The 110896-nt window shown below is 32.7% G+C and overlaps 12 protein-coding genes across 14 annotated transcripts; 6 read left to right on the top strand and 6 right to left on the bottom strand.

Annotated features, from left to right (window-relative positions):
- Positions 1–4159: 4159 nt before the first annotated feature.
- Positions 4160–4699, bottom strand: LOC122601746 (protein MOS2-like). The gene has a single exon (XM_043774486.1). The coding sequence runs from the start codon at positions 4697–4699 to the stop codon at positions 4160–4162; it is 540 nt and encodes a 179-aa protein (XP_043630421.1).
- Positions 4700–6973: 2274 nt separating this feature from the next.
- Positions 6974–10362, top strand: LOC122600634. Its single transcript, XM_043773381.1, has 5 exons — positions 6974–7107; positions 8797–8903; positions 8974–9545; positions 9656–9776; positions 10004–10362. Exons 1-5 carry the CDS (start codon positions 7036–7038, stop codon positions 10035–10037), a joined length of 906 nt encoding a protein of 301 aa, XP_043629316.1. The 5' UTR covers positions 6974–7035; the 3' UTR covers positions 10038–10362.
- A 9304-nt stretch (positions 10363–19666) lies between these two features.
- LOC122600047 (dolichyl-diphosphooligosaccharide--protein glycosyltransferase subunit DAD1) lies at positions 19667–21736 on the bottom strand. Its single transcript, XM_043772694.1, has 5 exons — positions 21498–21736; positions 21337–21384; positions 20571–20658; positions 20424–20467; positions 19667–19931 (listed from the first exon to the last, which is right to left on the bottom strand). The coding sequence occupies exons 1-5, from the start codon at positions 21585–21587 to the stop codon at positions 19848–19850; spliced, it is 354 nt and encodes a 117-aa protein (XP_043628629.1). The 5' UTR covers positions 21588–21736; the 3' UTR covers positions 19667–19847.
- A 4201-nt stretch (positions 21737–25937) lies between these two features.
- LOC122600041 (uncharacterized protein At1g32220, chloroplastic) lies at positions 25938–31359 on the top strand. Its single transcript, XM_043772686.1, has 7 exons — positions 25938–26134; positions 27907–28003; positions 28116–28204; positions 29434–29489; positions 29808–29954; positions 30635–30760; positions 30900–31359. The coding sequence occupies exons 1-7, from the start codon at positions 26013–26015 to the stop codon at positions 31178–31180; spliced, it is 918 nt and encodes a 305-aa protein (XP_043628621.1). The 5' UTR covers positions 25938–26012; the 3' UTR covers positions 31181–31359.
- A 2582-nt stretch (positions 31360–33941) lies between these two features.
- On the top strand, positions 33942–40804 carry LOC122599448 (glycerol-3-phosphate acyltransferase, chloroplastic). Its single transcript, XM_043771963.1, has 13 exons — positions 33942–34420; positions 37536–37633; positions 37842–37928; positions 38007–38104; positions 38201–38258; positions 38377–38478; positions 38558–38619; positions 38694–38804; positions 39291–39369; positions 39618–39737; positions 39831–39944; positions 40184–40368; positions 40500–40804. Exons 1-12 carry the CDS (start codon positions 34165–34167, stop codon positions 40325–40327), a joined length of 1329 nt encoding a protein of 442 aa, XP_043627898.1. The 5' UTR covers positions 33942–34164; the 3' UTR covers positions 40328–40368; positions 40500–40804.
- Positions 40805–43607: 2803 nt separating this feature from the next.
- On the bottom strand, positions 43608–44948 carry LOC122601745. The gene is made up of 3 exons (XM_043774484.1): positions 44209–44948; positions 44039–44103; positions 43608–43951 (listed from the first exon to the last, which is right to left on the bottom strand). Exons 1-3 carry the CDS (start codon positions 44946–44948, stop codon positions 43608–43610), a joined length of 1149 nt encoding a protein of 382 aa, XP_043630419.1.
- A 4965-nt stretch (positions 44949–49913) lies between these two features.
- Positions 49914–55044, top strand: LOC122600454 (alpha/beta hydrolase domain-containing protein 17B). The gene is made up of 5 exons (XM_043773166.1): positions 49914–50603; positions 52282–52318; positions 53011–53247; positions 54019–54066; positions 54291–55044. Exons 1-5 carry the CDS (start codon positions 50260–50262, stop codon positions 54795–54797), a joined length of 1173 nt encoding a protein of 390 aa, XP_043629101.1. The 5' UTR covers positions 49914–50259; the 3' UTR covers positions 54798–55044.
- A 17628-nt stretch (positions 55045–72672) lies between these two features.
- On the top strand, positions 72673–79518 carry LOC122599088 (beta-amyrin synthase 1-like). Of its 2 annotated transcripts, XM_043771545.1 has the most exons (19): positions 72674–72818; positions 74170–74396; positions 74508–74693; positions 74824–74913; positions 74994–75191; positions 75538–75622; positions 75815–75981; positions 76069–76257; positions 76336–76449; positions 76564–76683; positions 77148–77270; positions 77367–77465; positions 77602–77658; positions 77759–77805; positions 77884–78027; positions 78324–78501; positions 78633–78713; positions 78795–78878; positions 79209–79518. In XM_043771545.1, the coding sequence occupies exons 1-19, from the start codon at positions 72806–72808 to the stop codon at positions 79329–79331; spliced, it is 2325 nt and encodes a 774-aa protein (XP_043627480.1). In that variant the 5' UTR covers positions 72674–72805; the 3' UTR covers positions 79332–79518. The 2 variants fall into 2 exon arrangements, with proteins under 2 accessions (XP_043627479.1, XP_043627480.1); XM_043771544.1 differs by having other exon boundaries at positions 72673–72818; positions 76069–76449.
- Positions 79519–79563: 45 nt separating this feature from the next.
- On the bottom strand, positions 79564–81902 carry LOC122599089. Of its 2 annotated transcripts, XM_043771547.1 has the most exons (6): positions 81803–81902; positions 81658–81716; positions 80800–80914; positions 80356–80680; positions 80113–80267; positions 79564–79993 (listed from the first exon to the last, which is right to left on the bottom strand). In XM_043771547.1, exons 3-6 carry the CDS (start codon positions 80905–80907, stop codon positions 79700–79702), a joined length of 882 nt encoding a protein of 293 aa, XP_043627482.1. In that variant the 5' UTR covers positions 80908–80914; positions 81658–81716; positions 81803–81902; the 3' UTR covers positions 79564–79699. The 2 variants fall into 2 exon arrangements, with proteins under 2 accessions (XP_043627482.1, XP_043627483.1); XM_043771548.1 differs by lacking the exons at positions 80800–80914; positions 81803–81902 and having other exon boundaries at positions 81658–81779.
- A 727-nt stretch (positions 81903–82629) lies between these two features.
- LOC122599090 (uncharacterized membrane protein At4g09580-like) lies at positions 82630–86286 on the bottom strand. Its single transcript, XM_043771549.1, has 4 exons — positions 85918–86286; positions 84429–84699; positions 83557–83727; positions 82630–83148 (listed from the first exon to the last, which is right to left on the bottom strand). Exons 1-4 carry the CDS (start codon positions 86151–86153, stop codon positions 83020–83022), a joined length of 807 nt encoding a protein of 268 aa, XP_043627484.1. The 5' UTR covers positions 86154–86286; the 3' UTR covers positions 82630–83019.
- Positions 86287–95334: 9048 nt separating this feature from the next.
- LOC122600009 (inositol-tetrakisphosphate 1-kinase 1-like) lies at positions 95335–96951 on the top strand. The gene has a single exon (XM_043772639.1). It carries the CDS (start codon positions 95464–95466, stop codon positions 96550–96552), a length of 1089 nt encoding a protein of 362 aa, XP_043628574.1. The 5' UTR covers positions 95335–95463; the 3' UTR covers positions 96553–96951.
- Positions 96952–100585: 3634 nt separating this feature from the next.
- LOC122600659 lies at positions 100586–104335 on the bottom strand. The gene is made up of 5 exons (XM_043773411.1): positions 103999–104335; positions 102709–102847; positions 101514–101599; positions 101262–101408; positions 100586–100914 (listed from the first exon to the last, which is right to left on the bottom strand). The coding sequence occupies exons 1-4, from the start codon at positions 104263–104265 to the stop codon at positions 101280–101282; spliced, it is 621 nt and encodes a 206-aa protein (XP_043629346.1). The 5' UTR covers positions 104266–104335; the 3' UTR covers positions 100586–100914; positions 101262–101279.
- Between the last annotated feature and the right edge of the window lie 6561 nt (positions 104336–110896).

Raw genomic sequence — 110896 nt, 5'->3', positions numbered from 1 at the left:
TTAAGTTCATTCCGATGAGGATTTAAAGGTGAGTCAACCACTGGTGAATCTTTACCTTTAAAGCATCATCAAGCTAAGAAACTTGATGAGGTCATCAAATCCGGGAATAAGCAAAGGCCATTTGGAAAGCAGGAATGTTGGTGCATTTCAGAGTAAGATGATCTAGCCTATGGTAATATTCAACGGTGTTTAGTTCAGGTCTTTCTTGTGGTAGGCTAAATCCAAGTGTCTAATCAGATTAGCCATTTAAGCCCTGAAGTGCTTTCACTTCTTTGTTGTAATCTATATTGTATCCCTTATTTAGAACTTGCTAGATATCTGTAATAAAATTTTTTTTTCTTTTGTTTCGTTACATTGCAGCGAGACAAGTTTAGGTGTGTGTTTATTTTGTAACATAAGCTTTTCTTTACTAATCATTAGAACTGAAACAAACCTCTTGTTTAAACAACCTAGGAAATATAAGCCTGGCCTTTTATTGATGTGTGTTGCACCGATTAAAGTCATGCAAACAGGGACAACAAGCACATACCACATCAAGTCGTTTCATCTCTGAAAACTAACAACGCTAATAAAACAAAACTACTCCAAATTGCAGACATCCAAAATTCCTAAGAAGATGGATGTAAAACTAACACCGGAGTCTGTTCTATCAAAGACATATGTTCTACAGAGTACCCGCATTCAAGCAGGCAGACATCATTAGTCGGGCTGTTATGACAAGCAATTATATATTATAAGTTGTTTAAACTAAAAGGGAAATCTACGTTATGATAGTCAAAAAAGAAAACCTTTAGCATGTTATCAACGTTTATATCCATCAATAGACCAAAAGACTACAAAAGGCATGACACTCCCGTTAACAGGTAGATATGAATACTCCAATATTAGTCAGCAGGTATGGACACAAGAATTCAATTCTTAGATTTGGAGCACTTGCTAGACACTCTAAGTTCATAAACACAATATTTAAGCAATAATTAACATTTAACAATGGTAGTTGTTTCTGGACAACCTTAAGTTGATATGGTGTTCAAGTGCTGGATATGTGGAATATGATTACTGATGGCGTACAAATAGATGTTTCTGGACCCAGGTCCGGCACATAACCACAGGTGTTGAACCGATACCATCATATGTAAAGGCTAACCAGACACAAGCTGCATAATACTTGGGGTCCCAAAATAGATAACCAGCAATTGACTCAAGAATACATCTGCTAGCGTAAAACAACTATGTCAAGGGACCACAAGGGTACTGCCCACAGATCATACACACACAACCTCACTAATCTTAAACATTTTCCCCCTTGAATCCAAGATTAGCCCTGTATACCTAAATAAATGCTATTTTTAAACAATTGTATGCTCATCAAAAAAGAAACAAAATGCAGTATTCGGTGATATAGAGAAGCCCCTAGACGATAACTCTAAATATTAGCTCCCTACCACATGGCTGGCTGATATAAAAAGCACTACAGCAAACGTCCCCTTCCAATGGATGATTTTATCAAGAACAGAGGTAAAACCATAAATAAGCTAGGGAGGAAGATTAACAATGATAATGATGGATGCATAAGACATTATACTTTGAAATACTAGTGGTCGTGACATGCTTATTGATACTTGATGTAACTAGATGATCTTTATTCAACATGCATAAAACTTGAATAGAGAATGCACGCTCTAATACTTATGCACACATCCTATATGCTAGTAATCATTATTCCTTGAAATTAACATATCAGCATCATGAGATTAATAAACCTGCTATTGCTATTGCTATTACTATTGTTAACTTCAAGTTTCAACTACTCCCATCCAACACATCAGGCCACAAACTAGTTCATCCTAGTTTTAGCAACTTAAAGCCATCATTAATGATCTGACCAATCTGATAGATATATGTTGTTCATTAAGTTCATTCTGGTAAGGATATAAATGTGAGTCGGTCACTGGTTAATCTTTCTCTTTATAGCATCTTCAATCTAGGAAACTCGTTGAGATCATCAAGTCCGGGGCTTAGCAAGGCTATTTGGAAAGCAAGAATGTTTCCGCATTCAGGGGAACTTAATCTAGTCTATGGTAATTTTCAACTGTAGTTAGCTCCGGTCTTTGACTTTCTTCTGGTAGGCTAAATCCAAGTGCCTGATCAGATTAGCCATTTAAGCCCCGAATTGCTTTACTTCTTTGTTGTAATCTACATTGTATCCCTTATCTGGAACTTGCTAAATATCTGTAACAAATTGGTTCTTTTGTACATTTCGTGACATTTGTGTAGTACTTTAGAACTGAAGCAGAACTTTTGTTTAAAAAACCTAGGTATAAGTCTGCCATTTTATTGATGTGCGTCTCATCGACAAAATTTTTGCAAAACAGCGATGACAAACACGCACCACATCAAGTACAAGTAATTTCATCTCTGAAAACTAACTTCCAAGACTAAAATAACAAAACAACTCCCTAATGCACACACCCAAAATTTCTAACACGATGGATTTAAAACTAACACCTGAGCAGCTGAGCCTGTTCTATCAAACACATATGTTGTACAGGGTACAGAGGAGTCCGAATGCAGGAACGCAGACATCACTAGTCGGGATATGCTGACAGCCAATTTCATTTTATAAGTTGTTTATACTGAAAGGGAAATATATATCACAATAGTCAAACAAAATATCTTTCGCATGTTATAACATCAATGTTGATTTCCATCAATAGACCAAAAGGTTACAAAAGAAAAGGCACTTTTATTTACCCGTTAACAGGTCGATATGTATATATGATTGTTGCCCACTAGTCAGCAGGTATGTTCGATTTTCAGATTTAGAAAAACTCAAGTTCATACTCTAAGCAATAACTAACAGTGGGAGCTATTTATGGGCGACATTAAGTTAATATGGTGTTCAAGTGTTGGATATGAAGAATGTGATTACTAATGGCGTACAAATAGATGTTTCTGAACCCAGACCCAGCACATACCCACAGGTGGTGACCCCATCCCCATACCATCATATGTAAGGGTTGACCAGGCACAAGCTGCAGAATACTTGGGTCCTGACATAGATAACCAACAATAGCCTCAACAGAATACATCTGGTGACGTAAAATAAGCTATCGCAAGGAAACTGCAAACAGAAACTGAGATACACACGCAACCTCACTAATATTAAAAATTTCACCCCTTGAATCCAAGACTAACCCTCTGTACCTAAATGTCTTCTATGTTTAAACAATTAAACACGATAATATTATGATATAAAGAAGACCTTAGTCGATAACTCTAAACATTAGCTTCCTACCAAGCTGCGGATATAAAAAGCATTAGAGCAAATGTCCACTTCCATTTCCATCTGATAAATTCATCAACAACAAAGCTAAAACCAAAAATACGCTAGAGGGGTTTAACAAGAATAATATGACATTATACTTTGAAATACTGAAGTTAGTACTACTAGTAGTCATGACACGCTTATAGATTTTTGATGTAAATAGGATCATCTTCATTTAACATGTATAAAACTTGGACAGTGAATGTACTATATGCTACTTAAGCTCACATCGTATATGCTAGACTGCTAGTAATCGTTTCAACTACTCCCCGTCAAACACATCGAGCCACAAACTAATTCATTCTAGTTTTACCACCTTAAAACCATCATAAATGTTATCTAGTCTTGTTCAAGAGTAACCGAAACAGAGTTCATATAAGATAGGAACAATCACTAATCACTAATACGAGTATATGCCCAACCATGTCAAATGCAATAATTCTAGCACAATAAGTCTATAATCCACAATATCCTCAACATCTTAATTCCTTAACTCGATAGCCTTGATTAAACAACAACGTATACTTCCTAAAATGCTACCACTCAAAACCACAAACATATTCATACAAAGCATCATAAAAACAGCACCTACATATATATCAAAATAAAGCTCTAAAATTTATACAATCTTCAATAAGATTGAGACTTTAGCAAAAAATAACATGATCATAGTAACTCGAATAAAGAAACAATTTTGGAAATGACACGTGCACATTGTACCTCTTTTACACCTAGACGCCTCAAAATTATAAACGTGTGAGCGCCAGAATCCTTCCTACACTTGAACCCCTTCCAATCAGTTCATGTTCACTTGTTGTCACAAAACCCGACTCATTTGCCACCACATTTCTCCAATTTCCCAACTTTTCGACTCGTATCAAACCCCAATCCTTCACTCCCAGTCCTTTTCGTAAACTCGAAAACCTTAACATCCTCAACAACATTCTTCCCAATCCCTCTCCCTTCATACCAACCATACCCTTTTAAATAAGCACGCCCAAATTCTCCAACCGAAACATCATCAAATTCTCCTAACCCTTTATCATCAGGCAACGTTTTTAAATCATCTTTTAGTTTCATTAACATTAATCTATCGATTTCCGACAATGTTTCTGACCCTGGCCCACCACAAGTTTGTTTCTTGTCACGAATGTTGAGACCGGTTTTGATGTTGGAGACTATTTGGGTTTCTGGGTTCCACTGGTTGGGTATTGGGGGGATTATGATTGGTTGGTTGTTATTGTTATTATTGGAAGTGGGTTTGGATTGATCGAATTCTGTGATGAATTCTTTTTGTTGATTTGAAGAAGGAGAAATTGTGGGTTTTGATGATGATTTTGAGGAAGGTGGAAGAGAGAAGGACAGTTTCATGGTTGGATTGATTCGTATGTTTGTAACAAAAAGATTTTGATGTGTTAATGTGTAAAATCGGTTCAAAAGATCACCGAGTAAAAAAAAAAGAAAAAATAAAAAAAGAGTAAATTACACTTTTTGTCCCTGAAGTTGGCATTGTTTTTCACTTTTGATCTCTAAACTTTAAAAACTACAATTTTGACCTTAAAGTTGGCCAATTTTTTCAATAATCGTCTTTTGGCCTTACGGCATTAAAAAATGACCGTTAACATACACACGTGAGGGCACTAATGTTATTTCACTTTACACCGAGGGACGAAAAGTGAAAAGTGGCTATTTGAGGGACGAAAAGTGAAAAAATAGCTACTTGAGGGACGAAAAATGAAAATCATACAAATAAATTTATTCTTCCATTCTTTCTTTTTCGATCATCTTTTCTGATGGAATTTTCCAACTAGGCATTTATTTTCCATTTACCCCGAAGCCTCTCCAATCGCCACCACCTAATAACCACCAACAACAGCCGTCGCTACTAGCCACCGCCGTCTGTAACCAACACCAGCCACCGCCGTCTGTAACCACCACGAGCAACCGTCACCCACCACCACCTTCGAACACCGCTGCCTATAATTACCACCAGCCACTACAATCAACACCAGCCACCACCGCCTACAATCACCACCAGCCATCGCTGCCTACAATTACCACCAAACACCGCCATCCACAGTCACCTCCAACCACCGCCGTTTACATTCACCACCAACCAACCCCACTGACTAGAATCACCACCAACCAACCGCCGCCACTAAGAATCACCACCATCTACCGTCTCCCTTTCAATTAAAATCAAAATTTAGAAAAGAAAAGAAAGTGATTGGCATGTTTGAACTATAATTTGTTTGATTGGTTGTGTTTTGAATGTCATGAATTTGAGTAAATGATTTTGTTTGTGGTTTAGATTTGGATTCAAAGTCGAGTTTTTATTAGGTATCATCGGAAAATAAATGTCGAGTCGGAAAATTTCATCGGTAAAAATGATCGGAATAGATGATCGAAAAAGAAAGAATGGAAGAATAAGTTAATTTGTATGATTTTCATTTTTTGTCCCTCAAGTATCTATTTTTTCATTTTTCGTCCTTCAAGTAGCTATTTTTTCACTTTTCGTCCCTTGGTGTAAGGCGAAATGACACTAGTGCCCTCACGTGTCTAGCACGTGCGTACGTTAACGACCATTTTTTAACGTCGTAAGGCCAAAGGGAGATTATTGAAAAAATTGGCCAACTTTAGGGTCAAAATTCTAATTTTTAAAGTTTAAAAATCAAAAGTGAAAAACAAGCCAAATTTAGGGACTAAAAGTGTAATTTACTCAAAAAAAAAAAAGATGGCAGATGTTATGAGCCTATGTGGCTTAATTTGTTTATTCCAGGTTTTACAATTTGGGAATAAACTGACATAGTGACATGACTCTTACTTTCACTTCTTTTCTTAATCATCATTTTTTTTATAAGTCTTCGTTTTTCTTCAGAATCAGAATATTACAGTAAAGTTTTACATGTATCTCATTGTAACAATTTAGATTTTACGGGTTGGTCCAAAATTGTATGTAGTTAACCAAAGGCCAAACCGTAAATCAATACGAGTTCAAGCCAAATTGAGAAATGAGTTATAGTTTCAAACTAAATTTCCCAAATTTGATTCAATTTGATTATCAAGTTAAATGGTCCAACACCTCTACCACCTCATATTATAATGAGGAATGATACAATTACGAATAAATTTTATATATCTATCTCGCTAAACAAACTAATTTGTATTTCCTCTTCTCAATTATAAATTGGTATAGTATCTTTAAAGTAGTACTTTCTTGTAGTTTTCTTTATTGTTAGTTATAAACAATATCTCATGGTTTATATGGCTTATGACGATTTTTGATAAGGATTGGTGATGGTGGTGTGATTTTAGTTATTAAAACTAGAAAAGTTTAACAACTATTCTATTTACTAAATTAACATTTTAACATACTAAATATAAATTTTTATTTGAGTCTGTATGACTGATTGAATTAAGTCAAGATTAGTTAAACATTAAAAGATGAAACAATTTCTATGAGATTTATCTTTCGGAGTTTCGGGAGAAGTACGGGTTTAATCCCAAAGAAAACAGGTTTACAATTAAGAAAAAACAGGCATTGACACGTAACAATATTTTGTTCACATTTAAAGGGTGTAAGTTGTTATATCTTAGAAGTGAAGAGGGTGTTTTTTAAATTGTACGATGTACAAAACACTCCCAAAAGATCCCAATAGAGGCTACAGTACATTTGCGGCACACTTGGAAGGAAGTTGAAGAAATCAATGGCGGAAGCTCAGCTTTTGGACGATTCTGCCCTTGTCAAAGCCCTTGATGATGCCATCTCCAAATACAAGGTCCCCTTTTCCTTCTTTCTTTCTTTCTTTATTTAGTTTTTCAAAAAATATTGTACTATATGCATTTTAATAGCATAGAAAAGGATTATTTTTTTGTTAAATGTTGTTTAGATTTGCTTAATTTCAGATGCCCATATAAAAATTTGGTAACTTTTTTAATTTTGTCACTAACCTTTTCCCTTGCCACCCCAAGAATTTTTGTTTTTTGTTTTTTTTTGTAGATAAAAATGTGAATGCTTTTTGTAGAATTGATGGTATGTTATTGGTAGGACTGTTGGTTTAAGAAAGTTGTGTGTTGTTTACTAGTTTATACTTTTTAGGAATACAATTGTTATATGTTCCTGAATCCTGACTGATATATTTGATAGGATCTAATTTAAAGACTACATAGGCTTTGTTTTGATGAATATTACTTTTGAGCAAATAATGCAAGAAGTGCTTCTTCTCCTTTTTTTCGCAGTTTTATGTGGTGTGGTAAAGGATGTAAATGTGACGGAAAGTTGTATTCTTACGTTTGAAATATGTTAAAACAATTAAGGAGTTACGAGAAATTTCTGATATCTGTTGGCATTGATTAGTAAATACTTCTTGTTAAAGCTATTTAAGGGTATAGATAGGAGTTTTCGTAATTTATTCTTTTTAAAGCTACTTAAGGCTAAAGATAGGAGCGTTTGCAATTTATTCTTGTTACAGCTAGTTAAGGTTAAAGATAGGAGCTTTCAGTAGGTAAGCATAAGGTCAAAAGCTTAGATTAATTGAAACAATGAATATACAAAGAGGAGATTTTGAAATAAGTGGATGGGAGGGAATTGTAGATAAAGAATGTGAACGTTTTATACAAAAGTGATGGTATGTGATTGGTAGAGTGTTGGTTTAAGAAAGTTGTGTGTTTACTAGTTTATACTTATAGGAATACAACTGTTATATGTTCCTGATTGGGATATTGTCATATTGATACGAACCAAAGTAAAGACTACATAGGCCTTGCTTTGATGAATATTACTTTTGAGAAAATAATGCAAGAAGTGCTTCTTCTTTCTTTCATATTTTTTCACAGTTTTATTGGTTTGGTAAAGGATGTAAATGTGGCAGAAAATCGTATTCTACATTTGAAATATGTTAAAAGGATTAAGGAGCTACGTTAAATTTCTGACATATGTTGGCATTGATAAGTAATTTATTCTTTTGAAAGCTAGTCAAGGTTAAGATAGGAGCTGTCTGTAGCTAAGCATAAGGTCAAAAACTTAGAAGAATTGAAACAATGAATATGCAAAGAAATTTTTTTGAAATAAGTGGTTGGGAGGGAGTTCCAGTGGATACCCGCATCCAATCCGTGCAATTTACAACATTGGAGCCATTGAGCCAACTCTTAAGTCTGTACCCAGTTGGTTCTGGATGGGAGGATCTTGTGAATACCCTTCTTATTGGGGACATTGAGTTAGTCCGAAAACAGTCTTCCAGATACTGTCCTTGGGGTGGGACATGTGGACTGCTCAAGTTTCACGTTGTTAATGCTTTGTGAATTTTTATGACCTCAATCATGTATGAGAATAAGTGAAAACACATGAGTTAGTCCATGTGGCGGGACAATTCATTCGCGAAATACACCTCTGTGCAACCTTCACTAAACACAGAACAGGATTGTTAATGATATATATTGACCATTTACAATGAATGCGTTTTGTTCAGATAATGCATATTCAAGGTGACAATGGTTCTCTTAAGGAAGAAAGAATCACAAAAGAGACAGAAGAAAGAGGACCTGATGTCTCTGATCAATCTAATGAAATTAAAAGGTTTGTGTTTTTGTAATTATCCAATGTCTTATCTCTGTACCTTAAAGCAATACTTTTTTTTTGTATATAGTGCATACATGAAGACAGGTGATAACATCACCAACGAACCAAAGAACACAACACATACAGGAGAGGCTGCGGATTCTTCAGTAACTGAAAATTGTACTTCAGAAGTCGTTGAGCAACTTGTGAGCCCTTCAAATCGTGATCAGGTAGATGTTGCTTATGATGATGTAGAAAGTGCCGAACATTATAACAATTTACTCAACCAATATAATGCTATTGAGGAACAAAGGCAAAAAGTATTAGAACAGCTTTACCAATATGGCAATTGGGACTATCAAGGTTATGGTTATGATTATGGTGCTGCTTATGATTCTCAATACAATACTGTGCCTGCACCCCAAACTTCTGAACCGCCTGTATGCTCTTGCCGTCCTTATGTATACCCGACTGCACAACACACCTCATCGGCAGCAGTTCCATCCGGTGAAACTTGTGCTGGTAGCACATCATTTACTCATAATGGAAACTCAATTTCTTTAGAAGATAATGCTTTTATTAAAGAAGCAATGGGAGCTGTAGAGAAAGCTATTCGATCAGCTACCAAAGAATCTTCTGGTATACCTGATCTAGGCCAAGGTCAGTATGCTTATGAACAAATAATAGATAAGTTTTACAGTTATATTATTTTTTCGATGAACCTGTTGCATGTGATTAAGTTAGCATCACTACTTGTGTATGAATTGCAGAGGGAAAGAAAGGCCAAGAAGTAGATGCAGGTTCAAGAGACGTGGGGCAACACAAGACATCTGAAACGGATCTTTCAGTAGTATTGAATGCTTGGTTTTCTGCGGGTTTCTACACTGGCAAGTAAGTGATGTTTTATGTTTTCTTAGTACACAAGAGATATTTTTATATCATCACATCTACAGTAATAGCCTTTAATACCAAACTAGTTCAATTATATATTTTTTAAGTGAACTTGACTGTTGAAGTCAACATAGTCGTCCTATAAGCATCTCAGGCAGATAGTCATAATTTTGAATTGCATAACCGACAGCCACTGTTGGTGCATAACTTTGTATTGTTATATGTAGGTATCTTTCAGAGCAGGCATCAGCAAAGAATTGATGTTCTCCCGAAATATAAATCCTGGTTCAGGATCTTCTTTGGTATTATACACGAATCTTGCATAATTTAAGAAAGATGATACCCCCAGTCCCCAGCTACATCAGAGGGGCAATTTTGAGGGAAATGGTTGGAACACTTTGTGTACATTGATGTTTAAGGTTGAAGTTTTATTCCCTTAACTTTCGGCTTTAGTTCTTCAAAAAAAGGAGGCGATATTGAGTTATGATATATAAGGATGTATTACTAGATGATATGGACAAATTGTGTATACAATCTCAAAGGTTTATATCACACTCCGCTAGCTGCCCTAGTAGCATTCAGAGTAGATCGAGTTAACAAATTTGAATCTTAATGTAAGACAAATTATTATTGGTTTGTAATGCTTTAGAAGTTTTAAACTAAAAAACGTAGCATATAACGAAAAGATCGTTTGACTATTTGAGCAGCACCACACCTATATGACCAGATATCTTTTATCAAAGTTAACTAATTGCTTTAAATAGAAACCCAAACAACTGAACAAAACTCATCTTTCTCGCTATAAAGCAAAACACTTTTTTTTTTCACTAAAAAAAGCCAATTAATCTATCCACGTTATCTTAATTTAAGTTTAATTGCATAAACGTCTTAAAATTTATAAGAATTGATATTAGTATCATACCTTTTTATTATTTTTACCACACTGGTGTAGTTGATACTTGTACTCTAATGATACTTATACACATAGTTGTCAAACTCGTACGAGTCACGAGTTGACTCGTATGAGTCGAGTCAAAATAAGGTGAAAACGAGACGAATCGGTGGGTGACTCGTTGCTCCAGACTCGTAACATGACTCGTGTTTTGTTGTGCGAGTCGGTCCGAGTCATGTTCCAAGTCACGAGTCGAGTCACGAGTCACAAAATTTTAATTTTTTTTTCATTTTTTTTTATAAATTAACTCTTTTATTTGCTATTAGTTTGACATTATTTTAAAAGTATTTTTTATTTTTAGCTGAATATATCAATAAAATACAATATTTTACAATAAATACTTATATATAATTATAAAATTATATATTATAAAATATTCTGACTCTTACGATTTGAGTCACGAGTCAAAAAATCAGATGTCGAGTCGATAACTATGCTTATACATTATGGTAAAAATATTTATGAGAATTGATATTAGTATCATACCTTCTTATTATTTTACCACACAGGTGTAATTGATACTTGTACTGTAATGATACTTAAGTGTTTAACAATACATTCATCCGTCAAAATCAAAATAATCATGTTTTTTGATTTGTGCATCCATCTTGGATGCATAATCATCAAAATGATGCATCCAACAAAAAACGTGATTTTTTCGATTTTGATGAATCAATGTGCTGTTAAACACTTAAATAATGATAATTAGTTATGCACTATGTCAGTTTTATAGACTTTTAATGCATCAAAATGATGTTTTTAAAGTGTTCTCACCATTTTTATTTTAAAACTGTTCTTATTTGATTGTCCCATATATATATATATATATATATATATATATATATATATAATGATGAGATATTATTAGATGTTATGGATATAAGTCAATTGTGTATGCAATCTCAAAGGTTGAAGCATCATCACGTACACACGCTATAGCTGCCCTGGTAGCATTCAGGGTAGATTGAGTTGGCAAATTCGAATCTTATTTTAAGACAAACTAGTTTTGTCATCCGGGCATTGCCCCAAGAACTGATTAAAAAATTTGAAACTGAATCCACGTATTAATAAATCTGCAAAGAGAATTTTTTACTTTAGTTCAAGTTCAACTTTTCACATTTGTAAAAGTGGAATAATAATGGGTTTCGGAAGTCTCGAATATCATTCCATGACAATTTAAGAGTATCATGTTAATAATAAGATATAAATAAATAAATTACAAATATCAACTGTTTAACAAATAGTATACTTGTGAATCATTATATAACTCGATTTTGAAACCTGACATATAAATATATCTTATTATTCAACATAAATCATAACATAGCAACAAAAGTGATATAACAACATATAATTCTATCTGTTGCTTTTTAAAACATGATATTAACAAACCTATAAAGAATTGTTTGAAAAAATATAAACATGTGTATCATTAAGTATATACGAGAGGCACAAGAAGATAGATTGTGGACCAAGAAGAAAAATAACATTATAATATTGTTGATATTGCAGAGGCACAAAACCCGATTCACGTTTTTTTTTAAATATATACGAGATGGGTACTTGCACAATGCGGCGGTGGCGGTGACAAAAGGTAGTGCAAGTGGTGGTGGTGGTAACGATGTGGTTATTAATCTAAGAGTAATTGACGTAAATGGTAGTGTAGTTATTTAATGGTTAAGAGATGTATCTTTAATTTGTAAATAACTTTAAAAAGAATATTATAAAGATATTAGATGGAAATATTTAAATTAATTAATAAAAGAGATAGATAGCTTGGATAAATATGAGTGTAAAATAATTTAAAGATATATTGGGTAGATTTAGTGTGTGAGTTAGGAATATGTTGAAGATTAAAGGTATTTTGAATGTTTTAAAGGAAAAGAGTTGGAAAAAAAAAAGAGAATAACTAATTTATTTATTAATATAGTATAGATATTAGATATAATTATTGGTTTGTATGCTTTAAAGATCGATTGACTCATATGAGCAGCACCACACCTATACGACCAGATACCTTTTACCAACATTAAGTCATTAACTAATTTTGGTAATTATTTAAATAGAAACCCAACAACTGAACAAAACTCATCTTTCTCGCTATTAAAGCAAAACACTTTTTCTTTTTCACTAAAAAAAGCCAATTAATCTATCACATTATCTTAATTTTAAATTAATGGCATATATAAACGTCTTGAAATTTATATTTTACATCCTTCGCATCTTTAATATTTTGTACAGCAACAAAACTATTTTCAATCTATTTCCTTTTTATGTTTTTCAAAACTTCATAACTCATTGCCAAAAGATAATAAGTAGATGTAATCTTTAATGCAACGTCTTTTTCGTTTATTTGATTGTGTTAATAGTGTACCAATTAACAAACCTTCACTACAAAAAAAAAATATCATTTGTTCACACTTAAATATAAAATGTGTGAAAAAAATTATGAATTTAATTACATATAAAAATATGTAAAAAAAATTAAATTTAAAAGTGTGAATAAATTTCAAAGGTTATAATTTTTTCACACTTATAAATTTGTAAACAAAATGTTAACACTTAAAGTTGTGAATAGTTGTCAAATATTTTCACACTTAAAAGTGTGAAAGTTAAGTTGTAACACATGATTTTTTTCACACATTCCATGGGAAGAAAATAGGTGTTACAAATTAACTTTCACACTCTTAAATGTGAACAATTGTTATATTTACACACTTAAAAGTATGAACTTTTCTTTAACACATGTATAAGTGTGTAAATATTGTGTTTTTTTTTTAAATTTGTTCACACTTTTAAATGTAAATTATTTCTATACATTTTTAAAAGTGATTAAGTTAACAAAATTCGTCACAGTTGCATTGCTGGATATTATATATATATATATATATATATATATATATATTTGATATATACATGAAAATAATGATAGATGATGGTTAATAATATATATGTATAACAAAGTTCTATAATTTAAGTTAAGGGCATAAAACTTCAATTCTGATGTGTATACAAGTAATTTAAGTTATTCACATGCAAATAGATAATTTTAATTTGGTTGGGTTAAAAAGTACTATACTCACTATCTATACTTCATATTAAAGCAAACTACCTATTTTCTTTTCAATCATTCTACCTTTGAAATATCTATTATACCTTCCTACAAACAAATATTTTTCCACTCTTTTAAGTGATTTTCCCGTACTACCCTTCCATCTATTTCTCAATGTCTACCCCTAATCCTCTTCTCTCTTGCTCTCGCCTGAACCCTAATATAAAAATTAGTTTCATCTCGACGGCAATCAACATCAACCTACAAAAAGTTTGGTTTCATCTCTTCCTCGCTTTCTCTGTTTAACTGCAAAAAGATACCGACACATTTAACCATCACCTTTTCAAAAGTATCGCCGCATTGCGCGGGTACCCATCTAGTATACTTATATAGTAATGGTGTAAAATATAAAATTCACAGGGGTTATCCCATGGGGAAAAAAAAGTTGTAAAATATCTAAAAATTAACGTGAAACAAAATTAATTAATAGGAAATCCTTTTTAATATGAGTACGTACGTACGTAGTTAGGATTAGGTTTGAGTTTAGAGATTGATTTATATATATATAGAGCCAGATCGAATCAAACTACCTCATCAAAATAATAAAACCCAAATATAACTATTAATTATTTAATACGTTTTGGTTTCGTTTTTTGGTGATCGAGCATGGATGGTGATACAGTTGTGTTGATACCCCCATCATCAGCAGCCGCATCAATCAAAAAAAGGCAAGAAAAATCTGCATTAGCAGCAGCAGCATTAATCAAAGAGAGGGAAGAAGAATCTTCATTCCTAGATAATGAACACGTGCGAGGTGGCATATTTGCCTTTTGGAAGAGTTAAAGAAGCAAAACAAGTGCCCATTTGGAAATCTTTTGATCCCACTGTTTTCAACACCATTGATGTTTGATTAATTAATTTTACTGCTTTAGTTTATTGGTAATTAATTTAAAATTACAGTAGTACATTAGAAGCAAATTATTCTTAAAACTGGAAGTGTTAATTTTTGAACCGATTGTTTTTATCATTACTAACTTATTCTATGTTAAAGCTACATCAGTTTTGGCTTAATTAGTTAATTTTGAGAAAGTAGGTGATATCCATGAGTTATGATATATAATGATGAGATATTATTAGATGTTATGACGCTAGCTGCCCTAGTAGCATTCAGGGTAGATCGAGTTGGCAAATTCGAAATCTTATATTAAGACAAATAATTATTGGTTTGTATGCTTTAAAGATCGATTGACTCACTTGAGCAGCACTACACCTATATGACCAGATATCTTTTACCAACATTAACTAAATAGAGATCCAACCATAGTTACTGGATTTGTTGAGCACCCCACGAATTTCGTTCTTGGTTGAGCGATCCAATTCGTGAATTCATTCGCGACTCGAAGATAAAAAACATTGAACGAGTAAAGAGTAGTTCGACGATCCCAAATGGGTAAGGTTCAGTAAATTGGACAAGAAATTCGTGTTTTGGAAGAACTGGATTCGGTGAATTGTGTTTGGGTTTAGTGATTTTGATTTAACTAGTAATTAAATGTTGCGGTACTTCCTAGTTAGTTCAAGTGGTTGAACACATGTCTTACAAGCAGGAGGTCTTGGGTTCAAGACTTGGGAAGTACATAGGAAGTCCTTCTATGAAGGCTTGACTTGAATATACCCAGGTTCAAGTATGAGGGGGCAGGGTTTACCCCTATTGATCGTCGTGCCTTCGGACGGATTAGTAGGGGGTTTTCCCCCCATCGGGTATTTGAAATAGACATTTCTACTTCGAGGGAGTTCTCTAGCGCGGACCCGGTTAAGACAACGTATGCTAGACCTCTCGTTGTCGAACCGCGACACGAAGTTTCCAACGAAAGTCACCTTTCAAAAAAAAGTAGTTAAATGTTGCAATTTTCAAAATAAATATATTAAATGGATGGAAAAAATCAAAGGATAAAATATTTTTTATGTATTCGTTTTATTTTATGTTTTTCTTGTAAACTTTTAGTCAAGTTTAAAGATTAAATTTTAAACTTAAATACTTGAAAATTTTATTTTAAGTATTGAAATGTTTTGACTTTGAAGTATTCAATATTCAATTTTATTATGTATTTTTAAATTTGGGATCACCGAACTGAAACGTACCGAAGCAATCCGAAGTGAGTCTACCCTCCCGAACCGGATTCACGAGACCCCCGCGACTTGCGACCCCAAATCACGAACCCGAACCGGGACGAACCACGAATTATGTGACTATGAACCCAACAACTGAACAAAACTCATCTTTCTCGCTATTAGAGCATAACACTTTTTTGTTTCACTAGAAGAAGCCAATTAATCTATCCACATTATCTTAATCGTAAATTAATTGCATAAACGTCTTAAAATTTATATTATACATACATCCTTCGCATCTTTAATATTTTGTACAACAACAAAACTATGTTCAATCCATTTCTTTTTTATGTTTTTCAAAATTCCATAACTCATTGCCAAAAGATAATAAGTAGATGTAATCTTTAATGAAACGTTTTTTTCGTTTATTTGATTGTGTTAAAAGTGTACCAACGAACCTTATAAATTGTTTGCATTGCTGGATATTATATATATTTTATTTGATATATACATGAAAACAATGATGATCGTTAATAATATATATATACTGTATGGAGAGAGATCAAATAAGAAAGTGTCTTAGACTAAGAGGAGTGGGAAGAAAGGGAGGGAGGGGCGACTTGTGCCATGTGTCATGTGGTGTAAGAAGAGTTGCCCCTTAAAAAAGGTGAAAATTGGTGGATTTTGGAGAGTGGGGCGACTTGTGTTATGTGGCATGTGGGGTAGAGGGTGTTGTATGTAAAAAAGGTAAAAATAAGTGGATCTGGGAGAAGTCGAGCAAGGGGGGTGGTGCGGGGGGCAACTTTGGCTGACTTTGGAACACAAAGGGGCGAGCTTTGTGCGTCGGGCAAAAGGGAAGTCGGCGAAGGGGGTGGTGTGGGGGGCGACTTCGTGCGATTTGGGGCGAGGGTCGGAAGAATTTGACACCACTCCGCTCAGTCTTAAGGAGAGAAGGGAGAGGTCTTATGAACCAATCAGAACGTGACATGTGGATTTTTTAAAAAAAAAACGCGGTGGCATTTTTGTAAATAAATCAAACTTTTTTGTCAGCCTGGTTCTGGGTCAGCTTGGTCAGTCTGGAATTTGGGTCAGCTTGGGATCTACATTTGTGTAGATTGTGTAGTTTTGTGTCAAGCTGACCCAACCCAAGCTAACCAAGTTGACCCAACCTGACCCAGACCCCAACCTGACCCAACCCAACCCCAAGTTGACCCAACTTGACCCCAAGCTGACCCAAAACCCATAATCTACATTTGTGTAGATCAATCTACATTTGTGTAGATTGTGTCAAGCTGACCCAACCCAAGCTAACCAAGGTGACCCAACCTAACCCAACCTGACCCAAAACCCATAATCTACATTTGTGTAGATTGTGTCAAGCTGACCCAACTCAAGCTAACCAAGCTGACCCAACCTGACCCAACCTGACCCAACCCCAACCCCAAGCTGACCCCAAATTGACCCAAAACCCATAATCTACATTTGTGTAGATTAATCTACATTTGTGTAGTTAGTGTCAAGCTAACCCAACCTGACCCAGACCCCAAGCTGATCCAACCCAACCCCAAGCTGATCCAACCCAACCCCAAGCTGATTCAACCCCAAGCTAACCCAACCTGACCCAGACCCCAAGCTGACCAAACTGATCATGCTGACCAACCAAGTTGATCAGAACCCAAGCTGACCAACCAAGCTAACCCAGAACCTAAGCTGACCCAACCAAGCTGATCAGCCCCAAGCTGTCCCAAACCAAGCTGACCAAGCTTCAGAAAAAGTTTGATTTATTTACGAAAATGCCACCGCGCATTTTTTTTCCATTTTGATACATGTCGCTTTCTAATTGGCCTAAAGGGCTTTCTCTCTCTTCTCTATTTCCAGGATCTCTACCCTATACTGTATAACAAAGTTTTATAATTTAAGTTAAGGGCATAAAACTTCTGATGTGTATATAAGTAATTTAAGTTATTCAAAAATAGAAGTAATTTTAATTTGGTTGGGTTAAAAAGTAATACTTACTATATAGTAATAGTGTAAAATAAAAAAATTCACGAGGGTTATCCCATTAACTAAAAAGGAAAAAAAAAATTTTTTGTAAAATATCTAAAAATTAACGTGAAACAAAATTTACATCTATATAGATTTAATTAATAGGAAATCGTTTGGAATATGATTTAGAGTCCTAAACGGTTATTGTTTGTGTGAGTTTGAAGTGCGTTAGGATTTGGATTGAGTTGAGAGATTGATTTATCATGCCAAATCGCCAGCCCCTTATATATATATAGAGAGAGATCGAGTCAAACTACCTCATCAAAATTAAACCCAAATTTAATTATTTAATACGTACTCGATCGTTTTTTTTGTGATGATCATGGATGGTGATACAGTTGAAGAAATTTTAAAAATATGGATACCCCCATCATCCGCAGATGAAGAAGCATTAATCAAAAAAAGGCAAGAAAAATCTGCATTAGCAGCCAGCAGCAGATGAAGCAGCAACAGCAGCATTAATCGATGAATATGTGCGAGGTAACATACTTGCCTTTTCGCTAGCGTCTCTGGGTGCGGTTCTATTTTTAGGGTACGTTGCTCTTTTTATGCATGATGCTGATGCTGTACAAAAAGACGCACCACAACTACAGCCTTCTTATTCCTTGGAAAAAAACGATTACTATCAATGTACCTTGACGACTAAGCAATATGGAATCGAGTTCTATGTGAATTCATCAGATGGTTTTAACGAGAAGTATCCTCTTGGAACTCTGGCAAGAGATGTCATTGAGAATACCATCATAACGGATTACGTGGATACAATCCAAACATATTGTAAGTATGAGCTCTCCAAGTTTATACGTCGCCCCGATTTTCCCACCACTGCTTTCTTCTGTAGCAAGCTTGAAAGCCTCGGAAGGAAGACATGATTGAAGAAGCATAAGAAGTGCTCTTGTGGAAACTTTTATGTTAAATTATTGGTAATTAATTAACAATTACAGTACATTAGAAACCAATTATTCTTAGAAGTGGAATATATTTTGCGTTGTGAATCATTGACCGATTATTCTCATCATTGGTTAGTTGATTTAACTTTCTGTTAAATTATTGGGATACTTCTTATCACTGGTTAGTTAATTTACTTTATGCTACATTATTTGGATGCATTACCAAATGTTAAGGATAACTTGTGTATACATAGCTGCCCTAGTAGCATTCAGGGTAGATTGAGTTGGTAAATTCGAATCTTATTTTAAGACAAATTATTATTGGTTTGTATGCTTTAAATGTTTCAATTTAAAAACGTACATAGTGTAAAATAAAACGAAAAGATCGACTCATTAGATCAGCACACCCATATAACCAGATACTACCTTTACTAACATTTAACTAAATTGCTGGGAAGAAGGTCCCAATGACATGGGAAAACTGGAAAAAAATGACATGGGAAAACTGGAAAAAAAATTTCTTTTTTGTAAATAAATAGCTATAAGGGTGTCTATACAATTGGTTCTTAGACTACCCGCAATTGGTGTATGTAATGAGGTTTATAATTGTTTAATGAAAGAGCCATTAAAATTCAAACTCAAAAACCGGATGTCAAAAGTTACAGTACAAATACCAATTATTGTTATGACTGGAATATTTTGTGCGTTGTAATTGGACCAATGGTTCTTATTGAACTACTGTTTGTGAGGATGATCTATATACCTACCAACCCAGAAAGTGGGAGACGAAGAGCCTTTAAGAAAGACTCTACAAAGACACCTCAAAAAAACTGCAAACCTGTTTCAATATCGAAAATCTATAATAGATTGCTAGCTGTTTCGGTCGTTCTAAAGTTTAAAGAGGTTCAAAATAATAATCCTATTGCCAATACAGATTTCAGGACTCAACAATAACACAAAGTGAAACCAAGAAAATCGACTATAACTTGCTCTCATCTTACTGAACATATCTGAATAGTGAGTTATCCAAGGAAATTCATAATCACCAAATGCAGTACCAAATTGCAGAGAACAAAATCTGCAAAAGCACGCTCGGGAGGTAAATCCTGCACAAATGTAACGCATTAACATCATGTGTAATGAGTCAGAAGTTGAATTTTGTACACGCATACATTACGCAATTTACAAAGAAGAGGAAATTTCGACCCATTGATGAGTAAAAGGTGGATTATACTTCCAATGGGTATAATGGGATAAATAAGAGAACAGGTTACATATTAAACAGGTCAATGGTCACCCAAATGTGAATTCAGAATGCATCAGCCTCTTGAATCGTCCTATTTAATAGACTAGATCATCGTTACAAGAATATGGTCGGCCTGATCATATTTAAAACATCAACTATCCACACAATAAAGAATAAAAAGCACGGAAAGCTTTTATGTGATAAAAACCCGAACCCACAATACAAAAGTACATGTTTTGACAAGACCCCGTATGACCCATTACCCAACCTCTCCTACCAGGTCATTTTGCCACCTTAATTAACATAATGGTGTAGTTCCACACTCAGTTTTTGGCAAGAACCAACTTCATACCTTGAATTCCTTGTTTTCTTTGTTGACTTGAATACGAAGACAAACTGCACTCAAAACGATAAGAAAAGATTAGCCGCGAAGCAATAACTTTTAAACTGAAATGAGCATACGTCCAGATATGACGAATGAATATATAATAAAGCTTACCAGCTAGGACGGCTGTTCCAACACATGAAAGCACACCCGAGAGAAAAGAGTTGAATGGAAACGACCCTACTATTGCCATGTAAACCACCTGGTAATAAACACAACATAAACAAACTGTGTCTTGAGCTTTCTACCTTTCTTCTTATAAGAAAAATAGTAAAGATAAAAGGTGGGGAGACAATGTTTTCCACGTTTACTCTTGTTTTCTACTACAAAAATGTCAATGAACTTCTACAAGTATCAAGTAAGCAAGTATCACACACTAGTAATACGATAATCGCAGAGCTTAGGAGACAGTCAGATACTAATAACTTCGTATCTCCAACTGACTTTGAACTAAATTGTGTTAGATTTGTTATGCAGGTTCCATTCTTATCAAGTGAGGTGAATCGCGCTCATCATATATTCAAAATGCCAATATGATGTCCCTTTTTTTCAGCTTAAGTTTATCGACCAACAAGTAGAAGAAAATGCCAAATATTTGAATAACGTCTGAATACGGAAATGACTAAAAATCTTACTCATAAAAATTACATTACAATAGCTATCCCCTAATATACTTTGACTAATTTCCACAGAGATAATCATGATGAGACTATTGTAACAATACAAAATAATTATAAATAATAATGTGTAGAATATCAGTTAGTTTAGATTTAGATATTATTAAAACATACATACATAGTTATATAGATACATACATTTTACAGTATAAATCATAAATATAAAATAATTAAGGTGAAAATAAAAGGAAAAAATTAAATACCTGAATTAGAGCAGTGGATACAGCGAAAACGACATACAGATCTATGATCTGAAAGATATATATAACACAATCATTAGTTTTCATACAATTTATTAGGGCTACAAAAAATTAACAATTAAAAATAAAAAAGGAGGATAGGTGGGTGAAAGGGAGAAACTTACCTTGAGATTAGTAGGAGTAGCAGAATAAGCAGATCGGAGAGATTGAAAAAGAGCTTGCGCGTCATCTTTTGTTGTCGCCGATTTCCCCATTCTCTTTTATGTTATTTTTGGCTCACAAAATACACACACAGACTTGTATTATGTGATCTGAGGCCGGCCTTGCCTGATCTGTTTCTCTGGGCGTTTACTTATTTTTACGACTTTTGTTCTAAAAAAAACCTTAATTTTAACAGCTACAAATCGTGCTAGTAACGCCAAGGTCCCATTTTTTTTTTTATTAATGTTTATACTCGATAGCTAAACAAGAAACTTCTCACGAACCACGAGTTATGGATCCTAAATCCTAATACTATCCTTTATGTTTATGAGAAAGGTTTTGATATAGACAATTTATCTATATCTATATCTACTAGCACAGTACCCGCGTTATGCTGCGGTGTTCGGGGCGGCGACGGTGTGGTGGTGGGGACGACTTTTGGTGGTAAAAGCGACACAAGTGGTGTAAATAATTAATGTAAAAATAATTGATGTATAAAGTTGATTGAGATGTTTTAAAAGAATAAGGACTAATAGTGTAATATATTAAGGGTATTTTATACATTAGTTAATTCATTAAGAGTAAAATGGTAATTTCGTGTGTCCAAAAAATGTAAACTTTTAACAAGGGGTATAATTTTTATATAGTAGTATAGATATTATAACAAGGGGTTAAGACTCCATTCGCACCCTCCTTCAAAACCAGAGCTTCCCACGAATTAATCCAAAATACGTTGTACTCCAATTGACGTATGAATCAGGACCATCATCAGATAATCTTGTTAAACTCGACATTGAGACAATGTTTGTTACGCTACAGTCCACACCGAATAACAACCTCCTGTCAAGCCAACGTCACCCTAAGGGGACCAAATTCTAGATCCCTCCTTGAGGCATTATAAATACCCCTCGTTGGTGACCTTGGAACCCAATGACAAATTCACACAAACACCTCACACATACAATTGGTGGCGTGAAGCAACAATTGGGAACCGCCAACAAGTCTAAAAAACCTTACAATCATTTTCTAATAAGATTAACCTCCAATAATTACGTGTAACTTTACCCTTAAACATGTATCACATTGGAGGGAAAGGGGCTAATGTCTCCTTCAAAATTTAAATTTTGTCATATACATTTAAATATATTTTTCGTGGATTTTTACATTTTTTTTTATAAATTTTTAATATTTCTTTTCAAAATTATTTTTCATTAATTTTTAAAATTTGCCTTTTATGTAATTTATATGTGGTAGCACCTCTAGATATATGTATCCCATTTTCAATGTCTTTGAGTCACACATAAATAAGAGAAAACTACATATGTTCTCGAAGTCGAAGGTAACTAATAACAATGATCGATTTGTGTCGATTCTCCATTTGTGTTTTCATAGCCTTTTTTATCACACTTTTTTTTTATAATAATACCATAAGTAATCAATTATTTAATGTTAAGACACATATATCTTTTTTATATAGAGTACCTGGTAAGATAATATTATTATGTTACGTAATAATTCATATTCATAGATTTAACATACATGTGTACATATTCAAATATTAATAAAAAAATATCGGGGATAGACATAAACTACTACATTCTATTTTAGTATTTGCTTATTTACATTGTAGTTCATCCAACTTCATCTTTCACAAAAACCGCTCACAAGTCATTTATGTGCAAACACTAAGGTACACGAAATTATTAATATGTATTTTGTATGGACTCTTTTAAGCTTATGAACTAATTAACGGCCTTTCAACAGCCGTATACACAAGCTATTAAACTTTTGGTTTCTGCATTTGAACATTGACTAATTTATTATGCATTACATTTACCACACATGACACAACGTATAAAATTTGTTCGATAGGGTTTAGACATGAAAGTGATTTGGCATTGTCAAGGTTAAATACTTACATCAAAATGTTTAGTATCGCGGTATCCTGACAATCAGAGGCAAAGATTTTTAAATATGGGAGGCACGATGACTAAAGTGGTAACACGATCGAATACCATGAGTTACGGGTAGGCAGGTGATGATTTTTGGTGCCCGAAAGAAATTAACGGTTTGAAAGTACCATGTTAAGCTAGAGGTTTAATGTACACATAACTTCGAATGATAAGTTTAATATAAATTACATATAATGATGTTTTTATTAGTTTTTATAGGTACGTATCTTGTCCTAATCTAATACCTTTTTATTATTGTAAATTATGGTAAGCGCATTTCATTTAGATTAACATTTTTGCATATACATATTTTATAATCTTCTCCTATTTGAACTACAAAAGATAAATTGATGAACTCATGAAATGAATACTCATAATATACAGATAAAGTTGTAACTAGCGTACGTATGTTTGTCAAATATGATAATCTTTTACAATGCTTTTCAAAATGATATAGTAATTACTAATTAAGACTTACATAAGACATCTATAATAACTTTTGTCATTTGATAATAGAGTAAACAATAAATATATAGTAACTATTGAATTTAAGGCATTGAAACTCATAAATTTAAACAGTTCAGCGTGCTAAATTACAGTACACAACTATACATATAGTTTGTTTGATTAGTTTAGATATGAAAAGAACAGCAAAAAATTTCAAGAGGTCCACATCAACAAAGTCATGTAATTTATTACATTGCCTTTATAAGTATTTTATTGTTTTAAAGAGGGCACTAAAAATTTAAGTTGGGGGCATCATTAATGATTGGGTCATGTTCATCTTAAAATCTCACAACATTTATATTAAAAATATCAAGACTATTGGGGGCAGTACCCCGGCTCTTAATAGTGTGCATCCAGCCCTGCTGACAATCAACAAGTTCTTATAATATTGTTTAAGAACAAAAAAAATACATAAAAACAATTGAGGATTTGAGCAAGTTTTCTACTTTTCTTTCACAATATTAATGAAACATTTTGGGAATGCTTAAGGTGGTTATCATATTCAATGAACCTACTTAACTTGTTAACAAATTTAAACCTTGTAAAACTATAGGGCAACTTGGCAAGAGGTGACCATTATATTAAAAGTGCGATTGAATTTTAGTTGGAATGAGCCTTTGATGGGTTATTTACTTTCTTTACATGGTTGATGATACTCTAATGGGTCATCATAACTTGTGAATTTAAAATTTGTTACGGTGTTTATTATTTCCTCATTTGATATGTTTCGGTGTAACAAAAATGTGTTTTTGTTTTGACATGAGGGTGTTGTTTGTTTGGAATCAAAATATCGGTAAAACAATTCTGTAATCTATACTCCTTTTATAAAAAAACTTACCTCCCCTCCTTAAACTTTTAAGAATTTATCTAATTTACCTTCCATCTTAATACATTCATATTTTCATTTTGTATACTATAACTAAAATACCCTCACAAATATTTCAGACCATATTTCTCCCTTACACATAAAACATATAGCAAAAACTATAACTCATAATTTGTCCCCGCCCTCACATCCCACCTCGAATGTCGTCACAACACTTCGAACGTTATCGATTTTTTTCCGCTGCAACACGAGGGTACCCATCTAGTACCTTATAAAACAAACCTAACCCCCTCTTTACTTAATTAAGATCCCCCACAAGTTCATTTCTCATTCATCTATTGAATGTACCCAAAATATCCCTAACAATTTCAACTCACACAAAAATACGGTTACCCTAGTCTAATTATCTATCTACATCTATAACATTCGTTACTGCCATCGTCACGACCATCACCACTATCACCTCCACCACCGCCACTACCGCCACACTTCACCACCACCCGTCACCGCCATCACTACTACGGAATGGGTCTTTAAAAGACTTGTAGAGACAAACGTCTCATTTCTTCATTTAAATTAATAAAATGAAGTTTAATCATGAATAAATGATCTATATCAACATGTCTATTATTTGGATGTCTATAAATAGAATCATGCATCAATTGAATTACATGTTTTGTGCGAATAATCTCTCGATTAACCCGATGTATTTCCTCTGTAAGAAATTTGAAATATAAGACCATAGTTGATTTAAATTCTTACAAATATCTAATAATTCATAAGCTATAATGCCTTTCATTTTTGACGTATATAATCACTTTGATTGATTTAGTCATTATGTTTGTAGCAGTTCCCATTGATGGCCATGTCATATTTATATTTTGAATTATCAACATTGAAAGTTGTCGGTTTATACCCGTATCATTATCACCGCTACATCGTACGAGTATCTTGGAGTTCAAATATAAACTACTGAACTTGCTAATTGGATTGGATTGTTGAAACACTTTTTCTTTTCCCAAAAAAAGTCAAAGGGTGTAATCTCACTTTTGAGAAACTTTTTTTTTCTTTACATTGAATATATTTAAACTTTACTATTTAAAAACGATCCTGAATTACGTACTTCACCAACTCAACTAAAACTCACCACACCACAACCTTGGAGAGGAGTGGTTTAGTCACAAACAGAGAAAATGTCTTGTTCATCTCTATCATTTGTAGCTGCTGCCATTTCTGCACAACCTTCTTCAACTTCAAAGACATGTTTATCTCCTTCTTCTGCTATCCCTTATTTTCATTTCTCAAACCCCAATAGGTCAGTTTCTTACTACCCCCTTTCTGGGTATGTTTGTTTTATGTTAAAATCATTCAAATTCACATTTAATTTGGCTTTGTTCAACTAAAGTTTCAACCTTTATGTAAAAAAAATTCCGGGTTATTTTTCTTGATTATGTTTTTCAGTTCTTATTTTTTTATTTTTATTTTTTGTTTTTAATAGTTAAATGACTTACATCTCTAAGAATAGTGTGTATGTTTTTGTGTTAAATTCCTCTCAATTTACTTGTAACTTGGCTTAACTTAGCTAAAGTTTGATGCTTTATGTAAAAAAACATACTGGGTTGGTTTTCTAGGGCCTTTCTAACAGAGTTAATTTAAGTTACCAACTTTTTAAGGATTTTGTGTACTTTATTGTTTTGGGTTTACTTAATTTAACGTTAATTGGGGGTAACTGGGCAAGTTTCCATCAGTTTATCAAATGTATTTGATGAAATTTTAATAAAGTTCCCTTTAATTTGTAAAATCTACAATAGGTCTTCTTTTGGCATTGAGGTTATTTAACTTGAAAATGTTGGTATCATTTTCTGCTTCTTGATAAATGAATATGCATTTCAATGATGTTTCCTAAATTTATGATGCTTTTTCAAAGGTTGTACTCAATGTTTTTTTTTTCTTTTTCATTCTTTTTACGGGCATCTGTTTGGGATCAATCTTTTCAAGTTTATGTTAATTTATTGCAATCCAGCTTAAATATGGCGTAACTAGCATAAATCTTGATGTTATGTTGAAAATCTGTGTAGATTTTTAATGGTCCTTATTATCATTGTGATTTTGTTGATTCTGAGTCTATTTGTGTAAGAGAAATTTGGCCAAGAGTTTATAATGTTTCTTGTTAGTTATTAAATACCAACTATAGGTATCATCGGGTGTAATGCAATATTATTATAGATTTCTTTTAGTTGGGTTATTTTTTTTGTGTGTAAAAGTTCATACACGGTTTAGATCGAATAAACGAGTGTTGAGGTTATTCACTGGAACCTGAAATTTGGCATCATTTTTCTCTTGGTGAACCACCGAGTGGCATTTTACTTAAGACAAAGGAGTTTGGTTGTAGATTGAACTAACATCAATATATATATATATACATACATACATATATATATATATATACATACATATATATATATATTTAGTAGGCATATTAAGAATTAGAAATCATTATTGTGGTTAAAGATGATGTAAATTGAATGAATGACTCTTTCAAGCATTGTTCTTGCGAAAATGCATAGAAAATTAAAGTTACCATCTATTTGTAAGACCAGCTGTTTATTTTGATTTGGTTTTCTTGATAAGGTAAAAAACTAACATCACCCTCGTTGTTTGTTTACAATTTGACATAATTCATGACTGGCACATCAGGCATGATATGTGTGTCTTCTGATGATATGGCATGTAAATGGTGTTTTTAACTGTTACGTGTCTCTCATGTATTTCTTGGCAGGAATAACAAACAGTTGCATGTTAAAAATGTGAGGAACGTATGAGTTAGAAAACATTATGTTAGTTGCCTCACACCAATTTTGTTTCCAGTCAATGGTCTGTCAAAATTTGGACGGAATTGATGGTAATAATACTGTTGTTAAGGAAACCAAAACGTTAAATGTTTTTAATAATAAAGCATATTACCACGATGAGCACATTGTTAAAACCAGAAATCCATATTGACCAACTTTTGATGAAACTAATATAGTTATTCTTTAGTAACGAATTTGTATTTTCTGCATTGACCAAGGCTTGATTTTCCTGCAGATTTTCAAGGTTTGGTGTCAAATGCAGCTATGCTGATGCAGGCATAAAGGACAACTCCTTCACTATAGATGTTGAAGCAAATATTAAGACTGAGAGGGTCTGAATTCGCACACGTGATTAATTTTGTTATATATCCATTTCGAGAAATCCTTAAATGCAAATTAAGCAGTCTGTTTGTAGACCATAATACGTTCCTTTTTTCTTATCAGCTTGTAGTGCTGGGAGGCAGTGGTTTCGTTGGGTCAGCTATATGCAAGGCTGCAGCATCAAGGGGTATTGAAGTCATAAGCCTAAGCAGGTGAATTAATTTTTATACTAACATCAGCTAAAGTTACTTAGACAAGGCCGGATGGGCAGGATAGGTAACAGGTCAAAATTAGTGGCAGATTTGATCGGTAACTTCTTAGCGCAGGTCAAAATTGAGTGGGTTGGATTGGTATGACAACACCTTTGTCATATTTGAACTTTATAGATGAATATAAAAAGCTGTTATTAAGTAGGAAGTTAGTAAAATAGGCTGCCCAAATAACGTGTCAGTATCTTATCCGTCAGAAGTGAAATAACCCAAGTTGACTGATTTATGGATATAGATTTACATGTCTTACCCGTTGAAATTTTCTTTTCTGTAGATATATCTTGTTTTCGACTTTTCGTATGTAAATATTATACCCAGGGATGTCCCCTTCTACTCTTAAATACTAATAAAATATAGCTTTATCTTGTTTCCAGTTATATATATGCCATGGTACATGTCAAAACTTATTTCTTCTCTATACCAACTTAAGTTGCTTTTTTTTTACTTCTTATCCGATTCGAAAATCATGTTCTTCCTTCTCTGTAAGAAAATTTTATATTCAGTCAGAACTCAAAACCCTCAACCGGGTGCAAATTGTTATCACCTGTTCATATCCAGATTAGTCAGTGAGTAATATCTAGAAGAGGCAATTTCAACCTGTATTCTCTAAAACTGGGTCAATATGGGTCAAATGAGTAAAATATGTGAATCTATCCAAAAAGTGTACATGTTAAACCGTTTAATTCATTACAATTAAATCATTTTGTCAATAATAGTTTTATAATCATATCGAATATCTTAGTTATTTATGAATATAGAGAAGACAGACAAAAGATGTGTTGCCATGTCAACCCGACTTGATGACTAAAAGGAACTTACTCATTTGACCTGCGCGGCTGAGCGCCTGAGCTTATTTAGACCCATTAACCAACCTGACAGAAATACTAAATGTGGTAAGTCCAGACTTTAAGACGTCCCAAGCATTTGACAGTAATGCACTAATGCTATCATTAGGAAGTCCCAAGCATTTGGATAATTGTAAACCTCAAATGGTGTTTTTTTTATATCGTTTATTAGTGTAATTCGGATAGCATAATAATATGAAAATCGTGTTAAAATACTGAAATAGTGATCTTAAAGTACAGCAGTAGGAATCTGATAATTGAGTTGCTAAAGTGTGTCATCGAAGTTCATTATTTATGGTATTAATCTTGTTTGATAACGACTTTCAGGTCAGGACGGCCAAATAGCTTGGACTCATGGGAAGATCAAGTGACTTGGATCACTGGTATGTTAATAGTTATAGCTACTTTCTACAAGTGATCATATGATTTGTATCATAGCTTAAAACACAGAGGAAGGGATGAATCCATACATTAAATGGGTCTAAATTTTACTTGAACTGAAGATTGCTGTGATAAATTAAGATTATTGAATAGTTGTGATCATCTGTCTGTTTGACTTAATACATAGTTTAATAGAAGTCCAACTATAAAGTAGATACCCAAGTTACCCCCTCAGTAATACACCTTGGTTCCTCCCTCCCTCCAGTCTGTGTTTTTCTGGTTCTTTGTAGTTTGTTCACCACTATATGTTCAACTTCCAGGAGATGTTTTCTATGTTAATTGGGATGAAGTACTTCCCGGCGCTACCGCAGTGATTTCAACACTCGGAGGTTTTGGTAGCGAGGAACAGATGCAACGAATTAATGGTGAGGCGAATGTCGTTGCGGTAACCGCTGCCAAAGAATATGGTGAGTAACCGATTCTTGGTATCACTAAGCTACACAACTATATGGTCACACATTGTTAATGGCTATTGTATCTATAATTTTTGTTTTTGCACATCTGGGAAAAACTGCCGTTCATGACTTCACCCACCCACATAATGTCATATGGTTTCCTTGAATCTTGGTAAGCAAGTTCCTTGTGATGCTAAAACTCGCACAGATAGGCTATCAACGAATCTGAAACAGAAATACCCAAAGTTTCATTTTGATTATCATGTTTACACAGTTTAAGATTGATCTCCAGCTTCAATTCAGAACACTATAGTATGCAGTCAGACTGCAAAACACTTTGTTATCCCTTTTTTCTTCTTCAGATTTTTAAATATTATATGGGTTAAATAGGGCATTGCCAAAACTTTATCTTTATTTGAATTGATTTTGTATTACCTTTTGAGTTTCGACCTGTTTTGTTTCAACAAATTTTTTGCATTTCATTTTTAGTTAAATCTTTTAGTTTGACCTTTAGAGTTATAAAAAATCACTCAGACAGACGCATTTATACCTAAATGGGTGGAAGTAGCCACCTGACTTTAGAGTTACGAGGGCATAAGTTTGTATCAGTGACATGATTTTATATGCCAATTATTCCTTGCAAAATTGATATCAGCATACCGTTAGTTTAACCAGTCCTTTTTTTCTTGCAGGAATTCCCAAGTTTGTCTTGATCTCGGTGCATGACTATAATATACCATCTTTCTTACTTACGTCTGGATACTTCACTGGAAAGCGAAAGGCCGAATCCGAGGTTCTCTCCAAATACCCGGGTTCTGGTACACTTCATAAGCAATCTTTTCACCTTTTTCATTATTATATTTTTTTGGCTTGTATCCTGTGTGTACCAAGGCTTGAAAATCTTGAAAGCTAAAAAAACAAAACAATATTTTAGGGGTTTTCCATTAACTTATGCAGGTGTTGTACTAAGACCTGGGTTTATATACGGGAAAAGAAAGTTTGGTGATATTGAGATCCCGTTGGATTTGATAGGCGAACCTGTGGAAAGACTTCTCAATGCCACATCAAGCTTCACCAAACCCCTGAATTCTCTACCTGCATCTGATCTAGTTTTGGCTCCTCCTGTTAGCGTGGATGACGTTGCACTAGCTGCAATAAATGCAGTAAAAGATGATGATTGCTTTGGTGTTTTTACAATCGACCAAATCAAGCAAGCTGCAGCCGGTGTCAAAGTGTGAGCCCATCGCACGTTTAAGCATTAGAATTCGTAATACGTATAGATATGTATTTATTGTATTGCATAATGTTGTAACTAGCAACTACCGGACTGTATGCAATACAAAGATGCATTTGTGAAGGCATACAATTCAGAATCATGAGTATTGATTCTTGATTACAATGAAATGAGCTTTCTTCATTTCTTGGTTTCTTTCTAAAGCAAGTCAGTTACTAATCTGGTAAAGTTATCGGGGTCACTGCCTCACTGGGTGTGATGTTTGCGTACAAACCAATCTATTATAGTATGTCACCTTGACCATGAATGCTAGTAAGATGGCTGATGTGATCAGCAAATGCCTTTCAGATGGTATACATAATTGATCCGTACAAAAGTCTAGTTATGATATCTCCTAAATCAATATTTCATAATCCAAAAATTCCAAATACACCCGCTTATCTGTAAACGTATAGCTTAAGCCAAAATTTGAGAAGTAAAACTTAAACCTTAAGTATAATCCAAAAAGGACCATGTTCAACATGTATTGCAACTGTTTCCTGCAATGTATAATCCTCAACAAGATCTTAAATTTGGATTTACATTTCGGGGAACATCTTTTCTCTGCAGAAGTTTGCTCTGGAAATACATGTAGATTAATTAATTCAAAATTAGGGAGGTGGCTATGACTATCTAACAGAGATAGTAAAAGGAAAAACATGCCGACTTTAACCTCAAGCTCACCAATATAGAGAAAAAATGCGACAGAAACCCGTGTAATACGGTTTCAGACCATAATTTGTAATAGTAAAGAAAACATAAACTAAACAATGAGTGACATTTGAAATATTTTTGTAACAAACAATGATAAATGGGTAAATTTCATATATGTCATTTTTAAATTTTAAAATATCATATATGCCCAACTAAAATTCTAATTATTATAAATGCCATCATTAACTTTGAAAAATATCAAAAATGTCCAAAAAGTTAAATTTAATCAAAAATAATAATTAAAACCCTTTGAAACTATATATAACATTTACAATTTACAATGATGCCCTCTTTTGTTGATTCTCAATTGCATAACAAAAAATCTAAATACAAACCTAAATATACAAGTTTCAGTTATTGGATCTTTATTGCTACTTTTATATGTAACTATGTTAGAAACAACATTTTCATATGCCAATAAGAATAGAGAGGCATGAAAAATGGGCCTTCTTGGTCTTATTCTAGTGCAATATGGCTGTATTGTTTTTTGTTGATACATGGTCTTTTGTGGTATTGTTTTTGTGTAAATTGGGATGGATTTATCTTTGCTGTTGGGAATGTCCAACAATAAATATCGGTATATAATGTACATATTTGACAATTAATATATATTTTTTTACCTTCAAAAATAATGTTAGAAACGACATGATATTGATATGTATTAAATTGATAAGTTCTAACTTGGACTAGTGGATGTGCAATTGATGAAATATTGATACTTTTATCAATTATCATACATTTTTTTAAAAATTATATTTAGGGGTGTTTCAATGGCGGTTCTCTTTTGGGGGGCCGTGGGGCCCGGGCCACCTAATATATCCGTATTTCCTCCAAAATAATTTAAATCTATTAAGTCGGTCCCCAATGATTATTTTTTAAAATTTTTTTGATACGTTTAATAAATTTAATAGTCCTATAAAATTTACATTTTGATTTTTATAACCCACAATTAACTTAGTCCATTCATAATTTTATGTTTTAGCTTACAACTCACAATCCACATAATAAGGTCTTCCTCTCTTTTTTTAGTTTTAGGCTCCAGAAAAAAAAATACCTTTTTAGTTTTTATAACACCCAATTCGCTTAATTCATTCATAATTCTATGTTTTAGCCAACAATCCACAATCCATGTAACAAGGTGTTTCTCTCACAATCCACAATCCAACGCCTTTTCTCTTGTAGTTTTTTGTTGGTTAGAAACTATGTTTTGGTAATTTGAATGGAAAACTTAGATTATTAGTGTTATTTTTGTTTGACCCGACCCGATTAAGTGTATTGCATGACCATAATATAATACCTGGAACATAGCGATAGAAAAAAAATTTTGGCCCCACCGATAAAATTTCTAAGATCTACCACTGGGGTGTTTGGTTGTTGCGTTTCCAAAATTTTTTTTTTGTGTTTTCAAAAGAATTTTGCGTTTTCAATAGCATGTATATACATGTTTTTTTAAAATTGCGTTTTCATGGAAGATAATCACTTTTTCATCCAAATATTTTTTTAAATTATTTGTGTTTTATAAACATAATAATCAAATTTTGACTTCAAAACATATTCCCAAACATTCTTTTAATCTCAATAAATATATACAGTATAAAATGAACATGCAATCTCAAAACACCTTACAAATCAGATAATTTATATTATATCATAGGAAAAAAAAAACATTTTAATTTTGGAAGTATTACCTACACTACTCTTTAACATTATTAATCATTTAGCTTTTAAGATAACTCCATTAACATTTTACATCAACTAATTTTACATCAATTATTTACACCACTCAACGTCTTATCTACCACCAACAGTCGTTCCCACCAGTACATCATCGTCGTCACGACCACCGCCAGTTAACGTGCTATTCATAATATATAAATATTTTTACTGTATAAAGGGTGAAAAAAGAGTTAAAAAAATAAGAAAGTAAACAACTAGACTAGCCAGTCAGTTATGCGGCGTCAGCTATGCTATAATCTAATCCTTCCTCGATTCATCCATCCATCCATCCAAACATCATTTTCTATGAACAGAAACCACGTGCCCTTCACTCTCCCCCCCTCCGCCAATAAACACCACAACCGCCTTTTTAACACCACCATCTTTCTACCTGTAAACCCCCTGACCTGAACAATACTTTTTCTCTCTCTCTCTCTCTCTCTACATATATATCTATATATCTATATCCATATATCTATATACTTTCTCTCTCCCTCTCACACACATAAAATACACACTATGTCAATAATATACTCCCCTTCTTCTCCTACTCTTTTCTTCTCCACCACAATCCCTAGGGTTTCTCTCTCACCTACTACTTCTATTTCTACTTCATCTGTACGCATTCGCTCCGTTCTCCGCCGCTTTCCGTGTTTAGCAGTTTCCGGCGCCGCCGCTGAAGCCGTTCACCATAACAAATGCTCACCGTCTTCTGCCGCCGCTCCTCCGCCGGCCGGTTACTCTCGCACTTTCCTCGATGCTCGGTCTGAACACGGTAATCAGCTCCGTACAGTTAGCCGCCTTTGTGTATTTACTGTGATACTGATTGAATTTGATCATTTGGTTATATTTATAATAGAATTAAGTGAAAATGAATTAAGTAGTTTAATTACTGTAAGGTTAATGTTACTTAGTGATTTAGAATATCAGTAATTATGATATTGTTACTCTCATTGGATGTTTCCGTTTGTCGATACGATGTGCATTGCATTTCGAAATGTGTATATTGTGATTTAGGGTGTGGATAGTTTGATTAATGTAATAGATAAGTTACTGGATGGATTAGTTTGTGTAGCATATCTAGAGATTCTTTTGGTTTGTTTGAATATGTCTGAAGCGTTGGCGTTTTGTGATTACCTAATCTTATTGTTAGATGTTGAGTAACTGTTGGTGTAAATATTATTTAAGCACTTCGATTTTGTTGTTCAAGTTCTGCGTGACAGGGTTAGAGACGTCACCTATTGCTCGTCACTTATTGACACTCTATATGGCATGTATGTTTTTTTGGATTTTTAAATTGAAGTATGACACGACATATTATTTGGTTACGTAAGATATAGCGGTCACTTATTAAAGCTCTTGAATGTTCTTCCTCAATTTGTAAAATAATGATTGGTTACAACTTTTTTGAGGCATTCATAATTTAACCATTGAATAACTCATTTTGACGAATATGATTATACTCATACAGTAAAATGTTTCTTTATACCTTTTTCTTAGAAAAATCAGGTTGCATGCACTTGTAAGTAGGCTATTTAGCTATTCAACTTAAATATGTTTTGCCATGGCCTAGGGTCTCTCATAAAGAGATTCAGGGTGTGCATTCACTGGATTGCGATTGGGGTGTAAACACTATCCCTTCGTTACATGTTTAAGTTGCAAAGAATAGGACTACATATGCTTGTTGACTTTGGGGAATCAAATTTGAAACCATTTGACAGTATTTGCACACTTGGTTTAAAAAAGTACTGCCTAGACGTGTTTAGGCTCTAGGTGCATGTGGGGGTTTGAGAAGTTGTCTTTTGCTACCCGGGGCTTCTGAGCATTTTTGAACGCTCCCATGATCAAAAGTCTGCTGGAGACTTGTTGGGCTTCTGGGGTGGGCCTTTTTTGAAGACAGATATGTAGAAAAATGGCCGCCCCTTTTTTCTGCTTTAGAAACACACATGAGCGGGAAAAATAAGCGGTTCATCTCCCAAGTTACCGATTATGAGGAGCATGATGATTAGTGATGGCACACTTTAGTTGATATGTCTCACTAAATATGTTATTGCTTAATCTTTTGTTTACCTTGATGGTTACTATTTAGTGACTTTTAAGATGTAAAAGCATCTGTTATGTAGAATTTGGAATGTAGAATTGATAGAAGTATCTGGCTGAAAAAGGAGTCTTTTATACGTAAGGCGGTCGCCTAGCGCTTAAGCATCTTGACCCTTAGTGGCTTGTGTCTTGGAACGCCTATCACCTTTTACAAACCAAGATGTGCGGATAATTATGCTAATCTTATTTGTTAGGTGATCAATGGTCTTGGTGGCTTAATAAGTTGACAGATTAATTACCGAGTGAATGACTCTGTAGCTTATCCATAATTCTAAATAGTTATTAGATTTATTTAATTATGTATGAACTGTTAATGTTTAGTGATTAACTGAATATAGCACTAGTTGTTTCATGACTCTTGGGGTTATCATTCAAGCACTTTGACTGTGGTAAGTTATGTGTGGCTTGACATATTTTACATTGTCACCTACTCAACGATTGCTTGTTAACTACCGATACCTGTATGGAGATATGGAATTTTTAGTATTTGTTGGATATGAGGTGCTTCTTGAAGAGAAAAATATTCTTTGATACTGTTTTTATCAATGCATTTATAACACGGGAAATTTTATTTGGCTATTATCGTAATTTGTATCGGGAAGTGCCAAAGCGTTTGCATATCATTATTAATGTGCTTTTATTATTATTGTTGTTATCATCATTTATTTGTATATTCTTATTCTTATTTGATCCAGTCATCCTTACTGATCAACCATTGATGCACTAGAATTGTCTCAAAATGTGACATATCCCTTCTGTGTGACATGTAAGTATGTAAATACATAATTACCCATCAGATACATATAATTGTATTCTATAGCCAAATGTTTCTACATATTACTTTACGGCCAAGTTCTGCTGCACTTTTAAGTAGTCTATGTAGCTAATAGCTATGTTATCAATTTCGGTGAAATTTCGGTTTTCGGTGGTGGGACATAATTTTGGTATTGAATTTCGGTTTAGATATCGTTTCCGAAATTTTCGTTGGTTCTGACCGAAATACCACCGAAATTTCCGAAATTTGACCGAACGTTCCGAAATTTCGGTGAATTCTGTTTCAGCACTTCCAGGTTTTATCTTTTACTCTTATTTATGTGTATATATATATATGTATAATATTAGAATTACCGAAATACCACCTAAAAAAACGATATTTCGTATACCAGTCCGTGACCGAAACACCAAAATTTATGTCCTTGACTACTTAGGCTAATAGCTATTTGATTCAAAAACAAGTCTTGATATAGCCGTAGGATCCCTCCTGAAGAGATTCATGGCCTACATATAATTGACGTGGAATAGAGAGTAAAAAACTTCCTCGTACTTAGTTATTATGCTAGAAGGAAATAGGGTACTTTATATGCTTGCTGATGTGGAAAATCAGATTTGATATCAGTTGGTAGTTTTCAGGGAGAATTGCTTTCGCAGATATTGGTAGGACGATTTAAGCTATGCCATTATATTAGTCAATATCAGGTTTGATGCTTCTAATTCTATATGACTGATGTAAAAGTGTTATATAGGTCCTTTTTTTGGGAACTTTCTTTTCAAGCACCATGGTTCACACTACCACCTCGAAACCCAATGGCTACTAGTCAACACACAACATTTTTTTTAACTTATCAGCTTCTACGCTCAACGAATTTCTTGATATAACTCATTATATGTTTCGATATACAATTTTCCGATGCTTTGTAATATTGCGTCTTTATGTAACTGTAAACATATCTTATGTTTGCATCTTGTTGATGCATCTTTAGAATATAAGTTAGCTATACTGTTTCATGCAGATCTGCTTACTGGTATTCAGAGAGAGTTAGAAGCTGGAGCATTGCCAAAAACTATTGCTCAATCAATGAAGGAGCTGTATCAGAACTACAAAAATGCAGTAATTTTTTCTCTTGGGCTCTTCCTGTACTATTCCTTTATTTAGAGAGCATGAAATTCTCAGTAGCATTTTCCATTTGAACGAGTAAGAAATTATTCCAAATTTCTGTGTGTGTATTTCTTATCCCCGGAATAGGATATCAAATTGTTGTTGGAGACTTGATTTTCTTAACAACCTCATGATGACTTAGCATTATTTTCCTTTTCAGGTTCTTGAAAGCGGAGATCCTCGTGCAGAAGAGATTGTACTGTCAAACATGTGTGTAGCATTTGATCGCATGTTCTGTGACGTGAAGGTTTGTCTAGATGTTGCATGTTGATTATCATCATTTTAGTCATGTGCTTTTTCTCAGAACATGTTGATTAATTTGCAGGAGTCGTTTGAATTTTCACCATATCATGAAGCTATTCGGGAACCTTTTGATTATTATATATTTGGTCAAAATTATATTAGTCCTTTGATCAATTTCAAGTAACTTCAACCGCCTTTTTGTCTACTGTCGTTATTGTATTATGATATCAGATAAGTATCATTGTCATTCTTATTGTGTTCCTATCTGATCATCAGGGAATCATATGTTGGAAATCTCCCCCTTTTTAGTACAATGGAAGAACAGCTCAAGCAGGTCCCTCCTTTTTCACAGCTGTAATTTTATTACATGGGTTTCTCAGCTAATTCTATATAATGTACCTAATCTGGGTTCGATTTTGTTTCAATGTTTAATTTTATTATTTAACCATCAGGGTGATAATGTGATTTTGATTTCAAACCACCAATCAGAAGCAGATCCAGCTGTTATTGCCTTACTGCTTGAAAGAACAAATCCACGTATTTCTGAAAGCATAGTAAGCCCCAGTTCAAACCAAAATTACGCGTTATGAAAATGTTCAGTTGAGTCTGATCTCTAATTTCTGCAAAATTCAGATCTATGTGGCAGGGGATAGAGTTATAACAGATCCTCTTTGCAAGCCTTTCAGCATGGGAAGGTTGTCATATTTTGTTTTGGCATAACAATTCTACATTCTTACATGTTTTCTGAAGCGTAGCTTTTACACTATAGGAACCTCTTGTGCGTATACTCGAAAAAACATATGAATGATGTTCCTGAGCTTGCTGATATGAAAAGAAGAGCAAATACAAGAACTTTAAAAGAGATGGCTTTGCTTTTGAGGTATCCTCCATCATTTTAGATATTATTAAGTTCTACTTTGGAATTTCTATGTGGTTGAATTTTCATAGCTGGTATTATTTAGTTTTTTTCGTTTCTTAAATGCATAGTAACGGATGGATAAGGTTTTTTATATTTATATCTTTTATCAAAATAAACATGCTTAGATCAGCTTAAATATGTATGCTCTTTGTAAGTTCATTAATTGAGATGGCGACCTAACTTTTGATATAAGTTATATATCTGCCTTTAGATAAAGGCAGTTCTAAACTCCTAATTAGTTAATTGTTATCATATAGCTAATGTAGGGCAGCATTCAGGTTTGGACTATGTCAATAAACAAACAAATCTGAGATGATTTTGTTTGTGAGGTGGATGTGATTTATTAGATATCTTACATTGTACACCTTAAACTCTTTTGGCTAGCAGTGATTCATATTTAAATATTGTAATTAAAATGTTTTATAACTCAACCCATTCATATTCTAGGGGTGGATCGAAATTAATATGGATTGCACCAAGTGGTGGTAGGGACAGGCCAGATCCCGTCACCAACCAATGGTTTCCGGTAAGATCTTTACTACAATGACATGCTAGAGCCTATTTTTGGATTTGTTGTCTCTCATTACCTTTCTTTTCTTATAACTTTGGCAACTTCAGACCATGATTCTTTATAGCTTTGATTTATTGTTAAGAGCCAGTCGTATTACGTATTCTTAATAGAGATCTTATTTCTTGTTTGATCAATACTATCGACACTAGACCCTTGTTACATTAATATTATTATTTGCTAAAAATATTATATGTAATATCCAGGCACCGTTTGATGCCACTTCACTTGACAATATGAGAAGGCTTGTGGACCATGCTGGTGTGGTTGGTCATATATATCCTTTGGCCATATTGTGCCATGACATCATGCCGCCTCCTCCTCAAGTGTGTTTTGGCTGGTTCAGTTGTCCTCTTTTTCTTTTCTATTTACTCGACACTTTTCACATTTATCTTAAAGAAAATAATTTTTTTGGATAGGTTGAGAAAGATATTGGAGAGGAAAGGTTAATTGGTTATCATGGGACTGGAATATCAGTGGCACCAGAAGTTAATTTCCAAAAAGCCACTGCCTCTTGTGGATCCACCGAGGAGGTTGGTATTACATGACTTTGTCTGCTATCCTTTCAGTTATCAAGTTAAATCCCTCTGGTTATACGTTTCCTGGTTTCAAAGTATTACATGAAAGAATGAGTTTTTTCTTTTTTGTTAATGTAGATTGTTATATAGTTATGTAGATTGTTACGGATCAAACTCTGTAGTCCTGTTCGCGTAAGTTTCTAAGGCACGACATTATTTTACATAACAATCTGCTTATGTTGCCTGTATTGCAGGCCAAGGCAGCTTATTCACAGGCACTCTATGATTCCGTCTGTGAGCAATACAATGTGCTACAGTCTGCCATAAATGGAGCCAAAGGCTTGGACGCATCAACGTCCAGTGTTTCATTATCACAACCTGTGCTATCTCTCGACTAGTTTATGCTTTTGTCCCTATTCCGTCCCAACTTGGATTACAGGTATGCATATATATTCGAAAGGTTCAACCTGATAAAGCTAAGCAGCTAATTATGATAATAATTCTGAACTTCTGAAGATATGGTTAAAGGATACTTTATGATTCTAATAGTTCGTTCTTTTCCGGATGCAGGGCAAAGACTATTCTTTTTACATGACTTAGATGTATAGATACTGAATCATAGATCTACAAGCAAATTCTATCCAAAATGCACAGCAAGAGAAGCGCCATTATAGTGGTTTTTATAGGTGCGTAGTTTTTTTTATAATGTTTAGTGAATTTATATTTGGAGGAATTCCCTTGTACAGTTGTATGTTCTGTTAGATTCTCTTATAAAGGGACCATCAAGTTGTAGACAAATCTCCAAAAACACACATATATGTTGGGACCTTTTAGCTAACAGCAGCAATATATGAAACTTTGCGACTTCTTGCCAATGTTTATATAGAAAACTTAGCAATAAAGCTGATCTGAGATTTATATCTCAATTCTTGCTTGCGTATATGATTTTTGGTAGCATCATACTGTTGAATCTCTGTACTACATACAAGCTTTTAGGATTTTAGCCAACTTGTTGTAAAGATATTTATTACATCTTTTATAGATTATAGATAAATACGAGTATACTCTAGTTTGTCTTGTTTTTACATAAACATTAAACAAGCAAGAATGTGCTCTAACTTTTCATTAAAAAATTTTATGAAGAAGATGTGGTCACATTTTACCTTTAGACTAAATGTTATTTATCCCATATAATATTTTAATGTGACTAGCGGCATGGAAAACTTAATTACAGACATGGACATACTATTGCCAAAAATCACCACCAAAGTGGTCGGACATATAGTATTTTTTTTTATTTTTTGAAAAAATGATCTTTTTTCCAAGAGGCTAAAGCCTCTACCATCATACATTCCCACCTAAGTGGTTATGTCACAAGAGAGGTTTGATAATTGATATATCATAGTTAGCATCACGTATTCACACACATCTAAATAAAAACTTGTGTTTTGTAGATTACTTGAACAGCTATCCGTTTACATTTTATTTTAAAGATGCCAAATTGGGCTTTTTAATTTGGTTCACTAGCCCATCTGATGATTTTCACTCACCAAGTCACCATCTTAACTATGGCACGGTACCCGTGTAATGCGGCGGTGACCGTGATGGCGGTTGATGGTGTCGGCGACGGATGGTCATGGCAGCGACTATTGGTGGTGGTGACAATGTCGAATGGTGCAGGTTGATGTAAATGTAAAGGTGGTGGTAGAAATATTTAGAATATTAAGGACCCATGGTGTAAATTAATTCATTAGTGGTTTAATGATCATTTCGCAACTCTTCTTTTCAACAAGGGGTGTATAATCTTTATATATTAGTGTAGAAGTATTGATAAGGAAACTCGTCATAGGTGAAAAAAAAAAAAAAAACTATGGTCTAACATAGAAACCTTTGTTACTTTTTTTTTTACCAAGAATGAAACCTTTTTTACATATTAGTATCAAAAATTGAAAGTTGTTGAAAATGCAGTATTTCTCATAAATGCTTTGATTGATGGGTTCGTTTAATAATATCATATTGTCTATTAAAGCGGGTGAAGTTTAAATAAATCAACAACACTCACGTATTTACAACAATATAATTTTGATAGTACAGTTTCTGTAACTATATATCTGCTATTTTCATTTAGAAAAGGCTAAGGATGGGGTGGTCGCCTTTGCTTACATTGATGGTGGTGTTTGAAAAGTTAATTAGTGACTGTTTTAAGTTTAGGGTGCCCTCTTTCCCTTAATACCGCCGTATTTATTGAAACATTTACTGATTTACCACTTATTACTGCTCGTTTTTGGACCCACAAGGTTGGTTTTGGGCTATTTTATGAATCCTTTCAAGATGGAGTAGCAAAATGGATCTAAATAAATATCGGGCATGTTTGGCAAGAGTTTTTTAGGAGTTTTAACTTTTAATTTTAAACTAAAAGCTTCTTTGATATTAAAAGCTTCTTTTGGACTTTAGCTTTTATTTTGTAACTAAAGCTTTTAACCCAACGCTAGTCCAAGAAGCGTTCAAAATTTTATGGGAGCTTTTAACATTCAAAATTACACAAATAGCCTTAATTAGAATACAATTTATCTCCCAAATCTATTCAGCAATAAGAAATCCTATATTTTGACTTTTCATTTTCATTAGTATACGTACACTGATCAAATTCAAGCATGGAATCTCGACGTCCTTCTCTTAACTACGGGAAGTGCATTAATCCTTGTTTATATTCTTGTTGGTTTCTTTTTACAGATCTATTCAGCCTATTTTCACTTACATGGCCATATTTGAATACTGAATTCGTATTCCTGCATAAGACAAGCATAGGTTCTGTAACTATATTTCTTCAGTTAGTTTGTAAATGCGTATATACATTCTTGTCCATATAAGGATGTAGCTAGGAACCATGTATATGTAACTATAATTTATTTTGAAAAGTTAAACGTAATTATAATTAGTATAGTTTAAATTTATTAGCCTTCATGTAAAATTTGCTCATGCTTCAGTCGATATTTTTATACTTATGTGTGGTTACTTTTTAATATATGTTCAATTTATTATTCTATACTTTTAGTTAGAACCGTAGCTTTTCATCAAAGCTGTTAATAAGAGCTTTTACTTTTTAGGAATATTTGTATCGTTTCCTTTTTTTTTTTACCAAAAGTGAAGCTTATCTTTTGGATGTACCCTGCGTGTCAACGTCTGGGTGGGTACGTCATCAACATCTAGCTACTTGTGTCAAACATACCCATCATACTGAAAGCTATAAATGCATATTCATTTGCTTGTTTCGGATTTGTTATAAAATAATTGGAAGAATGTCATTGCAATGCAATAAGCAAATGTGTTTCAAGTGTTGTAACAAAAACACGAGGCTAAAAGGCTAGGAGACGCGTTTGGCGTCTCTAAGGCCTCTCCTTATAAGGACTGGAGTCCTGGAGAGTCCTGACTGCCACGTCAGCAGGACTCCCCCCTAGGACTCTCCCTGCCTATAAGACAGCTTCTCCAGGACTTCTTCGCCACATCATCATTTCTTTTATATTTATTTAATTAACAAAACACAATTCAAATAAATACTTTTATTATTAAATAAAACATTACAACACTTATTAAACTAACATTACAACACTTATTAAAAAAGTTACGATCCTAATAATTAAAAATATAAGTTACGAAAGTAGACATAATAAAAAAAAATCAACGTTGACGGTAATTTTCCGGAAGGTGCCAAACATGATCCACTAGAGCATTGCGAAGTCGATGGTGCGTCCTTCTATCACGTATCTCTCCGACGACTCGCATTTGCGTCGCAACCCTTTCATCCCACGTACGTCTTGGCATATTAGTTGGATCAGACAAATAATCCTCCTCAAGGTCGGAAATTGCATTACCGTTGTCTTGAACAATCATGTTGTATAGAATGACACAAGCATACATCATACGTTTTATCTTGTTCACCGAATGCGGGCGGGCATCTTGTTTAAGGATTGCCCAACGACCTTGAAGCACCCCGAAAGCTCGTTCGACATCCTTTCTTGCAGCTTCTTAGCAGCGCTTGAACTTTGTAGTCTTTGGGTCCATCGGGCATTTAAAAGACTTGACTAGTGTGGCCCATTCGGGATATATACCGTCAGCTAGATAATATCCCTTCGTAAACTCTTCGTTATTAATAGTATATTGCAATTCGGGGGCCCTATCTTGGAGTAAATTATCAAAAAAATCTGATTCATTAAGGACGTTGATGTCGTTGTTCGAACCTGCAGGGCCAAAGTAAGCATGCCAAATCCACAAATCATACGAAGTTACATCTTCAAGCATGATCGTGGGATGTCCTTTATCGCTTCGTGTGTACTGCCTTTGCCAAGCCACCGGACAGTTTCTCCAACCCCAATGCATACAATCAATACTACCAAGCATACCAGGAAAACCATGAATCTCTTCATGCTTACTTACCAAACGTTGAACATCCTGAGTTGTCGGCCTTCTTAAGTACTCAGTGTTATATAAATAATAAACACACTTGCAAAAGTTATGCAAGCATTCAGTTGAAGTCGCACGACCCATGTGTAAGTACTCATCTAATTGGTCGGCATTAGAAGCATACGCCAATTGACGTATGGCGGAAGTACATTTTTGAAAAATGTTGAAACCAACCCTACCAGTACAATCGGTTTCACTTTTTTGAAAAAATAGAAAATGTTTGGGTATTGGTTCAATGGCGCTAAAGTTGTGCATATCTTGGCATATACGAAGAAACATATGCTTGCGCATTCGAAATCTTCTTCGAAAATAATCGGTCGGGAAAGTGGGTGCATCAGAAAAGTAATCATTCCATAAACGCACCGCGGCTCCGGCATGATCTCGTGATAAAACCCTCCTGTTTCGAGGTACACGTGAACTTGACTCGACATCGTCTGCTTCGTCTTCGTTACAAACATCAAAAATTGCGCTTGCGATCTTTGGATTAAATAGGGTGTTCATTTGCATAACGGTTGAGTTTAGAAATTTGAAATCGTCACTTGATGATGAATTAGACATGATTTTGATGGTGTTTGATGAATGAAATGGTATGTGATAGAATATTTGTGTGTTAAAAGGATAATAAGTTGGAGTGTTTAAATAGAAAAAAAAAATTAGCCGTTAGAAAAAAAAAAACAAAAAAACAAAACAAAATCGAAGTATCCGTTGCTTTGGGTCCACCTTGTGCGTCTTCAAGAGTCCCCCGGAGGACTAAGTGGGGGGACGCACCGTTTTGGACGCTCGGTGCCAATAACGCCCGTCGTCCTTTTTGGCGAGGACTCCCCTCGAACGCTCCTATAAGCAATAGCCTAATAGTTGTGTAAGAGCGAGAGTTATAGTTATGTAGTAGGTTATTATTTTGTAATAAACTAATAATAGTAATAGTATCTTTGATTATATCTTAGAGGAAGAGCGTGTGTAGATCGAAGAATTGCTATATGATGCTCTACGATTGAAGATATTTGCTAGCAAAAGGTGTTCTAAATTTTCAACTACAACATGACAATGTTCAAATTGAAGTTGTGGAATAGTATATACTCGTTCATATTGTCAGTTTGTATATCGTTCGTATATCGTATGAACATTATGATTAGTCTTTTTAACCAGTTTAGATTTATAAACCATGGATCTACCACTAATTATGTAAAGTTTTCTACATTATAATGATTAACAAGTCTGATTCAAATTCTAGAGAAATCGTAAATAATGTTTCTCTATCACGTTCGCATATTTTAAAGCAAATAAAACACAAGCATAGCTACAAAAAGAACAAAATTATCTGCAATATTACCCAAGGATAATTGGTAACTTGCTGTCACCACGTGCAATACATAAAAAAGAGACGCCACTTTTCGAACCCCATATAGAATTCTAAATTATAAATATTCTTCCTTGTTATATAGAGTTTATATTCCTAGCCATAGTCTTATTAATTGCGTCAAAATATATTGGCAGAATCTATAAAAGTCTTGTGCAACTTGTAAGGTCCTTTATATGAGCATACATGAATGAAAAGATTTATTTGTCTTCTTACTATTCGAATGTACCATTTCGATAATTATATATATCTAGTTTATACGGAGTAATATCGTACAACACATAAAGATAGTTTTTATCAAGTTTGAACAAACTTGATATGTTGTCACTTAAATTATTTTAAAGTAACAAAAGAAAAAAGAAACAAAACCTGCTAACAAACTATATATAATACATTGGTGACTGTGAGGCAAACATAGAGACATGGTTATTAAGTTGGGGTATTGGCATATAGACCATTTGCAAATGTAAGTGAAAAGGTTAGGTGAAGGGTAAAAGTGAAAGAGGTAAATGGTTAAGGGTATAGATGTATGGGTGATGAGAAAAGGTGAAGGGAAAAAGGTGATTATGAGTAAAATAACAAAATGTGTGGTCGATTTTTTTTTATTTGTATATACTTTTTATTGTTTTTCTTTTATTTTGATTGGATAAAAAGTGAAATATTGTAAGATATTGTAAGGTATAGTGAAGTATTAAATTTAAAGGTGAATGGTTAAAGGAAAAAACAAAAGGTGAAAGAAGTAAGAAGGTGATGCTAGTATGACGAAAAAAGTGTAGATGAAAAAAATGAACTATTACGAAGGTCTAATAGTATAGTATATGTCAATATAATAGTATAGAAGGTACTAAATCACATATTGTACGTGACTAGATAAACTTGAAATCATCTGATAGAGATCAACAATAGTACTCTTTATTTTATTTATAATTTATAACTAGATTTTGTAACCTGGGAAAAATAACGACACGTAAAATGTCGTGGCAAAAGTGAAAAAAATAAAAGTATAAAAAGTAAGTAAAATAAAACTTGCTCGTGAAAAGTAAAAGAAACGAAAGCGACGTTGCAAAAGGTAAAAGGACGAAAACTTTAGTAAATTTGCGATAAAAAGTAAAGAAATTAGAAACTTTTGTGACAAAAGTTAAAAAACAAAGTAATATGGTGAAAAGTAAGATAATAAAACTTTCGTGACAAAAGTTATAAAAATAAAAGTAAAAAAAAAATTGACTACAACAAAACTTTAAAAGGTTAAAATTTTTGTGGCAAAAGTAGAAAGAGTGAAGAAGTTATTGCTTGATAAAAAGTAAAAAAAAAACAAAGTTATGCGGTGGAAAATAAGATAATGAAACTTTCATGCCAAAAGTTAGAAAAATAAAAGTACAAAAAGTAAATAAACGAAACTTTCGTGCGAAAAGTAAAAAAAATGAAAGTGATGTGGCAAAAAGTATAAAGGTGAAAACTTTGATAAATTTATGTAAAAAAAAAGTAAAGAGATTTAATTTTTTTGTGGCAAAAGCTAGAAAAATGAAAGTTTAAAAAGTAAATAACAAAAAACTTTCGTGCCAAAAAGTAAAAAAATAAAGTTATGTGACAAAAATAAAAGACGAAATTTAAAAAAAAAAAAAAAAAAAGCATGCTGGCGGCAACAACCTATTTCTATTATAGTTAACGCTACCATAAATGTTATATATAATAATTACTACATAACATAAATATCACATCATACTATTTCTGTTAGCTAAAAGCCTAAAATGGTGAAAAGTTGATTCTTTTTTTAAAAAAAATCGTAATTAGAAAGAAAAAAAAAAAAAATTGGCGTTAGCGTTAAAAATGTAGTTTGGATTCAAGTAAGTAGCATTTTGTTTAAGGTTGTGAAACTAATTAGATTTGTCTTGTCTCTTGTATGTGAAAATACTTTTGTGTGAAAAAAAGTGTATATGTCTTCTTTTGATACTTTTGTGTTTGGCTTATTAATGGTGTTGTGTCCCATGTTTAGCTTTTTTGCGTCCTCGAAGACAAAATTCACACAAAAAGAATATATAATTTGATATATGTCTTTACAAATAATATAAGTTTCTAACTTACTGGTAATAGTGAAATTACTTGTTCCCAGGCTTACCAAATAAAACGGTTTTAATTTTAAATCGTTTTGCTTTGTAATGCTAACGTATATATAACAAAGTGATAATATTATTTAACACGTACCTGATTACAAAATTTGTTAAAGTTTAAAAAAGTAACAATTTTTTTTTTAAAAAAGTATATATCATTCACAACTCTACTACTCCGCAATTACGGAGTAGTTAATAGTACAAATACAAAAGAGGATTAGATTACATTAAAAACATCTCAATCCTCCCAAGAAATATAACCTTTCTTTAATCTACTTCTATACCATAAAAAACATATAGTTTTTATATCAGAGAAGACTTTGTCAGTATAAAAGCTAGTCTTCTTAAAAATCTTTTCGTTCCTTACTTTCCAAATTTGACAACACGTTACGAAAATGATACCTTTGAAAACTTTCCTCTCCTTCTTACCTAAGCCAACTTGTTTATATAATTCCATACAAACACAATATCATTTTAATTTTTGACAATATATATTATCCTAAGCTAAAAATAAAATCACAACACAAACTCACTTTATTATACTATCAGTGAAAAATCCCGAGATGATTGAATGAATGAGTGAGATATTTTTTCATCTTCTTTGAGTGTGGTATTTATAGGGAAGAGTTTATTGTAGTCGTATTCAATGTTGTAATGTATTCAAATATACAATGAAACCTCTATAAACTAATAGTGTTGGGACTAAATTTTTTATTAATTTATCGAGTGTTGATTTCCACTAGTTGGCTTAAATTGAGTTTGAACAAATTATTAATTTTATCGAGTTATTAATTTATCAAGTATTTTATAGACTGTTGATTTTGCACTAATAAAAATATATTACAATACCCCTCCCCTTTCCCTCGGCAGATACAATATCACGTATTTGCGTTAATAGTAATTGGATGTGTGTGAAAAACGTGCATTAACAAAAGCATATGTAGAATAGCATATCGTACAAACATTTACACCTATATGGCTATTTTTAATCTCAATGTTATCCGTCAATTATTTACTAACTGAATGAAGCAGTTTGCGATATCTATTACTTCACAAGTTCTCGATCGATTGGCCAAGTATCCCCTAATCTGATTATAAATCCAAGTTGATTTTCACATTTACTTTGGGCTTATATTTTCAATTTCCGCCAATCATGTGTAATGAATATTATCTTTCAGAGATGCAAAATGACATGTCATTACAATACATGAAAAAATATCATGACTAGATTCTATATTCAATTTGAACACATGTTCAAAAAAACATTTGTATTTCCATTATAAATAAGTAGTTGAGCACCAGCTTTATAAGACATGGAAAAGACATTTAAAAAAATTTCACAACTAAATTACTTTAATTTGAGTCTTGCAAATAAATGTCCTACTTGTGTATTCAAGTTGAGACCGGACCTCATAATTTCACATACATTATTTATATCTATATCTATACTATATTATAAAGCAGATCTTCTATATTTATATTTTAAATTTCAACATTTACTTTCTTAAAATGCTCATATATTAATTCTATATTTACCTAACACCTTTTCTCTCTTTTCAAATCTCAACCAATTTTTTTTTTCTCTTTCTTCTATAAATCATTTTTTCTTCCAATTCATTCAAAATCTTTTATCTCAAAAACCGTACATCGATAAATTATAATAATTTTATGGGTGTTCTTAAAATTTAATTCTCTTTCATTAGAGATGTAATTCGATATACTTTCGACGAATTTTTAAATCCGATGACGGAGCCCGTACGGTTAAGGCATTTGGCTATCACACTCTATGACCTATCACCTTCGTCATCTCACCGCCACAATGCGTGGGTACTTGCTCTTATAATGTACTCGACCAGTATAGAAAACTTAAACATTACGGCTCATGTTATGATTTCCAAGATGTTGTATGTTAGACTTGAACTCTGATAATGCATATCATTAGTCCATCCTAAAACGACAACGTTTCATATAGACGGTTGGTAATGCATGAGAGAGAAAGAATCCAAATCCACAAAAACAAATAGAGTAGTTCCCCATAGTCAAGCAATGAATCATAAAACTCAGTTCAAAACTTCAATCAAAACTTATATTCTGACCCCACCATATCTCTCTTTCTTACTTACACGCACACACACTCTCCGCCATCCTACTCACCGGAAAACCCCCTCCTCCGACATATCTCCGCCGTAAACTTTCCACAAATCTTTAACCATTAAAATCCCATCTTTCTCTCTCATTTTCACTCCATTTCGAAAACCCTTTAAAACCCACAATTTTTTAATAAAACCCATCTCCAAAGTCACATAAAGTTCACATCTTTATATACCATATATAAACTCATCACATATGCATTCATGAGTTGGGTTTTTTCCAAGATTCTTATAAGGGGTGTTGTAATTAGTGAATGGGTTGTTTTATATCAAGTCTTGTTGCAAAATTTGCATTTTTTCCACCATCTCCACCAACTTATGAAATCAAGAAACTTGATGATGGAAAAGCATTTGCTGTTTACTCACCTTCCAACATTCCTCTCACCGGAGAAGACTCCGGCACCGGCGGTGGCGGTGGCTGTTTAGTTGATGTGTTGTCATTAAAGACTAAAAGAGGGAATAAGATTGTAGCTTTTTATTTGAAGAACCCATATGCAAGACTTACATTACTATACTCTCATGGTAATGCAGCTGATTTGGGTCAACTCTTTGACCTTTTTGTTCAACTCAAAGCTAATCTCAGGGTCAATATAATGGGGTCTGTCTTCTTTTTTCTATTAAATTTCAATTTCTCATTTTTTTTTCCTCACCAGGTTTAAATTGTTATTATTATTCATGAATATGTGTTATGTGTCTATTTGCTTCTCCATTTTCTTTCATATTTATTTATCTAATATATAATCTAATCTTATTATTTTTGGCCATGAAAAAAAAAAGTTTAACTATGAAGGTTCAAACTAAAACCTCTTCTTGAGAAATGTAACTACTAAGCCATTTTGTTTGTGGTTTGTTTGCATGTTGTATGCCTTTTTGTAGTTTTTTTTTTTTTTTGCGAACATTCATTACATCAGGGACCTCACCGGTCACCGTGTAACGGTGAAATCTTGCACGTACTCTAGACAACGTGATGTTAACTATTGGCCGTTATAAGTATTCGGAGGAAAAACCAAGACTTGCCATCCCTAAGGATCAAACTTAAGACCTTGGGTAAAACCTAGGAGTGCCTCTGATCAGTTTGGTCTTTTTTTAGTAATTAGTCACTTTTTCCAGGTTCATAGTCCTGATATTATTTAGTTTGTTTATGTTCTTTGATGTGATTGAGCTTGTTTTATTTTTGAATTGATATAATTTTATGCATTAAATTAGTTGTAAGTGTGCATTGTTCTTCTTGCACGAGGGTTGGCTTATTGCACACTTGCCCTTTTTCTGCCAAAGTTTTTACTTTTATTATCTCTCTAGATTATGTGTGTATCTTTTTGTGTTAAAAAGTTATTAAATTTAAGGTTTCTTTGACAAACTTTAAAGGTATTTGCACAAGATTGCTTTAACACTTTGTTAGGTTTAAATCCATGTAAACGCAATAATCCATTCTAAATAAAAAGTTATTGACAAAGTTCATAATGTATATTTTCTTTTTGTTTGAATTTGTTTGCCAAGTTACTGTTTTTAAAGGAGTTAAAAAAGTAAAGTTGGAAAGGGAAAGTTCCTATACTTGCTTTATTCAAGTTTTCACTTTTATTTTTGCCTGTAAAGTTATCAGTTTTTACTGATCAATTTACCTGAATAAAGAAGGGCCAAAAAAACATGAAATTTAGCATATGAATTCTGATAGAGATAGTGGTCTTTGTGCAGTGTGCTTAGCCTGTCAAATGGGGTCCTAAAATTTACAAATTTGTTTTTTTATCCTTTGATTGTGTTTCAATATTTTCATAAAAGATTTGAGTGTATTATCAAAGGAAATTAAAATATTTTGCATTATGTGTGTTATGATAATGGTATGCTTGAACATAAATAAATTTACTAAACTTAACTATAAACAACTCATTAACAGATTTAGATGATAATGATTCTGTGTTTTGTATTGATCCTTCTGAAAAGAGGCATACAAACACCCCCTTTGTTGTACATTCTATTGCTGGCCCATTTTAAGTTGCATATTGTCTTTATATGGCTGAACACTCATGTTCTTTTACTCTATAGATTTTTACCTCATTCTTGAGTCATTTCATATACAGTGTTAGTTCACTTCCTGAAAATCTGGCTTTTGAAAAAATAAGATTTGGATTAAATTTAATTATTGTCAAATAAGGTACAATCCAATAATTGAAAGTTGGTTAGTGAGAGTCAATTTATGTGGGTATGAGAATTTTATTTGATTTTCTTTTTCGGTTTATCTAATGATTGATGTTTGTATGTGTCTTTATATTCTGGGACAGGTATGATTACTCCGGCTATGGGGCGTCTACCGGCAAGGTATCAAATTTGAAACGCGTATTGTTTTCGGTATTTAAGAGATCTCTCCTTGAATTTGAAACATTCATAGTTAAAGTAGCTCCTGGAAAATAAGCATTTTACAATTTTAGGGAATGTAGTAATGCTTATGCTTACCAAAAAAAAGAGATGGATGTTCGCTTGTGAAATGCAAAGTGTGCAATTTCATAGTGATACTGAATGATAGTTGCAAGACAATATAATAAGGAAAAAGTGTTTAGATAACTTTATAGGAATCTGCATATCAGTTATGATATCATAAAGCATGAACTTACTGAGTAAATAGTCCTTGATGGTGCTTTGCTTGTTTCGGTTGCCTTTTTAATTAACCCGAAAAAGTAACGTGCTTAGCATAGATTTTGAATACTTCTGTAGCCTTATCATATTTCCACCCGAAATGAAATTGATTTTGGAGGATCCAAGATTTTTGGCCAGTGTTTGCAATATCGTAACAATTATCTAGTCCTAAACTCTTGTTTCTGCAGTTTATATCTTTTACACTATAGAACAACACGATTTTATTCGTGGTATGTATGTCGACCCAGAGGACCATGTAGGTCCAGTCCTTACCTGCTCATATATTTGTTTGAAAGGAAGTATCATATAGTAGCTTGAAATGTGTGTGCAGTAGTGCATATAATGCTGAATTATCTCGGATTACATTTATTTTGCAGCCAAGTGAGCTTAATACATACGCTGACATAGAGGCAGTATATGAATGTCTGGAGACAGAGTATGGAGTTAGCCAAGAAGACTTGATATTGTATGGACAGTCAGTTGGAAGTGGTCCTACATTGCACTTGGCTGCTAAGCTGCCAAGGTTAAGAGGTGTAGTTCTTCACAGTGGCATTCTTTCTGGTCTTCGTGTCGTCTGTCACATGAAGTGCACACTTTGCTTCGATATATACAAGGTGAAAAGTTCACTCTTTCTTCAATGATTTTGTTCATACCTGAGTTAGGAGGATGTGTGTTTTGACCTTTGAGAGTGATTATTGCAACTTGAACGATTAGAATTTGAAATTGGATAATAAGATAAAGTTGGATTGTTTAAAGGTACAGTCAGATTACTTATATACAGTTCTTTTTAAGCTAAATGGAATGGCTTTACTCTAAGATATCTCTCGCTTTCCCGAACCATAAAAAATGTCCTCTATGATATTATATATATTACTTCCTCAGTTCCTCAAATAGTCATAAATTTCCAAATACTCAAAACATTTGTTTGATTATTACATGATCAAACTCCAAAAACACATGCAAACACTATATTCTACAACTTGGTACACAACTGACTGTGTGATTCTGATGATCTAATATCATATATTTACATTCAAAATTTGATTATTTTGACCCTCATTAATTTGAAAGTGTTAATAATCAATATTGTTACACTAACTAGTGACTTCAGCACAGACACTCATTCAAACAATGCTTGTTTTATGTAGTTGTTTATCCGAACACATATATCTCATGAAAGTTGCAACACTTGACCAATTGCACAATTATGTAAAAGTGTTTAGCTGTTAGTGACTAGTGAGTGTCTAAAAGTAGCCTTCGATAATGATAAAATAACTGAATTAGCGAAGGAGTAGTGTTAGATTAGATGCTGCTAACTTCATTTCCACTAGATGGAAGTACTTTTATTTTTTGAATTCAGGATACTAAGTTTATGCAAATTTCAGAATGTTAACAAAATCCGGAAGGTGAAATGCCCCACGCTCGTGATTCATGTAAGTTCATTTTCAATGTATTCAAAAGTTTATATTTCAAATATGCTATCCAAATATATGGTAGTATACATGATTATTTGTGTATCAATACGAAATTGACAATCGTGGTGTTGTCTTAACTATGTTAGTTGAAGCAAAATGTAGAGTTTCTTGCTTGATTTGTTATTTAATCGGTTGAGATCCTGAATTTTGAACTATTGTTTCTTGATGAAATCAAATGGCAGGGGACCGAAGATGATGTAGTGAATTGGCTACATGGTAATGGACTATGGAAAATGGCCAAGGACCCATATGAACCCTTATGGATCAAAGGAGGTGGCCACTGTAACCTAGAACTTTACCCTGAATACATCCGTCATCTTTCCCGGTTCATCCATGAAATGGAAACCATGACCACCAAGACCCGTCTTTCAAAGATCAAGCCCACCCTCCGCTTACCTAACAAGTCCAAGTCTAAGTCAAATCCTGATAATTCATCAACTTCTACAAAAACATGTACTTGCTGTTGTATAAAACTCATGGTGACCAAATGTTTTAAATGTCCAAGACCTCACTGCCCGAAATGCATCAATTGTTTCAAACAGAGCTGCTGCTTACTGAACTGGAATTGTGGGTGTTGCTGGTGGCGGAAACCTAAATGTCCAAATGTGAAGTTACCAAAATGTCCATCTTGTTTGAGATGTCGATGCTTCACGTGTTCATGCAATTGCGTAAGTTGTTCATGTTGGTGATATAGTTTTCGTTGTGGTGGCAGGGGGGTATACATGCCAAGGAGTAAAACACTCTGATTGTAATTTAACTTTTTGTATAGAGTTGCTGGCGGTTTAACAAGTACCTCAAAATGGCACAACCATAAGGAACTTTAGTTTTCTTGTGATTTTATGATTCAGGAATGAGTTATTTGGCAAAATTGTAAGCCGTTCGGAACATTTGTAATCTGTATCTGGAAGCATTTTTATACCTCTATTATTTTCGGTATTCTTGTTTTGTAACGATGCATTTTGTAAGGCTTTATAGGTTTCTTACTGAATTAAATAAAGGAATGAATGATGCAAAACCTGCATGCCATTTCAGGTGCATCGAGCTCTATTAAGCTCTAGGCAAATATGGACTGAAATGAGTAAAATCCAAAAGTTTTCATTACAAAGCAAAAAGTAAGAAAACTAAAGTTCCTTATGTCTAAGCAGTACTAAAAGTCTAAAACACTAAGCTTGGGCTTTCTACTGGGCTTTAAGGTACTCTGGGCCTAAGCAGTTCCTCAAGCCACATTCATAGGCTTCACCTGGGCCTCTTTTGTCATTGAATGAGCCAATTACAAATATTAGATGAAGTCCAAAAAACGCCCTTTGTATTTGTTATTGTATAGAGAACAAATCCAAATATTTACTAGCATCATTCCAATATGCTCATAAATAATTTAACTCTTCAAAAAAAAAAAAAAAAAAAAAATTTACATCGGTGGGAACGCACACCCTTAAATCTTATATTTTAGTAGACTATATCATATTTAAGAATTGAGACTATATCGTTTTAGGAAGATCATGGGTGGGAGCCTACACACAAATGGGATTTTGAGTGACGTTAGAGGAAAAGGACTCGATGAACTCTTTGCTTTAATTAGCTTGATTTAACAAAGGGCATCCTAACGGAGTAACAGGAAGATTAAAAGGATATTTGGAAGTGAAATTTTGTTGATCATGGTAAATTCGAGGTGAAGTCCAAGTTATTTCGCATTTTTGGATATCTTCTTAGATGAAAAACCAACTACCTAAATGAAATGAATAGTGCATTAGGCCATGAAAGATGGAAGATTAATACTGTGAAATTACTTTAAACATTAGTTTTTGTTTGAATTTTTGGATTATGAGGTGCTGCAAGTCCCACTCTCATGGATTTAGTAACCGAAGTATATGAGAGTTTGGGCTGTCCATGTCTCGTTGTTTGGGCTCGGCAATGGTGGACAGTCAGAAGCACTAAATGGATGGCGTGGGCTTTTTTTTCTTTATTTTTTGTGTGTAGAGGTGCTAGAAAAAATCGATTAACCAAACAGAGCCGATTTGTAATTGGTAACCGAAATCAGTTAGTAACCAGAATAGTAAAAACCGATTATAGGTTATCAGAAACCGTCAGTTACTAACCGATTACTCTTTTCAAAACCAAAACCATTATTAACGGGTTAACCTATAACCGGTTAATTATTCCAAATAATAACTGGTTAACTGGCTAATCACATATTATATACATACACTGATGTATAACCAGAAACATCACAGCATTAGATGATTTCGTAATTTTCAATATATCTATACTATATATATATATATATTAATGATTCTTTCATCAGATCCAATATCAATTTTTGGTTGTTTTTGAGATTTGGATGATGAATTTTGTTTTGTGTTTAGAAAATGATGTTATTTGGAATATCGGTTTTTTTGGATGATGGATTCATCGCTCAGACTTGTCAGAAATGATTGTTTTTTGTCATTGTTCACTACTTTCTCAATATTATAATAGACGGTTAAAAAAACCCCGAATAGGTTAACCGGTAGTTATTCTTAATCAAAATCGGTTAGATAGGTTCCAGTTTTAAAACCTATAAATCGGTTTTAACCGGTACAAGTTAACCATAACTGGTTATTACTGTTTCAAAAAATAACCGAAACCGGTTATTAAAATTAATAACCAAAATCGGTTAACCGCTTTTTGCACCTCTATGGGTATGTTTGGCAAAAGTAGTTGTAGCTTGTAGCTGCAGCTTTTAGTTGGAGCTGTAAGCTGTAGCTTTTAAGCAAAGCTGTTAGCTATAGCTTTTATTTTATAGAATTGTTTAGTATGGTAGTTGTAGCTGCAGCTTTAAAGTGTATTTGTGTACTTTTAATGACTAAAAGCTTCATCGAAAAGCTAAATCTCTTGAAACGCTACTTCAAGAAGCGTTTCATTTGGAGCTTTTTCTTTCAAATAAAAGCTAAAGCTAGTTGCATCAAAACAAAGCTTTTAACACAACAAGAGCTTTTTGTTCAAAATTAAAAGCTAAAGCTCCCCAAAAGCACTTTAAAAGCTCTTACCAAAAATAGCTTATGTGTGTATATGGCTACCTTAATTTGTTTTCAATCATTTTTGGTAGATTCATACATGTGTTAGTTGTATTGTAACGTGTATTAAGGTGGTCTCTGAATTTGGTTGTAGCGGCACTTGTTTGTGTTTGTTGATTTCTTTGCGTAATACCAATTGGTTGCAACCTCATTGGTTTGTACGGATTTACTTTGTAACTAGATTTTTTGACCATGATGTTTAATTACGAACATTATTAATATAAAAATAAGTATATTTAACACAAACGTTTTATACGATAAAATGTAAAAATATACTTGTACTTTAAAAACGTATACATGCGTACAGGTATTATATGTGAGCATGTATTATAAAACCTCTACTTTATGAATATATATGGATTCAATTCAATTATAGAGCCGATGCTTTCATTGATGTCAAGCTTTGCCTTTAAAAGAAAAACAGATAAATAATCAAACCATAAAAAACGGGTCTCTTTTGAAACACAGACCTAAAGATTATAATTAAAATGCATCAAAAAGTGTTACACTTACCATAAAATTAAAAGGTAATTTTTTTTATATGAAATATAAAACTTTTTTGGGAGAATGTCATATATACCTACTTTTAATATCCTAATTACATATATACCCAATTGAAATTAAAAATTTTATATTTACCCAATTTTAAATAACATTCTATCATATCTATCCATTCTATTATAAAACTAATTAAAAATAAATTTACATCAACAAATTCCTTTGATCATCAATTTGTAAACATGATAACCATTCAAGTTCATATGGATTTCTCCATTTGCAAATAAAATATCTTTTAATGCTCCCCACAAGGTACAACAGTTTCGGTGTTCGACAAATTATGAAGATTTAAGGTTTTCAACAACTTTATTAATGATTGGTGAAACATTAGTTTCAAGAATGAAAGGATGTAGTGCAAATAATGGTGGCAAATACATTTCTGTTCATCCACATTAACTTCAAGAAATAGTCGATACATCTGCAAGAGTTAGTCAAGGCAATTCACAATTTCAAAAAATGTGTTTATCTCAGATCAAGGGTTGTTGAGAAGAAGAATGGTGATCTCGTGAACTACCAAGATGGTATAAACGGGATGACATTATAGGATGCTAATTGGAGAGAGTTTTTTTTTTCTCATCCAATCTTTAGAGGATATATTGATGAATAACTTATTAATAATATGAATGATTTAAGAGTTATAATCATTATAGTTTGTGATTTGGATAAATATGATAGAATCCTACCTAAATTTGGACAAATATGAAATTACTGATTTTAATTGAGTAAATATGTAATTAAGGTCTTATAATTTGGTATATATGATATTCTCTCAACTTTTTTTTATGCACACAAACTACACTCTCTTAATTTAGATTTAACATTTTCTATAAACAGAAAAAATCCACTGATCCACATATATGTTGTCATTCCAAATTAAGGGTTGATCATTTAAAAACTAGAAAACTCGTCAAAACACACTATGATTTAAATTTAATACAATGTGTTTTCTAAGGGCGTCCTTAGGCGTCCTTGAGCTGCTACATCATATCCTTACAAATCCTTACACATCCTTATAAATCCTTAAAATCCTATAATTTTATCTCCAACCATACAAACATCCTTACATATCCTTTAACTCCACTAAAAACAAAAAAAAAATATAATTAAGGGCACCTAAGGGCATGCATCAAAAAATCTTTAGTTTTGGACAAGTTTCAACCGCAAAGGATATCCAAGGGCACCTAAGGGCGCCCAAGGGCACCCAAAAACATACCCATTGGAGATAGTCTAACCGTATTTAAAACTATTTAGAAGTAATGTAGGTGAAGTAAAAATATTGTGGTCTAATTAAATATAACTAGATCAATACCCGGTTCGTGACCGAGTTATCAACTAAACTTAAAAGCCTTTCATCAAAAAAATAAAATAAAAGTTAGTATGAAATCGAGCCTAATGTTAGAATAAAATCTTAAGTCTTGTACACTCTTTGATGTAACATATATAGAGTCGGTTTAATATGTATTAAAATTGATAACACTTAACTTTACCCGAAATTCGACTTGAAACCAACCCGAAAAACTGGGATATGGCTGCGAAATATCAACCCGATAACCTGCCAACTTAATTTTTATTGGGTCGAGGTCAAGTTGACATTTTTGGTTAGGAGATCAACCCCAACACAAAAATATCTATATAATTTATTTTAATAGGTCAACTCACTAAACCATTTGATCCAACAACTCATTTGACATGAAATAAACCCGTCAACCTACGAACTCATATGTCTAGAGATCAACCCATCACCAGTCAACTCACCAACCCATGTGACCTGAATACCCACTAACCTATATAACTCGTAAACTCATTTATTGGGGTGGTTGGGTTCGAGTTGATAGGTTTTGGTTGAGATTTCTAAATCGTCTTCGATATTAAGTCGGGTTCAAGTTGGGTATCCAACCCGCCAACTCGAACCCATTAGCCTAAACTCGTTATAACTATATTATAATTATATGGGTATTTATTTTAGTTATTGTTTTATAAAAAGTTATTTATACATACATTAGAAATTTTAAAGTCGACGTTAGGTGAATTGGATCGTCATCACCCTCACCCGTTTTTATAAGTAACTTTCAAAAGTAATAGTTAGATAATTTATATACCCCGTCTATTTTAAGATATGTTTCTTATTAAATGTTTTTTTATGCTATGATAACAAAAAGTATAAGTATAAGTTATTTTTGTAGCTTAAAATTTCAAATTTATATGAAAATACATGGGTTAAATTCTAACAAATACTGTTTTAGATATAAAATAGGCAAACAAATGTAAAGTATATCTTTTAAAAAATTCAAATAAAAAGTGATTTCAAAACAAATTTAGTAAATAGAAATGGTAAAATCTTTAAGTATTTGATTGAATAAATTTTTATATATTGGTCGCTTCATATAAAAGGTTTTCAATTATAAATAAATTTAAATAAATTTTAAAAGTTATGTTAATTAAAAAAACTTTAAATAATAATCATGTATATACATATTGTGATAAAAAAAAAAGGCATAATTTGGTTAATAATGATTAATAAACTTATAATTAAAAAAAAATGGTAAATAACCACTCATAGTCTCGTGTTTCTCTTTTTTATAATTATAAAATAACTTAAGCAATCTTATTAAATTTTACTTGAATTTTTTAAAAAACTTTATCTATTAAATTTAGCATGGATTTAGTTATAAAATACATTTTAATGGGAAAGTCTTTCACTCTTTCTTAATAGTAAAGATTATTTGGTGGGAAATGTTTCGTAATTTCAACATTTGATTTTCTTTTTTTTGAATTTTTTAATTCTGACTACCATTTATTCTAATGTAAGTATGACCTTTTTTTAAAGCAAGTAATTTTGACTTCTGTAAATATTACTACGGATTTGGTTAAATATATTTCTCTAACTTATGTCATATACTTATTAAATTTAGCATGTATTTTCTAAATTAAGGAAACATGGATATTTGTTTAAAATTATCTTATAAATTGTATTTTTTTTCAGTTCCAGGAAGGATGGGTGGTTATTTTTGAAAAATGGAATAGCTAATAGCATAAAAACATATCCAAGTAAAGGCAAACCTTTTAAGGATTTCATGAAATATTTACAAAACAAATGTTTTCAAAAACCAAAATAATCTTGTACAAAAGAAAAAAACAAAACAAAAAAAATAATCCGTGTGATATTACATAAAAACTTTAACTTTATTCATCACTTTTAGCAACTTAACTGATTAGACACATGTGTAATTCACTATATTTTCTTTCTTTAAAAATTTACAATTATTAAAGGATTAACAAATTAAAATCTTAAACAAATGTGTCATCAAAAGAGGCTAAAGAGAAAAACACATGTACATAATGAATGAACGAAAAAGGTATTAAAATATAACATCAAAACTTCTATCCAATTACAATAAAAATATTTAAATGATTTAAACCTTAAAAATGTAAAATAAAAGAGTAATACACTTTGTTACAAAACATAAAAAAAAAAAAACAAAACATAGATTAATCTTCATATATAATGCAAAACCTATTATTGCTCTTGATCTTTGTTCTAAGATCAATGGGATCTCATTATCTAACAATTTCCTATAACACAAATACATAATTAGTATACAATTACAAAGAATAACCACAATAGTACATGTATATAATCAAAATCATACTACAAAACAAAATGCGATAAAAGAAAGTTAGATATAAGCATTAATAATTAATAAAATCCAAAATTAGATGTAAAAATGCTTCTAAACATATTCTTACTCATTCATGTTAGCAATGTCATTTTCTACCAACTTACAAAATCATCCAAAAGCTTATCACAATTAAGTCCTACAAAGGAAAATTTGAGAGAGAAAAAAATTCACATTTCTTTTCAAGTCGATATTTTTATCCAAATCAAACGTTGTCATTATTGAGGCAATTGGTTGCTTCAAAGTCCTATAGAAAAATATGAAAACACTACTACTTGTTAAGATTACGTAGTATTATAATGTAATAATATATACAGAATGCCTTTATATAATATGGAGATGGAGATATATGAATGTAAAAATAGAATGCCTTTTTCTTTGTTGTTTAAAAATTGCGATGCACTGAAATGAGAAGAAAAAGTTTGTGATTTTTATAATGGTATATGATAAATCTTCTAAACATTTATAAAGATATCATATTGATTATGAACTTTAACTTTTGACTATCGTTGAATGTAATTGCCTTCATTAGTATATAAGAATTTTAATGTGATGTATTATTTAGTAACATAAACTATATTTGTAATGTTATTACAATTTATGGAAACACGTGTGGAAAAAGTTGTTTACAGGCTATCATTTACGGACTTAAACCAATTGTACATTACGAAATTGTGGATTCAAATGACAAGCTAGTGTGAATTGATAAATCTGTGATGTGAAGCGCAAGACAAAACATATATACGACTTTTATTAGTTAAAGTTTGACTTCTATATTATAGTTTGACTTTTAGTCTCAAGGGTCAAGATTTGTTTGTTTATGAATTTTAACGGCTAAGATCAAAAGATAATTTTTATTTTTTTTCTCTGCTCTACCGACAATATATATATAATTAATTATTAACGTGACATTTATAGAAGAAATATATGTAGCGTTTGTGGTTGATTTGAATGTTTGATGAGAACGTATGGTGGCCTGGTGGGTGGTATCTAGATGATGATAAGGACATGGACATGATTATTGACTCGTGATTTTCAATTTGACTCGAAATCTGATTTTTTGACTCGTGATTCGAAACATGATTCGAATCATAAGAGTCAGGATTTTTGATAATTTATAATTATGTATATATATTTATTGTAAAATATAGTATTTTATTGATATATTCAGCTAAAAATAAAAATATTATTAAAATAATGTCAATTTAATAGCAAATAAAAGAGTTAATTTTTTAACAAAAAAAAAAAAAAAAAAGTTGAAATTTGTGACTCGTGACTCGGAACATGACTCAGACCGACTCGCACAACAAAACACGTGTCATGTTACGAGTCTGGAGCAAACACGAGTCACCCACCGATTTGCCTCGTTTTAACCTTGTTTTAACTTAACTCATACGAGTTGACTCGTGACTCGTACGAGTTTGACAACTATGGATATGTATTTTTCATTATAGATCAATCATCTCATCATGATCTGATTAATTAATACACGCAAGTACTATAATAATTCACTTATATACAATATCTTATACCATATTAGATTATTTTGTTGTCTAATACGTGAGGAGACATATAAATAAAGACATATTATTATTTTGATAATAAATTGACAATATAGATAAAAAGACGTTGAAAATGTATGAATTAATACTAAACATGTGACCGTGTGATTTGGTGGTGTGATGGCGACGATTGGAATAGTGGTGGTAGCGACGTGATGAGTGGTGGTGGTGTGATTATTAATGTAAAGGTAATTGATGTAGCTGTTTGAAGGATGTATGTTGTAAATAATTTTATCAAGAGTATAATATTGGACAATGAAGACTAGATCAACCGGCTGGAGGCATCCCTGGTTATACCAAAGATCTTGGGTTTGACTCTTTAGAGTGACATGTCTTAGGGTTTTTCCTTTGAATCACTTGTAATGACTTGTGGTGTATATCTCGTAGTCTAGAGTATATGCAGAGCTTCACCATTATACGGTGAGATGTCCTTTGATGTCGAATACCAACTGGCTGTTAAAAAACGAAGAGTATAATTAGTATATTATGTAAAAATATTAAAATTAATAAATAAATGAGAGAAGTAGTTTAGGTTTCCCAATTATAATTATTATTATTATTGTTATTTTATTATTATTATTTTTTTTTTTTTGATAAGTTTAGAGGAAATAGATGGTTTATAAAATAGTATAAATTATGAATCAAAATGGGTTATTAAAGTTAATTAAAGTTAAAATAAAAACTAATATTATAGATGTCTCTATATAAAGAAAAAGACATAAAGTTTTATAATTATAATACTATCTGAAATACCTATGATATTTTTAATAAACTTATTTCACAACATTTACCTTTAACTCTTAAATAACTACATTATCATTTTTAACATCAATTACTTTTAAATGAAGAACTACACCGGTACTATCATCACCTGTCACCCGTCATCATTACCATCATTGCATCACACACATATATGACTATTTTAGTATAGTTGAGGTCATTTTCATATAGAACCATCTTCCCGACGTCTTTATAAGATTTAATTGAAACCTACTTTTTGTTTAAATGTGCGGATTACTCGTAGCGGGGGGTCTTGTATACGTTATTTTAACTGAGTACGCACTTATAGCCGCCTCACCTCCAATATCTAGTAGGAGGAGAATCCTTCAACTAAATCGCCTGAAGACACAACATTTAATTAACATAAAACTCTGCCCCTTCTGCATGACTCAAACATGCTTCACTGAATGACTTTTTTTTAATAAAATTCCTTGAAATGTCTTTCTCATGTCTCGAACTTGAAACTTCCTGTATGAAAAGCTGATGCTTAACCACTAAGCTATAATGAACAGTAGAATGGAAACCAAGTGTAATCTAGTGATGGATTACAAAAACATGTAAATTAATATGACTTGTCTACAATTATTATTAGTGTCCTTTTTCGAATTCATTAGTAATGGGTCCCTTCTATTTTGTGTGAAAAGAAGGTATTGCCCCTGTAAGTGAGACGATACCCACTAACAATTTTGCTAAAAAAAGATCAATCTTGCAAAAGATTCTTAAAATAAAATCCCCATTGCAACGAACTATATATGCATTGTGTTACCCAACTTTAACTTTAGTGCTGAAATTAAAATAGCATTTTGTTCATGTTAGATATATAAATCGAAGAATCTTTGAAAAAAAAATAATAATAAAAATAAAAATGACCAGAGATACATATTTTAATCAAGAAAGGTTAATGCTTAATTCTATTCATGCTCACGATATGCATGACTGCATGAGTAAAAATTTGTAAACTTTGTCAACAACCATAAACTGCATTTTAATTGATCAGATAAAATAACAACAACGTTGTAAACAAGTTAACAAGTGTTATCTAGCTAGTTATGTATTTCTTAATAATAATTCTTAATTGATCTCTACCTTAATTAACACTAATGAATATATACCATGTTCTAAAAAGATTAAAATATACAAAAAAAAAAAAAAAGGTTTTTCGTTTCATTATGGATCGAATACTATCCCTCTTGGTTACATTTTTGTTGGAATTTTAGTCCTTGTGATTATCAAATGACCCTTATAAATCGTAATTAACAAATTTGTAAAGCTTCTTAAAGTTTGCCTCATGTTTATTGAAAATCATCTCCACAAAATTACCTAGTGAAGTCAACCTTCAAAATAAATTTACAAACTCTTTTGTTGACTATTGCAATTTGCAACCAACCCAAATAAACCTCACGTGACAATACACAATCACCAACACCCCTTATTTCGATCTATTCACAGCCTTTTAGTCTTTTACTACCTGGTTTGATCGCACGCAACCTTCTGCTTTTAATATGTTAGCTTTAACTTGATTGAGATTTTCTAAGGTCGATCTAATTTTATTTGGATTAATTTTAATTATTAATTTAAATCCAATGGTCATGATTACGATGCCCCACCACACACACAAATTACATTTAGTCTACATGATTAAATTAAATAATATATTTCTCAATTTTGATTTCTATCATCCCCCTTGAATCATTTGCTTATGTATAAATTATGTTATTTCTTCATATGTACGTGAATGTGAATGAAAAACACATTTTAAATAATGAATTAAACAATTCTACGACTAATATTAGTACTACAATACTTTTTCTCACACTTACAAATGAATTATTATCTATACTTTTTCTTCCACTTACAAATCAATAATCAAAGTACTATATATACTTTTAGATAATAAATTTAAAGGTTAAAAGAAGTCCATATAAACCCGCGTTATTGCTTTTCTTTCAATTCCTGGTGATAGTAAAACAGACATAATGTTATATATGAATGTTATCGATCATGATTAGCTTGATGACTAGAAAATTGCATTATTTAGTTTAGTGGACTTCATATCATATATATATAACCATCTTGAGCAGACTTCTATATATATCCTGATGTAAGATATTTTTAATTCGAAAACACTTTACATACAAAACTAAATTTGTTAGAACTTAAAATTAATCAAAGAATACATTCCTCAAATAACCTAATTAAATAAAGAAAAACCTTTCTTTTACTAGTTTTGATGACTAAAAAATCGAGTTTGTATGTACTGGTATATATGTAACGTATACATATACATATTATTAAGTTACAGGGGTGACAAATTAATTATACGGTTAGTTTGCCAAGTGAAAAAAAAAAATTAAAGTGTACTTATATTAATTTCAATTATGGTAATCTAAAGATGAGTACTATACCCTTCTTCCAAACATCTTCCACGTACAGGGCGGATCCATGAGTAGTATTTATATGATAGATTTTGCATGACAATGCAAAAAAAACAATTAATGATAAAGCGTTCTTCATATGTTTCACATTTTAAAGAATAAGATAACAAGTTGTAACATTCATTTTATACTTGTTAGTATGGTGCCTAGGCAATACGGCGGGACTGATGACAATACGGCGGTGACTGGTTGCGGCGACAACTGATGGTGACGACGACGAGTAGTGTACGCTATTGATGTAAATGTAATTAATATAATGGTTAGTGTATTTATATTAAAAGTTGAGGGACTAGTTGTGTAATTAATTTCATTAATAAAAGTGTACTTTCTCTAGCGCCTCGCTAGTTACTAACTTACTATTAATAAAAAGTGTTATTTTAATGTTAAAAAAAAAAAAATTTCATTAAGGATACTTAAGGTATTATATTAGTAGAGATAATTAAAATAGTAATAAAGAAGAGAATGATTTAAAGAAAAAATAAGAGGTATTTAGAATAACTTTTAACATTTTCAAGAATAAATAGAGTTATTTATTTTATATGTAGGTATAGATATAGATATGCTATAATGTCGTTGCTCCATATATTGTTATAAGTTTCAGTTGATACTTTTGTTCAAGTTTAACTCGTATATACCCTATAGGGTACGTAAAGCTTTTCATAGTTATATGCAGTGATGTTGGTTCCCAAGTTAGTTTGCACACCAAGTTCTTTACTTAGTTAATTAAACTAAGGATACAAAGTAAACACAAATAAGTACAGAACATAAAAAAACAATAATTACACAATTATATAAGCTTTCTTTTACATGTAGGATAGAGGGTTGCAACATTAAAGTTGGTTAGAAGTAATTGAGTACACAGGTGAGATAAATTGAGTCTAGCTAATTTGAGTTAAAAAAAAGTCCATGTAACTTACACATGTGTAAGTGAACTCCGACCACCACCACCATCATCATCTCCAGCCACCACCATGATCCTCCGATGACGGCGACCATCGCCGGTGAGACTTACACATGTGTAAGTACAACTTACACATGTGTAAGTTAACTTTCTAGCGATGATGGTGGCTGGTGGTGGTTGTCAAAAATTATGATTCGGAGCGGCTTCGCCCGTAAGGATATTCATAAACCAAAGCTGATGGGGGTGATAGGTCATTGAGGGTGATAGGTCATAGTGTGATAGGTCATAGGGGGGATGGAAGAAAATTAATAGACTATTTTTTGACTCAAAATAAGCTAGACTCATTTTATCTTTCCCCATACAATAATACATAACTTTATTAATATAGGGTGATATTCGTATCACAATTTTTGATTAATTTAATATAAACATGTTTTTTCTAACTTGTATAGTATGTTTTGATAATTGTACTATATGATAAATGTAAAAAACTATGGAATATCAATTCTCTTTATCAATAGACTAATTAAAGACTTTTATAAAAAAAAAAAGTCGACTAATGAAAGATGAGATCCGGACACATAGATCAAGATCTATTTTTCAATACAACTAGTGTATGACACATAGATCTAGATTTCTTTTTTTAATACAACTAATGTAAAGAAAACAGAAAATCACAATTAGTAATTATGGATTATTAACAATAAAAAAAGTTTTTACAAGTGTTGTCTTTTATAAGAAGGAAGGCAACACTTTCTATTATAAAGGTTGTCTTATATGTTTTTAACAAAAAGTTGTCTAATTAAATACAGTAGTTTATATATCTAATAAAAAGTTGTCTCTAAAGATAGTATATCGGATAATTGCTCTATTTCCTTAAGTCAATTAATTAATGATTTAATGTACATAACACCATATGCAAAATGTGCCAAGTTTGAATTGAAACAAATACGTCCATGCATGTAGGCTCACTTAGCTTTGATGAGTTTGATCATATTATTATAGCATCGATCTATACAACTATGATATTGCATGTGTAGTGTGCAATATGCTCTATATATAATACATTCTTAGCCAGTACCGTGTGCGTATATATATATATATATATATTGGTTGCAATAAAGGGAGCAAATAGAGATGATGTACTAGATCATTTTCAAGACATTGCCTGGCTAATATTCATATCATACACTATGGTTAGTTTTACCATCTGCTTCCACTAATCTACTTGCATCATCAAGTAAGTATATTTACTGTAATGTAATTCCTTTTACAATTTGGGGCGGTTTTAAGGTTAATTATTCGTTTCACTATGGATTAATCCTAACTTTACTTGGTTACATTTGCATATCATAGACTCCATCCTCTCATTATTTTAAGTGTCTTGGTTTGGTTTTCTAAAATCTTTTTCTTTAAATTTTTGACTGTAATAATCTTTTGAATGTATTTTTTAATGATATGATGTAAGTTTCATTTACTAGTATAAATACTTACAAGAATATTTACGATGGAGGGAGTAATCATCTCCTTTGCACAATTTGCTTAAATTCCATTAACCATCAAACATTATTTGCTTGAAAGTGTGAAGTAATCATTAGCTATGAGTATTTTTCTTTTGCAAGTAATTATAGATGTATTACTTTCTCTTATTCTTATTTTTAGAAATGACAGTGTCATTGCCAATAAGGAACTCTAAGCCTCAATTGTCATTAGAAAATGAAAAGATGGATTTGAGACGATAGATCTTGTGTTAAATCCGATTTAAAACATATTTTTATGGCGGTGGATCTTCAGATGACGGTTTTTTTTTTGTTCTCTCCAGAACTAGTGGTTTTGTTGGGTTTTGGCTACCAAAATTTGTCTATCATATCGTTTACAGATGTACGTTTGAAGTGTCTTTCGTCTTTGATCTTTGTTTTTTTTCTCGGACGAAAGAAGAACTAGTAATTGTGCCCATCCCGAGTTTGAATCCTAGTAACGCCCTAAAAGATTTTACTCTCTTATGTCTTGATGTGTATAGTGTTACCAAGGATAAACACTGAAACACATGAATCTTTGTTGATAGTTCTAATTCCGTCTTAAATTACGTATAAGATCATGGCTCATGGCATGCATGTGAATTGGCACCGCACGACATTAGCTAGCTAGTCACGGGCCCTGGGGTCGGTCCTTGAATTCATTGATAATTATGATTTTAGAAAGAAAAAAAAAAAATCTTTCTAATAGTAGCAAGATTTTCCAATCATATTAAATGCAAGAATGATGATTCATGGCAATAATCTAAGTTGCAAACTCTCGTAACAAGATTAATTTTAGCCATCTTTGTCTCTACATGCAGCCACGTTACAACATATTGTTGATTAATGTCAGATGTCATTCTAACAATATTCATCTCCAACTTCTACATTGTCGAAATTTATTATTTCCCCCGTCTCACTAAATTTGTCATATTTTAAATTTTCAAAGTTTTTTTTCTATAAACTTTGACCTTAAATATTTTGATTTGTGTTATATAATATTTAATGAAAGTTATATGAATTGATTGAGTTTTAAATGTATTTTTATTAGTATCATCTTTATCAAATATTATATAACACAAATTAAAATGTTTAAGCTTAAATTTTATAAAAAAGTACTTTGAAAATTTAAGATAAATTACATTTAGTGGGTAATAGTTAAGTGTTAACATCTTCATTAATAATCTTATCAAAGAGTACTCTCCCACACCAAACTATATATACACCTTCTTTTTAACAGCAATAATTACTAACAACGCCAAAACCATACACTTATTTCCTCATGAAGTACTTGATCTTTGATTAAGAGGGTGTTTGGGATTACTTTTTGAAAATAAATTATGCGTTTTGAATAATCATAATCAGATAATCAGCTATTACAAAACATACTATTGAAACATAATGTTTGGATTTGATTATGTTGTTTGATGTCACAATAATCAGATAATCAGCTATTCAGTGTTTGGCAAATATATATATTCCTAAAAGTAAACAAGTAAAATGACCAAAAAGGACAGTAATCACATGGGTATTATTCACAATTAACCATGTCAACTTACGGTTTTCTTAAGTTCTAAGTGATAAGCATTGAACAGAGCCTACTCTTCTTATATGTCAGGTTAAAACAAATTGCAATTCTTTTATTATTCATTCACTGCTGTTTTGCTATGCATAATTTTGATCTCAAGATCAACCTTTCACCTTTTGGAATGACTTTTATACAAAAGTGTGATGCTGGGTAATGCCTATACTACTTTTATTAGTGAGTCAGGTACAAAAACTTATGTTGTACCACTTGCCTTCTAGAATGAAAATTTTCAGCAATAGAACTCAGAAACAGAATCTAACAACCCTTCGAATGGAAATGAAGTCATGAACTTTATTAAGACGAGTTCATAACGCGCGATAGTCGCAACGCACCAATTATTAGCCATCCCCAAAAAATTTTTGAAGAAAAGGGAAATAAACCAAGCTTTCTCTACACGTTAGCAACTAACAAAACAGGAAACAACCCATAAAAAGTTTTACCTATAACAATAACATCAACATGATTTGGGACTCATATAAAAAGTTCTAATGGTGTATTTGAAGATTATATTACACTCATAAATCAATCTGACGGAGTAGTACAATAATCCTCATTTTTTTTTGTTTTTGATTGCTTTGAATAAACATATAAGCTAAGGATAACATAAAATAAGTATTGAATACACTACCTTAGTTCGATTATTACTTGTTGATTAGTGGAAAAGGAGAACATGGATGAAAAGTTATGAATTAGGTGATGATAAATTGTGGAGACGGTGGCTTTAATTATAAGGGTATTCAGGGTAAATAATATGGCGGGAGAACTAATATCTTAAATCGCGTTGTGGTGCAGTAGTGGGGGAGCCACTTTTAGATTTATGCGTTTTCATCCGATCAAAACGTGAAAAATCAATTTTCAATGTTTTTTTACCAAACATTTAAAATAGATTTTTGTGATATCAAAACACAATAATCAAAAAATCAGGTCAAAAAATCAATCCCAAACACCCCCTAAATAACATCTTGATGGTGGGATAAAACTGCTCAATGGTATCATAAGGTCGTTACGGGTTCAAATCTAACATGAAGTTTTTCCAAAAAATAATGGGTTTCCTCCTATTGATGATGATATGGTGTACGTACGTACGTACGTAGCATGCATGATGATACTCGAGTATTATTCCATAACTACTAACAACTTTAATTAGCAACACAAAGTTTAATTAATTACAAAGTAGTTAAGCCAACATTGCACAAAAAAGAAAAAAATCCAACAATTGGCCATCTCGATAACGTACGTTCTCATTGGCCAACAGAAATAGATCGAGTTATAAGAGAAAATGTGTCATTCAGTATAAAATTTGTCAAGATTGTAAACAATCATTCTTATTGTGATAGTAATAATTTCTTATATATAATACCGAACTAAGAATGTTATCTAATACGGTCCAACATGAAAACTGAATAAATCTCATATAATTAAACTAAAAGACGAACTTTTTATTAATTCAATTCGTTTACTTTTGAATTATAATGCGCGTGAAGAAGAAAGACGGTGAACTGATAACATGCAAATAACCTTATCCATTTACGTTTTTATTACGGAGTACATGTTTTTAGGTAATTTGTGGAACACTTTTAAATAAATTAAAGGCTTTAATTATTATGAGTAAGTAAAATGTTTTTCTCTCTCAAAACCAAATTGCAGTTAGAATTGAAGCTAGTTATTTCTATTGGTTAATAGAAGGATTTTATATATTTTTTTATTATTATTATTTTATTTTATGTCTTTAGGATTTAATTAACCCAGCTGGACATTTAATGCTCCTTATCTCTTTCAGCAAAATGTTGGTCACGGATTCGAAATCATTGAAAGACATGCATATTGGGAAGTCATTGTCAATGAGGTGAGACATGAGGTTTTTTCTCTAGCATTTAGCTGGTTTCCTCAAGAACGGTAGTGAGACTTCCACCACCAGTCATGCTCTTAGATTGATTATTCTGGTGACGTGGTCGATCTCTACCGTGCCACTGAGTTTTTATGTATCTATAAAATGGAATTGAATATTTGGGTCCATTTATAGTTTATAAAAAGAGTTGTGGTGGCCGGTGTGGGAGACAAAGTATTAATGGAAAAATACTTTTCAAAAGGGAAACGTACGTTGTTATCTACAAAATTAAGAATGTATTGAAACCACATGATGAAAATTTTTTTCTAAATTAAGGTGGTTAAAATGTATGATATATGTATGACAAAATATAACTTTCCATAATAACACAAAAGTTGGCCGGACACGGTAACATATTGTAATGGGTAGTAATTACGTTGTGCAAGATGCTGAAGTAGTAAGTAGTAACTAGATCTTTATGTATATACGTACTGGAATGAGTGAACCTTATAAATTCATAGCCACAAAAGTCTTAGATATAAACAAGTGTCATACGTACATACTCTATTAATACTACTACACCTACCTTGATGGATGCCGAAAGGAGATGGTCCATATTTTGGCACGCTACATCATTGTATAACAAGCATATATAGCTAGATATGGCTAAGTATTATTTGAATTTGAATATTAATTGGCAAAACATCATTAATGTGAAGGAAATTAAAGGAATGAAGATCAAAGCTAGCTAATTTAGAGGAAGGGATATGTAACACAAAATAAGTTCGTACAAGTTGCATGAACAAAAAAGGTACAAGCTGCTTCCCTTTCTATGGTTTAGAGTTTTTTAACGTTATATTTTGGAGATTTGATTGGATATAGCAACTTAATTAACGACTCTAATTAGGATAATGAATCATGGTTGCAAATCTGCCTTTCAGAAGAAGAAGAAATAAAAAATTGTAGTAATAAAGGTTGAGGAAAATTAAGAATTAACAATCAAACAAATAATCATGGTTTCAATAGAGGTTGACTTGGACTTTCAGAGAAGCCTGCAAGTTGTATCTTTATGTCAAAAAAAGAATCTTTTTGCATGAATAGTGTTTTAAGGAATAATTAAGGAGTTCCCTATATATGCGTGGTCACTAGTGTTTCAACTAAAAAAAAACTAAGATATATGGAAGATTGTATATAAAGTATTTATTTATATATGTTAGTACGAGTGACTATAATTGCATAGCATAACTTTTCTAAGATGACGATTTATCAGGCAAGTTTAATTTTCTCCATCCTACTATACCTGAAAAATTGTTAAGCAAAAGTCGTTTTCTGACAAGATCGATAACTTTGAATATTGCCACAAGTGAACGCCACATTACTTTTATTTTTGGCAAAGATATGATTCATCGTTTGTATTATCAGACAAGTTTTAATAGTAATAAACAGTACTATGACAAGTTTGCATATACGAGTATTTGGTCATTTTGCTATGCAAAATTGTACAACAATCCAAAAGATTAGCAATGAAAGTCATAGAAAAGACAAAAGAATTGTCAAACATTATCGTTTGGATACTTATTTTTGTTCCTAGCTACCATGATCCTCAATTTTGGCCATGCATATGAATCGAACACAATTTCTCAAGATAAGTAATTTGGTCAAGCCTAAAACTCAGACCGGTACGTATTTGGCTAACAAAAAAAAAAATTTATTAAGAACAACAACAATGATACACAATCCTACCACGGGTTTGACATAGTTCATTCTCATATATGTAATACCGCTATATATTCTATTCTGAATAGATGTTAAATATACGACGACATATACAAATTAACTTGTCGTGCCTTCGGGTATATAGTTACAAAAGGGACCATGGATATGTGAAAGCAAAGAAAATGCCTTCTTTTGACCAAATGTGGTTATTAACAAAAGATGCTTGATTGCAACATGTACTGAAATTTGACATTGTTGTCTCAGAAAATTTTTTAGTGGAACTAATTGCATATTCTGTCCCTGATATTAGAAAGAGTTATAATTTAGAATCACTAACTATATATTTGTCGATTATGATTTTTGTTAACTATAAATAAAGGTGCATATATTCATTTCAACTGCACTTCAATCTCTATCACATTTACAGTTTATATTTATTTAAACAGTTCGATATATTTCAAAAAAAGCAAAGATGTGGAGAATGAATATAGCAAAAGGGGGCAATGATCCCTACCTATTCAGCACAAACAACTATGTTGGAAGGCAGATATGGGAGTTTGATCCGAATTATGGAACTCCAGAAGAACTTGCTGAGGTTGAAAAAGCACGAGCTGATTTTTGGAATAATCGACATAAAGTTAAGACGAGCAGTGATATTCTTTGGCGCATGCAGGTCACGGTCCCATTTGGTTATGTTCAGAATTTAAATTTGTGAAGGAAAACTTAAATTATTGTTTATTTGGTTATGGACTTGCTTATATGTTGTATAAATGTGGATATGCAGTTTCTAAGAGAAAAGGAGTTTAAACAAACAATACCCCAAGTGAAAATAGAAGACGATGAACAAGTCACCGATGAAAAAGCTAAAATAACATTGAGGAGGGCGGTCAACCTCTTTTCAGCCTTGCAGGCTGATGATGGTCACTGGCCAGCCGAAAATGGAGGTCCCCTTTATTTCATGCAGCCTTTGGTAAGTCATGTTTCGCTAGAGGTGGCAATTAAAAAGGGCAGGTCGGGTAGATTGGATAATGGGTCAAATGGTTTAAGGTCAAGGTGTGGGTAAGTTTACTCATTACATGTGCAAAATCAATATGTTGCAGGTCATGTGCTTGTATGTTACTGGGCACCTTAACAGTGTTTTCACAGAAGAATATCGAAAAGAGATCCTACGGTATATGTATTGCCATCAGGTACGTATGATTGTAGCTAGAATCACCAACTTATGCTGAAAGTTTTAATTACACTAACAAAAGTCAGCTGGAATTTACAGAATGAAGACGGTGGATGGGGATTTCACATCGAGGGTCATAGCATTATGTTTTGCACCACCCTTAGCTACATTTGTATGCGTCTTTTAGGAGAAGGGCCCGACGGTGGTCTGAATGGTGCATGCGCCAAGGCACGGAAATGGATTCTTGATCATGGCACTGCCACAGCCAATCCGTCATGGGGCAAAACATGGCTTTCCGTAAGACATCTTTTCCAAAACAAACTAAAACTGGAAATTTAGGCAAGGGTTCATGAACTCGACACTCAGTAACATATATTAGCAAACATTAAAACATGTCAAAAGTCACCAAAATCCAACATTGTTTATAGTGCTTATAAGCTTCCTAACTCACTTTACCAACAAAAAATAAAGCTATACTTTTTTCTAACTAAATGTTGTTATTTAATAGGAAAAAAACAAACAAACAAGTGTTGGAACCCTTCTAATCCAGACCCATTTTGACCCAACCCACTCATATCGCGAACGCTAATATACTTGTTGCATTTACGAATCATGCACACTTAAACACGGTTCTTTGTTTTAGATACTCGGCTTATGTGAGTGGTCTGGAACCAACCCAATGCCCCCGGAGTTCTGGATCCTCCCTTCTTTCCTACCTATGCATCCAGGTTAGTTCTGTATAAAGAAAATACAGGATCATTTGTATATCTAACATAATCTAAAGATATGTTATTCTTCTTTAATTATCAAAGGCCGGGCCACCGAATTGCAAACTTAGCATATTCAGTTATCTAACTAATATAATGTTTTTTTATTTCAGCATCTATCTTCTCTTTTTAATCTATTTCTTCTAAATGCAGCAAAAATGTGGTGCTATTGTCGGCTGGTATATATGCCGATGTCATACCTATATGGAAAACGATTTGTTGGTCCTATTACTCCATTGATTGTGGAACTTAGAAATGAAATATTTCTACAGCCCTACCATGAAATTAATTGGAAGAGCATTCGGCATGTAGTTGCAAAGGTAAATGTTTGACTACTTTAAACCTTTAATTTGAGTAATAATGATCTAACTCTGCTAAATGTTTTCCTGCTAAATTTATGATTTCAGGAAGATATATACTATCCGCATCCTTTACTACAAGATTTGATGTGGGATAGTCTCTATCTTTTTACCGAGCCTCTGTTAAATCGATGGCCATTTAACAAATTGCGTGAAAAGGCACTTAGAACTACAATGAACCATATCCATTATGAAGATGAAAACAGTCGATATATCACAATTGGTTCAGTAGAAAAGGTATGCCAAATAACAACATACCCAAAGATTATTAGATCATTCAAAAATCACTGTGGGGATTTAACATTTGTTATTCAGGCACTGTGTATGCTGTCATGCTGGGTTGAGGATCCAAATGGAATTTGTTTCAAAAAGCACCTTGCCCGAATCCCAGACTATCTTTGGGTTGGAGAAGATGGAATGAAAATGCAGGTCATACAAAATGCCCATGCTCCGAAAAATGTTATTTTTCATGATAAATGAAATATACGTCATCATGTAATTCAAAGGTTTATGGTTCTAATTGCAATTATAATTCGAAAACAGAGTTTTGGCAGTCAACAGTGGGATGCTGGTTTTGCCATTCAAGCTCTATTGGCTACCGATCTTACTGAAGAAATTGGATGCACCTTGAAAAAGGGGCATGAATTTATTAAAGCTTCACAGGTATCTAAAATGTTATAACTATAGACGAAGCCAAGACATTTATATTTTTAACTGAATCTATACTTTGCTGTATTCTCGAGTTTTTTTGACGAGAAAAGAAAAGGAAGGGATAGAAAAAAGATAAGAAAAAAGAAGAACTTAAATCAATTATGTTATTCTTGAGTGTAGAGGAAAAGAAAAGAAAATTATACAACTTTACAATTATACCTTTTTTATTATAAATAAAATATGATAGCCAAGGGCTTTATAATAATACTACATAAATTTTAATTAATTTTTTTCCTTTCCAGCCCATTTTTGAAAGGAAACTTTTTGTTCCAAAAACCCCTTAAATTTCCTTTCTTTTCTATTCCTTTCTCATTACTAAAAAACTAAAGAATACAAAAACTATTATTCATCCTCCTTTTCTTTTCCTTTCCTTACATAAATAAACTCAAGAATGCAACTCCATCACTCTTTTGTAGGTCAAAGACAATCCTTCCGGTGATTTCAAAAGCATGCACCGGCATATTTCTAAGGGATCATGGACCTTTTCAGATCAAGACCATGGATGGCAAGTTTCTGACTGTACTGCTGAAGGACTAAAGGTACTTATACAATTATAGTATTAATACTGATATAAAAGTTAACAAACACAATGCTTAAAGGACTACTCTTATGATCTACTTACTATTTATCCTCAGTGTTGCCTCCTATTTTCCAACATGCCACCAGAAATTGTTGGTGAGCACATGAAGCCTGAGCAACTAAAAGATGCTGTCAACATAATACTTTCATTACAGGTTGGTTTATATACTCAAAAAGGAAACTTTAAATGTATCAAAGGCATTGATATAATTGATACGCATTAAAAATCATGCATTCAAAGTCACGAAACGTGGTCCTAACGAGCTTTATTTGACTGTTATGATAATATAGAGCAAAAATGGTGGGCTATCTGCATGGGAACCGGCTGGATCATCAGACTGGCTGGAGGTATCAAAATCAAAGATAACTATTGTTATTTAAATGTGAAAAGTTTCTAAGAAATAAACATGTTGAAACGATTACAATGTATTCCTTTTTTCCATTGTAGTTTCTCAATCCTACAGAATTCTTTGCTGATATTGTCATTGAGCACGAGTAAGACTCCAATATAATTTACAATCTCCAAATAGATAACAGACAGCTTCATAAGGCTCACAAATTTTTGTTCCCTAGGTATGTTGAGTGCACATCAGCATCAATGCAGGCACTGGTTTTGTTTAAAAAGTTGTACCCAGGGCATAGAAGAAAAGAGATAGAAAATTTCCTTCCAAATGCATGTAGATACCTGGAGAATATACAGATGCCAGATGGTTCATGGTTTGTTTCTGTCTTTTGTTTTAGATTAATAGGTCTGAAACACAGTTGAAACTATATGTTGCAAAATGGGTGGGTTTCATAGCGGGTGAAAATGCATAACTTTTTTAGTATAGTTTACAAGGGTCCACCCAAAAAGTTTTTATGGGAAACATTTGAGCTTTTTATACTTCCCGCTTGACCCTAGTGATATGACGCAATCTAAATCAAACAAGTGATTAGTAAAGGGGTTTATAATAATTAAAATTAAATTAAAAAATCTTATGATTTTTGTTAACATTAGAAGTTGTGGTAATTAGGTATGGAAACTGGGGTGTGTGTTTCACATATGGTACCTGGTTCGCTCTTGGAGGACTGGCATCAGTTGGAAAGACGTACGAAAATTGTCCAGCAATTCGTAAGGGTGTTAATTTTTTGCTGGAAACACAGCTAAAGGATGGAGGTTGGGGAGAGAGCTACAAATCCAGCCCAGAAAAGGTAACACTAACGCATCATAAGTGTTAGAAAAAGATGGGAAAAAAAAAACAAATACTCTAAGTTAGGTACATAACAACCACATACTCCCAACCCTCTTTTAACAAAGCTTCTGTGTGTTTGCTCAAAAACAGAAATATGTACCCCTGGAAGGAGGCCGGTCCAACTTAGTACACACTGCATGGGCTATGATGGGACTGATTCATTCTCGGCAGGTCAGTTAATCATATAAAACTAAATGTGATTACATTTTTTTACTAGTTTTAGTAGTTCAATTAATATGTTCAAATGTACAGGAGGAGAGAGACTCAACACCTCTACACAAAGCAGCCAAGTTGATCATCAACTCCCAGTTGGAGAATGGTGATTTTCCTCAACAGGTAATGCAGATGGCAAAAGAATTCAATTAAGCAAATGTAAATGCTAGAAAGCCAGATACGTTGATTTATATAATTTTGTTCCATTACACTATAACCAAAGATGTGATGACAAATTTTCACCATTTCACCAGCCTGATTTGACCTAAACTGACATGACCCGACCTGTTTTTACCCATACCAAAACTTACCATTTTGACCCGAGTTCAACTTTACCTACCAACCCAATCCACTCATTTTGACACAGCTACTTCCAGTCATAGGGGTAATCTTACCAATGGCTTCACGGCTCACCCCATTTAAGATCAGTCCATTTTTGTCTACTTATTGCAGGAAATAGCTGGAGTCTTCATGAAGAACTGCATGCTACACTACGCATTATACAGAGATATATATCCAATGTGGGCTCTAGCTGAATATCGCAAGCACGTGTTGCCAAAGCTCAAACGCATATAGTACTACCATGGAGCCAGTAATCAACTTAATTATTTCAGTGCATATAGAAATAATAATAATGTACTATAACGGAAACAAATTGTTACTCTTCATTATTTACAGTTTTGTTAATTATTTAGTTCCTGTGAGCCCACAACATTTATGTAATGATCCCTACTGTTAATATAAATAAATGAGTTATTTCAGATACGTGTTTCATATATGGACTCTTGCAATGATCAAACACGGCATGTAAAAAACAAGAAAATCATATATGTTGAATAGCATGTTTGACATAACAAAAATAAAAATATGAAAGTACATGTATAGTGATACTCTTCCCAGTAACTAAAGAAAATAATCTACATGACATACAAACCTTAAGCATACTAAGATTGTTTGGAATCTTTGTAGTCTGAAAATTCTGAAGGAAAGAGACATGCCAATACAATTGAGAAAGCACCAACAACTGCTGAAATAAAAGTAAGAACAGACACGAGTTTTGTGTGTTCCACAATTCCAGAAGGTACTTCCCAGACAGTAGCAGCAGAACTGGATCTAACACCGGCATTGGCTGATGAAAATATACAGCTTTGATTATGGGAATCACTTTCCACAACGCAGCGTAAAAGCAAATCAGGAGACCCAAATTCAACTCTCGTGTAACCATGTTTTCCTAAGGGCTGCAGAAATGAGTATAATAATCTAATTATGTCAACTACAAATTAATATCAACTACTTTTACACCAAAAGTGATATATTAACAGTGTGCAAGCACACTTGATACCCAGCATCAACATACCGCATAGCGTGCATGTAATGGAAGCTCAATGTTGAGTTCCCATTCAGTCTTGGTACTAGCGCCCAAAGCCATGTGAACCTCTACAATGGATCGATTTGCCCGCACAGTAGGCAATTCTAAATCTGTGTCCCCGAATGCAGAAGCGTCGGTAAACTCTGCAAAAGTCAATGAAGACAAACATATTAGATAAACTTTAAGTAATGATAACTCCACAAATATTTCAAGGGTATGACCGTAACTTACCACCACGCTGTGTGAGATGTTCTAGCTCAAATGGGTCAGCAAATACCCCAAAAGGCAGTCTCTCAACAAGTATGGACTCACAGAAGAGCGAGGGGGATTTAGACAAAACTTCTGGTTGGATTTCAATTCTAATGGAAGAAGTTAGACGTCGGTGAGAACCTTCACCAATTAACTGTCTCTGCAGAACAGACAGTTTTGGCACAATATTCTGTTTTTCACAGAAGCCGTGAGAAAGCTCGTTGGATATGAAATTTTGGAAAGCATCATCAACTAAGGTATCATATTTCTGAAAGTATGTTTCTGTGATATATTTATAGCTGCCCACCTAACAAAGGACACGAAAATGAACATGTAATAAAGAATCAAAAGAGCAAAGAAAAACAATGCAGATAAAACTTTCAGCAACTAGTCTTTACATAAATACAAAAACAGACTTCCTCCCACCTCCGAGAAGTATCGAGACGTATGTTTACAATAGCCAATACCAACTAGGAGTGACAGTATGATTCCCAATCTCAGATGAAGTGGGGCTCGGAAACATTGATATTCCATTAACCAACTGAAATGGAAAGAAAAAAATTTTGTAAAAAAAGGGGGTAAGTGGGTGGGAACCCTCTGGTCCCATGTACCGTCTTGGTACCCAGAGCACACACCACATAGAACTAATGTCCGGTGAAGCACCATTCTCACACATGGATCACAAGATATATTTTCTCCACTTGCCTTTGGCAAGTTTCGAACCTGTGACCTGCAGCCTTGTGGGCCCATGTGACTCTGATAAACTCTGTCTTCGTGGAATGAACATCTAAAAGAACTAAAGGTATGGACTCATAGTAGGATGCTGAATTGGCATTAGTATTAAGCTAATTATGCAGTTTTTATGCTAGTGCTAGTGCTATCTAAACTACTAGAAAATTTCATATCTGTATCGAAAATCTCATATGTAGATCAATATTTATTCCAACAATGGGCCAATGGCTCATCCGATTATAATATTTAACTCAGGCCATACCTTGAGCTCACTTTCCTAACCATCTTAAACAAACCTTAGTCTCAGTATAACTACTAAACATACAAAGGTGCAATCCTTAGGTTATATATATATATATATATATATATATTCCAATCTATATACACCACTAAACTGCACACTAAAAGAGGGATTTTATCAAACACCTAGAGTGCACACTTTAAACCACACAGTAATCATCAAAACCCAAAAATTAATATACTTTAGTTTTCAAAATACAAGAAAAAGCATAAATCTTCAGACAATTAGGAAGTTAAAGTTATAATCTTTACCTGTAGATCACAAATGGAATTTCTAATTTTTGGTATAAAGTTATCAACTTTCTTCAAATCTGAAAAAGAGCACATTTTTCATTAAATACATACATTTATATTTATATAATTAATATAAAGAAATTGAAATAATAAAGTTTTGAACCGTAAAAAAGGTTGGCTTTCTGATGCAGTGATGGAGATCAAGAAACGAATTTTCAGTTCTTGGTTTTGAGACAATAGTAAAAAAGGTCCCTTGGCTTTATCCAGTTTGAAAATAGAGCACCTTGGTTCTTGGAAATACCATTAGACCCCCCCCCCCCCCCCCCCCCCCTTTTTTTCTTTTTTGGTTTTGTTACTACAGAGATCTTTATTATAAAAGTTCTAACAATGATCAAAATCTGTCTTTCATGAGATATGGAGAGACTGTTTTCCAAATCCTTGACCATTTTGCAAAGATTAAGGATCAAAAATCAAGAAATGTCCAAAGGGAAGTGATAAATCTACAACAACTATTAGCCATCTATAACAAATGTACATGTTTTACTGCACAGTTTATAATTGCGTAAAGCATAAATTATTGTAGATGGCAAATAATTGTTGTAGATATACAATCTAAGTTAAAGCCATCTATGTTATACACCAATACATATTCGATGACCAGCCTGTTATATTTCTCAAGTTTTTAATGCCATATTAAACATTGATTCTATTTGATAATAATCTCATTATTTTCATTTTAATTTTAAATTTGTTGTGAACAAATATATAAGGATACAAAATATGAACAAACAAACAATTTGTTACCAAGTTACCAACTACCAAGTGAAAGAACCACCACCAATGGTGGTGGACTGGTGGCACCGTGGTAACACTAAAAAATACGCAGGCCATGAAGCCAGACGTCACATAAACACGGAAATCACACTCGAAACAAGCAAACCAGGAAATTGTTGGCACAAACTAGCATGAGAATTACATACAACCAAAGAATGGCATAAGATTTCACATTTATTATTCAAGAAAGAAAAGTTTACATCTTTAAACACATGAAGCTATCAGAAGTGCCAATATTACACTTCAAATAATAACGCAATCAATCTTTCATGAATCATTCACACTGTCTTTGTTTTATTTTTTGACATGGATTATACTGCATCTAAACAGTTTTACCTTGTTACCCTTCAATGGAAGAGAACAAGTAGTAGTAAAAGATTGTGCAGACCCCTTTTCGCCTCCCCAACATCTACATCACAGACCAACGAATCTCAATAGCTGAAACCCGAGGTCGAAATTGAGAGTAACCTTGTAATTCTGTACAGACTTTATAACTTGTGAGGGGATGTGGTCAGAAATATTATGATACAATCATGCCCAAAATTTCTATGATGCTTTCTTCTTGTTTATCAATGTAGGGGTAACGGATGCAAGGCCGATTAGAAACAAGGTTCCTATAGAGTGGATGTCGTATAGGTCTCCAATTGATTGTAATTCTCCAAGAGTTATACCTGCCTGTTGAATTATGAATGCGTTAGAGAAACAAAAAAATCCAAATAAAAATCACATCAAAAAAATATAAGCAAATCATGACTTAATAGGCTTTAATACCATGAAAGTTTAATTTGCGTTTATTATGAGGAAAAATTGTCATTTGTATCGGAGATCATAATAGAATATCTATGAAAGCATGACCAAATCGAATAGAATTTAAATATGTACAATCAAATCATGTGCCGACGTCACGTGTCAAATAAATGGTAAATGCCTACATGTATCTAACAATCAAAATTAAAAAACTGTACACATTATGAAGACATCAGCAAGGAAAAAAGTTATTAAAAGAAGTGTAGATAGAAAATGGGCCTTGTAATATAAAATGCAAAGACACAAAAGAATAATAAGCAGCTTAAAGAACAATACCTTGACAGTGACATAGGCAGCCGGAATAAGCCCAATAGAAGTTGCCAGTAAGAATGTATGATACGGCACATTTACTATTGGTGAAGCTACATTAATGAACATATTAGGCAAGGTTGGGGTCAACCTCAAGAAAAGCATGTAGTTTAACAGCCCATCTCGCCTTTGAGCCACCTGAATAAACATATGAAATTCATCACTCTCTTTCTTTGATAAAAGACATAAGGCTTGCGGCTTTCAAAGGATAGACTGAGCTAGAAGTTGAAATTTTGACCCATTTATTTGCAAATGGGTTGACTTTGGGTAATGTTTTTAAAAGGGTCAAACTGGTCGTGTGAGTCAAAGGGGTAAAGTCATCCAAAATGTATCTAAAGCATTAAACCTTCTAAACTGGTTTATTGAAAAAAAAAAAGATTCAGATTATTCTTACTACTCCCTCCGTCCCATTTTAATTGTCCAATTTTGACTGGTCAAGTCTTTTGACTTTGACCGTAAATATCTTTGTTTGTGTTATATATTAGTTGATGAAAGTTATATAAATGAAAAGTACATGTAAAACTTAATCAATTCATATATGTTATATCAAGTGTTATATACCACAAACAAAAATATTTACGGTCAAAGTTGAAAGAAAAAAACTTAAAAAGTCAAAATAGAACACTTAATAGTAAATTGTATAAAGTAAATATTTTTGTTGAATAATGGTTCAACACATTAAACCACTTACAAATTGTATAAAGGGAGCAAAAAAAAAAAGTTTGCTGGTTGGACTGACCTGACACATAATAGGGAAAACTCATTTTTGACCCCTCCCCAACACTCACAAACACACACATATTTCGCCACCCTTAGATGATAGAGTATCTGAGCCTCACCTGGTCTTGGAAGAACCCCAATTTATCAGGCCACATAGACAAGATAAGCGGTCGCCCTATCAAATTGGATAGGAAATAGCAAGAAGATGCCCCGGCGGTAGCAGCAAAGACGACGAGAGCTACACCTCTTAAGACTCCAAAAAGGGAACCCGCAAGTAGTGACATGAAAACAGTCCCAGGGATCATAAAAGTTTGCATAAAGATATAGACAGTGCAATACCCCACCAGGACTTGCACAGTGTAGTCACTTGTATAACTCTCGAGATTATCTCTGAAAAACCAAGAAAAGACATTGATTCTTTAAAATCATTTTTAACAACGCCTATATGATTCACAGGACTCGAATAGAAAAAGCACATGATTTCACACTATTGATATTTATTGAAACTCCTTCCTCTTCAATTTGTGCAAGAAAACTACAAAGTTTCAAACCTAGTTTTCAACAAAAATGTGATATAATTGAGCTTGAGGAGCGCTTCAATATGTGCATAAGTTTTGACTTTTGAATGTGCATAGTCAAAGTACTTGTTACTATTCGAAGAACTTGACAGGATAATCAGCCTAAAATCACAAAACAATGATCATGATTGCAATTGATTAAGCTAGACCTCAAGAGAAAACAAAGGTGTTAAGGTGCTGGGTAGCATAAAGCTATTGTTTTCTAGCTCTCTTATGGAAGTAGTCATCTCGTAAGTTTGTTTTATCCAACGCTATTTAAACTAAATTTCATTACATTCCGATGAAATTAGCCCAATATAAGCCAACCGTGACTATCAATTAAAGGAAGTATCTTATAACAATCAGATATGAAAAGTCTTTAAAAACAATCACTCCATGGATATATCCTTTTCTTAATATTAAGATTACAAAAGATATTCCCCATTAATGTAGCCTAACTTTGCTTTTGTTGATGTGTTTTCCCTTTTTATGTACTCGTAATAAAGATTGTGTCAAGCATCAACAACAAAGAGAAACCCGTCGAAACATCAAGATTCTTTGGGATAATAATCAAGATTTTAATTTTTAATAATTAGCGATTATGGAACAAAAAAAAACCAACATCTCAAACAAAAAATAACGAACACTCGCTAGAATAAGTTCTTAGCACTTTAAAATAAGCATGTTGGTACTGCTTTTTTAAGCAGATAAGCGCTTTAAAATAAGCAATCCTACCCTATATACATTAAAATTTTAATGAGGCAACAATACAAACAACAATGACACCCGAAATCTCAATAAGGAAAACAACAATACCAAAATTTGGGGTATGGTGAAGGTGGAACGCAGGTAGTCTTAGTGTGTAGTAAATAATGTGTTGATATATGTGTGTGTGTATACAATTTCCATGAGGCTTGGGGCATATACAATATTTAGAAAAGCAAACAACACAAAGATCAAAACTTTACAACAAAAATAACAAATTCCAATTCATAAAACAAACAAAAATAACAAATCCCAATTCATAAAACAAATAAATGAATTAATATACCTTAAAATATGAAGATCTTGAAGAGTTCTTGGAAGCTTAAGAAAACTATAATCAGAGTCAGGCAATGTTAAATAAACTCCAAGCAAACCAACACCAAAACCCAAAACAACACAAAAAGCACCCACCATCTCCCAAATTGTTAATGGAAATCTTGATGATTTTTTCACACTGTTTTCCCCATTATTATTATTATTATTGTCAGATTTTCTTGTTTCAACATGTTTTTCTTGATACATAATTATAACTTTTTGTTGAATGAAAATTTGTGGGTGTGATATAATTATAATGGGGAAGTTTGGGAGTGTAATAAAGGAAAGAACTTGAAGAGGTAACTTTTGTTGGATTGATTTAAGCGATTATTTATTTATTTATTTATGATGATGAGATGATTTTGGGGGTCTTTCTTCTATTTTTGTAGTTTTGTTGTGGGATTTATTATTGGAATGTGGGAATATTCGATAAAGTTAATGATTATTGTTTGACATTGGACGATTTGTGCGTTGTCAAATGTATTTGGTTTGAAGCAATGATAAAAAGAAATGCAGCATAAAAATATACTCGTAACTAATCTAAAACAATTAAGATTTATGTTTCGAAAAAGAAAAAGAAAAAGATTAGTATGATACGTTTGTCAATTGTCATCAGTGGATGAGTTATGTGGTAACTAGGAGTGTTCATTTGGTCGAATTTTGAGAGAATAAAGTTATTCGGTTTGGGTTATTCGGTTTTTTATGAATTATTAAACCGTCCTTACCCAATCCACATATGTAGCCATTAAATCCAAACCACCTAAATAAAAGTTCGGATTATTTGGTCGAGTTTGGGATTACCCAAATAAAAAACGTTTTCAAGTTTTAATTTAGTATATTTGAATAATCATCGAATCCGAATGTTAATGTACACCATTTTGTTTATTCATGATGAGGTTATTCAGATAACTACATGTATTAAGATTTTTTGGATTAAATTATTAAAATAACTGAAGTTGTATTTATATCATTTAAATTGGTTTATTATAGTTTTATTAAACATTAAATGCTTAATCGGGTTTCGGTTGGGACCTAATTGAAAATTTTCTAAACCAAAACCGAACCATTTAACAACATCCTTAATCGGTTTCACCCAAACACCAAACCAAATCCAAATAGTACACAAGTCAAATGAATTGGATGGGTTATCCGGTTAATCCAAATAATGAAACCCCCTAGTGGTGGTCATGGCAATCCCACCATTTCTATAAAACTCTATATTTTTAATATTATTTCTAAATATTTGACCAGTTTTAAGGTAATTGACAACTTCAAACTAAAGTAATTAAATTTTATAGTTTAATTTACACTTATTAGTATCATAAAAACTGTGCGGCGACCTCAGGATAAAAATCATGGCGCCACTAACAGTCATGATGTACAGTTTATATTATATACTATACAAATCAATAATACAAAGTTGTGGTAAGTATACGCTGAATATATGGATAATAATATTGTTATTAATAGTTTTTGAATATGATATGAACTTTTTTTTCGAGTTCCAATCAAACTCAAAATTTTAAAATCAAATAATATTTTTTAGTTTTTGAGTTTGATTAAAAGTCGAAAAGAAATTTGTTATCAAATTAGTTTCACAAGCTAGGTTAAGTCGATCTAAAGTATTAATATTTTGGATTGACTCGTTTGAAACTTTGTTTAGTTTCCTGATTGAATTTAACCAGGCCAATGGCGAGGCCATCATCATGTTAAAAACAATTACATATTGCATATTCGCCTATAAATGAATTAGTTATATGTATAGTTTGATAATTACAAATTTATATATCGGATCGTGTTCACAAAGCTAGGACAAGCTGTGGTCATATGCCTTAATTTTACGGGTTATAGGTTATAGGTCTAATATCTTCTTTAATGGTATATAGAAGTTAAGATGCAAATAGTTTATTCCTATTTAAGGTAAAGACGAGCTTCAATATTCAACTAAAGCGGTCAGTCAGGCATAAAGATTGAACTCTTGACCTCTTGTTTATGATATATAATTCTCTTTCCAGGTTGGTTTTACACACTATTGATTCAATGTAAGTAGTTTCTAAAGGATCCAATAGTTTATGATGTATAGCACGGTACCCGCGCAATGCAACGAAACCGACGACGGTGTGATAACGGTGATGGATAGTGATGGTGATGACAACGTCAAATGTTATAGATAATTGATGTAAGTGTTTAATTTAAGAAAAAATAACTCTAATAATCAAATTTGAGTCTCTATATCCAAATATGGACACTTACAAAAGAAAATACCACGTTGATCAATTTTTCTTTACCACCTACCAAACATAGTAAGAAATGACATTAACCAATAAATTATTGTCATGTGTTTTTGTTAGCCTCACAATGAGGAAATTAAACATCTTTATACCATTCATTCCAAAATAATGGAAAATTTTTTAGTTTGCAATTGGCATTTATAGTTTGTTGGTATGTAACAAACACAAAGCTACAAATGAGTCACATCCATTTCATACTTTTGACGAACAATATCTACAAAATATATACCAGATAGTGGACTAGATTCATTTTTTACAACCAAAAAGACGAAAAACATGTATAGTGCCTCCCTTAAAAATACATTATTAATAATTATATCAACTGCACCAAATAAATGTATAGTACCTTCATCTATTAGATAAATAAAATATATATAAGTTGCAATTTGCAAAGTGACCAGAGTGATCAAGATTTTGCCACAACTTATATTGATCTTCAATTCTAATTGGTTTTTCGTAGCATGGGTGAAAAGTTTAGTTTGTTCTTGTTTGCAACTGGTATTATAGTTTGTTGGTATGTAATATTACAAGTCCTCTCCAAACTTGTTGGTATACTAATATTGTAGTTTAAGTTCATATCACCTTGAATTAATTTGCCTCTTAAATACATATTGGTAAAAATTCTATTATTTTGAAATGAATGAATGGTCTGGATGGAGATTCCCTAAAGTTGAAAGCAACTTGATGGGTCAAGTTAAGAGAATCATGACCCTTAGATTAAAATCAAAGGAGATTCAAAGAAGATATTTGAATCTTGGCCCTTGATTTTAATCCAAGAGTCATGATTCCCTTAACTTGACTAGTCAAGTTCCCCAACTGTAAGGAATCCTCATCTGGTAAAGATAATGTTCTATCTCTCACACTAGTACAATTGTGGGGCCAACAAAAACACATAACAATATTTGATTGGTTTATGTCACTTCTTACTATGTTTGGTAGGTGCTAAGGAAATATTGACCAATATAAACGAAGGATGACAGGGAAGATCGAATCACTATCTCTGTGCCTTCTGCTAACATGTGAATGAAAGCGAGAGGCACAAGAAGAAGTCAAGACCTCGGTCTTTCACAAACTTATCCTGTTCGGATTTCCTTCCCCCTTTCCTAATATGATACCAGAATCGAAGATTGTTGCGCTAGTCGAATGAAATCATATACATGTAAAGAAAGAAATGAGATGTTCCTCTTTCATTCCTCTTCCCCCAAATCTTCCAATTAAGCTAAGCTAAAACCTTTAAGGTAAGATTTGCCAGCATCAAGCTTGCCAGGATGGGTTGTATATTTTTTTTAGGTGCCTATATTTAGATATATAGAGACTAAAATATGACTACTAGAGTAATTTTTCTTTGATTTAAGGAGATAGTGCAGATATTTTACAATATAAGAGATTAATGATGTAATTTAATATAAGGGTTGATGATGATTTAATTTAATAAGGGTAGTTTAGTCAATTTGCACATTCCATTTTTCTTAACTTTCAACATATGTGTTATAATTTTTACATAGTAGTATAAATAATTCATTTTTCAGGTTGTATTTATACACTATTGCCTTGAACATGTATAAATTGAAACTTGCATGCCCTGGACATTTTGATTTGAAAAACTGGCTAAAGCTATTGATCGAATTGAGACCTTACTCTGCAGTACTTAATCTTAATATATATACTATAAGACAGTTGAACTAATGACTTATTAACCAATCACATCGTTCGATTTCATCAAATTGACTTCTGATGATGTCATCATTTAGATAACTACAAATTAAAAATTTTAATAATCATTATTCAAATATATATTATTATATTAGTATTTATATTAATTTGTAGAAAAAATATCTTTAATTTACTTTTTTTTTGCTTTTCATCAATAATTTACACTTTTTAACCCTGAATACTTAATTTTATTTTTATTTTTAGTCATCAACTTAAGGAGAATTTTTTTTTATAATTTTTGAAAAAAATTACAAAAAGTGTTTATATTTAATTTTTTAAATTTACAATTGTCATTCAAATCAAGAGTCCTAATTGTTATCAAAGAATATGAAAACAATCCGAATTGTTGTTTAATTATCATAGGATAATTGATTGATAATAAACCTATTTGTGTTATGGGTCGCATCATGATCAAATGACGAACCTGTGATTATTATACTACAATTTGCAAAGTATAACAGTACTTAGAACAATATATATCTTCAAAATTATAAGTTTTTATATTAAATATATAAAAATCTAATATTAATAATATCGTAAACCCCGTGTCCAATATTGGACACGGGTGTAATATCTAGTTAAGTACTAGACTTGGCACGTCAACTTGAGCATTACATTAGAACAAAGTCGACATCTTCATCTTTAGGTTTTTTCTAAATTGTTATATTTTAACGTTAGTTTCATAGCTTTAATGAAGGTATTATCAGTAATGTATTCACCGAACTATAAAATTTGATGTTTTACTTAAAAAACTATATCCTAGACTCCTACTCCTACCATGACATTAAATTGTTAATTTGCATCAACTCTATATATTTCCATTAAAACTTTTTTATACCATGTACTAGATTATTATTAGCAAATCTCTTATATAAATAAAACAAAATTGTTTTTAGAAGTTTTTTTCATGTGTGGCATGCCAATATTTTTTTCTAAATTATTTTTTAAACATATATGATGTCATAATCAAAATTTATTTTGTTTTAATATATTTTTTATTAGGCCCTATGTCATTTTTTTTTTCATTTTATTTGTCTAACCTTAATTTTTTTTTTAATTTATCTCTTATATAAATAAAACAAAATTGTTTTTAGAAGTTTTTTTCATATGTGACATGTCAGCATTTGTTTCTAAACTATTTTTTAAACATATATAATGTCATAATCATTTTTTATCTTGTTTTAATATATTTTCTACGAGGCCCTATGTCATCTTTTTTTTCATTTTATTTGTCTAACCTTAAATTTTTTTTAATTAATATGAAAAATGATCGACTTTATTTTAACTCTTTATTTTTAATTCTATATCTACTATTGATTTATCGTAGTTCTTTTACTTTTTCATCACCTTAATCGGGTTTTATATATTAATGTTCATCTTTACAAGTATCTTGCTATCTCAATATCAAATTATAATCAAATTATAATGTATCGACAACAAATTACATATATATTTCTATATACTTTTTGGTTTAACTTTTTAATTAAGCGGTTCGGGTTAAACCCGGGTTAATTAGCTAGTAAAGTAACTAAATAACTTTTTTTTATATATCATAAAGTGTTCAAAACAAAAAATATACATTTGGTGAATTGGTGTAGACAGTTGGCATAGCTAATTGCGGTTCATTTTTGGTTAGCCCAGCTTTTGCAGCATTGGCGGATCCAGCTTTAAACCACGGTGGTCTTATGCCCCTCCTCAAGTTGGCCCAATTATTATTAGATTTCTAGCATACATTTCAAATAACCCAACCCAATCTAAAGAAAATTACTCGTATTTCCAAACGCACGTGTAATTGTAAATCTTAGGAACCATTTTGCCTCTTCTACGCCCTTTTAGTGTTTGATTGCTGAATACAACTATAACTATATAAGATACATCAAAATTCAAAATACAATAATTACTCTAAATTATCAAAAATTTATATATGGTGTGTTACATGTTATTTAGATGATAATAAGTATATATTTTTTTCATGATTCTAAGTTTTTTAATACGAGTAATTCATAATGCATATATTAATATAGAGTGTCATCGTATGACATAATATATCATCAAGTGTATGTATTGTTACCATTAACCATTAGTGCCAATTGTAAAAAAAGTTTTTGGATCAGTCACTGTTTTACAAAACTTCAAATGGGTAACAGTTGGTCAGTAGATTTGTACAAGTAATTGAAACTGTCTTTGGAGACAAATAAGCCATTGGTAGTTAGCAATGTTGTTGCATACTTGCAGCGTCATGATGACTAGCATTCTAGCAGTAATACTTATTATATATAAGGTTAGTTTTAAGGGTTTTTTTTGAGCTTTTAGGGGTGTTTGTTATTGTGATTATAAAATAAATTATGCGTTTTTATAATTGCGTTTTGAAAAAGCATGTAGGTACATGCTTCTTCAAAACTGCGTTTTCATAACAGATAATCACTTTTTCACACAAACACCTTTTTAGATTATTTGCGTTTTATAAACGTAATAATCAGATAATTACTTCAAAACGCATTCCCAAACACCCTCTTAGTTGATTTTCCATTGTGTATGCCACAAATATTTTTTATTTTATGATATCAATATTTCCAAATCTATTTTTATTTTTTTAGGAAATATACAAAGATTTGCAAATATTTAAACTCGAAACCCATAACTTGAATAACTTTTAAGAAAACGGACTAAGGATGCATGTAGTCTGTTATTCATTTTTATTCTTATTGTTATTATAAAATGGAAGTCTTATATATACAAAAATAAAAATAAATAGTCGATTAAAAAATCGAACCATCGAAACTCATCACAAGATCAAATCTCAAATCTCAACCCTCTAAAGTCATGATTTTCAATAGCCCTTGGATTAATTTGGTTGTTATCATGATAGTATCCGTTTGATTAATTAGATGATCCAAGTGAGATGCATAATTTGACCAATAAAAACTCGTTTGACAATAATAATACTAGTAAGAGTACTACAAATTTGGGTCGTTTAATGTTGTATCGATGAGAGGTAACATGCGACCCCATTGCATTTGGGATGGGAACGTTCAATTTTAATATAGTGTTTCAAAATCCAAAAACGAACTGAATTGAAGTTGTTTGGTCTAAAACGAAAACGATAACGAGTGGCAAGCAATGTCATTGTAGTTGAGTTTCAGCAAACCTCACGGTACTTTAACTTTTGTAATCGTTTAGAAGAACAAAAAGAAAAGTTGCACCAATTTGTAATAAGTCTTAACATAACATTAATTTATTAGGCTTCTACCTTAATAGTATCATTTTACCAAAATAGATTATTTAAATGTAAAGTACGTGGTCGTCAATTTGTCAAAAATTGGCATGGCAAGAACCAATCAATGGATTATGGATGCCACATGACCTTGCCAAAACATAAGAATACATTCCAAATTGCAACGGGCGGTAAATCTTCATAATCATCGACATACGTGTTAGAACGAAAAGAAAAAGTTCAAAGCACGCCACGTTAATGCCCCAACGTTCAATTCATTAATTCAATCGGCATCATTGTACCGATATGCCCAGGTTGTGGATTTACAGGGGCATACGCTACATACCGATGTGTGTCGATGTGTTATCACTACAAGGATAATTGCCTTTTGTGATAACAAAAATTTGCAAGAACATAATTTTCTCACTAAAAAGCACTAAAAGATAAAAAAAAAAATTAATTGTGTTGAATTTTTAGTTTGTCAAGACGTTTTGTGAGGACTCTCCTCCTAAAATCTTATTTTTGATTTTCTTTATGGAGTCAAAGTCAAAAAGAAAAAGAAGTGGTGAGACTTTTGTTGACTAGACATATAATGAGAACTGTTCTCACAATAACTTTTATTATCTATAAAATTAAACTTAAATATCTATATATACACATTTATATTTATATTTATTCGTATTGTGTATTTCTTTTAAAAATTTCTCCCACGAAATACTCCTCCTCATCAAGTTTCGGGGCTGGTACATTTAATCCACCAGGACGTGTTTACACTCAAGCCGAAGTTGATGCATTGTTGAAAGCAACTTTCAAAGCAGCAAAGAGGGACACAAAGATTCTAACTAAAAAAGTGGACATAATGGCAAATGCTATGACAGAGAAAGGATTTGATATTGTGTGGGAAGAGGAGGAGGTAGAAGAAGAGGACAATTCGGACTCCGACTAGGTTTGTGGCTGAAATATTTTGAGTTATAGTGGAAATATTTTGTACTTGAATATGTCTTTTGTACTTGAATACGTCTTATGTTGAATTTGTCAAACATTATGTTTAGCTATTGCTCGGATATGTTGTTAAGTAGATTCTATTAATGGTATTTGTGGTAGTTTGATGACATTGTTGATGTTTGATGAAAATCTGGATAGGAAACAGGTTAATAGACCCGGAAAATTTTTGGGCGGGAAGCTGCATTTGCAGCAGATTCCTGCCAAAATTTTTTAAACTATTTGTGAAGACAGTCCTTATTAAAGTTTATTGTGAGGCCATAATATGTAGTATTTTTGGTGAGGACAGTTCTTGCCAAACCTCGTATTTACTGTAGTAACATACGATGTATAATTTAATTTATACTTTTAAAATACAAATAATATATATTTTTACATATTTAAATAAGTTTTTTGAAAATAAAATTATTTTATTTCTTGCAAGGACTGTCCTCACAATACATTATTTTCCATTTCTTTTTCTTTTTTCTTTTTCTTGGTCAATGTCCTCACAATAACCAACAAATGTCATCACCAGTTACCTATTGTGACGGGCCAGTGACAAACCTTATTGTGAGGACATTTTCTCACTAACTACTTATTGTGAGGATATTTGGACTTGTTGTGAGGACATCTATTCTCACAAAAAATGATTTTTGTAGTGTATGCCGATTGTTGACCACATTTTTCACTTCAATGGACCATTGCAAGACACTATGCTTGAAATGGTTATGGTTTCAAATCCGTTTCACTTCACATAGTAATACCAAAACACAATTGAACGTTATTTGCTTTTGGACTTCAAATTTTTCTTTTAATCCAAACATTTTGATACTCTTATTCTCTTAACACCTCTTTGTATAAAATTATAACAAGTGAACCACTATTATTTATTCCCATCCATCAACTAGACCAAGTGGATTAATCAAATCCAATCCAATAACTACAAAAACCCATTCCTTCCCTATTATTATTACTCGTATTATTTTAAGGAAATAAAAACAAATTTCATCACTTTTTAGCGAATTCCATTACACTCATACACCATAGTGCGGCGGAATCCGTATATTATTTGAGAGAATATGCCACGTGGACTCTTCTATTCCCTTAACCATAGTTAACTTATCTAACCCCACTCTCAAACCCTATATATATAAACGCACACTCACTCTATTTCTCTCTCGTTAACTCCAAGAATCATCTCTCACAGTCACCAACCGAACCTATACATACACTCCTGTGTATCTATACATTTCACAAAAAAATTAAAAAAAATTTAAAAATAAAAATAAAAAAATCGTTAAATGTTACGGAAAAGATGACGACGAAGCGATTCAGTATAGGCTATGCTTTATTATTGAAGAAACAAAAGAGTTTTATTCAGGAATCGTTAGTGGATTTAGCGAAATCACGTGGAATCGATCTGATTAAGATCGATACAAACAAGGATTTGATTGATCAAGGACCGTTCGATTGCGTACTTCACAAATTGTACGGTGACGATTGGCGTAAACAGCTCCGTGAGTATCTGATTTCTAACCCTAACGCTATTGTTATTGATTTGCCTGATGACATACAGCGTTTACATAATCGTATTTCTATGCTTGATGTTGTTTCCGAAATTCAAATTAATATGAATATGAATAAGTTTGATGATAATGATGATGTTGAGTTGAGTGAAACGGCGTCGTTTGGGATACCGAAACAAGTAGTTATATATGAACCTGAGAAATTGAGATTAGGTGAAAAGGATAAGGAAGGAATGATAGGAGGATTGAAGTTTCCGGTGATAGCGAAGCCGTTAGTGGCTGACGGAAGTGCGAAATCGCATAAGATGTTGTTGATTTTTAGTAATGAAGGATTTGAGGAGTTGAAACATGCTACTGTGTTACAGGAGTTTGTGAATCATGGAGGAGTGATTTTTAAGGTGTATGTGGTGGGGAAATATGTGAAATGTGTGAAAAGGAAGTCGTTACCGGATATTAGTGAAGAGAAGTTGGAGAGTTTGAAAGGATCGTTGTCGTTTTCACAGGTGTCGAATTTGACTAGTGATGAAAGGAATGATGATAAGTACTATTACAAGATGATTGACTTGGATATGCCGCCAATGAGTTTGATTACGAATATTGCGTGTGGGTTGAGGAAGGCAATGAAGTTGCATTTGTTTAATTTTGATGTGATTAGGGATACGAAAGTTGGGAATAGGTATCTTGTTATCGATATTAACTATTTCCCTGGGTATGCAAAGATGCCGGGTTATGAGTCTGTGCTTACTGATTTCTTTTGGGATGTTTTGAATAAGAAAGAAGCAAGGTGTTTCGACAGTGACAAGGAGTTTATGAAGTTAGTGGATAATGATGGCGGTTGTGGTGAAGATGAAGGCTCGTGTACTGTTTCTTCGGCTTAGAGGGAAGGAGAATCGGAAGAGGAATGACGATTAACGTGGAGATTGAAGGTCGAGGTCTAAGGCGATTCTTGATCTTTTTGAGTTTGTTGATCAAAAGGAGGTTTTTCTGTGGGCGAAATGGCGAATGATGATCTTTAGATAGTCGTTAGTACAGGGGTTATGGATAGAGTTCGGTTCTTTTACTTTTGCTTTCGCCTCCTAATGGCAGTTTACTTGGTGTTCCTTATTGATCATGTACATCTCATCGTTCGCTTTGGAGATAGGTACTTTTATAAATTCTCCTTAAGTTTGTAGGAAGGCTAAGTCTCTTTACAAGGCATATTATATTCCGTGTTTTGGGAACTATTAATTGTGTGCCTTGGCAGCTTTGATCAATGAATTTTGCCTTATGAATGATAATACTACTTGTTGCTTCTCTCAACGTTGTCTAAAGCTTTTTTACAGTTTATTTTAATCGTTATTACTTGAAATGCATTGGTGTCATTCCTTAGCTTGGTAATTGTAGTTGGTTTAAGTCATTTGCTCAAGCCTCAATGTGTTGAAATTGCATTATGTGGAACTGACGCAACTTGCATTGATACGACTATTAAAGAGGGATTATTCCAATTGTGCATGAGCTAATGGTAATATGGTATACAAATTGATTAGGCTATTACTCCTATTAGACCACTTCTGATGTGCTCATAAACTGGTAGTCTTTTCTGTCCCGTAAGTATTTTGGGGCAGATTTTGCCTTGCGGGAAGTAGGTATATGCCTATGTATGTGTTCCTAGGATTGTTTCAGTGGTACCATCTTATCTGATACTGGTAGCCTATATTTATCTACGTAGGGGAGCCACAGTATTAGCATTAAACGTCTTTGATCAACTGCACTTGTGCCACACGTCCCACTTTCAAATTCTTTGTTTGGATGGTATTAAGTCGTGTTGAATTTGAATATGTTTTCTTTCAAGGCCCAATAATCGGAAAATGTGTGGCACATTTGATTATATTTGTTCATTATTTACGTTACCAGTGAAAACCAAGTAAGCTTTAAAGTTTCTTTCCTTTTCATATTGTTTTGAGCCTTTGAGGTCATCATAGAGGGAAATAAACAAAGCCATTATGTAAAACTGTAGTCGTGAGAGTTTATGCCGTTACTGCTTCCATTTACACCCTGCTGTTTGACTGGGGATAGGGGGCCCTAATCTAAGAGTAATTATAAACTGACTTGTGTGACACTGTGACTGACTTCCTGTGCGTGACTCTTTTGCACCATTTGAGTATGAAACTTGGTTGGAAATATGGAATAAATACGTTTCATCTCTGTAGCCTCCTAAGTCCTAAATTACAGAGCATGAAGCATGCCAAATGATTTTTTTCTTAAGAAAGTAACATTCAGCATGTATTTTATTACCAATATACCAATATTAGGAAGAAGCAACAAGTACTTCAATTAGTTTGCAGATACCAATCATTTCATTGGCTCTGCACTTACACTTTCTCATAGTTTTCCACGTTTCATGAAGTTCTATGTTTGCAAACTTTCCATGTTGAGAATAACCTTTTGAGTGAGTCATTAGTCTTGTACACATAGCACATGTAACGTGTTTAGCCCCTTGTGACTTTCTTTCATCATTTTTCTTGTGGTACAATCTTGCTTAGGTTTCTACTGGCTATTTGTCTCAACATTGAGAGAGTTTTCCGTCATCGAAGATCTACACTGATATATTATTGTGATGGACATGCTCAGTTGTTTCTCTCTCTCTCTCTCTCTTTTTTTCCTGCTTTTTGTATTTATGTGTTAGGAAAAGGTAAGAAAATATATCAGTTATTGAGTACTTGGTTCGTTGACCCCCTTACCATAAGTTTCTCATCTTCATAGCATAGTCCGACACCATTATAGTGTATGATATTTACAATATAATGATACCTATTCAGAGTTCAGATGGAGAAGGCCCTTGTACAACTTCATTGTAGTAGTTGTGACGCTTACTTTAAAATTCTCGTTGAGCTGATTTTCTTTTCTTATTATCGTGGTTTTTTTGGGTTATTTGTAAGCACAGATCTATGCACTGGTATTGTTTTGTTTTGTATTTTCTTTTTTGTTTTTTTTAATATTAAAACCATTTGTCAAACTACACAATGATCAGCTTTAAAGTCTTTTCATATATGTGTTTCTTGGTTATGAAGAGTTCTATTTCAAGATAGCTGTCATGTCGTTGTAGTGAGTTTCTCAAAATTTTATTGCTTTGAAAAAGCATCACATGTTATGCGATATGATGTGCTTCTAGTCGCAATGCACTCGAAGGAACACTAGTAATTGGTTACGATTATACATACTTGCATAACATTTTTAGAAGGCTTCTGATACATGTTCCAATATAATTAGGATGATGATCTTTCACTGAAAATGTCTTGATTATCTGTGATGTGTTTTTTGCGATGCCATGAATATGCTTAACCTCTTTCTAAATGTTCACAACTTATACTAGTATAAGTGAACCGTGTATATCTTTGACCATGTGACGAGCCAGAAAACAGGCTTGTTTCTCAGTATCTATGTTGAAATATACCAGTTGTGAACTCTTCATAGTTCAGTTTGTTTAGTGGGTTACTGCTAAAACTTATAAAAATTAGAGAAGTCCACGGAGACAAAGTTTATTGTCATTTTGTTATATGTGGCTGTTATACGTATATTGTAGTTGGGGTTATGTTATTATTGTAGCAGGCGTTATGCTAATTATCAGTGTCTTGGTCTGGATTCTTGTCTATCGGTTTTGTGTTAGTCCTGCGCATCTAGTGAACTAGATAGATGCATAATGTACTAGCCTATTAGGTCACGTTTATTTGGTGCGAGAAGTCAGGAGCTGTCAAAGTAGCTACAAGTCAACTGCTTGAGGTTCGCCTATAGTTGAGGAGAACTTCCGCTCTGACACTGTAGCTTTCACTTTTTGGTTGATGGCACACTTTTAGCCTTTTGACTCCTACTCGTAGCCATCATATGCCGACATGCCGTTCAGATCCTGTTGCACAAAATCATTTTTTTTGGTTAGTGAGTACTTTTATGGGCATTGGCTGGAAGATGGATCTCTGGCTCTCTGCTGTCAAGCTCCCATGAATAGATTATATGCCAACTTTCTGCTTGATTGAGCACCTAGTGTTTTTGTGGCACCACTATATATGTGATACTGTGCGAGCCTATGTATGGCATCTGAGGAGTCATAATACTAGTAGTAACCGGCTTTAATCAACTGTGTTTGATCCACACAGCTACTTCTATGGTGGATGGTATATTATTTTCCATGTGGGTTGGGACCCTTTTCACTTTTACATGACTGACTTCTGTAGTCACATTAGTCATTTGGAGTAGTATGCTCACGTGTTTAATGATATGATTTTCAAACAACATACAGAATGCATGACCCTCAAATTTTAGGAAGCAGACTGCACTAGGATCACATGGAAAAGGCTTTGAGATTAATTGTTCATAATGGTGCACTTATATTAAGTTTTTGTAAGCCCTTCCTACCGAGAAGATAAACTCTCATTTCAACTAGTGCTTTGTGCCCATGCGACAAATTCTATCTTTTGATTGTGTTTTAAGTTGGATACACAATTGGTATACTTTTTATCATTGTTGTGGTTCATTTTGCGCCAAGTGCAAAGTTATACTTGTATATACTGTATCTTTAAATAGCATCTGGAAACCAACACAGTGATCAGTTCTTCGTCATCTTGTTATATTTGCGCTTCTTGGTTTTGAAGTGTTCCATTTGTATGATATGTGTTGTGTTTTTATGGTGACTTTGATACCAATAGTTCGTTATGACCATCTAGGCTTAGATTTTTCATTTCTAAACTTCTAATACATTTACAAATATAATTAGGAATTTGTATGCATTAGAACTTAAAAGAATGTTTGTTACTTGTAGTCTAACTTAAAATCACCTTGACAAAGTTAAAACTAGGTCTGCAAACTGTTTGGTTAGAGTTGAGACTAGTTGTAAAGCAATATATAGAAATCAATTCAATGCCACATGTACAAATCGGGTGTTCTGATACTTTGTTCTAAATTTTGTTTTTGTTGTCCAAATGTACATAGATCTATAATTCATACAAATTGATCATAATATGATGCCCATAAACACCAACGTTTGAAGGAAAACAATTTATCGAAACAACCAAAAATGTTCAAGAGGGCAAAACGTAGGTACATAACTATATTTTGTAGCATCATATTTCGCCTGTTATTTTCTCTCCAGAAAAGAAGTGGGGTATCTGCATGACGCTTCATCGTAATTTAAGGATCTCTAATAAAACCCCCCAAGCAACACCAGCGTATTGCTAAAGTGGGTAATGAACAAATGTGCTCCTTGTTTCCTGTAATTTAGATTTGATTGTGTCATTCTCAATCCTGACAGAACTATCTACTAGCACATAGCAAAAAAAAAAAAAGACAAAAAGAAAGCAATGCTGCATTATAGGTAACAAAGTTAATCTTTAAAAAACAAGAGTTTTTCAAAACCCATTACATTCTAACACAATGTCTCAAAACCATTACCTTCTAACACAATATCTACGATTCTAACCATTTAGCAGTAATTCATTCAAGATTCTCACAAGAAGTTGTGCACTGTCGCATCGAAGTAGATAACCAAAAGGTACATAATCTCTTAATGTGCTAGATCCTAGTTGTTACGACATGCATAATTGAAAGAAAAATTCACCTATGAAGAATCGGATATTTATTGATCCTTCTTTAGCTTAGAAGCTGTATATGTGGTCTTACGATCCTGGCTGTTAGTTCTTATTATAAAAAGAACCGTTTCTACAAGCATGCCCAAGACCAATCCAAGGATCCCTCCAGCAGCATGCTGAAAACAAGTCAAGACAAAATATAGTATTGCTTATAACAGTATTTCGAGTTTGTGTTCAATGGTGCCTGAATAAACAAGAAAGTGAAATCATTGTTTTAGTACCATTACTGGACTATGGCCAAACAATGCTCTGAATGTATAATATCCAACCAAATAGCATGTAAACATCGTAAGAGCGACATGCAAACCTGTAAAAAGGTTCAAGATTGTTATTAGATGTACAAAACCTCGAGCAATATTTGTTTAGCACATCTACCATTAAGTCATTTATTTCTTAATGACCTTTTATCATTAGATCATATCACGTTCTTATGACCTTTTGCCCCCACAACACATGTTTCAACAAAAAGATGGACGCTTTATAGACATTTGTCCTTGATAAGCTTAAAACATTAATAAACTAATCAAGCCACCATTGTTTCATGACCAAGAAGTAAAGATTTATGAGTAAAACCTGCTTAGAGGTACATGGACTAGATAATTAACTTCCATAGAACAATGCTGAAAGGTGTTCAATTTTATACGACAAAGTCAAATGGATCTCATTCCCCAAAACGTACAAAGATAATCAAATTCTCTTCAAGTTATTGTTTATTGCATTCACATTACAGGTGGCGATATGGGCAGGTCACATGTGTTGGGTAGTGAGACAGATCTGGTGGTCAAAATGCAACGGGTTTAAGTGAGCCGAAATGAGTTAGGTTTGACCACAGCCACTTCTCAGCCTTCTGCTTTTAAATTTGATGAATAATTACTGTGTTAAACACAAGTACACAAACTACCTTATTACGGTAACAATATACTTTCTCCAATTAAATGATTATTTTTTCTTTATTTTGGTAAGACAGAAAAAACTCACACACACATCTACGACGAGGTTTGAACCCACAACCTTCGGTTGGGACACTCTTGATACCACTTGGCTAATGCTCTATAGGATCTTAAATAAGAACTTTGAAGGGTTATATCATTTTAAATTCACTTTGGATAACTTTTGGCCGTTTCCATCTTAGGAATATTCGTCAATTTTGACCCATTACAGAAAACTTATACTGTAACTCAGATCAACACATTTGGCCATTTACCCAAAAATGAGTTGAATTGCCACCACTACTTAGCATTAGCATGTACTCTGAATTTACCACCCAGAATAATGTTTAAAAAAAGTAAGGATTTTAGCATCAAGGACCCCAAATGATATTAGGAAAACTTTATAGCAACACAAATCATTCAAAGGGTGTCTCATCGTTCTAACAGCAAAAAAGGAACACAAAAATAGTTACAGAAAGAAACTCACCAAAGCCTATTTGATCCTTGTATGAAGAAAACGGCTCACTTTCATCCCTTTTTGGTGTAATATCCTTCACCAGCTCCTTATATGCTTTCCTTTCGGCTGCTTCCTCAAATTTCCTTAGCCTTGCTTTCAACTCCTCACTCTACAAATGCATATAAATCAACAAGATTATAAGTCATCCATCATTTCGAGTCACTATCTATGAATAAAAAAATCATAACTTTAGTAGAGTTCACATGTACATAATTAAACAACTATTGTAAACCAAAAGAAATTCAGTCATGTCATTCGTTACAATTATCTCCAAAGTTATAGTTCTTACAATTCACAACTACCCCTTCTCCAAAGATGATCATTACTACATTCAAGAATCAAGATAAAATTTTACCAAACACCAACCAATAACCAGAAACCAAAATCGTGATAATCCTTTATAAACATATCCAAACACATTACTGATACACGAGTATTGGCCTCTTGGGATTGCACTTTTTTAGCTTATTCTCATTGTTAAGAATTCGTAAAGTAAGTACAGTTGCAGTGTTGCACTTTACTTTACCTTATGTTCATGGCTAAGAATTCATAAAGTAAACACCAATACGGACCCTATATAATAGGTTCCTATCTCAGCTTTCATATAAGTGTAAAACCACCCCCACATAAGCACTCAAAAGTGCATATAGGCATATAGCATTTAAAAAACTGAATAAGCTAATAAGCCCTTAACTAAATTACACAATCTCAAACACCCTCAAAGTTTTGTGCTTCATTTTTACTCAGCGACAAGTATTTAACACGCCTGTACACAATTTTCACAACAAGCCTCAAAACCACAACCTATAACCCGTAAGGTCACCACAAATCCCTCAGACCAAAAGACTTTAAGTTGTATAGCTTCTATGCTTTCGTTATAATCAATAACCCGTCTCTATAATCCGTTTAAAAAAAGGTCCCTATGATGGTAGCCTAGTGGCCAGGAACATGCAACATAAAAGCGGAATTCAGGTTCGAATTCAAATCTGTCCAATATCCCTTATAACTGTAATTTACCTTCTCTGATGTTGGTCACGGACCGGTCGGCGGGGGACGAGTTCATAAACCATAAAGGCATAAACCATAATCCATTTATAACAGTAACTTAGCTACAAAACTCTACTGAATTAACAATCCTATCTCAAAATTACAACTAAAGTTTAAAAATTTATTCACTACAATTTAAAAACAAACAAAACCCAACAATAAATATGAAAAAAAAGAATAACAATAAAGAAAACTTTTTTAATTACAACTTACCTTTTCACGAGGTTGTGGGCTGTTAAGGATAAAGTTTGACCCGGATAACAGGGATCGTAAATCGGGTCGTGTTAAAGGATCGGATGCGACCCAGATGGAGCGGAAAGAGTTGTAAGGGACAGATGAAGTGGGTTGGTGAGATAGAGATGAAGCGAGTTCACGGAGGTGTGAAGAGAGGCGGGCGTTGTTTGTTGACGTGGATAGAAATGATTGGATGGTTTCTGTTTTAGAGAGTGTTAGTCCGGTGGTGGAGTGGTCGTCGTTCATTGTGGCGGGGATTGGGATCACGGTGGTGGCCGGAATAACAGTGAGAGGTGATGTTATTTTTAACTTCGGGTTTGATTATTGGATCTTTTATTGTAAATAGATTTTAACACAAAACATAACTGTGATGGTAAAAAAAAAAAAAAAGTAGTAGTAAAGTTGAAAAAGAAAATGGTGTCATGTAATTAAGGAAGATTTATTGGTCCAACACAAACATAACAAGAAACTAATGTTAATTATTGTTAACCAAAAAAAATTGTTAACCCCATTAAGGAATAAAAATTATCAGATGATTTCCAACTTTGATTTATAACCACTTGATTATATTTTTTAATTTCTTAATTTGTTAAGCATATATTTATTTCTTTGAACAGCAAAATTATTTACACATCGATAAGATGCCAAAAAATTACATCATGTAGTTTGGGCTATTAAACCAAGAGTGCCCAAAAATTTGCCCTTCAACTCGAGATCTAAAGGAACAAAATAACAAAAATAGAATGAAAGACTTCACTAGAAGTACTACAACTCGACTTTAAAAGACACATCATTCCTATGTTTCCAAAGCGACCACCACCACACAAACATAGTTGCTTCCAAACATATCCCTTTATAATATATATATTAAAAACAAAATCTCGAAAGACGTATAAACTACAGTAACCGGTTTTAACCAGATTTTTAAAAATTGTGTTTGTTATTGGGTCAACCCATTCCATTTTCTTAATATATTTTTTTTTTAACTTCACAAGCATTTCAAAGTTCACATATATGTCTTATATGTATAAATTGTAGAGCAGATAAACTAATGAGCAAGTGTTGGCATTAACTTTTGAACTTTCTTATATAAATTTTTTCCAACTTTTCAAGCATGTCATCTCTGTTATTCTTTTTTTTTTTTTTTTTTTTTGAAGTTTAGTGGTTTTGGTTTTCACGATTTAAGATATATTGTTTAGCCACTTTTTTGTAGTTTATCCATTTGACTCAATGCATACCAATTTGTAACACTTTATTTCATAGTTATCAAAATTGTATGTTCGTGACATATTATATCACTCTTCTAAAAGTGTCGTTAGCGGTAATAATATAGCTATTGTTATACATATTTAGTTATTTCTATTAATGCAGTTACTTTAATAATTAAAAAAAATCAAATCATTTACAACTTAGTGTCTCTCGGGGCAACGCCCGGGTGACATATCTCATTTAAATTAAATATTAATAAAAATATTTAACGTTAAAGTCTTAAAGATATAGAATTTTAATAATGTATAAATTATGGTAAGAATGCATGATTATTATTGAAATACTTAATACATAACAATAGCAAAGTAAACAACTTATTCCTTAGGGAGAATTTTGGTCACCAAAAACTAACTAACCACTAAATTAAAGGTAAAAAGTAAAATGCATATAACCTTTGGTCAATAAATCTTATACTTTTGATCCTCTCATCACTCTACTTTCCTTTTCTTTATAAGTTTTTGCTGTTTTTAAGTATTTTTTGTAAAAATATTATTTGAGATTTTCTTTATTTGTTGTTAGTTTCAAATGTTGATCAAGATAAATATTGGTGATAAAAGAAACCAAATAGTAAATATGTTTGTTATTTGTCATATATCATATTAGACATTATATATATAATTAGATGTATAAAAACAACATGTAAGAACATTTACTATCAATTAAATCTAAAAATATGTGGCAAAATATTATGTACAAAATTATATGCATAATGTACAATCCTTTCTAACTTTTGGATTTTGGAGTTTTATCTCTTAAAGTTTATATGTTTTACTTTTGGTTTTCTTTTTTACCTCTAAAAGTTTTAGTTTTTTAACTTTTTCTTTTATGGTTTTATCTCTAAACATTTGATTTCCATATATATATATATATATATATATAACACAGTCCTAAAATCATCCTTGAAGGAATAAGAACCGTTGAATTATTTCCAACTTTGATAATCACATTCTTTAATTTGTTAAACACAATATTTCTCCTCACACTTTAGATGATTAGTCAAAACATATCTCTTTTAAGTTAAATATTAATAAAAGTATTTAACGTAAAAGATATAGTGTTATAAGAACGCATAATTTATGGTAAGACATGATTATTATTGGAATACTGGACACATAACAATAGCAAAGTAACAACTTATTCCTTAGCAAGAACTTTAACCTTTGGTCACCAAAACTAATTATATATATATATATATATATATATATATATATATATATATATATATATGGGAAAAGTGAAGGTGTGAGACAACACCACCTAACTTGGGTGAAATCCCTCTCACATGTTAATTTTTTAATCCATAATTTTATAATGAATAAATGATGACCCCCATGCTTTTCATGGATTAAAAAATTAGCATGTGAGAGGGATTTCACCCAACTTAGGTGCCTAACAGCACCACCTTCACTTCCCCCTATATATATATATATATATATAGGGGTGAATTATTTATAGTACAAACATTTGATAAATGTAGAAAAAGTACAAGGTTTTTCCTCATTCTTCTTCCTCCTTCCTTTCATCTCCGACCACCGCCATGATCCTCCGGCGACGGCGACCATCTCCGGCGAGACTTACACATGTTTAAGTTAACTTACACATGTGTAAGTTAACTTTCCGGTGAGAATCAGGTTCGTTTTCGGATGGATATGGTACGGGCCAGAAGCCCTCATCCGTTCTAAGCTGACCGTCAAGGGACGTATATGGGATTCGTATGGATTTGATTGGCAGCGATCAAAGAGATGGTGATGGTTTGCTACGGTACAGACGAAACCTTGTTGTCGGCGCTATGGTCGGGGTGGTCGGAGATGATGGTGGCTGGTGGTGGTTGTCTCGCGAAGAAAAAACCTAGAAATTTTAAACCCTAAAATGGTAAAAAAGTTGTACTTACACATGTACTTTTTGTATTTTTTTAAATGTTTGTACTATAATTATCTTTCCCATATATATATATATATATATTAAAAAGCAAAGTTGGCTTGTGAGGAGGGTTGTACTGTAGCTAGTACAACCCCTAAATGCATAAGGTACAAGTGGCTTTTGCATATCCAAATATTTAACGGCCTTAACGATCGTTAAGTGCTGCTTGGTTAAGTAATTGTTGTTACAAAAAGGTATTTAACGGGGTTTGTTTTTTACTTTAAGTTTATTAACTTTTGCCACCAAAGTTTTGTTTTAGTTACTTTTTGCCACGTTGGTTTTTAAGCTTTTCCCATCAAAAGTTTATTTTTTTCTATTTTTACCACATACCTTTTGTAATTCAAACTTTCGCCACATAAACTTTGTTTTCAAGTTGAAGTTTCTTAACTTTTGTAATTTTTTCCACATAAGTTTGTGTTTTTTAAATCTCGCTCCGAAAGTTTTCTTTTATTTGCTTTTTACCACATAACTTTAGGTTTTTAAATTTTGTTACCAAAATTTCATTTTCTTTAATTTTGACCACAACTTTTGATATAAATAGCTTAATATAATAATATTATTATTATAAACAATTTTTTTTAGAACAGCAAGGGCCGGATCACGGGTATCCGGATTGGATACTGTGGACCTACCCAATCCCCTCCCTCCCCCTGCCCGCCCCACCCAGTAAAAGCTTCACGAAAGCCAGGACAAAATTCTGGCGGGCAATCGCAGGCCGAGAGTATCAAACCTGTGACCTCTTGTACAAAAGTCCGGGTGTCCAACCACTGAGGTAATCAGTGAAGGACTCTTATTATAAACAATTGTCTTGCTCTGATACCAATTGAAAACATTATAATTCGTGTTATTCAAGCTCAAGTGTGTGTTTTAGAGTGTGTTAATGGAGGGAAAAAGTGTGTGTGTGTGTGTTTAATTGTGTGTTTGGGTAGTTATTATGTGTGTGTACACAGAGAATTTGTTATCAAAGGGAATGATTAGATACAAATAAGGTGATAGGTTACTTACAAAATAAAAGTTACACTTAAAATGATAATATACTTAGCTCTACTTAATAACTACTCCATATAACATAACTTGAGAAGTGTAATATCTAGTTAACTATTAATTTAAAGTAAAAAGTAAAAAAAAAATAACCATTGGACAAATTATCTTATCCAATTCACTTTAATCTTGAAGAAGTTCAGTGGTAAAAGGCAATAGTACCATGACATTACCAAATTTTCTAAAGAAACAGTAACCATTTTATGCTTCCAATTTCACTTTCATCTTGAAGAAGTTCCTGGCAAAGTGAGCTTCAACTTCTAATATTTTTTTCCCCGATTGGTCAAATAATCCTTATACTAAATAAAAGAAAAAGTTGCTTATTTGTCACTTGCAAGTTTTTTATTAAAGTTTAGTTATTTTTTATTTAATTTATTTCACAAACATTTTCTTTCTTAAAATTTATTGCATTTTTATTTTAGTTATTTTATTTTTATTTACTTTTAAAAACTCTAATAATTTATAATCAATTATTTTGCTCTGATACCAATTGAAAACAATATAATTCGTGTTATTCAAGCTCAAGTGTGTGTTTTAGAGTGTGTTAATAAAGGGAAAAAGTATGTGTGTGTGTGTGTTTAATTGTGTGTTTGGGTAGTTATGATGTGTGTGTACACAGAGAATTTGTTATCAAAGGGAATGATTAGATACAAATGAGGTGATAGGTTACTTACAAAATAAAAGTTACACTTAAAATGATAATGTACTTAGCTCTACTTAATAACTACTCCATATAACATAACTTGAGAAGTGTAATATCTAGTTAACTATTAATTTAAAGTAAAAAGAAAAAAATATCCATTGGACAAATTATCTTATCCAATTCACTTTAATCTTAAAGAAGTTCATGCCAAAGTGGTAAAAAGCAACAATACCATGACATTACCAAAATTTCTAAAGAAACAGTAACCATTTTATGCTTCCAATTTCACTTTCATCTTGAAGAAGTTCCTGGCAAAGTGAGCTTCAACTTGTAAGAATTTTTTCCCCGATTGGTCAAATAATCCATATACTAAATAAAAGAAAAAGTTGCTTATTTGTCACTTGCAAGTTTTTTCTTAAAGTTTAGTTATTTTTTATTTAATTTATTTATGATGTCACAAACATTTTCTTTCTTAAAATTTATTGCATTTTTATTTTAGTTTTTTTATGATGTTATTTTTTCAAACAAAATATCTTTATTTACTTTTAAAAACTCGAATAATTTATACATGGTCTTTTAATAAAAAGGGATTATGTGAACACCCCGAGCTATGCTCGAAATGCTACGGAAAAGATATAATGTATGCATGGGATTATTGTAGAACATGAACTATATGATTAAAAGAAAGTCGGTGAATCCAATATTAACAAACAAGTACATAACGCATAATGCAAAATAAGGGGCAAATGAATCATGGATCCATGTAAGTCCAAGCCTAAGTTCTAGCACAAGCATCAATCAACCATCACATCTTGGATTCACTTGGTTACCTGAAAAGTGTACTAAACAAAGTCTACACTAGGTTGGTGAGTTCGTAGTAATGGATCACAAGGAACCATCAATAACAATCACAATATGTATATCAAGAAGTAAGTAATGTCTTACAAGTAGCCTCTACAAGGCACAAGGTCAAAAAAGATGGGTAAACTGGTATTAAACCTCGTCACATAACAAGTCAACAATGTATCAACCATAATGAGGAATGCGTGTCACAAATTATGCACAAGTAATATCAACATTAAAGAGTATGCGAAGCAATAAGGGTGCATAAAGTAGATGTGCATGCAACATGATCAAGCAATGCATGAGTGTATATCACGTGTCTCTCAACAATCATCAAAAGTGCACAAGTTCCCCGGGGAGCGAACGACCTCGCGCACGTTTCCCATAAAAGGGGTGCGTATGTTCCCGCTCACGTTTCTCATAGCTTGGGGGTGTGTGCGTCTCATCAATAACCATATCATTACATATGCATGCACGCCCGGGGAGCGAACGGCCTCGCACACGTTTCCTATGCAAAAGGAGTGCGTACGTTCCCGCTCACGTTTCCCATAGGTTGGGGGTGCATGCGTCTCATTTACAGGTCCATCAACCATCAAACCAACCACAATAACACGTACATACACTTAGGAGGATTCTACTTTCAATGAGTTCTTGATGCTTATATATAGGGTCACCCGCAACCTTCCCACCACATGTCAAACCCTTTGAAGGTATAATCGACTTCTATGTATGTACAACTATCCTAAATATAACCATACGTATCACAATCATGTACATAATCAACCAAACGTGTTAATCAATCCATCATTCTATCAATCAAAACCATATATCAATCAACAATCCATCAAAACCATCCATCAATCATATAATCAATCACAACCATCCATCAATCATACAATCAATCAAACAATCAATCAGTCAATCAATAAGCCGTAACTCAAATCAACCCAACAATCAAACAAGCACTTATGTGTACACTTTTCAGCCCGAATCTCAATTAAGGGTAGGGAGCTACGGAACTCACCTTTGCCCAGCAATAACAAGTTAAGATCAAGCTATGAATGTCCAACAATCGTCAAATATCCGCAACCAAAATTTCAACTATGATCACAACCTACTTTACAATATCAAAATGTCACAAGGTATTCCAACGGTAAGGTC

The sequence above is a fragment of the Erigeron canadensis genome, chromosome 5 (genome assembly GCF_010389155.1).
Source record: "Erigeron canadensis isolate Cc75 chromosome 5, C_canadensis_v1, whole genome shotgun sequence".
Lineage (NCBI taxonomy): Eukaryota > Viridiplantae > Streptophyta > Magnoliopsida > Asterales > Asteraceae > Erigeron > Erigeron canadensis.
Note: the sequence above shows the minus strand (reverse complement) of the source record. Positions and strands in the feature narration are given on the sequence as shown.

Excerpts from the sequence above, each read along its gene's own strand:
- LOC122601746 (XM_043774486.1), bottom strand. The coding sequence starts at position 4,699 with ATGAAACTGTCCTTCTCTCTTCCACCTTCCTCAAAATCATCATCAAAA.
- LOC122600634 (XM_043773381.1), top strand. The coding sequence starts at position 7,036 with ATGGCGGAAGCTCAGCTTTTGGACGATTCTGCCCTTGTCAAAGCCCTT. Across the intron at positions 7,108-8,796 it reads ATGCCATCTCCAAATACAAG|ATAATGCATATTCAAGGTGA; the intron begins GTCCCCTTTTCC and ends CGTTTTGTTCAG. Across the intron at positions 9,546-9,655 it reads TATACCTGATCTAGGCCAAG|AGGGAAAGAAAGGCCAAGAA; the intron begins GTCAGTATGCTT and ends TATGAATTGCAG.
- LOC122600047 (XM_043772694.1), bottom strand. The coding sequence starts at position 21,587 with ATGGGGAAATCGGCGACAACAAAAGATGACGCGCAAGCTCTTTTTCAA. Across the intron at positions 20,659-21,336 it reads TATCCACTGCTCTAATTCAG|GTGGTTTACATGGCAATAGT; the intron begins GTATTTAATTTT and ends GTTTATTACCAG. Across the intron at positions 19,932-20,423 it reads AAGAAAACAAGGAATTCAAG|GATTTACCTCCCGAGCGTGC; the intron begins GTATGAAGTTGG and ends ACATTTGTGCAG.
- LOC122600041 (XM_043772686.1), top strand. The coding sequence starts at position 26,013 with ATGTCTTGTTCATCTCTATCATTTGTAGCTGCTGCCATTTCTGCACAA. Across the intron at positions 26,135-27,906 it reads CATTTCTCAAACCCCAATAG|ATTTTCAAGGTTTGGTGTCA; the intron begins GTCAGTTTCTTA and ends ATTTTCCTGCAG. Across the intron at positions 29,955-30,634 it reads AACCGCTGCCAAAGAATATG|GAATTCCCAAGTTTGTCTTG; the intron begins GTGAGTAACCGA and ends TTTTTCTTGCAG.
- LOC122599448 (XM_043771963.1), top strand. The coding sequence starts at position 34,165 with ATGTCAATAATATACTCCCCTTCTTCTCCTACTCTTTTCTTCTCCACC. Across the intron at positions 38,805-39,290 it reads GAGATGGCTTTGCTTTTGAG|GGGTGGATCGAAATTAATAT; the intron begins GTATCCTCCATC and ends TTCATATTCTAG. Across the intron at positions 39,738-39,830 it reads TCATGCCGCCTCCTCCTCAA|GTTGAGAAAGATATTGGAGA; the intron begins GTGTGTTTTGGC and ends TTTTTTGGATAG.
- LOC122601745 (XM_043774484.1), bottom strand. The coding sequence starts at position 44,948 with ATGTCTAATTCATCATCAAGTGACGATTTCAAATTTCTAAACTCAACC. Across the intron at positions 44,104-44,208 it reads ATGCTTGAAGATGTAACTTC|GGCCCCCGAATTGCAATATA; the intron begins GTATGATTTGTG and ends ACTCCAAGATAG. Across the intron at positions 43,952-44,038 it reads GGGATATTATCTAGCTGACG|CTGCAAGAAAGGATGTCGAA; the intron begins GTATATATCCCG and ends GCTGCTAAGAAG.
- LOC122600454 (XM_043773166.1), top strand. The coding sequence starts at position 50,260 with ATGGGTTGTTTTATATCAAGTCTTGTTGCAAAATTTGCATTTTTTCCA. Across the intron at positions 52,319-53,010 it reads ATGGGGCGTCTACCGGCAAG|CCAAGTGAGCTTAATACATA; the intron begins GTATCAAATTTG and ends TTTATTTTGCAG. Across the intron at positions 53,248-54,018 it reads TTTGCTTCGATATATACAAG|AATGTTAACAAAATCCGGAA; the intron begins GTGAAAAGTTCA and ends TGCAAATTTCAG.
- LOC122599088 (XM_043771544.1), top strand. Across the intron at positions 74,397-74,507 it reads ATATTCTTTGGCGCATGCAG|TTTCTAAGAGAAAAGGAGTT; the intron begins GTCACGGTCCCA and ends GTGGATATGCAG. Across the intron at positions 77,271-77,366 it reads GTACTGCTGAAGGACTAAAG|TGTTGCCTCCTATTTTCCAA; the intron begins GTACTTATACAA and ends ATTTATCCTCAG.
- LOC122599089 (XM_043771547.1), bottom strand. The coding sequence starts at position 80,907 with ATGGAATATCAATGTTTCCGAGCCCCACTTCATCTGAGATTGGGAATC. Across the intron at positions 80,268-80,355 it reads ACATCTCACACAGCGTGGTG|AGTTTACCGACGCTTCTGCA; the intron begins GTAAGTTACGGT and ends TGACTTTTGCAG. Across the intron at positions 79,994-80,112 it reads CATTACATGCACGCTATGCG|CCCTTAGGAAAACATGGTTA; the intron begins GTATGTTGATGC and ends TCATTTCTGCAG.
- LOC122599090 (XM_043771549.1), bottom strand. The coding sequence starts at position 86,153 with ATGTATCAAGAAAAACATGTTGAAACAAGAAAATCTGACAATAATAAT. Across the intron at positions 84,700-85,917 it reads CAAGATCTTCATATTTTAAG|AGATAATCTCGAGAGTTATA; the intron begins GTATATTAATTC and ends TTGGTTTTTCAG. Across the intron at positions 83,149-83,556 it reads CTGCCTATGTCACTGTCAAG|GCAGGTATAACTCTTGGAGA; the intron begins GTATTGTTCTTT and ends ATAATTCAACAG.
- LOC122600009 (XM_043772639.1), top strand. The coding sequence starts at position 95,464 with ATGACGACGAAGCGATTCAGTATAGGCTATGCTTTATTATTGAAGAAA.
- LOC122600659 (XM_043773411.1), bottom strand. The coding sequence starts at position 104,265 with ATGAACGACGACCACTCCACCACCGGACTAACACTCTCTAAAACAGAA. Across the intron at positions 102,848-103,998 it reads GCCCACAACCTCGTGAAAAG|AGTGAGGAGTTGAAAGCAAG; the intron begins GTAAGTTGTAAT and ends ATGCATTTGTAG. Across the intron at positions 101,409-101,513 it reads TTGGCCATAGTCCAGTAATG|CATGCTGCTGGAGGGATCCT; the intron begins GTACTAAAACAA and ends ACTTGTTTTCAG.